The sequence below is a fragment of the Nelumbo nucifera genome, chromosome 1 (genome assembly GCF_055504915.1).
Source record: "Nelumbo nucifera cultivar China Antique chromosome 1, China Antique-T2T, whole genome shotgun sequence".
NCBI lineage: Eukaryota > Viridiplantae > Streptophyta > Magnoliopsida > Proteales > Nelumbonaceae > Nelumbo > Nelumbo nucifera.
The window spans coordinates 153,696,655-153,840,833 of NC_142649.1; the positions used below are offsets into that span (position 1 = coordinate 153,696,655).

Consider the following 144,179-nt stretch of genomic DNA (forward strand, 5'->3'; position numbering starts at 1 on the left):
GTCAGAATGAATCATCGGTTCAGACTGGATGGTTGGATCATTTGATCTGGGAACTGGACCCCAGAATGGTTCCCTGTCCAATCCGGTTTTAAAAACCTTGGATCAAACAATGTAATGAAATAATAATTGAGATCAATGTTTTAAAACCGATTTGAAACTGGAACCACTTTGACCATCAGTTTCTGAATTAGTGTTTTAATTGTCCAATTCGAACAAAAACAACAGCCAAAACCATTGTCTAGGTCTTCGGGTCAGTGGGTCACTGACCATTTTTGGCAAACAACTGGGTCAAGGGTGAACCAGAATTGGTTGCCTGGACTGGACCGTCCAGGTCAACGATGATTCAAAAGCCATGGTTGAAATAGTCATTTGGTATCACTTTCAAAATTGACTGCAAATCGGGTTGTTTGATTTGAACTTCAATTGGAGTGGTCTCGGGTTAAGGTTTCGGTCATTGAAATTAAACTTGACAAATTCCCAACCCGACGTACACCCCTACTCTCAAAGCATGCAGAGACATGGGATCAAGCGATCAACCCCAACAGAACAGTCACTCCACGGTATGCCCAGTGGGACTCACATGCACTCTACTTTGTTTCCGTCGCTGAGCTCCCATAATCCCTATAAATCGATTAACCCCATTATTATAACAAACGAGAAAAAAAAAAGAAGAAAGAAAGAAAAAAGCCCCACCATACAGGGCTGATGATTTGAAGGATCAAAAGGCAATGAAACAACTCTGTAAAGCACACAAGGACAATGGGTAAATGCCAACAAAATGAGCTGTTAAAGTCTGTTACCTGAACTCTAGGGAGTTTGCATCTGCTGTACTTTTGCCCCTACTCCCCTGTGCTTCCATTCAGTCTATTGAGATAACCAATTTTCCAATATACTTCACAACTTATTAAATGAAAGTCTCAGAAGTCAGAAGCAATGCTTTAAAAAACGATCTGGAATTAGAATTGTTCTGGCCATCGATTTTTAAGTTGATGGTTCGATTGTCTGATTCGAATAAATGGTCTGTTCTGACAAAAAAATTAAAATAAAAAATAGTCAAAAATCATTGAGTGGGTTGGATGGATTGACGATTCCATCACCCAGGTCAATGGATTGTTGACCAATTCAATGGTTTTTTTGTCAAAAACTGGGTTTGAGGTAAAACGAAACCAAGGTTCAAAATTTTGATATGGGCATATTGGGCAAATCGATACTATTTTTTTTTTTATTTTTTTTTTCTGAAACCAGTTCAGGGGGATTGGTTTAGGGCTCCTCTACCCCTTAAACCGGTCAGACCCCCGATACACCCACTATAAGGATATATCAGAGGAGTCCCAGAACGATACGTATCGACCGATACAGGCCAATACGTAACGATACTTTGAACCTTGAACGAAACTAATTCCTAATAGTCCGACCATCCAAATCAACAATAATTCAAAAACATTGCTTAGAAGCAATAACCAATGGCCAAACTATTGGGTGGATAGCTAGAGACCATTGTGGAAACACTTCTACATTATGAAGATATGCTTAAGGATTCAAAGCGTTTTGGCTGATTTTTGTACAACAACAAAGACATCATTGTTGAGGGAAACGCGAAGAAGAATATAATCGCATACATAATGGATTCAAAGAATGACTTTGGGGAGAGAATCAGATTCACATTCGTTCGTCTTCTCGGAAGCAACCTGATGTGGCGGATACTCTTATTAGGTGTTCCCATATTTACAACCTGATGAATCCTTTAAACAATTACACGAGATTTTCTTTTTTTTTTTTTTTAATTAATAACTAACGGAATGCTAATAGAGGGGTTTTTGTTGGAATCTGAATTTTTGGGGTTAATTGCCGCTACCCCTGAAGTACAGGATAATAAACTGTAATTTACCCAAACAAAAATTCAGTCTATGGCAGGTATCTCGTTACATGTGTCATAAATATTGGTATATGTTGGTTTGAAAAAAAAATATTGATATATGTAATTGTACAGCTTTACTTGAATTAATAGATAAACAGATGTATAGCCACATAGCCCATTCGGTTTGCGTCCAAATACCCATTTTCTGGTTCATCCTTGCCAAAGACACTACAGTCACACATTTGGAACATCTCAATTCTTGTTCATGAGAAGATGTTCTCAATGCACAGCTGTAGTGTTTTGTTGCTATATGCAGATAACAGATTCGAGTCGAGTTATAGACCATGTATTATGAAAGTATTGTTAAAAAATATTTTTTTTTTCTTTTCTTTTCTTTTCGATTGTTACTTGTATTAAAAATTTAAAATAAAGGGACAACTTCTTTATTCAAACCCACCTTAGAAATTTTAATTCTACTTCACACCAACAACAATTCAAAACTTTCAACACCCCCACCTTATAGGGTTGATGCCATTGTGGTGAGTTGTAAAAATGTTAACTTGTGACATGCTTCTCCAATTTTTTTAACAGGGTCCAATTTGGGTTGCAGTGTTCATCCTCATATTATCTTGCCACGAAGATTTTAAGGGTTACATTCACACTATAAAATTCTGTACATTTTCCTTTTTGGTGTTCTATCTTTTTTTAAATATTTAATATTTAATTATGACATCTGGATTTCTTTGAAATGTTGGATCATTGACCCATCATCTTGAGGCTCTTTATACTTTTTAAAGTATTATAGATTTATTCCATCATTACCATCATCATTATCATCGTCATATTTTATTCAATGCTAAGGCCTTGTCATACTTCATGCCCAACAAACACCACCTTGATTTGGCTTCATAATTAAGGGCAAGGTAAGACGGGTTGGATTTGAGTTGGATTAAGGTTGGATCAAGTCCAGCCCATACAAAAACTGACTCATTGCCTAGTTCGGATTTTATTAACCACAAGACATGACATTTGCACCCTATTCAGGAGGTGGGGGGACCCCACCCTCGAGTAAGTGGGTTTAAAAAAAAACAATTTTTTTGGGGGTGGGGAAAGGTTTTGGGATTTTGTGACTCATAATGGTATGCAGAGAGTACAATATTAGACTCACGCACATACTTGAACCCCAAGTTTCCTCACTTAATAACCCTCATTCTTCACCTAGTATATACGTTTCAACATGTTTCAATCAAACCATTTGGAAACTTTGATGTTTATTCATGTTATTTTGTTTGTATATTACTTATATATAACAGGGAATTAGGGATGGTTTTGTATTTTCATGCGGAGGGAGGATTTGGATTCTAAAAATCCAACTATTGTAGGTTTTGGGAAGGGTATAGGTTGTTGGGAGGTTTAGGGAAGTGAAAAAAGGTCTAAAATTTACAAAACCCTCCTTGAACCTGCTTGTTATCATCCCTATCAATAAATGATAGGGTAAAACATAAAAACCACCCCTGAAGTTTTCGATAATCATAATAACCTTCCTGAGATTTCACTTTAGGCCGCGTTTGTTTTCGGTGTAAATAAGAACTGGGGTAGACTTTACACCCCGGTTCAAATTTCCCAACGTTTGTTTTAGGTGTTGTTTTACACTATAAATTAGTGTAAAACTCTACTTGGGGTGAGTTTTGCATCGAGAATCGGTGGAAAGTTCCCATTGATAAAATCAATGAAAATCTCCATCGTCTTTGGTGTAAAACTCTACAACAGTCAAATAGCCTTTGCTCCATCATTATCTTTTCCGGGCAACCATTTCATCGGAGAATGGTATAAAACTCTCCATCGTCTTTTCCGATCACAAGGGCGACAACCTCATCTCCACTTCCCCCATCTTCACTTGCAGCTTTGTTGTAGGATGAGAAGCATGATGAGAAGACGGAGCCGGAGAAACATGATGACAGCCTCATCTCCATCGCCTTTTCCATTGTCTAGCAGGATGAGAAGCACAATGGCCAAAGCGATGGAAAGCAGACGAAGAACAGTGGGACCTCACGAAGCCAGAGCTGGAGGATAATGGGACAATGGGACCTCATCGAGCTAGAGGACAATGGGACCTCACGAAGAAAGAGGATGCTAGTGAAGTAGACTAAGGTGGAGAATATCAAGAGAGAGAGAGAGAGAGAGTAGAAGCCTTTTACTTTACATTGTGATGGCCAAACATCATCATCTTGAAAATTTAAATCCACCCTGTTACTATTTTCCACTGATCATTGAACTGGTGCCAACTTTTTCATACACAACCTTAGTAAAAGCCTCTCGTATAGTTTCACAAAAACCTATAGTTATTGATTCGATGATATAATTATAATAAACCTGTTGAAAATATTATACATTTAATCGGTACTAGGTAGAACTAGTTATAAATCGACAATAATTGGAACAATAAATTAAGAACAAGAATCGATCCATCAGTATAGTCTTGGAACTAGAACCAGCCCAAATGATTCAAGTCCATTGGGTCAGACCCGATCCATTGGCATTGGAAGACCTAATAATATAATATATAAGGTTTAGAAATGCCATTTACAAGATTTTGGTTCAGAATCAGAATATAAGGATCCTTTTGATTCGAAATTAGAATCAAAATCGGAATTAGAATATTGTATTCCCACCTATTTGGTTCAGAGTGGAAGTAGAATCAAAATCAAAGGGAATTGGAATCAAAATTGCTTAGAATACATTCTCATTTCCAAGGGAGGAGGAGGAGATGACTGCTCTCTCAACTGGGGAAAATTGGATTCCGATTCCACCCCACCAAACGGGATGCCGATTCCACTCCAAATTATGATATATGGAAAACATAGCCAATCAGGTGTTATTCATCAAAATTGACGGGTGGGTTTTTATCGGTTAAAACTCTTGTCGAGAAAGTGAGAGGATCCATTAATCTTTCGGCACGTGCGAGAAGTTAGTCACGCTCGAAGGCAACGTGGCGAATATCAAAGGATCGGGTCCACACTCCTCACCGGTTTTATCTGTCTGTCCCTGGTGCTTTGTGCTTTCCGAGACGTTTCGCGGCTCGTTTCTCGAAAGTCGAAACCCGACCCCAGCCTGTAATGACGAAATCCCAACTTCGCCCACAGGCCACAGCACTAGCTCCTTAGTCGTCGTAAGTCGTATCTTCTTCTAAAGTTCTAATATTCCCAACTGATTCCAGAGCTTCCATTCTCTTACCGCTCTCACTTCCAAAATTGAAAAGCAAAAGCAACTGATATCTACTAGTCTTTGGTTTCAATTACTGATGACTAGCAGAGGCATTAGGGTTTTGTTCCTGATCTTTGAAAAGCTTTGAATTTTGCTTAACAAAATGCGTTCCAACTATTTTCGAAGCTTTCTCGCTTTTCTTCTGAAGTTCCTGAATTTCTTACAAACCTTTGTCGGGGTCTCCATTATAATCTACTCCGCATGGATGCTCAATCAATGGAACAAGCACTCTCAGAATCCTCTTCCTTCTCCTCCTCCTCCTCCTTCGGCTCCGTCACCGGAGCTTCCTGTGCCTCTTTTGTTGAATTCGGATATGGTTAGGGTTTTTGGGCAGAACCTTCAGTTGAACTTGGCGGCAGAATTGGTTTCTGGGCTAGACGACGGGCTCCAATTTGAATTGAACAAACTTCCTGCTCCATGGTAGTTTCGATTTTCGTTAGTTCTTTTCAGAATTTCAGTGTTTTTATTTTTTCTTTAACTCATTGCTTCAATTGGGTTCCATGTCTTTACCAGTTTGGTATTCTTTTTCTTGAATGTAGCCTAGAATTTGGTTCTAATGATCGAAGTCGGGTTTTTGTAATTGTTAAATATTTCTGCAATCCGGTTTGGTTGTGATTTTTGTTGTTGGCATTGCACAGGTTTCAGCTTTATAGTTTGGCTACTTTTATTAGAATAGTGCTGGATAAATATTAATATGGTGCCGTTTTACTAACAGGTTCATTTACTCTTTTATGGGAGTTGGCATCCTGCTATGCTCAATTACTTGCATTGGCCACATTGCCGCTGAATCAGTCAATGGCTGTTGCCTTTGTTTTGTATCCTAAAATGTGATCCTTAGTTTTCTTTTATCTGGGCTAAGTAACATCAACATTAATATGAGATAGCAATTTGAGATGTGAAATCGACATAAGCTTAATATTCTTTATATCTTCTTAGGTAGAATCTGCATATGCATTTATTTCCTCTTTTTTTTCCTTCTTATTTTTTATAGGTACACTAGAAGGTGTCTTTTAAGTAACAGATTTTTATAGATACATTAGAAAGTGCCTTTCAAGTAATAACCTGATTTTCTTTTTCTTTTTGGCTCCCTCTGGACTAAATTCCCGATCCATACTCACATTTCAATGGGTTTGATAAAGTTATCTGCATAAGCTTATCAATGCTTTCTGCATCATATTTAATTATTCAATTTCTCTCTACATCATTCCTTAACCTCATAATTTCATCAGTATACCCTACTTAAAACTATTCTCATTTTACTAGAAGCAGCTTTGGTGGCTTTTATTGTATTTGTTCATAGCTGGGAGAAGGTGAGTTTGTCTTACAGTTAAAGCCACTGAGATGTTTTGAATTCCATTTAGGGAAATTTCCTTCTTGTAATGCATCTTCTCTTAGATGATGTTGTGTTACACCTATGTAGGAACTTCCATATGACCCAACTGGGGAACTTGACAATCTGCGATCATTCATTTTGAATAACATTGATATATGCAAGTGGGTTGGCATCACTATGGTTACAATTCAGGTATGCATTTTTTTCTTAGTTTTGCATTTGTTTTTACAATTGCTATGAAGCATGTACTTTTCATAGAAACATGGTGAGCTATTACAATGTGAAGCACTAATCGAGAATATGGTTATTATTAGTATCTAACATGTTAATGTGACGAATTTGTATGTGTTGCGGTCATTTTATTTTCCAAAACAAATATTGCTTCAAAGTTCTAGACTTCTAGGACCATGCTAACTCATATTCTTGGTTTGATCTATATCTGATGGGAATATTTTATGCCATTAGCATCAAAACTGAGTTTTAGTGTCTACAAGATGTTTATAGAGAGTGGAATTTGGTAGAGACTCACTATCTTCCTTTTGAAGTATTTCAAATTAAACTCAATGGGAATATCCACTTACTCGTCATCTGTCAAGTGAGCAACCATTTGCTTGTCATCCAATGTATACTTTCTTTATAAAGTATCCATGTGGCAAGATTTGAACCTCCAGCCTAGGAAATCAACCACAGGTCCAAGATCCTTTATCTTGGATAAACACTGTAGGGAAACTTAAGCTGCTGCATGTGCTTTATGTTGTCACAAGTAATAAGGATGCCATCAACACATAAGAGGAGAGTTGGGTCCTCCTAGTGATGAAGATATAATAAGACTGAACCATAACCAAGAACAATAACCAGCCTTAGTAATACTCTGCTGGAAGTGGTCTAACCAAGCTCTTGTAAATTGCTTAAGGCCAGAAAATGGATTTTCTTCAGCTTGTAAACCAATTACTTAGTGAAGCAGATTGGCAGAGGCTTCATTAGTGATGGCAATTTGATGGGCTGAGAGGGACCAAGTATAGCATATTTGGCTGGGGGAGGGTCTTAACCAAGATGGCCCTGGCCTGCATTTGGGTCAGGCCTTACATGATTAGCTAATAAGTGAAAATTTTACTAGCTTTTAAAAATTACGAAAATTTATTATACATTTGGTTTATCATACATATATTTGCACGAAAAATACACCAAAGTTTTAAATGCAAGTGCACATAAAAAAATGCATCTTGAACGAATCTTTTGTTGCTGTATTGACCATTTTTGTTCTTAATACTGAACTGTATGCAAACTTACCCCATATTGTATTTTATGTTGTATTCACTATAAATGCATTATAGATCAGCTGGTTTTGGTTGTAAGAATTAAGCAGTTAAGGAGGAGACCTGAGAATTGGGAATTATATGTAGCATTCAATGGTGTGATAACTTTTTCTTTCTTTCATCTTTGCTGATGAGAATATTATCTTTTGATTTGTTCCACATATGGAAATTGGTTATATTGGACATCATATTATTATTATTCAATTTTCAAACATGGTGGATATATTTTGGATAAAATTTATGTTATCACAAATATCTTACATTCAAGTATTCAACTACTACTGTGTTATTTTTTTTTTTGAAAAAGGTAAAGTTCCAATATTGTAACTGTATGGCTGAAGTGTAGATGTACACCGGAAATCGTGTACAATGATGTTCTCTACAAAACTGCTGTATTTCTTATATAAAATTCCATGTACATTATCTATTACTTTGCTTATTCTCCTTTCCACTGCACATGTTACATTAGTTACATTTTTAAAATATTTCTCATGATGTAAGAAATGAAGTATACTGTGCCTGTGCTTGGGCTTTCAAATCAGCCATCTCAGATTCCATAAAAAGACATTTGTTCCTTGTAACACAACCAACAACACCTAGCTGGTACTAGCATATGTATAGAACATGGTTTGACTGCATATCAAATCAAGAATTCCATACTGGTAGCCTAGTTTCCATGGGTAGCTTTTCATTACCTTATAGAATCTAATAGTATTGTATCTTCAAAAGTGTTCTAAAACGTGTTATTCTTCATATCATATTCAGGCACTTTCTCTGCTGCTGGCACTGATCTTGCAGGCCATGGTTTCCACTAGGAGACGTGACTATGACAGTGATGATGATTATGCTATTATTAGGGGTAGAACTAGGCAGCCACTATTGAATCCGCAAATAAGCCAGACAACTGGTTCAACCTCAGTTAACAGCAAAGGAACTCACTCTGACATTTGGAGTACACGTATGAGGGAAAAGGTATCAACTTTTAAGCTTAGAATTATATCCTCTTAGAATTAAATCCTTAAACATTCAAAAAGATTTGCGAATCATCTTTAAATGTTGCTACTCCATATGTGTGGCATACATATTTATGTATGTATTCAGAGGTTACTGAGAAGTGGAATACTAATCTTACATACATGCAGCCCTTACAACACCTAGGTTTGACATCTTCCCTGGTTAGAAAGAGAGGGTAGGTGTTGTAAGGCTAGAGATACTAAGTCTCTCATTTAGGATGTGTTTTAAACAAGGTTTTAAAGACCGACCCGGAACTGTTCTGGCCACTGGTTTCCGGGTCGATGGTTCAACCATCCAGTTCGGATGGACAGCTCACTCCAATAAAAAAATAAAAATTAAAATAAAAACGGTCAAAAACCGTTCAACGGGTCGAATGGGTCAACGGTTTGACTGTTCAGGTCAACGGGTCGTTGATCAATTCAACGGTTTTTGGCCAAGGACCGGATTTGGGGTAAAACGGAACCGGTTGCCAAGACGGTTCGCGGGCCGAACGGTCTGACCATCTGGGTCAACAGCAGTTTGAAAATATTGGTTTTAAAGACTGCCCTATAGTTGTCTAAGATTAGTGTCCTCTTTTTGGGAATATAGTTGAATATATGGTATGACAGCTTCTTGCACAAAAAAACTTGGGAAAAAGGGAAATAATGATGACTGGTTTCTCTCTCTCTCTCTCTCTCTTTCATTAATAATGATTATGAAGCCTGGCTTCCCCCCATGGGTTTTACCTTTTCTAGTCCCAAATATGTATTTGCTTACAGTCTTGCATATTTATGAATGCATTTGATGTCAGAGATGGTTGCTGTACCGGAGTACTGAAGTACAATACTTGGAGCTGGTTAATCTTCTTAAAAGCAAGGAACTTGTAGGGTTTACATGTGTATATGGTGAAATATAAGGCTGACAGATTTTGAGAGATATTAAGGTTAGGTTGGTAGGCATAAGAAGTGGTTTTCCATGTAACTTTTTCTCAAGTTGGAAAATGGACTCCATTAGAGTATTCTCAATTGCATCTTCTTATGGTTGTTCATTTAATCGATTGGATGTTAAGAATGTCTTTTTGGACGCAGACTTGTAGGATGAAGTATACATGGTGGCACCACTTGAATTCTGTGATCTAGGATGTGAAGGCGAAGGTTTCTATTTTAAAGAAGTCTATTTATCAACTGGTTATTAAGAATGCCTTCTTAAATGCAAGTTTGCAAGACCAAGTGTCATGGTGCTTGTGTGCCACCATCTAGATTTCTGTGGTCTCGAAGGTGAAGGAAAAGTTTTTCATATAAAGAAGTTTATTTATGGACATATGTACACTTTTTTTTCTTAATACATACTCTTACACTTCCATTCAGTTGGTAACAAGTGTCCACTTACATGTGTATAACCACACATACACACGTAATGGAACAAAAGTCATAGACTGAATGGAAGTGTAAGAGTAAGTGTTAAGAAAGAAGTGTAGGAGATGTGGAGTTGTTATCTAGGGGCTAGCTTGAGAGGTTTAAGGGTGTATATTAGAGGATTGATTTTCATCAGTTTTTCATTAAAAGAGAGGGAAGATTGTTGGCTACTTTGATCGTCTATGTTAATAGTATTGCTGTTATAGGTAACATATCCTATTGAAATCTGAAATTCATAAAAGTTTTTGGCTATTAAATTTGAGATTAAGGGTCTTGGTATCTAAAATATTTCTTGGACATTGAGGTGGCATGGTATAAGAAGAGAATTTCCATTTCTTAGTGCAAGTATGTCTTCGATCTTTCAATTGAAATTGAGATATTTGGTGTTAAACCTGCCAATACTTTAACCGATCCCAATAATTGGCTGACACCTAATTAGGGAGAGCTTCTGAGAGATTAAGCTATGTAACTGAGGTTGATTTGGTGGTTGTTACTAACCCAAGTGGACATCTCTTGCATAGTTAGTATTGTCAGCCAATATATGCACCAGTTTGTTTCTTCCATCTAGTGGAAATTGAAAGGATGGTATCTGGCTTGAAAAGGTTCATGAAGTGGAGGAATCTTGTTTTCTGACTACAGATATCTAAGGGTGGAAGTATACATAGATGTTGATTGGGTTTGCTTGGTGAATAATTGACATTCCACATTATATTGTTGTATGTTTGGGGATAACCTGGTATCATGAAGCAGCAAGAAACAATACATTATGGCTTGGTAAGTGTTGAAGCTAACTAGAGAGCAATGGTAAATGTTTTCTCTAAACTAATATGGCTAATAATATTCTTACACCATTTGAGCATAAGTTTTGGGTCCCTTTAAAGCTATATTGTGACAACTAAGTGCCTATCAACCTATCTATCAAGGCATCTAGTGCCTAGTTGCTTAGTAGCCTCAGTGATAGAATTTTACCAAGAAAAAATAAACTTGAGGTTACTTCCCTAGTTTTATGTATCAATCAACATGCAACAAATTGCAAATTTTCATCTCAAAACATAGCAAGTCATTGCATCTAAAAAACATTAGCATTTTAAATCAATTATTTTAATAATTTGAACACAACATTTAACAAAAGTATTTAATGGAGAAATTGCATGTCAAAACATTATTAGCAACTAAAGAATGCTACAATATGTATAGTATATGATAGGATGCATAAACAGACATAGTAATTATATGTAGCTGTAGTAATAACATTTACAATAAGATGCATGCCTAGTTATCTTTGTGGCCTAGAGGTGTCTAGTCACCTAGATAAGCACCCTTTTTGAGAAAAATAACTGATTTCATTAAAAGAAAGGGAGGGATGAACATGAGGAGATTTACAACGCCTTGTTAACTAACAAAAAAAAAAACCCACTAATTACTTGGAAATGTATTACTTATCAAAAAACAAAATTAATTGGCAATGTGTTTGCACCATACCAGTGATTTAAAAGGCGTGCCTAGGCGCATTTCATGGTATGCGCCTTGTGCCTCAGCCCAGGCGTGCGCCTTTTGAAAATTTGGCGCTTTTTTGCTTTTTTTTTTAACATAATGTCTTCTTAAAAAGCAATTCGGTAATGTAGTTCATTCATTCATCCTAATAAAATGTCTCCTTAAAAAGCAATTAAAACTATAAAATCATTATTTTTTGTGTGAAAACTAAGAATTTAAGACCTAATGTGGACTTGTTTGGGCTTGCCTCGAGGGGTGTGGCACAAAGGCGGCTCGTAGAATCAGGAATGTAATATGTTTTACATTACATTAGCTATGTGAAGTACTACAATTGAGTGAAAAAAGAGATTAGAGGTTTTACATGCTTGAAAATGTTTTATATGTTTGATTTTATTTTTAAATTCTCATTTGAATATGCTTTACATCTTATGTTTATGTATTCTAATTTTAGATAATAGGTTTTTAAAACATTATTTTAAAATTTAACTTTATATTTTTTAGTAATATTATGTTTAATATTTTTTATTTATTTTTTTGAATTTTCTGACATTATTTTTTATTTTTTAGCTTTTTTTTTTGTATTTTTGCGCCTTGCTTCAAAAAGGCGCGCACCTCGCCTTGCGCCTCAGGCGCAAATTGACCCCTGCGCCTTTTTTGTGCCTTGCACTTTTAAAACACTGCACCATACGAACTTTCCTTCCCAACCGGGATTTTGCTAGGTTATCTGCCAATTGTTTTGACTATTTGGGAATCTTGGTTCAAAGTATCAATACACCCCTGTGGATCGACAGTGGTGTATCGGTACTAAAAACTCACTGCTCAATGTTTTGTTTAGTTTTTTTTTTTTCAAAACTTGATTTCTGGAGATGATTTTAAGTGTTTTTTTATTGAATTAAATGGGGGTCCTGAAACACCTGTAAATAGGTGTATCGAGACCAAAAGATACAATACGATACGTCCGATACGGGGCGTATCATATCGATACTTTGAACCTTACTGGGAATCCATCTGAAACTACTTCGCAAGCAAGAGGAAATCTCACGAATTTCTAACAAAAGGTGAGAGAGCTTCCAAGGACCAAGGGTATGTTCAGATGCCCAATTTATGACATTCCTTGAGTCCATTTCCACTACATTAGATCTAAACTACTGCAACTTGGCAATTCTGAGGCCTTCAAGGAGGCTCGAGTCTCTGATTCTGCAGTGCCATCTGCCTTGGAAGGGCCACTAAATACTGAAGCCAAATGTCCATTTCTCCAATTCCAGCTTTGGATGAACCCTCAATAGTCTTCCTGAAACTTTCATCAAAGTTTAGGATGTACTCACTCTCCTGTCTTGGGGTGATTGTAATAGGAGGTTGACAATGAAATGGGGAAGTCAACTTTAATTCTGGCCAATTTCTTCAAGTCACCCAGGTTGAAACCAGCGAAGAGCCTAAGTCTTTATTATTCACCATCTAACTATTGATTAGCTTGGACACGACATTGTAGAGTCTCCAAGAAATTTGTTAGTTTGAGGATTTAATTTGGTAGGAATTATTTTTTGAAGTAATTAATTGTGTTCAGGAATTGCTAAAAATATAGTTGGTACATATTCTTTCTTTAGAAAGATATTTAGGAATTTGGTGCTCCTTAACGTTGGCTGGTTGATTGTGGTGCTCAGGATGGCAGTGTGCAGGGGCGATGTAGGGCTTTTACACTGAAAATCATGTATGGTAGTTTTGTTAGGATGGTAAATTATGATGGGCCTTTTTCAGAGGTCTTTCCATGTCAAAGCTTGTAAGTGTTTTGGAGGTTTGTTAAATCATTATTATGTTGTGCTAGATACAAGTCAAAAAGGTTGGTCCAAAGCACATAGGTTCTCAGAAAAGCAAACCTAGGAGGGTCCAGATCTTCTGGTAACAAAACAGTGCTTGTTACATCACAGTTTTATGCACTGTCTTCAACAATGAGAAACAAGCACTTCTGAACATAATTGTTTTGCAAACTTTTATGAATTCATGTGTTGAGTATAGGTGGCACAAGACTATGAAGTGTCTGGCATTGTTTGTTAGTAGCAGACTAGGACTGCCCCAGGCAGTCTAAATAGAAGGCAAAGTATATTCTACACAAAAACCATGTGTAAATTGTAATGTCTGAGCCAGAAACATAGAACCCCAAGACAAGTCAATCTTCTTCCTACCCTCTTCTGCAAGATCGATTGCATCTGGTTTCATAGACCTTTTCTCAGTATTGCATGGATTCTCCCAAGTGGTTGAAGTGTCCATGTTGGACATCTTTTGCACGCCGTTATTTTATGGGTTCTTCATGGACACTTTAAAGTAAAACATTTTGCTTATTTAACATAAAAAGAATGCCATACTGCCATTTTTTCCTAGAAACCATTATCAAGTGACAAAGATAAAGTTCTAGACCTTTTTTTTTTTATATATAACAGTAACAAATTTTATTTATATGAACAGGAGATGGTGTACACAAATAGCACCTACTGGTAGCTTACCACCATATTCCTTTTTAACAATTTAATTTGCTTTAACACATCTATAGGTCAAAACTGCTGTCTTCTCATCTCTGAATCACCCTATCACCACTTGAAAATCACCTTCAACAACTAATCTTTTTAAATTCATCTCTTTTGCCTTTTGCGTCCCATAGTGAACAGCCATTAATTCGGCCTTTGTAGAGTCTCCAAAACCTTCCAAACCTGAAAAAAAAAGCTAGTATATGACATTCCTCATCTATGAAAATACCTCCCACACCCAATGATTCCGGGTTATCATATCTACTCCAATCAAAGTTCAACTTTATGTAGTCTTCAGGCGTCACCCAATCTTGCTGCATTCTAATCTTTCATGAAGATGAAATAGAAAAGGTGATATAATTGTTTATTATATGGGTATATAATGCTAGAATACAAAAAATATGGACTATTTTATTTGTTTATGCTTTTCTCTAGGTGTATCTGTGAGCCCTTGTTTTTTCTTGTCAAGGCAGACTCCTAGACATGCATCAATTCTGATTCCTGTGTCCATGTCCATGCAACACTTTTTTCCCTTGTATCTTTTTGGGTGTGTTCTTTAACCCAGTAGGCAAGCATATATATATATATATATATATATATATATATATATATATATATATATATATATATATTATGTTTATATAAGGAATGAAAGTAGGTTTCCCAATCTAGTCAGTTCGGATTTGTCCCTACATGACCTGTCACATAGATGATATTTACCTGATTTGAGCTGTTCATAGATAGAAGTACTCCAGATTGGCCACTTGTTCAATCCCTTTGTCCACATCAGCCCTCTAACCCACCTTGTGTTGACACTTCCACTGAGTGATATTAGCCTACACATCAAATTTTCCAACTTTTCATTTGAAAACTTGTCCCGAGAAAAGACTTTTAAGCCGAATTAGTGCCATTTAACAGAGTTGCAGCAGGACTGTATAAACAAGTGTGCTAATTTGGAGCCCCAAATCATGTTGAAGAATCCTGGGTTATTTATTGATTTGATCTGTCAAATCCGTGTGACTGTGAGTCTGTGACCATATATGTAATCATTTTCTAACTTGTGAAATAAAGATATTGTTTTAGCAGATACACTTTTGTCTTCTGAATAATTAGACGTGTACTTTGAAATAGGAATGCATAAGAAAAGTTTTTTTATGCATAAGATTCTACAAGCTTTTCATTAATGAAAGAACTTTTTTATTCCATATTGCTAGTTAGTGTCAACTCTATGCATGAGTCTGAAATTGTCATCTGAGTAATTTTATGATTGTGTTGCAGTATGGATTAAACTCAACAGATGCCAAATGTGGTTTACTGGACCAGAATTCGCCACTTACAAGCGGTGAAAATCAGAAGAGATGTTCTATAATGTAGGAGGGAGAAATGGGCTGCCAGTTGTGTTGTGACTTGTGAACGTGTGTCAGCAAATACTTGTGTTAATTCTTTCTTCGTGTCTGCCCTTCTAAAAAGATCTCTGATGTACATAAGCTCGTGAAGAGTGTGCTTGTTATCTACATTTGGTTTACGGGTGGTGAAAATATGATGAATGTTCACCCTTATTGAAAAGAGAGGCTTGTGGTTGGGCCTCTAAGCATAATATAATTTCGTCTAAAAATTTCCTGAAATGTCCAATTCATGTGAAAACTTTTGAATCCGATGCGTGTGGAGACTGTTGATTCTCTTTGTATATTAATTCTTTAAGGATTTGTGAATTTGATGTGCATGACAGTATGAGGGTGTCAATTCTCCTTGTAGACTCAAGTTTCAAGTTCATTGAAGGGTTAATGGCTGTATTCAATTGTTGTATTTACCCTCTTCTTCCCTGGAGATTATCAACTTATTCTTATATCCTGCTTGTTAGTAACTTTGTATGCAGATAGCCATTAAAGATATTTAAGTATCTGTATCGCAGGGTAAGAGATGTATTGAGACATGTTTGACATATATCACACTGCATAATTGTTAGTCTAGAACACTTGGTGCTACTAGACAGCAAAAGACAACCGAAGTGGAAGCGGCCCCTATTAGGGTTAGATGCCAAAAAAGATGTTTCCCAGCACCCCCTCCATCAGGTACCAACAGTCACAATAACGTCCCAACCGGCCATCCCAGCCATACATTGGGAAGATCTCGCATGGATGACAAGAGAGATGTTCCCCATGTGCAGGTGCAGTCGGTTGGGACAGGGTTGGGAGCGTTTTTTGGTAGTAGCAGATCCCTGTCCCTATGTAAAGGGTGGTACAAAGATTTGAATTCAAGTCTATGAAATCAAATCACTTGCATGGGGCCTACATAGATTCTAAATATGCAACACCACGGGCTCAAGCAGCTCCTTAATGTTATTAATACATTTTTGGGATTTATGTAATTCTTTTTTTTTTTTTTTTTTGAAATGCCCGTGTATATTTTAATCATATCGTTATGTCTATGCATTTCCTGACTACCACCCCAACGTTCAATGTTTATCTTAAAATTTTAAATTGCCTTTTCAATGCCATTATTTGCGGTACTTGGACAGAAGTAATCTGTTACAAATTCCATGGGTGTAGAGGAGCTGGGGGCAAGCAAAAAAGGACGGGTTAGAAAATTAGAATAACTTGTACTTTAGGTTGTTTGGTTTGAAGGAAAATGTAGGAAAAGGAAGGAAAAAGGTTGAGAAACTTATACAGGGTTTGTAAAGGTTTCTCTACATTTCTCTTTCTTTCCCTATTTTTTCCTTCAAACAAAACATAGCCTTAGGGTGTTTTTGATTTAGTGGTAGTCGGAATGGTTCATTTTCATAGTCTCTTTGGCTTAAACAGTATTCAGATTTCAGAATGGGAATTGGAATAAACTGGAATGAGATTTCATTCCCAATGGAGGGGGGAGATAATGGTCATTGTCATTCCACCAGGAATGGAAATGAAATCTGATTCTGCCCGGTCAAACAGTTAGAATTGGAATGGGCTGTTTCGATTTCAGACCCCTATTCATGTGAACTTAACCATACAAATGACATTGAACAGAATTGAAATATGACTCATGGGGTCCTATGTTAGATAATTGTATGTTGATAATTCATCAAATTAAGATTGCATTTTTGATGTGGGGATATAGGAACATGGACAATTCAGTCCAATTCAAATATAGAAGAGTGAGGAGGTATTTGACAGCATGGTTGAAAACAACGGTCACATCAGCAAGATTATATTGTTTTTTTTTTCTGATTTGATAGTTGTTTTTGTTTTAAAATTTAAAGAGCAAAACCAACCATAAGATGGAACACCCTCTAAAAAATCCACCACAAACTCACATGAATGGTTTTGATAAGACATAGTACTAAAAAATAAAAGCCTTTTTAGAGTCCACCTCAGAATTCATTTATTTATTCTCCAAATGCATTTGCCCCAATAATAAACTCATAACTAATCAATCAATATCATAAAAGTGGTTAAAGTGGTAGGTAGCCAATTAGGTGACTGATCAAAGCTCTCGTGGTGTCATACCTTTCTGGGATTATAGGTTTTCTCTTTTGATAATTCACTCATTTTTTTTTTGCATTATCTTTATAATAATAATAATAATAATAATAATAATAATAATAATAATAATAATAATAACAACATTAATAATAATAATAATATTATTATTATTGTTTTGCTTCAACTTCAATCAACGGGCTATATAGCAGTGGTAGCCCATCCCCCATCCCCTTAACCCCCCCCCCCCCCCCCCCAACCCTGGTGGCAGCATTAGTTGGCTTTTAAAAATTTTCAGAAAATAAGAGAGAATTTCAGTAGAAAAAGTCTTTTTAAGGCTCAGTTTGGGACTACAAATATAAATATGTACCATTGTTTTAAAAACCGATCCAGAGGCTGAACCATTTTTGCCTCTGGGTCGAACGGGTCAGACCATGCCACGTCAGTGTTTATATATTTTAAGTATATATGCGTGTATGTACAAATACATATTAATATCAATAAATAATGTATAATTATGTTTTAGATATGATATATGTATTATTTTATATTTGTAAAATATTAAAAATTTGACTTGAGGCCAAAAAAGGTTTTTTTTTTTTGCAAAAATAGTGGGGCAAGGTGCCTATGGATACACAGATCTCGAAAAGTTACTCCCAGAATAAAAAAAAAATCACCTCAATCAGACATTGGAGTACAAAGTCATGGCCTCCCAAAGTTTGCATACACAATTAGTATGCAACCCGCAACTAGATCACTAGGTCGACTGGGTCAATAGTTCAACTGTCTAGATTGGACGGTTTTGACCAAGTCAATGAATTTTGACTTTTTTTTGGGTTTTACTCAACCGGATCTAGAATTTTGATCGGATAACAATTCGAGCAATTCAACCAGCCGAGTCAACTGGACCTATATTAGTGTTTGAGAACACTGATATATAAAGTATAAAACCTTGTATACATATTTATATTTGTATAATTGTACTTTTCCCAAAGCTCAATTGGGAAGGAGTGCAAATATATGTTGAGTGCAAAATCTTGTATTTTGTATTATTTTATATATATTTGTATTTATAAATTTTCCAACTTGAGCTTAAGGATCCATAAACAGTGCAAATACAGCAGAGCATGTTTTTTATCTGTAGAGCTAAGGAATCATAAAAATCAAACTTTCCCCTCAACATTCTGTTTCTTTCTTATTTTTTATGAAACCAGACATATCCTTATTGATTTCTTTTCCTTTAAATCTGTGGGTCAAGTTGAACTAAGCTGTTCCATGTTTTTTTTTTCTTCTTTTTTTTGGGGTAATAAGAGCTGTTCCATGGTTATATATAGGCTCTATAATTTGCACTTAATGAACCCTCCATTCACAATGACAAAGTCGGCTGAACTAACTTAACTTTAGGCTAACAAAAGTTTGACAATTCGATATTGAGCTTTTTGAACTCGTCAACTTTGATAGGCCACCCGCCAGAACCACTAGGCTGGGTGCAAGTTGGTTAGCTTATTTGAAGACTTCATACAGTATTGGGCCGGGCCCTTGGGTCAAGTCATTCCAATTTAGCAAATGGTCAATGTAAGCCCGCCAAGTTACAGCCCAAACCAAAATCGATGAGCCCAAGCCAAGTTGGACAAGAAGGGCTACGTTATAAGGCTAAACTTCACCATATGAAGAAAGTAATGTGTTGAACTTTTATGGTGGCTTTGGATATTAGTCTTGTGGTCTATAGTTTGCATTGGAGGCCTTTAATTGCAACTGTTAGTTTGGAATATTTTATTATTAAGTGTAATAGTGATTAAAAAGCAAACAAACATTTTGTAATTGATATCTTATGTAACCTAAAATTCTCTCTGTAGTTTCGTTTTATCTTATTAATGGTATAATTATTGGTGCATTGAATTGCAATTTGGGTGTAAAATGCTCATCCATTTCAGGTAGAAAAGAAATAAATTTTAAGGTTTTTTTTTTTTTTTGTCCTTAGACTTCATTTGCACTAGTGCAAATTCAGGGGACTGCGAATGAGCGTAAATTCTAATTTCCTACTTTCCTTTTGCTTCAGATTCTATTTTGTCATTTTTTTCCTTCTTTTTGTTTTGCTCCAAGTTACTTTGCTTTCTCCTTTTGATGGTTTTGTCTTATTTTTTTATGAGAAGTAAAATGATAATGATCCTCGCTATATATGAAAGAGAATGGAGGTAGGAACAATGTAAGATAGTTCAATATCAAAAAGAATATGGATGGAAGTAGTAAGAAATGATTTAAGAATTCATAACTTTAACATGGATATGACATTGAATAGAAAGGGATGGAAAATTAGGATTCATGTAGTCCACCACAAGTAGTTGGAATAGGAATTAAAAGGATGTGATCTCCACTTTATATGAGAATCAAAGTAGGAGGAAGGTGGTGCAAATTTTGCATTAACTTTTTAGATGTAAAATTTGCACCACATAAAAGACCACCAACTGCACCGGTTAGAAGTAGTGATTTGTTACACATTGAAGGGGTTAGAAGAGCTTGGAGTAGACCAAAAAGGACATAGATAGAAGTAATAAGAAATAATTTAAACACTAATAATGTAGCAGTGGATATGACTTTAAGATTAGCAAAATATGATTCATGTAGCCGATCCCATATAGTAGAGATAAGGTAGGGATGATGATGATGTGCAAATAATAGTTATAAACAAATTGATGCCAAACTAGTGCAAAATTTGCACCCTATCCAGATTTGCACTAAAAACAAACAAAGCCTTAGTGCTAATACTTTGGCTCCATATCCTTGGTACCCATTTCTCAATGTAAAGTCTGAGAATGAGGGCTCAGCAATTTTATACTAAAATTCTCTTTATCTCCTGGCTAATATTTCTCTAGGAACAGTGGCATGACAAATCATAAAAAGAGTAAGGAGTAAATTACTAAATTACAAACAGCCACTTTGTACTTGGAGGCAAGGTTCAAAGTATCAACCTGTATCGGCCGATATGTATTGTGTTGATAGTTTCCCGATATGTCATCCCTACAGGGGTTGTATTGGGTCAGCAGGGTAACTGGGCCTTAAACTGGCTCTTCTAAACTGATTTAAAAAAATAAATAAATAAATAAAACATTAAAAAATCACCGACACAGGCCGAGGGCATATCGACGTATATCGATATTTAGAAACTTACTTGGAGGTAATGACACTTAAACCCCTGAACATTGTTCTGTGACAAGGATTCTATCACTTTGTCCCTGCCTTTAGAATTCCGTTCCGCTAATTTCTAATAAAACCCCAAATTAAAATTTGTAAGACTATTTTACCAATTTAATTAGTTTTTCTTCTAAAATCTTAACTCTTACATAGTTACATGTTTCTCTCAATTTTCTATTTTTCTTTGGACAAGGTTAATTTTGAGAACAATTAATGCTTTAGAATGGCAAGTTTCATCATTGTGATATTTATTGTTGTTAGTCTAAAGAATCTTGAATGGGCTGTTTGGTCATTTCAGTTTTACATACACTCCATTAGTGAGTCAGAGGAAATTAGTAATTTTACATTTTTTACAATTTTTTTTCTTATTCAAAAGAGAGAGAGAGAGAGAGACGCTCCCTAATTAAATACTTCAGTTCAAAGTCATGAAGAATACGGACAAGATGGAGTCAGAGCACTCGGGAGCATTTACTTCTGCGCTTTTACGGTGAAAAACATTTAAGCATGAAGAGTTCTTTGGTGCCAGAGTTAGTAACAGTAAATGCATGTGTCTGGTGGGCTCAGTCTGTTCCCGGTTAGTCTGCAAACCATATCCATTTGACCGAATTCGAACCAATCCGGTTAAGTGCCCGTTTGGGAGGGCTGAAGTGCAACACTTTTGTTTTTGGCCTTTTGAGGTGAGCCCTACACGAACAGCCTGTATTGTAACTTGTAAGCTATATATGATGAAAAATCTGGAGAACCCAAATCAGCTGTTCTTTAGTCATTTTAAACACCATCTGGTTCAACCTCTTTGAATGGCTGAATTTTCAGCTCAGCCCCTCTCAAAGAGGCCCTAAGGTTGTTTTGAATTCAATCAATTTATATGATTGGATTGAATATAAATACAATCCTGCCTGATATACAATATCAAAACCTGTTTAGATTATTTTATAAATTATATAATATTTTTATCATTTTGAGTTAAATTTATGCATAAAATTCCCTAAAGTTTTTGACAATCATAAAAACCTCCCCTGAATTTTTAAAGAATTCAACAAAAACCTCTCTTCCATCACAAAATCCTCCCCTAGATTTTCCAAATACCCATTTTACCCTAGTCAAATCGGCAGCAACACATCCAAAACTGCTACTGTCCATCTCTCACCGTTAAATCTAACAATGCTTTTGTCTCCAGCCACGGTTTGATCAGATAGTTCACCATTCTGAGATGTGGACTCTGGTATTGGTGGTGACACATGCTTCGGTGCCTTGGGAGACTTAGCAACCATAGGCGCCGGTGTTGGAGCTAGCATTGGCGAAGCTTTGAATAACTCTTTGGGTAACAACACTTTGTAAATCGTGTAAATTGCTAGAGGATGCTGGTTTAGCAACGTCCTCGTTATCTTGGTTGTCACAATCTTCTCCAATTTTACCAACTCGTGCGTCATTCTGAATTGTGGAATCATACTTATTGGCACCATCTATTGCTAACGTGTTCACAACTCCGTTGTTAGACCTCAACATTTCCATGGAATGGTAAACAGGAATTCCGTGATACAACAACAACAAATTCTTCCCATCCATTGTTAGGTTCTTGTATTTGGGCATGAAGTCCTTAAACACCTGGTCAGTGGGGCAGAACACCTTTAACCCTCCTTCAATGTTGTTGTCAAATGTCTGCTCAGCTTCGGAAGCCACTAGCATATCCGTGAAAACCTTACAACCTCGCTTTGACATTAGAGATGTGAGGTTTAGCTAGCTGGGGCCCGGAGTGGGGGCTTCGTCTTCAGTAGATGCCATGACCTTGTCGTGGTTGAATTCGGCTCTAAAGCCGACCTTATTGCCTTTGAGATTAGTGATGTTGACGAAGCTAGAAGCGTTGGAGGTGGAGCCAGTGGCTTGGAACATGGTGGCAGTCAAGACCGTAACATTTGTCATTTGATGCTACTTCTGTGCACCAAAATACTTAGGACTGTTCATAAGAAGACCCAACCCGACCAACCCGGACTGGCCCAACCCGAGTCAGTTGGGTTTTCTTCAGCACCAGTCGGTTTCGGGTTATAAAAAATCATAAACCGATGATTCGGTTTGGTTTCGGTTTTCATGTGTGAAAACCGAAACCGACCCAAACCGAACTGACTTAATAGTTAGTTCCTAGTTAGTAGTTATAACCTACTTAGTTCCTACTTAACTAAGTTGTCTCTATCCTACCTACAACCTTCTTAACTAAGTTGTCTCTCAAACTTTTCTCCCTCCACAACTGGATCCATGGATGAGTCACAAAACATTAAGGAAATGCTGGTTTCCTTTGGGAATGTAGAGCCAGAAATGAACACTTAAACAACAACTAAATCACCACTAAGTAGAGCTGAAACCAACCCAAACCGACTCAAACCGATCAGGTCGATTTTGCTTAACACAGGGTTGATTTTGGTTTCAATTTCAGGTAACCCGACCAAGTTGGGTCAGTTGGAAAAACATCAGTAAACCGACCCAACCCGACCCATGACTTAAAAATAATCGAGGAGAACATGAAGGGATTGGATGTTTTTGATAATTTGATGGTGTAAAGGGAGAGGTGCTTGGACAGGAGGTTTGACATACCACCATTGTAGACTACGCAGACCGCGATGGTCTTGCGTTGGTTGATCTCTACGATGAGTTGAGTGACAGCTAAGTATTGATTGAAGATGGAGAATTTGGGGTACTTTGCTAGGATGCGTGTGATATTGTGTGCATCGGTGACCCCGACTAAGAGCAGAGGGTTATTGTTTCGGTGGCCATCAGGAAGAGCTGCATTATTCGAGTAGAACGAAAATACAGTAGCAATTTCGAGTGTGTTGTTGTCGATTTTGTTAGGGTAAAATGAGTATTTGGAAAAAATTGATGCACTGGTCTAACGTTTTTCATCTGAATTAGTGATGAAAGGGAGATTTTTGTTGAATTTTTTAAAATTTCAGGGGAGGATTTTGTTAAAGTGAAACTAAAGGGGAGATTTTTATGATTGTCAGAAACTTTAGGGGAGGTTTTTATATTTTACCCTAAATTTATTGGTTTCAATTTAAATTGAATAAATGTAATTCAATTCAAATTCTAGTATAAATATAATTAAGGAAGGGGAAATTCCTGATCAGTACTTTGTACTTTGGTTCAAGTGATAATTTGGTCCCCAAACTTTAAAATGCGATAATCCAATTTCGAAATGTGACAATCTAGTACCTGTCATTAAGTGGCATGTGAAAAGACATAAATGCCCTTTAAGTGTCATCTAATTTTCTTTATCAACCTTCCACTGAAATTAGAACCAACTGTCAATTTTTTCATCCATGCGATAACACTTTTGTCTTTGTTCTCCTCTGAATATTTCATCATCTTCGGACCAAAACCAAAGCAATTTCTGGGAGAAAAGTTTTCCTTTAACTATTGTAATTATCTAATCCGAAAAGCGGAAAAGGAGAAAAGTCTCCAGCCACCATCACTGATCTCTCTCTCTCTCTCTTTCTCTCTCAAGTATCAAGACAGCTTCTAGTTCTTCTCCTCTCTTTTACCTGTAGGAATAAAATATTACTATGTTAAATTAAAAGAAAATAAAAATAAGTTGTATAAAACCTAGAATTTTTTGTTCTTGGCAAAGACTTGCAATGACTTTGCGAGAAAGGCAAAGTCGTTGCAAGTGTTCGTGACAAAGAACTTGGGCTATGTTTCATCTTCTTGAGGAAGAAGATGATGAACAATGTGTTTTATTTCCAAGGGTAATTTTGACATTTTCAAAAGTCTTAAATCGCACATGAGGTCATGTGATATACATAACTAATAGTTCATTAACGGTAGGTACTAGATTGTCGCATTTTGAAAGTTTGGGTACTAGATTGTCGTATTTTAAAGTTCGGGGACCAAATTATCACTTGAGCCAAAATTCAGGATACTGATAAGGAGTTTTCTCATTAATTAATCAACTTTAAATATAAATATAGATATAGCAAGATGCCAATTGGATAGTTGGTAATGGGTTTTGGGGTTAGACTACCCCATTCTATAACCAAAAAATATAAACAAATACAACATATAGAATTGTTGAGGAATGCAGCAAGAAATTTGAAGTAAATAAAGAAAATAGTCCATTGACATGAATATGGAGCACTACTCCCAACCCATGAAATTTACACCAATATGAAGTTTATCGGAAAGGCACAAGCATGGTTTTTAAGACCCAAAAAACCCAGGAACCAATCAGGTAGCCAATTCTGTTTCATCTTAAAATCACTTTTTAGCCAAAACCTGCTGATTTAGTCAATGATCCACACACCTGATCAATCAAATCAAATTGTCAATCCAAACAATGATTTTTGACATTTTTTTTATTTTTTAAGTTAAAATGGATTGTCAGTTCAAACCGAATGATCGGACTGTTCAACCAGGGAACTGGTCCCCATATTAATTCCCTGGCTGGTCCGGTTTTAAAAACCTTGGGCACAAGTGGTTATGGGTGTGGTGCAAAGAAACTCGGTATCAAATAGAGTGCCTGTTTTAATTTTTTAAAAACCTTGTGCCTTGCTTCATTTAATAGTGTTCATAGTGAGTTTTCTTTGTGAGAATAACGTAAGCCATTGCTTCAAAAAACCCTCCCTGACAAGTGAGAAGTGACGACTAAAATTGGTGCTGATAAAGTTCTTTTGTAGACAATCGGATCTGTTCTTCACACATGGCGTTTCACACCGACCTAACAGGAACATCCCACCGTGCATTGGAAACATCTCCAACGCACATTTCTCATACTTAGCTGTTATTAATTACGGGAGATGTTCCCAAGCCTGTGAGGTTATTGCAAGGCGCTCTATGTGAGGAGCAGATCCCAATTCTGTTTGTACATGTCCGTGCCCTCTTTAGATCAGGAATGTGAAGGTGAATGAGTGAGTGATAGAGATTGAAGCAGTTAGAACTCAATTGGAATATGCATGCTTAGATGTCATGACTTGATCAGAATTTACACGAAAAATAGGTGCATTATCGTCTTTTCCTGGAATAAATCAACTGATTGGAATAAATGACCCAGACCTATTAATGGCAGTCTGGCATGAAATTGGTCTTTAATGAATTTACTTTTTGTTTCCAAGAATCGAGTCTTTAATGAATTTACTTTTGTTTCCAAGAATCGAGTTAGTAAGGATCAATTTTTGACCGTTGGATTGGTGGGGTTTGATTTTCATCGTAGAAAGAGACTAGCTGTGTTAGAGGGGTTCTGATAATATTATCCACATCTCTATCCATAAGATATTACATTTGCACATAAAGAATATCTCTTTATCATTGATGAGGATGAGGCTCTTATTATACGGTGGTGGTGCTGTGTGGGTAAAATGTGGAAACAACTTGTGTGTAGGTCGGGCCAGTTTTTCAGGGTTTGAGTTGAAATTAATCCACGCTAAACCCGACCACAACCCGTTGGCAAAATTCTTTGAATCAAAATTCTTTGCATAATTGATTACCGGTTAGTCACGGAGCGATTGCATGAAGAAAGCGGAGAACAAATGCATTTAAGAGGAGAATATGCAACGACATGGTCACATCCAGTGTCATTCTTTTGTTTTCTTCTTCTTAATGTCTGGACCCTCGATTTATATTGGTTACAAAAAACACTGACTAGATGTAGATCTGTTCATAGGCCGGGCTGGGCTTTTAGTGTTCATTAATAGAAAAATAATAGGCCCGAGCCCGAGTCCGGCCCAACCAATGGGCCTAGAATTTGGGCCCGAGCCCGGCTCTGATAAAAAGCCCGAAGCCCGAGCTCGACCTAATAAAAGAAAATCAAAATTTTCCTAATTTAAATAGACATTATTTATTTTAATTCAGATGTTTTTCCCCTATTTAAATGAACAATGGGCCTACAAGTGAATCAACAACCTTCTCAAATCAAAAAAATTATTCAAATGGACATCACATAGGGTTTTTACTTAGGTTTAACTATAAGTCAGGTCGGGTTTACTTAGGTTTAACTATAGGTCGGGCCGGGCCGGGCTCGGACTGGGCTATTTTGGCAAAGCCCGAGCCCGATTCGAATTTTTTGCGGGCCGGGCTTTTTGGCCCGAGGTTAAGCCCGCGGGCCAAAAAGCCTGTTCAAGCCCGTTCGGGGGTCGGGCCGGGCCGGGCCGGCCCGTCGGGCCACCCGGCCCATGAACAAGTCTAACTACATGATGTTTTGTTATTTTTAGAATTTTTTAATTTTTAAAAATTTGTTGAATAAAATAAAAGCCGTTCTATGGTATATATAAAAAAGCATATATATATATATATTATGATACTGGTAATATGAAATGCATCTTGAGCTATAAATGTTTCACCTTGAGCAACTAAACGTTGTACCCCCACTGGAGAGCATAATTGCAGATTGGTTTTACCATACATTAGATGTAATATTGTAAAGATCACGGTGCAATATTTATAGCTCGAGGTTCATTTTGGAGTATTAGCAATGAAAATGTGTTTTTATATCACAAAATTTGTGAACAAATAAATGATGAAAAAATGGTTTCTGATCGACTACTTCTTAAAAATATACAATATATGTGAATATAAATTAATTTTTTTGGATTTGGTCCAATCTGATATAGTCCAATGAGTCCATTACAAATGGACCAGGTCCAATCCAATCCAATAAATAATTTGGACTATTTTGGATGGGTCCAATTCAATGTTTGGACCATTCAATTTGTTCAAATTCATTTTAATTTAGATTGGTTTCAACCCAAACTTGGTCCATTGACACTTATATTCTTATCTTATATCAATGGATCAGATATTGACTTAATCCAACCAAATCCAATATAAATTTATTATGGATGGACCAGGTCCAGTCCAATCTAATAAATATTTTGGACCGGATAGGTCCAATCCACTGTCTTTTTTCTCCATCCAGTTCGTCCAAATTGATTTTGGGGTCCATTCCAAAACCGGCCTATTGACACCCTTAGATGTGAAGACAAGGCAAGTATATAGAAATTTTTTACTTATTTTTTATATATACAAATAATTTCTACCTATATTTACATATAAAATATGCTGAAATTTTCACTCCAAACTTTTTAATAGCATGAATCTGGCCAATTTTTCATCGTATTATGTTAATTTGAAATATCTAGTGATATTCTCCACTCTCGATTCAATATTGTACACTGAAATTTGCCCTTATAAATTAAAGGGCAGCAAAAGAATATTTAGGTCATTTATAGGTCTCAAACAATTTTGTCATGTGTATGGTGATGATGATGATATTATTATTATTATTATTATTATTATTATTATTATTATGCTCATGTATTTGTTGAATGCATTAGATGGCTAAAGAAAATTTAATAAAAATGAAAGAAAAATGTTAAAAGCCTCAAAATGCATTAGGCTCAGTTTGGAAGGATATGTAGAGTGCAAAACTATGTAGTTTCTATTATTTTGTATATATTTGTACTTCCAAACTGAGCCTTAATAATATCAAAGTGCTGTTTATTTAGCCCAAACATGATGCAGTTTCACCAGATTATGACAAAGTAGAAAAAATCTCCATGCCAAGATTGGGGGACCAAAGCTGTTTGGTAGGTAGGAAGCCATTGACACACATTAGACCCATAGTGACAGGCACAACATTGAAGGTCCAATCACAAAATAGTGGTCTACATTTTGGTCAAAAGAATTAAGGTAATGACACATAAAATTGGATAACGCCACAGTGTTTAATGTCTTTTAGAAAGGCACATTTACATTGTTATGTACATGAAATAATACAAGGTGGGACATATAACTGATATATGAATGTGGGGTTGACTGTGTGATGCAACTTGGGCGAGTTTGGGTTGAGAATTTGTTAAAATTTGAATAAGTTTACCCTTAAAAGCTTGGGCTTTGGGGTGAGTATTATTCAGTTAAAATCAAAATTTTTAGTTTCAGTTTTTCTTTTTTTTTTGGTTCAGTTAATTTAGTTTTTGAGTATTTCAAATTTTGGTTTTCATTTTTAGAATTGAAAATTCAATTAACAGAAAAAAACAAATTAACTGAATTTTATTATCTTGCGTGAAGGGGTGAGCATTATTTAGTTAAAAACTTAAAACCAAAAAACAGAACTGAAATTTTCAATTTTGGTTTTTTCGATTTGGTTAATTTGGTTTTTTTAAGTGTTCTGATTATTTGGTTTTCTAAATTGAAAATTCAATTAACCAAATAAAACTGAATGCTCATCCTTACTTGAGTGCAATGCAGTGATAATTCTTCAAATCAGGTTCCCAATTTGCATCCCTATTGGGTCCCCTATCTAATGGATGGTCAAGATCGTCACAAGATCCACCTATGTAGCAGAATAGGTAGGTTCGTGTAGGGAAGGCCCCAGCTATCTGGGGTCTTGGGAGGAATAAGGCTGCATTTGGCACTCCTTATTCTAAGGATTTATCTCTTTTTTGCAGTTAAAATGTCCCCATGAACACTGAATTTTTAACTGGCAAAAGGGAGATTAGTCCTTAAAATAAGAAATGCTAAATGCAGCCTAAATTGGATACAGTCCTAACTTTCTTGACATTTTGGCTCCGTTTGAAAAGAGTGCAAATACATACAAAATACAATCTTTTGCACTCTACAAATTTGTATTTACACTATTTCCAAACTGAGCCTTTATTTTTCATATGAATGACTGGTTTCAGACTCAAACCTGTGTTTTCATGCTTACCAGTCCACCAGTCCGAGAAACTTCGCAGAACTATTAAATTACTGACTTGTTGTTCTTATTGATGCTTTCATCCTTTTTTTTTATTTTTTCTATTTGGGCTGAGTATCAGACTGATCCTGAGTTAATTAAGCACTAAAACACTGTCCAATAAACAAGGCGCCTGATCCAATGTCTCACACTTAACTTTTATCTCGTTGATTGTCTCTGCTAGCCACAACATTTCCACATGTTAAGAAGAAGACTAACGTGCCCTCTTTCTTCTATTCTTCTTATATTAAAGACCCATTTCAGAGATCAGTATCCCTGATCAGATTCAGTTGCATATTAATAAGGTTGTCTAAGCTTTTCTTACGGGCAGTTATCAGACTAATCAGAACCCACTTGGCGATTATAGCCCCCAAAACAGCTGTTTTTGGCAGGCAATAATGTTTTGCCACATGACTTTCAACAGTCAAGTACTGAGAATTCACTATGGTGGGTGGACAGTGGACTGTGAGAATAATATAGCCTAGAATCTATCAACTGTGTGTGTTATCATAGCCCAATCAGTCCTTAAAAAATAAAAAAAAAAGAAAAGAAAATAGCGCCAGGACTCGGGCTCTTGGATTCAAGATGGAATGAGCCATGTGTTTAATGAGTCGTGTTAAAATCTCTATCTTCATACTTCAAAAGGAAAAGAATTGTTTGATCCTCCTAAAATCTTCACCATTATCAAACTATAGCTAGCTTCCTTGGCCAAATCATTCTACTTCCCTTTCTGTTTTTTTTTTTTTTTTGATAAATGTCTACTTCCCTTTCTGATTAGTTTGGTAGAATGGACGAATTGGGAACCACACAAGAGGAACTGAATGAAAAGGATGGTAGCCCCACCGACATGAAAGTGAAGTTCCTGTGATGCTCATGTGACAATTGTAGACGTACAGATTGGGCAAGCAAATCCTTTTCAGATACAGATCAAGTGGGACCTCTTTTGTGGAACTTCCAAATTTGATAAATAGGGAATTACTGTAAGGATTGAGATAAGGCTCAGTAGAGCCTAGTTACAGTAATTTAAGTTTCTAGAAGCACATACTAGAGACAACAAGGGGTCCCTAAAAGAAGACAAAGGCAGTTCAGCAGCAGGCCATAAATAAAAGACATGGAAGGAAACAGCCTTAATGTCATTGTAAATATAGATATTTATATACTTGCTGGGAAAACCAAATATTTAATCAATACACATGAGAATTTGTGGCATTTAAAGAAATTGAGGTTGGTGAGGTTATCATGATTTTAAATAGCAATCACACTACATAAATAATAGAGAAAAAAAGAAAATAAAGTACAAGCTTCAACACAATCCACCTGTCAATTCAACAATAGCATCCTCCACAAGCTGCTGCAGAATCTCTCCCTCTATTTGCTTACCTAAAGTATCTATTTCCAACCTCATAAGATCCTCCCACCCCTTTCCAGCCACCTCCTTTCTCACCATCCTCTCCACCACCAGACTGTTTCTGTCCCCACTTTCATCTGAATAACACCTTCCCTCACTGTTACTATACCACTCCTTCACACAGCTCCAGACTTTGTCCAGAGTCACTACAGAATCTACCAAAATCTTACTTTGAACAGTGCTAGATACCTTCACCCATGGATTTGCTTTTGATGAATATCCTGTGATATCCATCAGGGCTGCATTGACACAATCAAATAGCAGTCTCCGGTTTGATCTCCACTGTCTGCGCTTTGCTTCATGTAATTGTTCCTTGTCATCCTTCAGGCTGAGATATTTTTCAATCAATGATGGGTCCAATGGGCTCTCTTCTGAATGCCATCTGGAAAAGATCACATCAGATTGCTCCTCGTAATCCAGGCCTGCAGTTGAGAGTAACACCTGGACAAACAAGAACCTTTCCTGTTCTTCTTCTGCTTCAGTGGCAAACCTAGATAAGTGCAATGAATTTGGTCTGGCTGCTATTAAACAAGGATCATCCCATGACAGTGTCCGTGCTATGGATCCTATTGGTGGAGATTTGTCAATTAAGTTTGATCTAAGTGAGTGATGGTGCACAGATAACCCTGCTGGAGGGAACACACTAGTTAGATAGATTCAAGAATAAAGGATGAATTTGTCAGCTTGGTAGGGTCTCAAGTACTTACCCTGTTGATCTGACTTTATGTTTCCAGAGGGTTGTGAAGTTGTATTAACATCATCATCAAATGGTGCTTCCAAGACTGAAATGGGGCTTGGTTGGTCCTGGTTTGCTATAGATATTGCCTACAGAGTTGAAAAGTTATCCTTAATTAAGAAAATTCATATGGATCTGAAATCCAGAGATGCATAAAACATTGGGATGCATAAAGGAACAAATCAAACTTCTGCACAGAGGTGGTCAAGGTGATTGAGTGGGAGAAAGTTTTAAGGAATGCAATTAGCAATAGTCTAAGTTTCTCCAAAATATATGCCAACTAAAATGTGAAAGACAGAAAGATCCTTGAGGCTGCATTTGTTTCAATTTGAAGTGCCAAAAAGCTTCCTTTCATCCATGAAATAGAGCAGAAATAAAATTGATACATTTCATACTGAAAATTCTCTGCATTCTTTTAATGGTGAAACAAATGGAACCTAAGTATCAAGGAACATACGTTGTAACCTGAAAACAATTAAAAAAAACGTCTTAAAACAAATAGTGGCAATCTGGCATACCTCGTCTATGAAAGTGCCATGTTTTGTTCCTAAACATATGGAAGCTGGTGAAGAAGTACGGCTTGATGACACCCCACCTTCAAGGCTACTACTAGTAACACATTGAGGAGCATCATCACTTCTTTCTGAAGAATGCTGTTTTGCAATCCCTGGCATTTCAGCAGGGGTAGACTGAGAGTCACCTTGGAAGCCAGCCAAGGGTGATGCATTAGATTTTTCTTTGCTTGATTTCTTATTCCTTAAGGAAAACAAACTTGAAACTTTCCCTTTGAATGTTGACTTCCCGCCTTTTGGCTTTGACTCCTTGGGAACAACTGGCTTGCCAACATCAGGTTCTGGAACTTCAACATTCAACCTTGTCCCAAAAACTGTAGAAGAAACAGGAACAGATCTTGACCTTAGTAGATTCCTTGGAGATACCTCCCCACCTTCATCCTTATCCCTGGCACTTGACAAGCATGATGGTGGTGCCATAAGATCTTGTTCATCGCCACAGGATCTGCTACTAATGACGCTCAAGCCCACATCAGGACCTTCTTCACCAGATTTTGCAGGCTTCTTTGCATCAGAAAGAGAAAGCATCTCACCTAATGTACTTGACTTTCTCTGGACTTGTATTTGTTCTTGACTAATTCCATTAGATGCCATCATGGCCCACCTTTCTGAAAGTCGCTTCTTTGCTTCCCTGCAAACTGATGACTCTGGAGAATAGGATAACCGGCTAAAAGAAGAGGATGAATAAGGACTACCAAACCTATTGTAGTCCCATGAATGTCTTAGGGTTGGAGTCATGACTTCTGAATCACTGATGTTTCCCTCTTCCACGTACTCATTTTCTGACCTATTGAATGAACTTTCATCCCCAGTATATCCATTGGAAAACACAGAGGATAGTAAAGTGTCATCTCTCTGATGAGTGTTCAAATTTTCCCGCATCTTCTGTGTGATCTGCTTTGCCACTTCTCTTGATCCTATTGCCTCGTTATCTTCTGTTTCATCACAGAAATCATGATTATGTGGCAACTTTGGTGAAGAGGGAGGGGAAGAAACAATGGCTTTAATGTCATGGTTATTCCCGGGACTAGGCTTTAAGACCACTATCCGTGTTGGTTGAGCAGAAATATCAACCTTCTGTTTTGTGTACACAGGACTCCAGCAAGGCTTCTCTTTGTCCCACCCATTTTCTTCAAACACTTGTGTTTGTTTCTTTATCTGTTTTTCACTCTTCTTCTCTAGTTCGGAAAATCTGTTATTTTCCAAATTCTTAGAAGGTTTCAATACTGTAATGCGCTTTGTCTGAGTAGGTGGGGGAATAGATCGTAGTTCAAACAAATGCTGTGAAAATAGTGGATTTGGTTCTTGCAGAAACTTAAGGAATAACTCCGTATTGGAATTCAGAACTTCCAATGCATCTTGGAATTCCTTAGACTGGTGTAGTTTTTCATCTGTGGCAAGGCGTTTTGCTTCAGTGAATTTCTGACGTACAAAAGCCATCTTTTTCTCATTCAGATTTTCATTTTGTCTTCCCTTCTGTGGAGATTTATCTTTAGTGTGGTTACCTTTCGGTGATTTCTGCCAAACTTCATATACATCTTTGTACTCTTTATGCTCCAGAACTGGATGAATCTCACATTGCATTTCCCTGTCTGAGATGTCACTTTCTTGATGCTGATATCTAAATATTGCCTCGGGTTCAGTAAAAGAATTCAGTAAACAACCTTTTTGCTGGATTCTCTGTCCTGTTGAATCTGGATGGTGTCCTGGCAGTGCTTCAAGCCCCATCAACTTGGCAACTACACCAGGTGGCTTTTGTTTAGACTCTGTTTCTTTTGACATTTCCTGGGCTATGAGCATCTTCATGGGTGTTCCACTTGATTTCTTGCTTGAATAAGCCCTCCTCAACTCGTATCCTATCTGCATGTCCCCAAACAGAACGTATTTGGAGTCAGGATATCATTTTGGACTACTACGGTCAAATGACTACTGACTGATCTTCAGTACCCTAAGAACAACATGCATTGAATTGATCTATTTTCTGACATTATTATGATTATGAGGTCTCAAAAAGCTTACTGGTTTGTTGTCCATCTGGTCTCTGATGGGATCTGACTTTTCTGATTGACTTCTAGGAAGAAAAGAACCTGATCATCAATCAGATCTATATCAACATCCACTAGCAGATGCCAGCAAGTAAGATTCTAATATCAACAATCTCATTAAAAACATACCAATGATGAATGATGTAGGGAGAATTAAAGAATGATAATTGACTTAAATGGAGTGTCAATGTAATTTTCAGAATCCTAAGTGATCAGTCAATTTGTTTTTATTTTCTCTGGTTCTTACAACTTATTCTGATAGGCTCATAGGTTTTTCACAAAATTATATGATTTCATATATCAGAAAATAAAAGACAAATTCACATTCAAGCCAACAAAGATTTATGTTTCTGTAAAAAAGGAACAGTTACTAACCTCTACATCAGAAAGACAGTAACTATAAAAGCATCAGTTATATAGACCGGTAGATTGATATATGATTACTCACTTTCAGCCATTTAATCATTCAATATATATGTCAAAGTTGAAACTATAATATGTGCATACATGTGACATCTAAGAGAAAAAAAAATAAAGGAACTTGGAAGCACATGTCAAATTCTGTCTAATAGCTTGCTGAAATATGTAATTTTATCCAATAAACCTGTCAAATTGCAAAGTGGGACAGTACAAGAGTATGCATTGAAGTGAACTTTTATTGGTCACTGATCAAAAAGACAGAGCAAATGTTGTAATCAATATTAAACTTGAGTCTTGTTTCTACTACATGATTGCACCATAATTTACTAAGATGCTCTCCATCAGTTATGACAATAAAAACTTCACAGGAGAAATTGTGATAAACAGGTCCCTTTTCCCCAAGAAAAAGCCAATTTGGAAACTGGAAACAGAAATGAGCAAATTGATATTTTAAAGCTTCTTTCACCGGCAGGAACATCACGTCATGGGGAAAAGGAAAGAAATGCATGTAAAGAAAATTACAATCTCGATGTGGTTTCTCTGTAAGCAGTTTGTTTCCAGCCACACCAGTGCTTAAATCAAGGAAGTTCACCATCCTTCCCATGCATCCTGGAAATGGCTTATCAAGATCGTGAGCTCTTCTCTGCTGCATCCCGTTCATATGCATTTCAGTGCCTGAAAAGGAAAATATAGCAGAAATCAATCCCATTTCTAAAATGTACTGCAGACGTCTGGTAGAAAACAACAAATAAAAAAATGAAAAAGAAGCTAACGCATGTCAACCAAGTCTGCTATTCAAGCATTATGCCAAAAAGAAAACACAAATAAACACAAAAAGAGCTCCATCTGCAGCCTTAGCCCAGCTATACAAACTAGGCCAGAAAAATAGAAAAGGAAATAAAATGGATAGCTGAAAATAAGAACTAAATAGTAGATTGAAGTCCAAAAATTAGTAAAACTGAATTTTGAATAAAAGAAAAACTACTTTTTCAAGTCTAGAAACATAACATAGGGGTGCACAAAAAGGTCTGTAGAATCTAAAACAAAGGTAAATGCAAGAATAAACCAAAATAAGGCAAAGCGCATGTTTTATAGTTAAACCCTTAATTTTAGATGAGAAACGTGCAATACAAAGGAGAGAATTAGAAGATCAACTGATCAAATAAAATCTCGAATTCCTGCAACATCATCTAAAAGCCCAAGGCTTACCAGGAAATGCTTGACGCCTCGATAATTTTTCCAGGTAAATAAACTTTAATTCAGGTCCTAATTGAGGTCTACCCACCAATAACCGGAAAGAAAATTACAAATAAATATCTAAATATTGAGAAGTCATCATAAAAATGAATTAAGAAGGGAAATCCGAATCACAAGAACACTTTAGGAACAAATGGAAGGTAGGAAGATGGAATTGTGGGGGAGAAACGTGAAAGTAAAGGAAGAAATCATCCCCAATCACTGAAATAAGCCAAAGACAAAGAGGCAACTGGAAACTACAACCATTTTTCTCTTTTTGCAAGTAAAAATACTGCAAATTTACATGAAAGGGCAACATTGATGGCTAAAACACTAAATTAATAAACTAAATCACCTACATTCATCGAAACTGACGTTAGCTGCACCAAAATCAACACCGGAAGCCTCAAAGGAAAATTACAAAAAAAAAAAAAACTATCTTTACATAACACAAGACCCCATTGATAAAAGTTGCAATTACTATAAAACGCAGAGAAGAAACGAAATAAACGCTGCAAAAGTGACCAGATTCACACCCAAAAGTAGAAACTAACTCGAAAATCACTAAGAAAAGCAGAAATCATTACCTAAAAAGACACATGATCAACCAAATCAAAACAATTAGCCACTAGATTTGACCATAAAAGCAAAACCCAACTCAAAAAATAACTTCAAAAAGCTGCAGAAAGCATAAAAAAGAACAAGAATCAATTCCTGTAAGAAAAAACGATTTAACTTTGATGGGGAGAGCAAGACAGAAGCTCAAAAAGGAGGAATAAAGGAAAAGTACTTCTCATGATCCTAAAAGGAATCACGGAGCCCAATCAACATCTCGCAAGTTTCGCAACAACAAAAGATCATCCACCCCTCAGCGAAGGACAGAGAGAGAGACCTTGTACAACAGGATCTCGGTTACGCCACCGGGGAGCTGCCGGAGTCAGACATTCCAGTACATCAACAATGGAAACCAAGCCGGAGATTCGCCGGATTTACAGCGGCGACGCTCAGAAAGTGCGAGGAGTGTTCCATGAGAGACAAGGTCTCTTCTTGCACCGACTTTTCCGGACCTGAAAGCTTCTCATTTGTTCGGACTCATTTATCAGCTTCAATTACGAGAGAGAGAAAGAGAGAGAGAGAGAGAGAGAGAGCGTGCTGGTTACTGGTTAGTATTACTGTAACGTGAAAAACCAGAAATGAAGGAAAAGAGAAAGGAGAGAGGAGATAATATTATATTAAATTTAATTAAAACATTAAAATTAGTTAATCATGATTAGATTATTGATTAAGTTAATCGTAATTTAATTAACCATGAAAATATTAAAAGAATTTCTATTCGATTAAAAGTTTTCGGCTGGGAGTGGACGGTAGTGACTAGTGTGAAAGAGAAGCGTGGGTTCACTGCTTCACTGAAGTTTCGTCCTTGTCGTTGTCCGTGTAAAGCGGAAATCAAATCAAGAATAATTACCGTTGGGTTGTGACATAATTGCCCCTGCCTTTTAAACGGAATCACAACAATGCCCACAGAGTTTCCATACTCTGGATGGGATGTCAATGGGTCGGATTAAATGATAACTCGGATTGGCCCGACCGAGTTAGGGTCAAGTATATTCAATTTAAGGTTGGATTAGGTTTTAATTCTTCAACCCGAGTCGGGTTTAGGTTTTGACTGACCCGTCCCGATGGGTGACGATACCTGCATTTATGCAAAATATTCTTGTAAGTTTTTGACTTCTAATTCTATAGTTTTAAAGTTAAGATTTACTTGCATATTGATTTGGATTTTCTTATTTAAAAGGGAAAGTGATACCATAAAATCTATAAAGCAATTTTTTTACGTAAATTAATGAATTTTATGTCTCCAAAATATGTTTAAAACATGCAATTGAAATTTTACATGTCTAGTTGGATTGATATCGGGTTAGACCCCATAGGGTCGGGTCGGGTTTGAGAATCATACATTTTAAAAACCGGGTTGAGGCACTGGAGGATCATGTTAGGATTGAGACAAAACCGTACCAAACCCAACCTGTTGACATCCCTACTCCCATAGCCTGGATCTGGACCCAAAACCATCCAAAAATAGCATAAATGATCAAATGGTTGTGATTTTATGGGAATTCGATCAAATGGTTATGATGATCAGTCTTTGGACCAGGCGGTCGATCCATTGAATCAAATGACCCGATAACTGGGTCCGAGGTTTTTATCATTTGACCAGTCAAACCACTTGGTTAAATCATCAAATACGGCGTTGTTGGACTTGGATCGGATATAAAACCATTTTTGGTCACTGGGTCACGAGTTGAACAATCTAATGGTTTGGTTCGATTGTCTGGTTTTGCTCAAATAAAAAAAATTACAATAAATATAACAAATGATTTTAAGTTATCCTTATTTTACGACTAAAATCAGTTTTCGGTTCTTGATTTTGATGATCCAACCACTGTCTCAAAGACATAATTTTTTTTTTTATATATATCGGAGATATTCCCAATGTGTAACTGGATGTTGTGTATATAGAGTTTTTGCTTTAAAGAGATCTGGGTTCTTTTTCAAAACCAAACACAGCCCGAACTAAATAAATTAAAATTTGTAGTATAAACTACTTTTTTTTTTCTTTTTAGTTTTATGAGAGTGGAGAGTAGGGGTGAGCAAAAAAATCCAAAAAACCGAACCAACTGAAATCAAATTGAAAAATCGGTTAACCGAATTGGTTGGTTCAGTATTTTTAAAAAACCGAAGGTACTGGTTCAGTTTCGGTTAACTAATATAAAGAATTAATGGTTAACCGAACCGACCGATATACATATATTTCTATATATTTTGTATATATTTATGTATGTTATATATATATATATTATATTTTATATATTATAAATTAATAAATATGAATTATATATAAATATATATTTATAATATATGATATATTATTTATTATTTAAAATCTAATATTTTATATATATTTATATATATTTTTGTAATATATATTGTAAAATTTAAAAAATCAAAAAATTGATAAACCGAATTGACGGTTAACCGAACCGATCAACCAATTAACCAATTGGCTTTGGCTCAGTTTCGGTCACCGATTTTCCAAAAAACCAATAGCACCAGTTTGGTTACAAAAAAAGTCCCACAGTTTGATTAACTGAACCATGAACGCCCCTAGTGGAGAGGGTGAGAATTAGAGAGAAATTGTGCCCAACCAATGAACCAACCAGAAGAGGATCTGTATTAGGTTAAACCGGTTCAACCTAATCCAAGATGAAATCATGAATCCCCTTTTAGTTGTATGTTTGTCTGCGGTGGGGGTCAGAAAAAGTAGGGTCCCATTAGACCCATTTCTTTTTGGCCTCGTCTGGGTCTGCAACTTTTTCAGTTCTTGCTCACTTCAGATTCCATAAAATGTCGGGCTACCTTTATCCAGGCTAAGCTCATGCATCATGAACTGACCCAAGGAGATGAGTGTTGATGATGCATCCAAACAGTGGCGCCGACATCCAAGCATGGACTGAGACATGCAAATCGTCTGGGGACCATCAAATCAAAGATCGTTAGCCAAATCACTACTCAATTCGTGTAACAATGACTCCCTGTCATATACAATTTTATATTAAGACATTCTTCATATGTGTATATATATTCAAATAAAATTATAAGTTTTTAGGAGACTTAAGACCGATTACTTGAATGCATAGTTTCCATGTTTCTTGAAAGAACCTCAACAAGCCATTTGTTATTGTATTAGGGTTGACGGTGGTGAATCTTGATTTGGCCACTTGGCAAAGATTTTCAAAGGAGACAGCCGTGTGGGAATCATAAAAAATGCATTCTTACACGGTACGGTACACAAAATGAAACCCCACAAAATATTAAATAGCTTTTCATTTTTTAGATGAAATGGGCTAAACAATTTAGAATAGCTCTTCTCCCAAATCCCAAAACCTGCCTTACTTCGAATAAGAATATTTTTTATTTTTAGAAAAAAAAAGAGGAAATTATCCTTTTTGATATATTTTAGAGAATCTTAAATATGGGTAACGTGGTTTTAATATACACCATAAATAAAAAAAGTGATTGCCCATTAATATGAGTCTTGATTAGCTGCATTTCAAAGCTAGCTGTGTTAGGGGTTGTATAACCAATAATAGTGTGAGTGTATATATCCTGCAATCATTTTTATTTTAGGTTTCTCGAATAGAGACAGAATAGGGTGTATCTGAGGTCCACTAACCTTATTATAGAGAGTCTATATTGTATGATAGATATGGATGTTATTAATGGTTTCACAACCATCACATGCAGTTAAAAAAAATAGAGAGCAATTCAAACCTAGTTATTGACACTTGATGCTGCAGTTCAATGAATAGTGTTTAGTATAGGGTCTGATAATATCTTAATTAATTGTTCTTACCAAGTGGGTGAAATACTGGTGCAGCCATCCATAGGAAACCTTTTGTTGAGAGAGAAGATAGGGATGTTACATGCTGAAGTTGGTGTAGATAGACAGACTCCCACAATGGGTGGTGCATGAATGTTGACTTAGGGAAAGGTCAGTTGTCTTCCTTGGTTGGAGTTGATGGAACCATAAAAGAACAAGAATAGGAACCCACTAGTTGTTGCCCATGCATAGAAAGATGAATGATTATAATCAATAGCAAGTCTTTCATTTTTCTATATGATACCAAAATTTACTTTGGTTACTACCTTCAAATATGAAACAACTCTATCATCATGTCTATACACAACCCTATCATCAGACCTATTAATTTAAGGTCGAATCCGGATCTTTTACCCATAAGACACTACTCACACAACTTCCAAGATGATCTATAGCCACACATCTCCAGTACGAGCCCATCAATGACAGTATACAAAAACATGTTTGAGACGTGTGGTTATAGATTATGTTGGAAGTTATGTGAGTGGCATCTTGTGGATGCAGATCTAGTCTTCTTCATGGTCTGTGTGTGATTTATAAGTTTTCTACAACAATAAGCTTGTTCATGGAGTAGGACAGAATTGGAGCAGAGAGAAGGCCTAATGCATCCCATATTAGGATGTTGAACATGAATGATGATCAATAGGGGTGAGCATTATTCGGTTGAAACTGGAATAGTAAATTGGAAATTTTGGTTTTTTTAGTTTTTAAAGTTAGAAATTCGGTTAATCGAAAAAATAAAATTCATTATATAATATGTAATATATAACATATAATATATAATATACTGTATATTTATATATTAATATATTATATATAATGTATTACAATAAAATTCAAATTCATAATATATAATATATATATATATATATATATTATAGATTATAATATATAATATTTTATATATTAATTAAATTCGGTTTTTAACTGAAATAACTGAAAACAGAACAAAAAAAATTCAGTTTTCTTGTAATTCGGTTTCAATTCGATTTTCATATTTTTATTTCGATTTTTAAAATTTCAATTTATTTGGTTCAAAACTGAACTGAATAAATCGAATGCTCACCCCTAATGATCAATACTTTTTAGTGTTGTTGTTAGACTCAAAGCAACTGAATACCTAGACCCTTAGATCAATTAAGAGTTGGCAGCTAAAATAGTTTTTAGGTTGCCCAATTCTTAGAAATTAATGTTGGTTTGGTCAGATTTGCCTCAAGTATCAATACCTATTATATAACTTGTAATGTTTATTGTTTTTAAGCTTATTTTGGAATCCAAGTACAACGCATTTACAAATATTTCTTGCACATTAAATCAAAATTTCGATCAAATACATTAAAGATGCCACATGATCTACTTACTATTCATTTGTTCATGTTTTATAAAATACACTTACCATTAAGACTTTAACAATGTTAAAAATGTCAAGTATGATGTATTGTTTTATTGCTAGTTCACATTTTTTCTTCAGTGCGATTCATACACCATAGATTTTGCCCTTATATTGACATAAATTAGATTTGAAAGATAAAATATGACTTTTTTGGGTAAATTATACTCAAATCTCAGTGTCTCACTGTTAGCATTCCATTAACTAGTTAAAGCATGTGATGATATGTATGTATACACCCCCCAAACTTTCATTTGTTACAAAACCCCCTAAACTTTCACTTTGCGGTAAATACCCCTTTGGGTGTTAAATTAGATGACATAAGGCATTAAATTAAATGGCTGCTTGAACTTTCCTCATTTTCTTTTCCTTTCCCTTCTCTCTTAAACCTAATTGACCATAAATAGCTCCATTTTCTCCAAATGAAACTAGCTAAAATAAAAAGAACCATTTCACTAGCATAGAAAAAAAAAATTCCTTTAAATTCTTGATTCCTTTCACTAACATGAACGTCTCTCTTCATCTTAAAATACAAAAAATATCCACTCCTTTCTCCAATAAATCAAGAAAAACCAAATGAAACCACAAATTTATATCCATTAGAAACAAAAAGAAATCTCTACCATTTCATTTAAATATTTAATCCAGCCAAAAAAAATTAATTAAACAGGTGAATGAGAATCTTTTTGAAGTTAACTAATGGAACTCTTACGAAGGGGGTATTTGTTGCCAAGTGAAAGTTCAAGGGGGTATTTGTCATTGAGCCTATAGTACAATAAGGGTTTTTGTAATTTACCTTTTGAAAAATCCTCAAAATATCCTTTGCATTATTTTTTAGACCACTTTTCCCTTCCTTCATTGAGTCTCCAAACCAATCTACTTGTGGAAAATTGGAAGAAGAATCACCAACAATCGTTCAATTGGTTGAGAGAGGATTGAAAGCTTCCAGGGGGTGGTGATTGATCTAATGGTAAAGCAATAGCAAGGACACTTACCAACTGTAACAATGTTAAAGATGTCAATTGTGACATGTTTTTATCTTTGATTCACATGTTTTGCTTAGATGTAATTTATACACAATAGGTTTTGCCCTTATTTGACATAAGTTAGCTTTAAAAGGTAATATGAATTATTTTTTAGGTAAATTATAGCCTATACTTATTTGACATAAGTTGCTTAGATGTAATCCAACTGTTAGCATTCTATCTATTATCTAGAACACGTAATGGTGTGTTCATCTCAAAACATTTAAAAATCGTAAAACTATCCTTTGCATTACTTTTGAGACCATTTTGCCCTCTCCTTCATTGAGTTTTTAGAAGAAGAAGAAGAAGAATCACTAGCAAGCAAATTGTTCAATTGATTGAGAGAGGAAGAGAGAGGTGAGAAGGAATGTCCAACTATGGAAAGCTTAGGGGGGATGATCAATGTAATGGTAGAGCAATAGTGGGGATGATGGTAGTGGTGGCGTTCCTTTAGGCTATGTTTGGTTTGAAGGAAAAAGGTAGGGAAAGGTAGAAAAAGGTTTCCGTAAGGAGAGATGAAGAGGGTAGAAGGAAAAAAAAAAGAGAGGGGAAGAAGAAGAAGAAGAAGAGGAGAGAGAGAGAGAGAGAGAGAGAGAGAGAGAAAGAGAGAGAGAGAGAGAGATGGGGGAGGGGCCGGAGGTGACAATTGAGTTCTTTGGTTCTCAGTTGAGAGGGGAAGATAGCAAGAAGCAATTAGCTGTTTGGGCAAGATTCCTATCATTCACACTGTTGAATTAGCCCAATAAGTTTGTGATTCATTATCATAGCATGGTATTAATGGTAGAAATAGAGCAAGCTATACCTGGTTTATGTAAGGGAGTTATTAGTTTGATGCCATTGATTTTCATTCAATTTTCAGAGATAGAAGAAGATGAACAGTACTGAACAAAAGAGGAATTTAAATATATGTATTTTCATAACTTTATCTTCATTGTAACGTATAGAGTTGGACATAAAGTATATATTTTTGAAAAGTTAAAAATACTTGCTTTATCATAATTCAAAGTTCAGACCCCTAAGTATACAAATACCCTTATTTTTTAATTTTAATTTCTTTCATTTGCATTTTATTTGAATCATGGTTTTCAAAACCGGATCAGACCGGACGGTCGGACCAGAAAACCCGGGAACCGGTCAGGTGATTGATTCCGTTTTTCCCCAAAACCGAATTTTTGCAAAAAACCGTTGATTTGGTCAGCAAACCGCTGACCTAGGTGGTTGAACTATTCGAACCGTTCAATAATTTTGACTATTTTTTATTTTTTGTTAGAATGAACTGACCATTCAGTTCGAACGATCGGACCACTCGACCCAGGGTTGATTTTAAAAACCATGATTTAAATGAATCAAAACAGTTGAACCACGCAACAAACCATCTAACCGTGGCTCAATGGCCAAATTTAGAACCGGACCCGAATTCGTGCAGCCATCAAAATATGAAGATGAAATTGTGGAATCTTTTGACTATGGCAAAGGAAGGAGAGTTGGGTAATTAAGCACAAGAGTGTGAAAGCTACGGAGATTCTTCGAAATTCCGGGTAGCTCTTCCGTACCCGAACCTAATAAAGGAAGGCTGACATCAGCAGACGAAGCGGGCAGATGACGTGGGTGGTGGGGACCACAGAACAAGGGCAAGGAGAGTAACAAGTAACAGGTTGAGAGGAGTTAGAGAGAGGTCAGAGTCACGAGCAGGACGCGTGCCAGGTGGCATGTCCCCCCCCCCTGTTTACCTCCAACGTCACACGATATCTAATCTTTACTGGAGAAATCTTAGTGAAAACGCGCCTAAGAAAATAATTAAAAAATTAAATGTATAATATTCTCCCCCTATTTATCTACAAAATAACAAAAGTGCCATTCCTCTTCCTTTCCAAATTCTAATACGGATGGTCAAGTGCCAAGCTGGATCCGGCCATCCGGTCGTTCTGTGATGACAAAACTATTCCCAATTAGTAAAGGGCCAGCTAACATTCTTGGATGAACTTGTTTCTGTTTCTCTCTTTTATTTTGGTAAGGGATTGTTTGGAGGTAGAGTGAAAGTTAAAAGTTAGACTAGAGGTGCATGTCGGAATCCAGCTTTAAGATTTTACACTGCATCGGGCCAGATTTTTGGGCCGGGCCCATTCGAATTTTAACAAAACATCAACCCGAGTCTGCCCAAGTTGCAGTGTTGCACCCCTAAGTTAGACGGCTAAAAACAGAATTTCTTCCAATCTTTGACTTTAATATTTCATTCTATGGTCAATGGTTTAAAGAAACCTAAAAATTGAGTCACTTTTTTCTTCAGGTGGTGGATCAGTGGTTCAATCACATACGTCAAATGGGTCAATCCGTGACATAATAAATTAAATAAATAAAGATATAAAAATAGAAAAGTCTGCAAAAATAGGCATGAATGTATTATTTTATATCCATAATATTAAACAAAGATATGTACCATAAATGAGAATTGAAAAAGAGAATTATTCTCTAACTAGTGACCCACTAACCGGGCCAAATGGTTCTTCAGTGGTTCAACTGCAGGTTCAGAACATTGCCAGAACTCATAAATCATTTTTACTTGTTTGAATATGTTAGGTTTGACCCAAACAAACCGAATTTTGTCATTAGGTCATGGATCAAGCAGTCCAACCATCTAGTTGAATTGTTTAAGTCACTAAATCAAAATTTCAAAATAAAAGAAAAAGTTACAAAAATAACAAATATCATTTAAAGGTTTTTTTATTTTACATCAAAATAATCTTGGAGCAATAAATTGTATAGGTTATGATGTAGATTTGCACTTGCATCTAAGATGTATTAGATCAACTAGTCAAGTAACATTTTTAAGAACCAATCAAACCTAAAAACTGTTTTGGCTACCGATTCTATTCATTATGATCCAACCATCTGATTCGGTCCAAGTTTTCATGACATTGATAAAGCATGTTATTATGGTTTTCAAAACCGCACCGGACCGGATGGTCAGACCGAAAAAATCAGGAACCGGTTAGGTGATCATCAGTTTCGTTTTTCCCAAAAACTAGATTTCTCCTCAAAACCATTGATTTTGGTCAATGAACCGCTGAATCGGGCGATTAACTGTTCGAATCATTCGAACAGTTTTGACTGTTTTTTTTTTTTTGTCAAAATGGGTCAAGCGTTTGATTCAAACGGTCAGACCGTTCGACCCGATAACCAGACTCCTGACCGGTTCGATTTTAAAAATCATGCATGTTATTTTTATGACAATCAGAACACTTATTTGGTTATTTACCATTTTGGTGAGGTGAAAGGAAAGCATTTGGAGAGCAATGTTATACAACGAGGGTTGAAAGCTTTATCTTCAACTTTTGTAGCTTGAAAAATCTAATTGGATGGTTGAACCAATGATCCCAAGAGAAGAAGAGAGAGTTTCATGAATCATTTAATCCGCAGTTTGATTAGCTTCCTTAAAAAATATAAAAATGAGACACACCATAACCTAAAAGTATAAAAAGAAAACACTTTTGGTAACCTAGATCATTGGTTCAAGCAGAAAATTAGCGAATTTTTCAAAGAAGACGGCTGCAAAATGTTTAAGATGATTTTTTAGCTCTAAGAGCAGGAACTGGGGACTTGGGATCGGCATTGAATGAGTCAGAGATCATCTATCCAAGAGAAAACTCACTTTACTCTTGTGCATGCAGCATATCATTGATAAGAGTCTGGATCTCCTGCCCATGATAATTTTGCCCATGTCTAACTATCCACATATCATTGCAGCTATATATGGAAATATCTCATTCTTCTACATAGTATTATGCATGCGAGTAGTGTGTTGTGGATAAACGTGGACAGAGTTATTATCGGCAGGAACACAGGACATCAGGAGTCCATTAATAGGGTATTCACCATTATGAATGATTTTACTTTTACAAATAAAAATAACTGCTACATCATCAAAGCCAATCCAATAAATCTCCAATTAAATTTACAAGGCCCAATTTGTGAAAATTGCAAATACAAGGTTTAGATTGTACACAAGGTTTTGTACTGTATATTTTTGCATTTACGCTCTTTCAAACTAAGGCTCAATTTAGAAAGAATACAAATACAAAGTTTATAAACGCCGTATGCAAGGTTTTGCACCGCTACATATTTGTATTTCCTGAGGCTGAAAGGTAAAAGTAAAACCTGGCGACTTTTCCTAAATCAATTAATTGTTTGATTTGGGTTCCAGAATTCCGGTTTGTGTTTTACAACTACCAAGATGACTATCAAAAGAACCCAGTCAGTTCCAGGTAGTCTTCAATGGTTCATACCCTTTTGGTTATTCCACGTTCTTCACACCTGAAAGTATAATAACAGTATTAGTTTTAAAGTTATAGGCTCAGTTTGGAAAAAAAGTATAAATGCAAATATATACAGTATAAATATATACAAAATAATATAAAATATAAGATTTTACACTCTACATATTTGTATTTGTATTCATTTCAAACTCAGTCATAAGAACAATTAGAGAACCAAGGAAAGCCAACTTGTGAATTGGTTTGGTCGTCTCTCCAGATTCAAATTGGCTGGAGATAAAATCATGCACAGTGGGCTAGGCTATTTATCACCGGTGGACACTGGTTAGGAGCATTGGCATGTTACTCGTGATAGGTAGCTCACTCTGGTCTGCATGATTTTGTTTCCAACCCGTCCGGTTTCCCACTTAGGATCCTCTAACTGAAGATTCAGTTAAGTTGGTTCAGCTACTTTAATGCGCTTTGGATAAACTATTCAAAGAGGCCGAATCAGCCCCTCCAAAATGGGATCTAAGATTATATGGGCTTAATTTGCTTCTTTATTTTTCTCTTAAAGAGGTTTAGTTTGTTTCTGATTTGGAGGGGATAGCTGAAATATAGTCATGACAGCTTAACCAGTATATATCTTTTGTGATATTTCTATTGCTCAGCTGTCTTCAACTATCAGAAGGGACCAGACCTGATAACTAAGTAGGCCATGGAAGGGGATTTGATCCAAGGAACTGGTGGTCATACAAAAATCTCTCAGCCACATCCCACTGTGTATTGGGAACATCGCCTATGAACAATAATGTATAAGTACAAAAAATGTTCCCGGTGTGTGGCTGGGACAAGTTGTGAGGAGCAGATCTGGACTTGGGGGAATGAATAAGAGTTCAGATTTTCTTACAAATTTATCCTCACAGCTGTGCATTGAAAATATGTCCCATGAATAAAAAACACAAGTATAAAGATGTTCTTAATATACAGCTACAAAGACCCTAAGATGGGTGTGAAGGAATTCACATCAACGCCCGGCCCCACGGAGAGTGTCCCACAGCCCATTTCACCCCGTATATTAAAAATATCTCCCAATAACAAATATGGGAACATCTCCCGATGCACACTGAGATGTGCATGTGGGGCGCCTGTACATGGGGCACCAATCCGATCAAGGAAACCCAGACTCAAGTGAATACCACTAACCTCTGAATGCAAGCATCATGGGCATTCTGGCTCACATTCATACTAGGGAAAAGGACACATTTTGCCTGAAGAGAGGTCATATGAAGGCCCAACACTTAATGCGTTTGGTCCAAGCCATGCCATGGAAGCTCCTTTAAGTCCTTAGGTTCATCTGTTCTGAAAGAGACCTCAGACATGGCTAAGTTCCGAACAGAGTAATTGGTGATAAGCTTCATTCAAGCCAAAAAAGAAAAACATGGAAGTTGTACAAGAAAGATAATTCAACTTGGTTAGAAGAATTTGGTTGATAAAAACTAAAAAGTTAATTCAGTACTAAACCATTCAGGGTTTGTATACTTAAATCAGAAGAAAGGAAAGAGCAATTACTATTGTTAGGTTCCCATTGCTGAAAATGGGCGTACCCCTTTGTAAGGATTGCACGAAATGCCCCTTCCTTCATTAAGGTTTCTTACCTGATTCTCAAGTGTTCCGTACTTGAAAAAAATCCTTTCCATCCTCGTACGAAAGGGAGGGTAGTTGTATCGGCACTCCAAGTAAGGGAAAGAGTAGTAATTGTGTCCACATAAAAGAGCGACAGAGAGAGAGAGAGAGATGAACGTGGCTTCAGAGCTAGAAGAAGAAGAACTGCCGTGAATGATGAATATTGGTCCGATCAACAAACGTTGTACGGAATCAGTTTTGGTAGCACAAAGGATAGAGGTGTAATGTATGGGCCCGGGCCTGGGCGGGGCCGTGCTTGCCTGGCCTGGAAGGCTGGAACCCCTCAAAAGGGAAGCCTGGCTCAAGCCATGAGGCCCATGACCCCAGGTGGGCCTGTGCTGTATTGGGCCAGGCTGGGTCATGGGTAGCACGTTTTATTTTTTAAGGATTGAAAAAATTAAAAGAAATTAGTAAGATATACAAAAAGAATGAAAAAAGAAATCTTGAAATTTTATTCTGTATAAATTTTGATATATATAATTATTTATATTTAAAATAAAATAGTATATATTATAAATAATGGTTATACTACTATACAGCTCTAATAAAAGAGACACGAGGCAAGAAACCAAAACAGTATATTTGTCTTTTAACTGGGGAGTGGGTTGTGCCCTAATCACCTATCCCAAAAATGAAAAATCCAAAACTTACCAAATTAAAAGGTTATGAAAAAAGAAAGAAGTTTTCTATAAATTGCAATAGTAATTATGAATCTGTACTACCTTTCAAACTGGATTTCAAAGAGAATACATACCCAGATTGTCATTTGGGTTATTCACTGTAATTATACCATTTACAGACCGATGATTGCATATTGTAGGTAGATCAGTGAGGAGGAACTTCCATTCAAAAGAAATTGGTAGACCCTAGATAGAAAGAAGAGAGTAATGTCTGAAACCACCCTCTGTCGATGGATGTGCAACTACTGAGTACTGACAGACTGACCTTAATGGCCAGGTCCCCAAATCACCTTCTAGCCTCAAGACATTGATATTATCGTGGGAACCCCCAATCCAATCCCCATGAACGGTTGGATGGATAGGTGGTGGTTGTAAGGCAGGACTCCAGATGGCTAGATGAACTTTCCCCATTAAATATGCCACTTGGCTTGATTGCCACAAATTTGGAATGACTTAGGCGGATCTACAGTTCCGCTTGTCTGACCAAAATTAAGGAAATCTTGTGGCTGCCTCAAGACATTGATATTAGGCTTTCTCAAATATAGGGGGTGGGTTGTTTTGTTTGAAAAATAGATTTTGGAGTGGAGACTGGGTTTTGGGAATTTACAATTCCTATGATATTATGTGTTGAATTTAATAATGTTTTAAAAGATAATTAATAGTTTGTGCTTTCTAAATTTTTTATTTATAACTTAATAATATTTTTCTATTTATTACCTATGATTTAACCTCTAGCCCATGACCCTCTCCCTTTTTTCGATACTCAAACAATTGCTACTTATTGTTTTGCACAATAAGTAAACGGAGGAAGCATTCTATAATGAGAATAAAAACATGAGGCTCAGTTTGGAAAGAGTACAATTATAAATATGTACAGTATAAGTGTATACTAAATAATACAAAATATAAGGTTTTGGGCTATGCATATTTGTATTATTACTCCTTTCAAACTGAGCCTAAAGGGTAAATTTCTTAAACTACCCTTAAGGTTTAGGAAATTGACTAATCATACTTCAACTGATTCAGTATTGTCTTAAAGTACCTTTACTGTTTTTGACAATTGACTAAATCTTCGGTGGCGTTTGATAAATTTGAAATCTAAAATCTGAAAAATTAGAAAGATGTTAAAAGTGTCTGAAATCTGAAAAGAGTCATAATGCTTTTCTACTTTTTAGATGCTCTGAATAAATAAGGTTATTTGTGTTGGATCAACCATTTAGCATCCGAAGTTCTTTGATTTTATTATTTTACCCCTAGAATAGAGTATTTGATAGTTTTGAGTTCAATTTGCACTATTTCATATCAAATAATTTATGAAATTCAAAATGATATTGAAATAATATAAATAAAAAATAATAAATATCACAATTAAAATTATTAAAAATAATTTATGACTAATAAAAAATATTAAAGTAATTGATACTTAATAAAAATTAAAATAATTAATAATTAAAAATAACACAATTAAAATTAATAAAATAATTAATGACTAAAAAATATTTACATAATTAATACTTAATAAAAATTAAAATAATTATTAAATAATAATTAATAATTAGTGTAACAACAAAGTAATCAAAGCCCCACCACGCATCGCTGCTACCTAGTTGAGAACATGATCGGTTCTAAAGGTTGAACGGAAATTTGACTATTCTGATGACAAAACTTCCCTCACCGACATCTACTTCATTACGGTTCCTGTTTTCTATCAATGTCTTTCCGAACTTGGTATTCACCATGAAAATCTCATCTTGAGTTCCCCCGGAGTTGAGGATGGAAGCTTTCAACTGGAACGGAAGCAGAAACCCCTATTACTTGGTAGGAAAACTCTTCATCACATCATTCAATGCCCCTTTCCAATCTGCCACTTTTCTTCCCGGTTTCACAACATTTCTACTTTTCTGATCCTCTACATTGCCTTCTACCATTAGCTCAAAAGTAGAGAAGCACCAGCCATTCCTCTCACCTGTTGTTCGTTTTCTTCCTGTCTCTGAGACTCCGACTTTTGTTTAGCTTCTCACTTGGATCAATTGGTGCCTACCATTTCCAAATCTCACTTAGATCAACGAAAAGGCCTTTGTTGTTATACTTTTTCTCCATGAAGATTATCTTCGCTACACTCGTCATCTCCATGAAATAGCAAAATGAGCAAAAAAAAAAAGAAAGTGGATTTGAGACATACCTGGAGCAGATCTTCAAAGGTGTGTCTTCGTCGGCGGAGAAGAACACAAATGTTTAGGGTTGTATTTAAAATGGGGCATAACGTGTCATTTCCAAAACAATGTTGGGGTGTTTTTGTCTTTTGGCCACATTTAAAACATGTCTAAGTGCATTAAGAGCCGGGCTAACCTCTTTGGTGCAATACAAACGAGAGTAGCATCTAAAAAGTAAATATTTCATACTTCAGATCTTTACAAAGAGTTATCAAATGTGCCCTCCTTTACCATCACCATCAGTGTGAGTGTCTGTTAATAGAAAGATAAAAAGACTATTTTGTCCATCACTCAGAAAATTCAGACTCCATGTTCAGTAGAAGACATCGTCTGTGATTTTCAAGCTCCACCGACAATTCAATTCTGCAACAATCTCTCTCTCTCACCCTCTTCTCTTTTTCCTCTGTCACAGCTCCTCAATCAAAAAGCAATTACCACAATTACCATCCCAATGGTGGTAAGCATAGTTCAAGCTATTCGATAATGTCGTCGCTGCTGATCTCGTCGGTTGCCACTTAAAAAATCACTGTGGTTGGATTTAAGGGAGACAGAGAATTGACGAAACTAGTTCATGGTTTCTTGGAAAGGAAGCCCTTTTTCCTAGAATCAATTGTGGGTTTCAGAAGCTTTGACGTCCAAACGCCATTGCACCATGAAGGAGAATCAGATGGGGCAGCAGAGATTTAAAACCCTAAAATTTGAAACTCAAAAGGTCACAACATAGGAGTTTTAAAAGCTCCCACGTGTTGTCTCCCTCTCTCTATTGAAAGGTCTCTTTGTTTCTCTCTCATTCTCTCTCTCTTCTCTCCCTCTCTCAATCTCCTTCTCTCTCTCGTGTTTTCTTTCTCCGCCACTTCATCACCTTCCCCTTTTTCTTGTGACAGATTTGTATAGATCTCTTTCTTTCTATCTCATCCCCTCTCTTGATCCCCTTCTTCACTCTCTCCCTCTCTCTCTCTCTACATGTTGTCTTTCGAGTTCCAGATGCTTCCTTCCCATCCACGGGAGCGGAGGTGTGAACTCTGCCAGGATGTCGTCCATTTCATCTCTTGTTTATGGTTTTTCTGCATACAAGGTCATTGATTCTCCTCTCTTAACGGAGAAGATCGACACCAATTGAACGATAAAGGTTGATATCAACGGCAACGGAAATTTTCAATCTATGCAAGTTGCTATCTATTCTTTTTCCAAAAGGGAACTCTTGATGGATCATCGTTCATGTTTGGAAAGGAGAGTACAAGTGATTTTTCCGACTGCCATATATACTTGATCGGTCAAACAGTGTTTTTAATGGCTAGGGTAGATGATTCATCGATCAATCCTTTTGATGTTTCTTAATTAATGTAGAGAAAAGATTTTCATACCCGAGAACAAGCCCTATATATTCTTGAGAGGAAATGGGAAGGGAAGGACATCCATAGTTTGGTCTCAAAGCTCCACTGACAACGTCGAATCCGCCACTCTCAAGGTGGAGGTCCCCAACTTCATTGTTTTCAGCATCAACTTTAAGGTTGAGGACCTCTCTTTCTCTCTCTCTCTTAAACACACACACATTTTCTCTCTACCGTTGCGACTCTCGTTGTAGCGGCAGATCTGTGTCGCCTTCTCCCTTTTCTTAAGTCAGCGGCAGATCTGTATAGAATATAGATTTCTTTCTTTCTCTCTCATTCCTTCTCTCTCTTCTCTCCCTCTCTTGATCCCCTTCTTATTCTCTCTTTCTCTTCTCTCCCTCTCTTGATCCCCTTCTTATTCTCTCTTTCTCTTCTCTCTCTCTCTTGATCCCCTTCTTATTCTCTCTCTCTCTCTCTGTATTGCCTTCTCCCTTTTCTTCGATCAACAACAGATTTGTATCACTATGATCCCGCAAAGTTCATAGCCGCGACCAATGATAGTCATCGGGAGAAATTGATATTGAAGCAATGATGATGTGGGGCGTTGCTGTAATCAAGATCTCTTTGGCTTATTCAGATCTTGGAATTTTTGGAAGACTCTAAAGGGTATTTTTGGAATTAAAAAAAATGGTCACATAGTGTCGTATGTGATCGAATGTGACAGAAAGTTAATGATAGGGGAGGTTTTAGACAATTGTCAAAAAATATAGGGGTATTTTAAGACAATACTAAAACAGTAAGGATAACATTAGTCAATTTCCTAAACTTTAAGAATAGTTTAAGAAATTTGCCCAAACATAAAATTGTTGTGAATCAAAATGAAAGGATGAAACAGTGATGGAAGGTAGTGTAGTTGGCAATGAATAGGCATAGGCAATTAAGTGACTAGGCAACTAGGCGCCCAACTTGGCAAATAAAATGACAAGACATGCACCATTTTACAATTTCATATTTTCCCATTATACTAATATCTATATGTATGTTATTACACTCTCTTATATATTATATGTATCCTACACTTAACTTAAGATTTTTACTATTAAAATTTAAAAGATCAACATGTTTTTAGAAGAGAAAAAGAAAAAAAAAAAAAGATAGAAATATAAAGATTTTTTCCTCTCTCTTTTAGATTAAATAAAACACTGGCTCCACTCTTGTTATTTTTCTCTTTCACTAACTCTCCATATCAATTTTTTTTTCATAAAACTATAATATTGCATGGTTACTAATTTGATATAAAATTGCTATATAAAATTCCTAATATACTCGTACATTTTAAAAGTATTGAAATTTATATAATTGAAACATTGTTGTACGTTGATTAATATGTTTTGGGAGGAAATTAATGTTATTAATAAAGAAAATTGTTATTTTTCCAATTGATATACATCCTGAATATATATAAATATTAGGGAAATTGCCTAAAACTCACCATGAGTTTTCAACATTTCTCTTAAACTCACCACAACTTTTCAAAATGTATAAAACTCACCATGCCACTAACTTGATGTTAAACAGACTAATAGGCGTTAATATATTACCATTTTAACCTTCATAGAAAAATATAAAATATATACAAAATAAATTAACGGGTGTTAATATATTACCATTTTAATATTTAGGCATGAAAAAAAAGAAAAAGTTCAAAAAAATATTTTCAAATATAAAATACATAAAAACATAGAACTTACAAAAAATATAAAAAAATATAGAAATTGCAAACAAAATAAAAAAAAAATATTTTCAAATTATAGAAACTATAGAAATTGAAAAACAAAATCAGAAAATGAAAATTGTAGAAAAAACACCAAAAATTTATAGATTGTAGAAAAATAGAAAATGTAAAAAAAACAGAAATTATAACAAAACATTAGAAATGCAAAAAAAAAACAACAAAATTGAAAACTGAAAAATACCATTTTTCCTCTAACCTACCATTCAATGGTAATTTAGTCATGAAAATTGTTATTTATGCTGACATGGACACCTCTGTTAAGAAGCATTAACGTGCACTATCGGAATGTGAGTTTTGGAAAATAAAAACTTACTGACATTGTGAGTTTTAGACATTTTAAAACAAGGAAGTCTAGAAATTTTCACTTTTTTATTTTTTTTAATCCTTGTCATTTTTTAAACTACCAATTAGAAACTCTACTTTTCCCAAAAAAGTCTTCCTAAAATATCTCTCTCTCCCCCACATATTCCAATAACCTAAATAATCTAATATCCTAAAATTTCTCCTAAACAACCTCCCCCACTATCCCCAACTTTCTCCTAAGTTATCCGTAATTTAGTAGAGAGTTTCTCTCCTAAATTATCTCTAATTCTTATTTATCTTCTCCCCCACTTTTTATCTGCATCCATCTAAAGAAAGTTTGAATTAAAAAATTTAAGAATTATTTAAATATTCTAACGAAATTATATAATAAGTTAAAAATATTTATTAAAAAGAAAAAAATAATTATAATCGATTTAATAATATTCATATCATTAATAATCATATATTTTTACAAAATACATTACGAAATTATGTACAAACAATATAAATTATGATTTCCGGATTATTCAATCTAAATGTTATTCAAATAATAAAGATCTAACATTAAAATTGAAATATTACTTAAATATTTCAATAACTAAATATCTTAAATAACAAAATATTAACATTAATATTTTAAATCAATTAGTAATATATTTTAAATAGTTACTAAATAACTTTCAATTATAATAAATAGATTAATATTTTAAATATTTAGTTAAATAAAAAAATATTTTAACTAACGAAATATTTAAGATAACTAGATTTTAAATAGTTAAAATAAAAAATTATGTATTAATAGTACTATAACTTTATGGATTATTAAATTCAACAAGTAATTAATATTTTAAAATTTAAATAATGATATTATTTCAATAAATACATAATATTGTAAATAACTAATTTCATGTATACCAATTAATAATTCTAGAAAAGTAACTTTCAAAAAAATTTGTTTATTAATAATAATTTTAAAAACTTAGTCCTTATTTATTATATATCTATTTATACTAAAATTAATATTTATTGTATTTCAGTAATTATTTATTATTTTTTGTGATAGATATATTTTCTATAATTATGTATAAATCTATTTTTCTTTTGTTATTTAATAGGAAATTTTTAATAATTATTGGAGTTTAAACTCTTGTTCATGGGTTGATTCGGTTTAGTTGTAGGTTGTTTGGCCAACCAAATCGACATGGTTAGGTTGGGGGGTTGGTCGCTCAGGTTATATCGGTTTGGGTCAATTTTTGGTTTGGTCCATCGGTTAAGAAATTTAAACTTAAAAAATTAAATTTAAAAATTAAGTTTAAATTAAAAAAAATTACAGTGCCATTATTTAAAAAATAAATTTATGATATAAACTATTTTAGCCTAAGAAATTTTGGAATTTTCCCACTTTTCCGTATTAAAAAATAATAATAATATATATCTATGGTCGGGTCGTTCGATTTTAGTCAGTTTACAAATGGCCAAAGTGAAACTGATCCAACCCATTCGGGTTGAGAAATTGTTGAACCAAAGCTGTCTGGAAATACTAGAAGTCGTGTTGGCCAGTTTCATTAGTTTGATTTGGAATGGAAGCGGGGTGGGGCGGGGACGAGGAGCCTCTCCCCATCCACGTCCCCATCCCCATCCCCTCTAACGAGGACAAAGTTATCTCCATCATCTTCTCCACGGGGATCCCCACTCCCCATGATTCTTTATAATGTTAACCATTATGTTTTTGTTTTTTATTTTATTTAAAAAAATAAAATATTTAAAATTTACAATCCTATTAGAAAAGATTCAACCATATTTTTAAAAATATTGACATATAGACGCACCATCCCCACCAACCATACACACACATATATATATATATATATATATATATATATATATATATATATATGCTCTCCCCATCCCCGCACCGTCCCCACCAACGGGGATGAAAATTTCTCCATCTCCGTCCTCGCAAGTGGAAAATCATCCCCATCCTTGTGCCATTCACGGCAGATCCAAACAAGGATCGAGGAAATGGGGAAAATTGCCATCCCTAAGTTTGATAAACAAGCCTATTTAAAATTAATTATTGTTATTTTTGTATTATAAAAAATTATTAAAAGTAATATATAAAATATAAATGATTATTAATTATTATATAAAATAATTGTGTACTCTTACATGTTTCTATTGTTTATCTTTAACTTAACAAATCCCATGCATCACACGGGTCCCGCTAGTTGTATATAAAACTAGAGAACTAGGAAGAACTAGGAAAAACTTAGTTTTTTCTTATTTCTTATTACCTAGGACCTCTCAATTGTAGCCTAGAATTGCCTAGGCACCATGTCAACTATGGAAAGAAAAAAGGGAAGAAGTGAGGGAGGGAGATAAGAAATAATAGGCAATCGTTATGCCCTCCTAATTCATCTCTCTATTTTGTTTTATTTTCTCCCTAATAGTGGTATTGATCTTAAATAAATTAGGAAATAATGAGCTCTCAATTATAGCTTAGAATTGTTGTAGTATTGATCTTTAACTTAACAAATCTCATGCATCACACGGGTCCCTGCTAGTTGTATATAAAACTTGAGAACTTGGAAGAACTTAATTTTTTTTTCTCTTAATTCTTATTACCTTAATCATCTCTCTAATTTGTTTTATTTCCTCCATAATAGTGGTATTGATCTTAAATAAATTAGGAAATAATGAGCAATTTGGTGATTTTACTGTGTACGATAATGTCATTTAACAGTAATGTACTTGAATGTATATTTCTAAGTTGAGGGTCCCTAGTTGTCACACTTAAAAGTTTAGGCTCTTAAGTGTCACTACCTCCAAAGTACAAAGTACTTAAAAAAAATTAAAAGTGTCACATGATGTCACACACAAATGGAGTGTGACGGGTAACTAAAGGAGGGGTAGTATTTGTCATATTTCTAAAACTTTATGAGTAGTTTAAGTAGGTTTTAAAACCTTAGGAGTATTTTAAATAACTGTCAAATACCTTAGGGGTACTTTAAGTAATTTTCCCTTCTCTATTTGATCTCCTTGTGTGTTTGATCCATGGTCCATCCAATAAATCAATTTATGCATATTTTATTATTCAATTTCCACTTCTTTAGATGGTTTTTTTTCTTGCTTCATATTCTTTAGCTTTGAATAAATTACTTTGTTTTGTGTGTGATAGTTCCAATATAGTTTTTTTTTTAATTCAAAGCCAAAAATTATTAGATCATCCTTGAAATATTGGTGAAATAAAGGTTTGTTTAACTGGGCGCATGTGAGGTGGCCAAACCTAGTACATACCTTGGTCCTTGATGGAGTCTCTAATTTCCTTTGGGTCAAAGAGTCTCCAAGAAAATTAGTTTTTTTACAGGGTTTATAAGGATTTGTTTGGTTTATAGTCGGAATTGGAATCGGAATGATATGTTCCTATAGTCTATTTGGTTTGGACAAGAATCGGAATGGAAATTGGAATCAATTGGAATGGAATTTCATTCCCAAGAGAGGGGGAGGGAATGGTCATTCCCTCAAATGGGGGAATGCCATTCCACCAGGAATGGAAATGGGATTTTGATTCCACTTTCCACCCAAGCAAATAGTTGGAATCGGGATGGCCCCATTCCGATTCTGATCCCAAACACATTCTCTCGAACCAAACGGGCCCTAAGTTTCTATTTCCAAAAAACCAGGTGGCAACTCCATAGGAATTAATGCCATCTTAGTTAATGAGCATAGAATTCAAAGGAGAAAACTAGTAGGACATATATGGATGTTCAATATCAAACAAAGTTGATGGTTCAGTTATACATGCAAGGCTTGCCTTGTAACAAAAGGATATACCAAAACATATGGCATTGACTACACCAAGGTCGTTGCTCTTGTAGCAAAGATGAATTTAATACATATTCTCTTCACTATGGTAATATTCATTCATGGACATTGTATCCATTAGACATGAAAAATGCTTGATTACATGATCTATGATCTATAGGAAGTATACATGTTGCATGCACTAGGGTTTATAGCTTATGATTAGTGGGGGAAGGATTATGGGCTGAAATAATCACCTCCTGCTATATTGAAGAAGCATAGTCAGGCTGACATTGTTCGCTATTTATTAAATAAGAAGGCACTGTAGTAATCATTATAATCTATATATAGATGACATTGTTCTAACAAGTAGTTGCTTATTTAAAACCCTGTAATTCAAGCAACTCTTTGTATCTGAATTTAAAATTAGGGTTTGGGAATCTCAAGTATTTATTGAGAATTGAAATTGCTAGATCAAGAAAAAGGTATTTTTATTCTCAGAATAGAAGTATGTATTACACTTACTGCAAAAGAGAGGAAAACTAAGGGGCAAAATCAATTGATTCCCCAATAGTTCTAAATCATAGGTTAAATGCTATAGAAGGTGAGCTGTTTGAAGACATAGGGAAATTTGAAAGATTAGTTGGCCAACTGATATCTCTCTCTTTGACCAGAACCAACATATCTTATGTTGTTAGAGCCATTAGTACCTGCATGCTCCATGAATAGACATTTTGAAGCCACAAAGGCTCTGTTTGATTTGAAAGAAAAGGTAGGAAAACCTATACAATGTTTGTAAAGGTTTCCCTACCTTTCCATACTTTTTTCCTTCAAATCAAACACAATAAAAAATAATGTTAATGTTACTTGAAAGCTACTCTTGGAAAGAGATTAATTGCCAAGCTCATGGCAATTCAAAGTTACTACAGGTAAAGCATGTTCTCATTGATCTAGGGGTATGCATTGGACAACTTATGAGTTTATATTGTGACAACAAATGCTCACTTGTCACTAATGAAAAAGATCTATTTTGATTTAAATAAAAAGAAATGTTCAAAAAACAAGAAGACAATAAGAAGTAAAGCTATGACAATTTGAAGAAAAATATTCTACTGTTTGGGTTATCATTGGCAAAGTCAAGGGTACACTATGTGGGTAATCTAAAGATTCTCAAGGATCAATTGAAGAAGCTGAACTAATGGTAAAGGATGGAAACAATTATTCATCTACACTGATTCTCTATTGGTTTTGAAAGATTTGCTATAGAAAGCTTCTGTACCTTGGACCTGTTTGTATTCACTCTCTTATAAAAAGTCAATAAATCGTTGACCCAAACAGTCAAATCATTGATCCATCGACCCGTTCAATGGTTGACCCTTTTTTTATTTTGCTGTCAGAATGGGCCGTCTGATTGAACCGGATGGTCGGACCATCGACCCAAAAACCGGTGGCCAGAACGGTTCCATTTCCAAGTCATTTTTTAAAACGTTGTTCTGAATTATCTTTTTTCGGTAAAGGATCATTAGATTCAAAGAATGGCTGTTTCCTTCATTTTTTGCACATGTTTCTGCAAACATCTAGTAAACCTGTTTCTACATTCTCTTCATGAGATTTAGATTGGTGCCATAGCACACTATAATTGTAGGTTTAGTAAGTGTTAAACCCTTGTAGATGTTTAGAAAGAGTAACACAATAAGAACAATTCTACACAGATACAAATAGAGCCACTTTACAATATCAGTCCTAACTATCTTGGGTCTTGGGAAGGTTGGACTGGATATGGATCTAAACAGCATTTGCATTTACACTCCTTCCAAACTGAGCTTAAGGTTGTGTTTGGTTGCAATGCAAAGAAATTTGCACTGATGCGAAACTGTGGCAATACAAATTATTTGAGTGTAAATTATGATATATTTTTGTTTCAAATTTTAGCTTATTTTGTTTGATTGCATTACAAATGAAGTACATTAAAGCATGAAGCAGAATAAAGCAAAACCCAAAACAAAACTAAATAAGAATTTGCATTTTTATTTATTTGCACTCCCATGCATTTGTACTAGTGCAAATAAAATTGCACTGCAACCAAACACAGCCTATAGGAAATTGAATTCAGATCTCCTACCCACACCTACCCACATAACACTACAGCTGTACATTGGGAACATCTCCCCATGAATGAATTGTAACATACAAATACGGGAGGTGTTCTGTTGTGAGGCTGAGTACGAGATCGAACTCAAGAAAATCATCCATAATTTTTCAGTTTCTATTTTTAAAATCCACTTCTCAAACAGTTAATTATATTCTCATAAACTCTAATAGTTTCCTAACCTTCTTGAAAATTGCCTTTCAATATATTTACTATTTAGTTCAACAATTCTAGAACATTGAATAAGCATTGCTAAGACCAACATCAATCAACAACAACAATAAACAACTAGCGAGGGAGCATGGGCGAGTTGTTATAGAACAATTTAAGGAAATACAGGAATTTTCGCAATGTACCAATAAACATTTCAAGTTTAAACTTTCAAGAGCAACTGAAACGATAGCGATTAAAATTACAGTGTTTCAATAGCATCTAGTTATTTTTGTTAAAATTAAGGACCAAGTAGTTGTATAACAAACAACAACAATGTGATTTACTTGCTGGTTCTTAAGTTTTATGAAATAACTTTGAGTCACCTTTTTTAAGGGTTATTTTATGTAAACATTTCTGTTAATTCGATTGTCACTCTTTATTTTATGATAGACCAATAAATTTTTAACTTGTACAACTATTTAACATGGTTCTTAAAGTTTGAACTATATTTGATGACATCAAGTTAGAGACATGTTCTTCCAGATGCTTCTTGGCATCAATCGATAGCTTCTCTGGTGGCAGTATTGCATTTGATTGCCAAATTTCATGGTTTTCAAAACCGAACTGGAATGGATGGTTGGACCGGAAAAACTGGGAATCGGTAAGGTGACTGGTTCCATTTTACTCCAGAACCGTTATTTCGTCAAAAACCGTTGATTTGGTCAACAAATCGCTGACCCAAGTGATCAAATTGTTCAAATCGCTCGAACTGTCCAACAGTTTTGGCTGTTTAACTAGACCCCTGACCGGTCTGTTGTCGGTTCGATTTTAAAAATCTTGCAAAATTGAGCATACCATGCTCATCACACAACCAAGTGAATCATGTCTCATCCCCACAAGGGGCCGCCCCACAATGTCCCACAGCACATCCCCGCCGTGTATTGAAAACATCTCCCGATGATATTACTAAAACCGATGATATCATCATCGGGAAATGTTCCCGATACACGATGGGGATGTGCTGTGGGATGTTGTGGAGTGGTCCCTAATGGGGAGGAGGTGTGAACTCAAGAGGGATGCCAAAATGGAACTTCCAAAAAATTTATGAAAACAAAAGTTGTCTTGCTTTTAAAAGATGCAACAGATAGGAGCATCCAACATACGACTTCATGGCAAAATATCATGATAAATAAAATGTTAATAATCATATGCATCTTATTATCTCATAAATTCACTTCTCCCCATGCTATCCTGTGCATGTTACATATAATAGCAGTGGAGCAAAAGAGAACAAAGCAAAGATTACCTGAATAATTTGCTCATTAGTTTTGGTAGAGTTGGGATCTCCTGCCAACTTTATATGAAATCACACATCTCACTATGGATTTAGGGCCCACCATAAAAGTGGGACCTGTCATGCATGTGCAGTGTTAGAGATGTTGGTACATATTTTGTTGGTAGGTGACCTATACTCCTTTTGGCATGGGTATCAAACTGCTGTAGTGTCAGTCCATTAGTAATGGACACTTTCTATTGAGTAGTAATGCCTATTCAATCCATCGATCAAAGCCTGAAAGAATAGTTGACGTGACTACTCTAATGGACACTTTAATTATCAGAGTAAAAGTTAATGGAGGAGGGAAAACTTCTGAGTTTCCTTCCATTCAAGAGGTGGAAACAAAGAAAATAATTATTTCTGCCACACAAAATCATTTGAGTCATTGATTGCAGAAGAAATGGAAGAAGGGAAAAGAAAATCAAAAAAAAGAAAGAGAAAGAAATGAAATCAAGGAATTGTCTTATATATATATAATTACTGTTATTATAAATATATAATTAATTACTGTTATTAATTATATTAATTAATTAATGTAATTTAATAATTAATGATTATCAATATATAATTAGTGATTATAATTAATACTTACTGTTATTATAAATATTGTTAATAACTAGATATTTACTTTAAAATTATAAATACAGTTATTAAAAAATACTGTTATAAATTACTGTTATTGTAAATATTGTTAATAAATAGATATTTACTTTAATTTTACTTTAAATTAAAATTATAAATATTGTTACCAATAAATACTATTAATAAATTTAGTAATTATTGTTATATTAAAAATGTTATTAAAAGTATTGTTATCGATTATTTAATAAAATATTATAATTACTATTACTGATAAATACTGTTAATTTAATTTAGTTTTGGTAATTATTAATTTAATGAATATTGTTAATAAATCCTATTCATAAATTTAATATTTACTTTTATAATATTAAAACTATCATTAATGATTATTTAATTAAATAGTATAATTACTTACTATTATTGATAAATGTTGTTAATAACGATTTGGCAACCGACGGTTCGACCGTCCAGTTCGAATGGATGGCCTGTTCTAACAACAAAAATTACAAGCAAAAAATTACGGAACCATTCTGGCCACCAGTTTTCGGGTCGACGATTCAATCATCCGGTTCGAACGGACGGTCCGTTCTAACAACAAAAATTATAGGCAAAAATTTGAGTTTGTGAGGTCCATTAAATAGTATCATGTGTTATGTCATTCGAGCGTGTGACTCATACGACCCAAAAATGATGGTTTTTGGGTTGACGGTTTGACTGTTCAGTTCGAGTGGACGACCCATTCTAACGACAAAAAATTACAAGCAAAAAATTACGGAACCATTCTGGCCACTGATTTTCGGGTCGATGGTTTGATCGTCCGATTCAAACGAATGACCCATTTTGACAACAAAAATTACAGGCAAAAAATCGTGTGTGTGGTCCATTAAGTAGTACCATACATGTTATGTCATTCGAGTGTGTGACTCATATGACCTGAAAATGGAACCATTCTGGCCAATCGGTTTTCAGGTTGATGGTTCGACTATTCGGTTTGAACAGACGACCCGTTCTGACAACAAAAATTAAAAAAATAAAAAAATGGCCAAAAATCATTGAATGGATCAACGAGTTAACGGTTTGACCACTTGGGTCAATGGGTCGTTGACTAATTCAACGATTTTTGGCCAGAGATTGGGATTGGGGTAAAACGGAACTGTTTCCTGGACGGTACCCAATTAAAAAAAATGGTTGACTCGTTCTGACAAAAAAAATTACAAGCAAAAAATTGAGTGTCTGAGATCCATTAAGCAGTACCATACGTGTTATGTCATTCGAGCATGTGACTCATACAACCTGAAGACTGAACCGTTCTGGCCACAAGTTTTTGGGTCAACGGTTCGACTGTTCGGTTCGAACGGATGGCCTGTTCTGACAATAAAAATAAAAAAAAAAGACCAAAAACCATTGAACGGATCAACGGTTAGACCGCTTGAGCCAATGGGTTTTTGACCGATTCAACAATTTTTGGCTAGGGACCGAGATTAGGATAAAACGAAACCGGTTGCTTGGATGGTTCCAGTAGACATTCAAGACTGTTATCAGTCTTGAACCCTAATTGATTTCAGGTTCGAAAATAAGGAAAAAAGTATAGAGAAGAGAGGAGGAAGAGGGAGGAAGAGCAGTAGAACACAAGAGTTGAAAGAAGGAATATAACCTCAATGTTCTGCCGCCGCCACTTTATTTAATATTTATAGGTTATGCTCATTACATGGAAAGGACAGATCTGTCCTTAGTCATTACATAACAAATAGAGCAAAATAAGACTGGAATAAATAACAACTGAAACAACTAAATAACCAACAACTGACCCTAGGAAGACTAGAACACCTTCTACCCTACGAACACAGTGGGACCGTAGCTGTGGGGCCCACATCAGTGTTCTCTACACTCCCCCTCAAATTGGGAATAAATGTTTATCATTGCCAACTTGGAAAGATCCGCCTCTAGCTTCTTCCGTGGTACAACTTTGGTGAGGATATCTGCCAGCTGCATGTTGGAGGTGATGTACAAGAGACACACTTCTTGTGATAAGACCCTCTCTCGTACAAAATGTCGATCAACTTCAATATGTTTAGTTCTGTCATGCTGCACCGGGTTGTGTGCTATATTAATAGCTGCTTGATTATCACGATACAAAATCAGGGGCTTCTCATACTCAATACCCAACTCCTCAAGTAGTGATCTTAGCCAAAGAATTTCAGCCACTCCGTTAGCCATTGACCTGTATTCAGCTTCAACACTAGATCGGGAGACAACACTGTTTCTTACTCCTCAAAGAGACCAGGTTACCTCCCACAAGAGCACAATATCCAGAGGTAGACCTACTGTCATCAACACTCCCAGCCCAATCGGCATCCATATAGACCTCCACCTTCATGTGGCCATTGTTCTTGAATAGTATACCTCTACCCGGGCATCTCTTCAAGTATGCTAATATTCTTTTTGCTGCTAGAAGGTGCATGGTTCTAGGAGAATGCATGTACTGACTGACAACACTAACTGCATAACTGATATCTGACCGAGTGAGGCATAGATATAGGAGCTTTCCCACTAACCGCTGGAACATAACTTTGTCTTCAAGCAGCTCCCCACTCTCTACACTAATCCTGTGGTTCTGTTCAATGGGTGTATCCGCAGGTTTGACACCTAGCTTTCCAGTTTCCACCAACAGATCTAGAACATATTTCCTTTGAGAAACAAAGATCCCCTGTTTAGATCTAGCAACCTCAATACCCAAAAAATATCGTAGTGCACTCAGATCTTTCACCTCAAACTCTTGATGAAGGAGTTGTTTGAGGGACTCAATCTCATGCCTATCATTTCCTGTCACCATAATATCATCAACATATACTGCAAGTAGTGTCAGAGAAGACTCCACCCTCTTGATGAACAATGTATGATCTGACTGGGCCTGTACATAACCGAACTTCCCAAGGGCTAGTCTGAATCAGTCGAACCAAGCTCTAGGTGATTGCTTCAAACCATACAATGCCTTATTGAGTCGGCATACCTTCTTACCTACCTCTGTATCATAGAATCCAGGAGGCAACTGCATGTAAACTTTTTCCGGCAGACCTTCTTGGCTACCGGGGAAAATGTCTCAAAGTAATCTATACCATAAGTCTGAGTGAACCCTTTTGCAACTAGTCGAGCTTTGTACCTCTCAATGGAACCATCTACATTGTGCTTCACAGTAAATACCCATCTACATCCAACTGGTTTCTTTCCTTTGGGCAAGTCAACTAGCTCCCAAGTATTATTTTTCAATAGGGCATCCATTTCAACTTGCATTGCACCTCTCCACTCCGGGACTGATAGGCTTCTTGCACTGTTCTTGGAATAGGGACATTAGTAACGAAAGTGAGATAGGACCTATAGGAGGGAGATAGGCGATCATAGGATAAAAAATGGGAGATGCAGTTGGCTGTAGATGTGGTGCAATGCCGTTTTCCTTTACGGATGGCAATGGGAAGGTCAAGGTCGTCTGCAGGGGGTGAGATGGCAACAATGAAAGGAGTCTCTGTGGGCCCTGGGACTGTAATATCTGGACTTGGAGCCACAGAAGAGGTTGGGGCTGGCCGGGACTACTAATGACCAAGATCAACTTGCCTGCATCGCCTGTGACAGACTCTCAACTCTTGATCCCCCTGACCACCCTCGCTGCTGCAGCCCTCATCACCCAATGGAATAGGTAAAGGAACAGCCCAAAAGTATTAACCCTGCCCTCACTGCACTCCCCCTGAAGAAAAGGACCCAAATCTCCACGCTTACTACTCTCCCTCTGAGGAGAGATCCGAGAATAGTAGGGTGTCTCCTCAAAGAAAGTGACATTTATGGATACAAACTTCTTCCCTGAGACAGGATCATAGCAGCAATAACCCTTTTGAGTTTGTGCATAACCAAGAAAGATGCATTTGGAGGCCTTGGGTTCGAATTTGGAGTGATGGGGACCAAGAAGTTGAACAAAACAGGTACAACCAAATGTTTTCAGGGGAATAGTAAACAACTCCTCATTGGGGTATAAAAGGGAAAAATGAGGTTTCAATTAATAACCCGAGAAGGAACCCGATTAATAAGATATATCGCCGTGAGGATAGCATCACCCCAGAAGCGAATAGGGACATTGGAGGTAAACATAATACTTCTAGCCACCTCCAAGATGTGCCTATTCTTCCTTTCTGCAACCCCATTCTGCTTAGGTGTATGAGGGCAAGTGCTCTGGTGGATAACCCCATGATTAAGAAGATACGATGCTAATGGCTTAGCAAAGTATTCCTTTGCATTATCAGATCTAAAAACTTTGATCCTGGCATCAAACTGGGTTAGGATCATTTGTTGAAAGTTTTGGGTCAGGGCGGGAACCTCATCTCGTGAACGCATAAGATAAACCCAAGAAAACCGGGTGTAGTCATCAACAAATAACAAAAAATATCTGTACCCACCCATAGAAGGAATGTGATATGGCCCCCAAACATCAGTATGCACAATATCAAAAGAACTATTACTCCTTTTATTACTCAATGAATAAGAGTTTCTACAATGTTTAGCAAACTCACAACTTTCACATTTCAACTGAGATGACTCAACAGACTCAAACAAAGTAGGGAACATACTCTTTAAGGACCAAAAAGACAAATGACCCAATCGGTTATGCCAAAGCATAACCAGACTCACAACCTGAGAAACAAGTAACTTCTTATCCACTGACTCTTCCTGACGAGAACTCTCCCCGAGCAGATAGATTCCATTCGTCTCACGGCCAGTCCCAATCACCTCTTTGTCTCCAGAAAGACAAAAGACAAGGAGATAGTATCCGATAGTTTGATGTCACCCTTTCTAGAAATAGGGACAAGAGAGCCATCAGCAATAGATACTTTATCCCTACCAGAAGATAAGTGATAAGTAGTAAACAATGAAGGCAAGTTAGTCATATGGTCGGATGCACCTGAATCTATTACCCAACAGGGTTCAATAGTACCTGGAGCTGAGGCATGGTAGGCTGAGGCTCGAGTACCTGAATGTGCAAAGGCTGATGTGGCAGGGGCTGATGGTGACTGCGGTGACTGAGCTGAATTACCAACTTCCTTTTCCAACTATATTAGAGCAGCTCGAACTGCAGCTAAGGTCTCTAAGGGTGTGCCTCTTGTGCCAGACAAGGATGCTGAATCAGTAGTCACAGCCGCATGAGCATTACCCTTCTTGTTTCTCAACTTTGTCGGGACCAAATGTGGATGCAGCTTCCAACATGTTTCTTTTGTGTGTTTAGGTTTCTTACAATGCTCACATACCACATCCCTTTTATCTTCCTTCTTTCTGTCCCTCTCTGAATCACCCCCTGTTTTGGGTTTGACAGCTACCAAGGCAGGTGTAAGCGGTTGAGTTTGCATCATGACTTTCCTCCTGGTCTCTTCACTGTGCACTAAGAAGTATGCCTGAGAGAGGGCCACACTATCTCTGGTCAAAATCTGCTGCCTCACAATATCATATTCTGAATTCAGTCCTGCCAAAAACTCAAACACCCTGTTTGTCTCGATGTGCTTTCTATGGGTCTGAGCATCTTTGAGACTCTCCCACTCAAGAGTCTCTAAGTGATCAATCTCATGCCACGGGGACTTCAAGGTAGAGAAGTAGACCGAAACCAGTTTCTCTCATTGTTTAAGGGTATTCACCTCACATTTCAATTCATATGCTCTAGCAACATTAAGGGGTTGGGAGTAAGTTTCTTTCATCACATCCCATATCTCATTGGCTGTGTTTGCCCACAAGTAATTTCGGCTGATATGAGGCTGCATAGAATTACACAACCATGTCATAACCAAGTAGTTTTCTTGGACCCACTTGGTATACATAGGGTCTCCCTTGGAAGGTTCTGTCACATCTCCCAAGAGATACCCTACTTTTCCCCTTCCCCCAATAGCCATCATGGTTGATTGGGCCCATTCCAAATAGTTTGATCCATCAAATCTTACGGTTGTAATCTGAAAACCTGTCTCAGAACCACCACCATAACTGCTGTTCCCAGGCCTGCCTTCTGCCTGATTCTTAAACTCCATTTCGATCAAGAACCAGAAGTCTCAAAATTAGGATTACTATAGTCAAAATAGCACTTGGACTATCAACCACAATCACAAAATTAGTATATAACCAATCTATACTCATAGTAGATGTGCATGAAGCAGGTATAAAACTGATTTGAAACCAATTACCACACACAACAGCAACAGTCCGTACAGTTTTCACCCCCTTAGAAGAGTTCAAAACCCCAAAAGAAAACTGAAAAACAACTTGAAGAATAATCTGATATGTTGAAGTAGAATTGGGGTTTTAATCAGTCCTAAAAGCAAATTCTCAGCCGTACACTCCAGACAGTACCGTACGAATAAGGCTTGTAGTATGGTTAATATGAAACCCTAAAACTGATCAATGATGAGGAGAGAACTATTAGGGTTTGCCACAGTATTAGATCACAAGGTTCAGCCCAGTATTAGGGTTTGTCGCAGGGTTAAGACAAAACCCTAGAGAATAGAAAGATAAAACCCTAGAGTGGTTCAGCCGCCCTTGCTAGATAGATCCAACCTATCTTCTCTGATAGTACTTCTCTCAGAAAATAAAAAACTTACAAGAGGATGTTGTTCGCTGCTTTCCAAGGTTACCCGAACCCAAGCCTTCTCTGATTCTTCTTGATCACCAACACGCTGCAACTGTGGCAATTCTTCAAATAGCAGCTAAACCCTCTGGAGATCTCCAAGAACCAGCCAGCGAACTCTACTTTCTCAGCTTCCAGCCTTAGATGGTTCTCATGTGTTCGGCTGGACTAGACTCACATGAGAAACCCTATCTCTAATACCAAGTAGACGTTCAGGACTGTTATCAGTCTTGAACCCTAATTGATTTCAGGTTCGAAAATAAGGAAAAAGGTATAGAGAAGAGAGGAGGAAGAGTAGTAGAACACAAGAGTTGAAAGGAGGAACATAAGCTCAATGTTCTGTTGCCGCCACTTTATTTAATATTTATAGGTTATGCTCATTACATGGAAAGGACAAATTTGCCCTTAGTCTTTACATAACAAATAGAGCAAAATAAGACTGAAATAAATAACAATTGAAACAACTAAATGACCAACAGTTGACCCTAGGAAGACTAGAACACCTTCTACCCTACGAACACAGTGGGACCGTAGCTGTGGGGCCCACATCAGTGTTCTCTACAGTTCCCAATGAAAAAATTAAAAAAAATGGTCAAAAACCATTGAACGGGTCAACAGGTCGATGGTTCGACTACTTGAGTCAATAAATCGTTAACTGATTCAACAACTTTTGGCCAAAGACCATGTCAACGAATCAATGGATCAACGGTTCGCAGGGGCCCTCCGCTAGTATATACATAATTGCTCATAATCATACATGGAATGATGGAGTTGTTCCACTTTTTTTAAAGATGCCAAGAGGCAAATTGCATTCATCAAAACCTTAGTTACAGATGATGATGATCAACAATAAAAGAAGAACAAGATATGGCTCTTGATGGAGCAAAATGGTAGGACAAGAACCAAAGCCTTTTGTTTTTTATTGAAGTCACCACAGTTTGTCTGCTCTTTAAGTCTGATGAAAAACATCATCTCCCATTTATTTCCCCGTGTTTAGTCTAGCCATGGAATATGTTACTTAAAACACGAATACAAAAATAAAAACAATAAATGATTCTTAAGATAAAAATGAATCTTCTTTTCAAATTTGTAATAATTTTTGAGAGCTGAGATGAAATACTTTGGATGGAGAATCCTAGGAAGAGAAGGCATCAAATGAACAATATCTGAATCACTTAAATAATTTTGACTGTCATATGCTAAAGAGTAAGAAAATAAAAGCTCGTGGGCATGATAGTGCAGATGATGGTTAATTGGGAATTGGGATGTCATTGCAAACAATCAACAACAACAATAAACAATTGCAAAACAATGAATGAAGATGGATGAGTTATGACTGAAAAACCTGGCTAGATAGGACCTCGTTTAGGTTTAGTGAGATTGAAAATTGAAATGCTGTCAAGATCTCCCAGGCTAGACACATGGTGGACATGAACGGAGAACGCAATGAAGAATCGGTTCCAAGATGAAATCAGATCTGACGCTTCCACGTGTGATCCCTGGGAAATTGCAAATCCGTAATTCACGCAAAGTCTAGGGGCATTTTCGGAATCCGGTGGCGCTTTAATGAAGCAAAATCTTTACAAGAACGGGGAGATGGGGTTATCCGAAAGGAACGGATATGGTTTTGACGTGGCAGCATCCTAGTGGTGGAAACCGTTTCTATCACCATTTAGAGGTTCAGATAATTTCTGCAGAAGCAAACAAGAGTTGAAAATTTGGAGCCTCTCATCAAAACTCTCAGATCATAAACGACCCCAACACACTTCATTTCATAATTTTTCGGTTTTATTATTGGAAATAACAGAACAGAGAGGAGATATAGAAAACCAGTGAAGAGAAGAGAAGTGGCCAATGGGTAGCTGTAACATGGCGTCTGCGGCTTCTGGGTTCGTGCTCACGTCTAACTTGACGTCCAACACCAGCTCCTCTTCAAAGAACATCGTCTCCTTCTCTTCTAGGAGGGATTCACGGCTAGTTGTACGGGCGTCGGAAGAGCCGACGGCGCCACCGGCCGCACCTGCCCCTAAGGAGGGTGCAGCTCCGCCTCCCAAGCCTCCTCCGATTGGACCCAAGAGAGGGACTAAGGTACTGTTGTAAGAATTTTAGCACTTTCACCACTAGCTAATTCTCCTCCTTGTTCTGTGGAGGAGGCTCTGGTTGGACTGTCATTCCTATTTTTTATTTATTCATTTATCTTATGATTGCTTGTTGTTGGATAAAGAAAGAGAAGAAGGACTCTTCATTTTCCTGTCTTTTTTTTTCTGAAGAAGAGATGGTTATTCACTTATTCTTGGAGTGGAATGATTACTTGCTACAACCAGGGGATGCTTTTCCTCTCCATCCTTCTTCTGTGAGACAAAGGAGCTGAGCAGAGAGTCTTCTATCTCTCTAATGATGAAAACAAAAATATAAGCCTTGCCTTGCAACATTAGCAATACAAACAAACCAGTACATCAGCTCCTGTTTTAGTTATCTTTGTTTCATTCTGTCTTCAGGTTAAGATTCTCAGGAAGGAATCCTACTGGTACAATGGCATTGGTTCTGTGGTCACTGTGGATCAGGTTCTCTCTCTCTCTCTGTATGTGTGTGTGTGGATTTATATTAGGAATATGACTAGACTTCATAGCTTCATGTTACCAGCTAGCAGTAAACGGGTGCTATAGTTTTCTCCTGTTGGAGCCACCATTCAGGCACCATCCCTTTGTCAATTAAGCCAACCGACATAACTTGAGGCCATCTCCTTGATTGGTAAAGGGCTGATGGCCGGCCCAATAAGGTCGCCCAATTGGTGTATATATTTTGTCAATTCAGTCTATGGCCCAAGACTTGGATAACCTTATCTATTGATCAGATGCTAAAACTCACTCAAATGAAGAGTTATGACAGCAAAGATAGATGGCCACTCCTGGATGTCAGTTGAGCAAGCACAAGAAACCTGCCCCTCTATGCTCTATTTTATTCTATTTCTATCTTCTTCTGAATATTGGCATTTGTTACACTGTACAGGATCCCAAAACTCGCTACCCTGTCGTGGTTCGATTCAACAAGGTCAATTATGCCAATGTTTCTACAAACAATTACGCATTGGATGAGATTCAAGAAGTGAAGTGAAGTGAAATGAGAAAATCATCTGTTATAATGTGCAATTGTAGCTTTCCTTTGCTATTGAACGACTAGTGTATTCACAGAGTCTGTATTATACTTCTCTTGTGGGATGTGTTTTCTTCCTCTCTGCTACTCCTATTTATATATTGATTACAACTGCAAGTCTAGTTGATAACATATATGCTATATACACAACTTGGGCTGTTCATCACTCTATGCACACTAGACCTTCAACAAGCAGCTGGGAGAAGCAGGCGCTTGGTTCCAGACAGGAATGGGGTCTCACGGTTTTGAGACAAAACCCTCTCCTGTTTTGCGCCTCGTAGAACAATGACCAGAGAAGTCTGTCTTTGAGTACCTGCATCACATGAAAAGAAAGGGTTTTGGTAGCTTTGGTCTCAACGACCAGTTAATAACAGGATTATAATTGCTTAGGAATTCAAATGCACAATCAATTGTTTCATGCATATAGACTATAAAAAAAAACATTTCTAAATGAGGAATGACCACCTTGCAACGTAAGATACATCTTCCATGTACGCATTTGAGTTACTTATATCTAAACACTTAATAAAGTAGCCGGAAAAGCAGATTGTATGGTCCTGATTTCTTTGGGACAGTTTACTCATTCCAGTTAATAATGTTATAATTGATAATTTCTTAAATTTTGCATAGTCTTTCCGTCTAAGTAAATAGTACATCAAATTACCATCACATCTAATAACACAATAATAGATTCTGAATTACATGACCACATAATTTAATAGTCTTACTACTACATGAGCACAGTGGCTACTTGTATGGTGCCTGTCAACCTTACCTTTAGAAGAATACCCAAAAGTTCTATACCTCTGAGACTTACTAATTACCATTATTTGACATTGCGAAGGGTTCTGCTCCTTTAAGTAGTGGAATATAGTGTGAGATCACAGTGGAGGCAAAGACATATAACTGGTATTTTTTAATATAAAATTCAACTCAATATTTCATATGTGTCATCATGCTTACAACAAACAGTGCAAAAGTGTTCTATGAATTACCTGGATAAATAATTGATCAAAAAAAAATTACCTGGATAAATATCGATAGAAGGTATTCTTGGCACCAATAAACCAGTATCCAGCACACATTTTGGTTATCTACTTACCAGACTGGCAATAGTGGTCCAGTGCCACCCTCCTTCTCAGGGTCTGGAATGCTTGTGTAACAAAACAAATGGTTGGCCAACTCCCAGCTCCAGTCCTGCTTCCTTGAAACAGACATTTGAGGCCATCTGTTTATCCTAACATAATGTTCCCTGATCCTTCCCTCTCCAACAAAACTGGTAACAACAGAATAACTGCACTCATGGCCACCCCAAACTGGATCACCAGGATCTGCAGTTTGGGTGCCATTTGGATGGAAGTAGCGGTGCATAGGAGGGCCTGTGCCCTTCCAAGAAGGATCTAGGTTTCTCCAATATTCAGGAGCCTCCTGCCAATGACAAGTGCAATCAGATTGGTTTATGACCATGATACCCAGATACCTGTACATGCCTAGTTACCGGTGCCAGACACAACATTTGCCAGATACTGTGTAGATACTTCTAGACGTACTCTATGATATTATCACTTTTAAAATATATAATATATTTTAACAAATTATACTATAAAAAATCTGTACATGTTGAAAATTAATTAAGTTTGGCATGATACGAGTCTTGAAACTAGTATATGGCTTTTAAAACTAGGTATTAAAACATGATATAAATATATTCCATAGAAACCCATGCTTGTATCTTTGTCCGAGATTTTAGCCGTATCTGTGTTCTGTGTCAGTATCAGTATCTGGGTATCATAGGTTTAGGATTCAAGGAAATTTTTCTTGCAGTAATTAGGTGTTTTTTGGCAGCCCTAAGTTCAGTTCATGTGGGTCTGAGCAGAAGTAAATAAAAGTAAGAAGAAAAAGAACTATGTTGGAACAAACCTTTTTAAAACGAAATTCCCACACATGATCACAGAGGTCCTCCTTCATAATGCGGTTCTGAGAGAAAAAGAATTCAAGATTAGGAATTGCACGCAATTTATCTTCCAACTACCAACAATTACCGCAAATACATCGATATAAACAAATTATTTTCCGCGGTATGAATCACTTCCATAGGATGAATTTTGGTTCTGAAATATCTCTTGATTTGCACCTCTAACTAAAACTGTAATAGTAAGGAAAATTCTCATTGGTCCAAGAGAAGCATTGGCTATTTACAACCATGATTATGTTATTTTAGGGCTTGGATGATAATGTGTGGTAACAGTAATTGTAGCAATGGAATCATAGATTGGAATTGGTGCCTCAGCTAAAATGGTGGAAGGAAAGCTCTCATCGGGAAGTACATCCTATGATTTAGACATAACTTTGGTACCAAAAAAAAAAAAGACGGGGCTCTGAAGAGTACTCAATCATGAATCAATTGCTTATTACTACTGAATGACAATGCATCATTATGATCTCTGAAACTCAACTTAGCAAAGCCTTCTTTCATTTCATGAAGAGATCCTCGTTCCTCAATTGTGATTTGTGAGAGATGAGAAATTACTTAAAAAGGATCCTAATCTCAAATACCCAAATAAATATGATCAGGTGTATCAAATGTTGTAGAAATGTTAATTTCTAATTGATAGGGAATAAATTTGTAATTTTACCTTATATTAACAAATCTGCCAACAGATAGAGTTTTCATTCTTCCATATCACATTCTTCCTTCTTCCACCAAATCACTAATTGGCACCAAAGCATCCTATAGTTTTCTTCCTTTTAGATTTTTTTTCCAAGAAACTTGCTGACATCACTAACTATACGCATTATGTCAGAAGGGGTACAGCCAGTCTTCTATATCTAAGGAATAAAAACCTAGATTTTGATAGATTATACTTTTTAGGTTTTTACTGATGATGTTTTGCAGATTGGTTGAAGCCTTTTTGTTACTTCCAAGGAATGCAAAAATCAGAAATTTTAGTTTATTGTTTTCTAGCTGGTATATATGGTGGGATCACTTCTGTGCAATCCATATGACATTTCTGGTATTACCAAAAAAAATGACATTCATGGATTGATAGGACTTTGTCTCACAAATTTGGGTTGATTTTCTATTTTTTTGGTGTAATTTCTTCTATACCATGTCAGTGTTATCAAAGCATTGACAATCAATCGATACTCACGATGTGGTTCCCTAGGGCAATTAAGCATTATGCTCTCTTTGAGGAAGCATGCATGTTGCCTTTCTATACTTTCTTCATTGGATAATGTTGAAGTTTGTAAGATATTCGAAAAATTATTTGTGGGTTGAAGCGATCTTTTGGAACTTGGTTTAATGGGTTGAATAAAGCTGTTACAAAGGTCGGGTATTCTCAAAGTCATACAGAAAATACACAGTATATCAAACATGATGAGAAATCTACTACTTCTCTCAATGTGTATGCAGATGATATTATCATGACTGGGAATTTCCATGCAATGATTCAACAATTTAAACATTTATTGGCTTCAATTGTTTTTATTATTAACTGTTGGAACTTCATTAATATGAGTGAAAGAATAACATGTACAATAGGATGCTGAAATCCCACATTGAGCCATTGGCTCCTAATCCCAAGCTTGCTATTTGTACATCGGTATGTTCCCCCAAAACAACAATGCCCTATTCACTCCTTGTTTGGTATGGAATTTGCCAAACTATTGGCTGATCTTTACACCTATAGAGAACACTGGTGTGGGCCCCACAGCTGTGGTCCCACTCTGTCCGTAGGGTAGAATGTACCCTAGTCATCCTAGGGTTAGCTGATGGTCAATTTGTTATTCTAGTTGTTATTTATATTTCAGTTTTATATTGTTTTATGTGTTATGTAAATACCAAGGGCAGATTTGTCCTTTCATGTAACTAGCATAACCTATAAATATTAAATAGAAGTGGCGGCGGCAGAACATTTAGATTTTGTCATTCCTTTCAATTCTTGTGTTCTACTGCTCTCTCTCTACTCTTTCTCCTCTCTCCTCTATACTTTTTCTCCTTTTTCGAACCTAAAATTTATTAGGGTTCAAGACTGATAGTAGTCTTGAACATCTACTTGGTATCAGAGCAAGGTTAGGGTTTCTCATGTGAGTCTAGTACCAGCCGACCACATGAGAATCCCCTAGGACTGGAAGCTGAGAAGGTGGAGTTCGCAGACTGATTCTTGGAGATCGCCAAAAGGTTTAGCAGCTGTTGAAGGCTTGTCACGGTTGCAGAGTGTTGGTGATCAGGAAGAATCAGAGAAGACTAGGGTTCGGGTAACCTTGGAAGGCAGCGAACAGTTTTTTCTTGTAAGTTATTTATTTTCTAAGAGAAGTTCTATCAGAGAAGATAGGTTGGATCTATCTAGAAAGGGCGGCCAAACCATTCTACGGTTTTCTCCCTTCTATTCTCTAGGGTTTTACAGCAAACCCTACTGTTTGGCCAAACTGCCTTAGCTTTTTTTCTCCTACTCTAGGGTTTGAAAGTGATCTTGCGGCAAACCCTAATGTTAGACTGAACCTTGCGATTTACCTGGAGATGTCCTCAAGTTTTTTGTTAGCATTGATCAGATTTTAGGGTTTCATATTGTTTTGGAATGGTAGAATACTGATATGTTTCATTCTATTGCCAATGGGCATATTTATACAGTAAGTTGCTGCAATAAATAGAAAGAAAGAAAAATAGAAAGAAAAGAAAATAGAAAGAAGAAAAAAGAAAGAAGAGAAAATAGAAAGTACAAAAATAGAAAGAAAAAACTTTCTAAATCAATCCTTCCACAATCCTAAGAATATATACAATTCTATTTTCAGATCTGAACCAGTAACCCCACGTTTTCCAACACTCCCCCTCAAGCTGGTGAATAGAGATCCTCTATTCCCAGCTTGGCTATAATTCTCCGAAAGTCTGTACTATTGAGCCCTTTAGTAAGTACATCGGCCAGTTGTCCTTTTGTAAACACATAGGGAGTGCAAATCAACTTGCTGTCCAGTTTCTCTTTTATAAAGTGTCGGTCAATTTCGATGTGCTTCGTCCTGTCATGTTGAACAGGATTGTGAGCAATATTGATGGCTGACTTGTTGTCACAATATAGTTTCATAGGCTCTTCTCGTGGAATCTTCAGGTCTTCTAAAATTATCTTCAACCAGAGTAATTCACACACTCCTTGTGCCATAGCCCTGAATTCTGCCTCTGCACTTGACCGAGCCACTACATTTTGCTTCTTACTCCTCCAAGTGACTAAGTTTCCTCCTAAGAAGGTACAATAACCAGAAGTTGACCGTCTATCTACTGGAGATCCTGCATAATCGGCATCTGCATATGCTTCAAGAGTCAGTCCTCCATTTCTTCTGAATAAAATTCATTTTCCTGGATTGGCTTTCAAATAGTGCAGAATTCGATGAGCAGCCTACAGATGAACTTCTTTAGGATTATGCATAAACTGACTTATTACACTTATAGCATATGCAATATCTGGTCATGTATGTGCAAAATAAATGAGTTTTCCAACTAGTCTTTGGAACATCTCCTTGTCTACACTTGCATTCTCGTTGGCTTCTCCAAGTTTATGATTGGGATCTATAGGCGTGGAAGCTAGTTTACATGCCATATTTCCTATTTCTCTCAAAAGATCAACAACATACTTTTGTTGAGAGATAAAGATGCCTTGTTTAGAATGTGCAACTTCAATTCCGAGAAAATACTTTAGTCTCCCCAAGTCTTTTATCTCAAATTCTCTGGCAAGGCAGTTTTTCAATGCTTTCTTCTCCTTTTTATCATTCCCAGTAACGATTATATCATCCACATAGACTAATAGTGCAGTAACTCCCCCTGAGGCTGTGTGTTTGATAAACAATGTGTGGTCACCTTGACTTTGCTTGTAACCTGTACTCAGCATTACCTTCGTAAACCTTCCAAACCATGCTCTCAGAGATTGTTTGAGACCGTATAGTGCTTTCTTCAACCGACAAATTGTGTTCCCTTTAATGCCTTCTCCAAAACCCGGTGGAATGTCCATGCATATCTCCTCTTCTAGATCACCATGGAGAAACGCATTTTTTACATCAAACTGCTGCAAATCCCAATTATAGTTAGCATCCAAAGACAGTAACACCCTTACTGTATTCATTTTAGCTACTGGGGCAAAAGTCTCCTGATAATCTACCCCATAAGTTTGTGTATATCCCTTGGCTACCAGGCGTGTTTTGTACCTTTCTAATGACCCATCAGATTTGTACTTAATTGTGAACACCCATTTACAACCTACTGTCTTCTTGTTTCTTGGTAGATCCACAACTTCTCATGTGTTGTTTTTTTCTAATGCCTCCATTTCCACTCTCATGGCTTTTCTCCACTCCTTATTAGAAAGTGCCTCGGCTAGAGTATTAGGAATTGGAATGGTGTTAAGGCTGGCTAGAAAACTTTTATGGGATTTAGAGAATCTTTGGAATGATACATATTTGGCTAAAGGTTACAATGGGCATTTGGTACATTCTCTGGTTCCTTTTCTCAGTGCAATAGGTAGGTCATACTCATACTCAGACTGTGAAGGTGTAGGTTCAGGTTCTAAGCATCCCTCAGTTCGAGGATTAGGAGTTGAATCTTGGACTTGCACAGGTTGAGGATCTGGATTTTTCCTCCTAGAGTAAACCTGCATATATTTCACATTATCATGCACATCATTCGTGGGGTTAACAGTGTCCGAATTTGGTTCAATGGTCGGGTTGTTTGACTCTTGTTGAGACTCGGGAATGTGGGGCTCAGAGGAATGTGACTCAGAGGGATGTGATTCTTGATGATTGAATGTCTGTGAGGAGGGTAATACATCTAGGGAGAGTAGATCCGAGGCCTTATCTTCCATTAATGAGGGCTCCCCCTGAAGATAAGGTTGAGTGAAAAAAGATTTTCCTTCCTCAAATGTGACATCGATGGAGGTGTAGAATTTCCTGGTGGCTGGATGATAACATTTATAACCTTTCTGAGTTGGGGAATATCCCAAGAAGACACACCTAATTGCTCGTGGGTCTAATTTTCCCTTATTATGGACATGAACAAAGGCAGTGCAGCCAAAAATTCTTGGTGTGAGATTATTTGAGGCTCAAATATCAGGGTAAAATTGAGAAAGGACTTGTATTGGGCTTTAGTTGTCAAGAACTTTAGATGGTAGTCTATTTATGGTGTAGGCAACAGTAAGGACAGCTTCCCCCCAATATTGTTTTGGCACCTGATTTTGAAAGAGAAAGGCTCGGGTGGTTTGCAAAAGATGGCCATTTTTTCTCTCAGCTACCCCATTCTGTTGGGGAGTGTTAACATAGGAGGATTCATGCACAATGCCTTCTTTCTGAAAAAATGGGGACAAATTCTGATTAAAATAATCTGTAGCATTATCAAATCGAAACCTTTTAATTCTCACACCAAACTGAGTTTGGACCATGTTATGAAAGTTGGGAAGAATCATACCCACATCAGATTTAGACTTAAGAAGAAAAATCCATGTGACCCTAGTGCAATCATCAATAAAGGTGACGAACCATCTGGAACCAGTAATGTTGGGAATTTGAAAAGGGCCCCATATATCCGAATGAATCAAATAAAAAGGAGTTGAAGATCTTTTATTGCTGATTGGGAAAGAAACCCTTTTGTTCTTAGCAAGTTCACAAACATCACAATGAAAGGTTTCAACATCAATTCCTTTAAACAAGGAAGGAAACATTGTTTTTAAAATAGGAAATGAAGGATGACCAAAACGGAAATGATGACGCCAAATTAAATCTTTATTGAAGGTACATAAGAATGACTCGTGTGTGACATGCATAACAGTGTGAGATGATTGCTGGTTGCTTCAAGGTAGTAGAGTCCATCTCTTTCCTTAGCAAGTCCAATCTTCTTCCCCGAAACCTGGTCTTGAAATACACAGTAAGAAGGGAAGAACACAACATTGCAGTTCACATCCTGGGTTAGTTTATGTATAGAGACAAGGCTAGTGGATAACTTGGGAACACGAAGCACATTTTTAAGTAATAGGGATGGAGTAATTTGAATATTCCCAATCCCTGCCACTGTGGTGAAAGAACCATCAGCAACAGAAATTTTTCTATTACTAGGACAGGGTGTATAAGTGAGAAAATGTTATGAAGAGGGTGTCATGTTGTTAGTAGCTCCAGAATCAAGCATCCATGGAAAAACACTAGCTGAGGCATATAATCCTAGAGATAAAGACTCACCTGAGAGAGCAAGAGAGGTAGAACCATTTCCTGGTTTCAAGGATTTTAGGAAGCACCTTAGCCTTTCAATTTCTTCATCATTAAATGGTCCCTGACTTGAGTGTTCTTGTTGCGGGGTTGTGAAGACATTATGGGCCTGTTGAACTCTTGAAACTCCTCGATTTCCCATTCCTTGCTGGATGTGGGAGGTTTCCCATGAAGTTTCCAGCACCGATCTTTCGTGTGCCTGGGCTTCTTGCAATAGGTGCACCAGAGGTTATCGTTAGAGTCACGGGTGGTTGTGTCACGAGCCAAGTTGTGATTGTTCTCACCCTTTGAACCACTGTAACTTCCTCCCCTTGCCACCATGGCTGAGCCTTCGGGATCTTTAGGCTCAAGCATGATTCCACGGCGGCTTTCCTTAGCTGTGACAAGGGCTATGATCAAATTCAGCATTCAGTCCGACCAAAAAATCATACACCCTATCTCTTTCAATAAAATTCTTTAAGATCACAGCATCATCTGCGCACTGTCTCAACACTGAAGGCCAGAAGAGAAAAACACAAAAACTGGCAATGAAGGCCGAAAAAATCTCAAGGTTGACAAACCTAGAGCTCTGATACCATGTTTTGGAATGGTAGAATATTGATATGTTTCATTCTATTGCCAATGGGCATATTTATATAGTAAGCTGGTGCAATAAATAGAAAGAAAGAAAAATAGAAAGAAAAGAAAATAGAAAGAAGAAAAAATAGATAGTACAAAAATAGAAAGAAAGAAATAGAAAGAAAAAACTTTCTAAATCAATCATTCCACAATCCTAGGAATATATACAATTTTATTTTCAGATCTGAACTAGTAACCCCACGTTTTCGAACACATATTAACCCTACTGCAAGTCTATCTGTACGGTACTGATTGGAATGTGCAACTGAAATGTTCTCTTTAAGGACTGATTAAAACCCTAATTCTGCCAAGCATATCAGACCTACTTCTAAGCTGTTTCTTTAGATCCTTTTGGGGTTTTCGAACTCTCTTAAGGGGTGAGAACTGTACAGACTGCTGCTGTTGTGTTTGCTAGTTGGTTTCAGATCAGAGTTATACCTGTTTTGTGCACATACATTGTGAATACAGATTGGTCCTACACTGTTTTGATTGTGATTGGTAGTCCAAATGCTGTTTTTGAGACTTGACCGAGATGAAGTTTAAAAGGAAGCTGAGAAGCAAGAAGGGCACCTCCTATTGTTGCCATTTCACCTCCTACAGATGACCTTGACCTTCCAATTGCCATCCGTAAAGGGAAACGACATTGTACCACATCTATAGCCCACTGTATTTCCCAGTTTTTATCCTATGATCGCCTATCTCCTACCTACAGGTCCAACCTTAGTTCCGTTTCCAATGTCCCTATTCCAAGAACAGTGCAAAAAGCCCTATCCGCCCTGGAATGGAAAGATGCAATGCATGTTGAGATGAATGCCCTATTGAAAAATAACACCTGGGAGCTAGTTGATCTGCCCAAAGGAAAGAAACCAGTTGGCTGCAGATGGGTATTTACTATGAAGCACAATGCAGATGGATCCATTGAGAGGTATAAAGCTCGGTTAGTTGCAAAAGGGTTCACCCAGACTTATGGCATAGATTACTTGGAGACCTTTGCCCCGATAGCCAAGATGACCACCATTCGAGTCCTATTATCCCTTGCAGCAAGTCACACTTGGCCTTTATACCAAATGGACGTGAAAAATGCTTTTCTGAATGGAGACCTGCAAGAAGAGGTTTACATGCGTTTGCCTCCTGGATTCTATGATGCAGAAACAGGTAAGAAGGTCTGCCGACTCAACAAGGCTTTGTATGGTTTGAAGTAGTCACCTAGGGCTTGGTTCGATAGATTTAGACTAGCCCTTGTGAAGTTTGGTTACGTACAGGCCCAGTCAAATCATACTCTATTCATCAAGCGGGTTGAGTCCTCCTTGACACTACTTGCAGTATATGTTGATGATATTATGGTGACAGGGAATGATAGCCATGAGGTTGAGTCCCTTAAACAGCTCTTTCATCAAGAATTTGAGGTGAAAGACCTTGGTGCACTCCGGTATTTTTTAGGTATTGAGGTTGCTAGATCCAAACAGGGGATCTTTATCTCTCAGAGGAAATATGTCCTAGATCTGTTGGCAGAAACTGGAAAGTTAGGTGTCAAGCCTGCAGATACACCCATTGAACAGAACCACAGGATTAGTGCAGAGAGTGGGGAGCCTCTTGAAGACAAGGTTATGTTCCAACGATTGGTAGGAAAGCTCCTATATCTCTGCCTCACTTGGCCAAATATTACTTATGCTGTTAGTGTTGTCAGCCAGTACATGCATTCTCCTAGAACCACACATCTTCTTGCGGCAGAAAGAATATTAGCATACTTGAAGGGATGCCCGGGTAGAGGTATACTATTCAAGAACAATAACCACATGAAGGTGGAGGTCTATACGGATGCCAATTGGGCTGAGAGTGTTGATGACAGAAGGTCTACCTCAGGATATTGTGCCCTTGTGGGAGGTAACAGAGTGGCTGAAATCCTATGGCTAAGATTTCTACTTGAGGAGTTGGGTATTGAATATGAGAAGCCCCTGATGCTGTATTGTGATAATCAAGCAGCTATTAATATAGCACAAAATCCAGTGCAGCATGACAGAACCGAACACATTGAGGTTGACCGACATTTTGTACAAGAGAGGGTCTCATCTCAAGAAGTATGCCTCCCTTACATCACATCCAGTATGCAACTAGCAGATATCCTCACTAAAGTCGTATCAAGAAAGAAGCTAGAGGCGGATCTATCCAAGTTGGGAATGATAAACATTTATTCCCAACTTGAGGGGGAGTGTAGAGAACACTGATGTGGGCCCCACAACTGTGGTCTCGCTCTGTCCGTAGGGTAGAATGTACCCTAGTCATCCTAGGGTTAGCTGATGGTCAATCTGTTATTCTAGTTGTTATTTATATTTCAGTTTTATATTGTTTTATGTGTTATGTAAATACCAAGGGCAGATTTGTCCTTTCATGTAACTAGCATAACCTATAAATATTAAATAGAAGTGGCGGCGGCAGAACATTTAGATTCTATCCTTCCTTTCAATTCTTGTGTTCTACTGCTCTCTCTCTACTCTTTCCCCTCTCTCCTCTATACTTTTTCTCCTTTTTTGAACCTGAAATTTATTAGGGTTCAAGACTGATAGCAGTCTTGAACATCTACTACACCCAATTGACAATTGCATCCAACTCTCCGCCAGATATTTAGTTTCCCTCATAATATGTCAGTATTGCCAAGATGTTTAGTCCTTATTTCTCAACTTGCCTACTACAACCTTGGAAGATCCTTCGGCCACTAGGTTTCTGAAATTGAATAATATTCTCATCTTCAACTCACCACTAGATTTCTATCTTAAGAATATGAGATTAAAGATTTAGGAAGTTTCAAATATTTCTCAACGTTGTAGTAGCCATATAAAGGAAAACACATCTTCATCTCACAGAGAAACTACATTCTAGATTTGTTGAAGGATATAAAGAACCAAGTTCTAAACCGAGGGATATGCCTATAAATCCAAGCATGGACTCAATGTTCATGAAGGGGAATTGGTAGTAGATGAAGGAAAATTCTAGAAACTTGTAGGGTGTCTGCTCTACCTATTGTTGACCAAGCCAGGCATTACTTATGCCATGTGTGTGATCATTTAGTATATTTATACTCTGTGTGTTCCACGCAAAGACGTTGATTATTCTTAGATATTTAAAACATTCTCCTAGAAAAGGACTTTTCTTTTCAAATCATAGTTATCTGCAAGTAGAAGTACATACTGATGCAAATTGTGTTGGGGCTATAGATGATGGATTATAGACTCCTTGTTTTTGTACTATTGTTGGTGGAAATTTAGTAACACTGAGCAAGAACAAATAGTTCTTGCTAGATTAAGCAATGAATCTATATATAGAACCATGGTTCCTCGTTTATCTAAGCTAATTGTAGCTTACACTACTAGCTACTACTAGGAGAACTTGGTGTATTTGCAGGTGGCCCTATGAAGTTGTAATATGACAATAAAGCTCCCATAACTCATAATTCCATTCATTGTACAGAACCAAACATGTTGAGGTTGATCTCATGAGGGAGATCAAGAAGTAATGCTTTCTGTTTGTGAAGACTAAAGGCCAGCTTGTTGATTTCCTAAAGATGTTGCCATAACCAAGTTAAGGTGTACTTTGGGTAAGTTAAGCATGATCAATAATATATGCTCTGTTTAATAAGAGTTCAGAGATATTAAGTTCTAATGTATAGGAAGCATATTCGTAAGATCACATATTATTTGGTAATTATATTATTTTATAATGCATGAATATGCCTGTCAGAAGAGTTTCTTTCTTCTCTATCACGTTCTTCTTCTTAGAGCAATGGTTCTGTATTATAACTTGAAAATGATTATGGGAAGCACAACATGGTACTTCTTAGCAAAATCATTTGCATGATAGGCTGATAGTAATCAAGATAGACTCGGAACAGCAGTGAAACATGAAACAAAGTGTTTAAGTACACTCTCATAAGAGATGCAACATTATGAATATAGAAAGAAGTTCACAATCTCGAAATGCAATTCCAAAAGAACCCTAACCCCAGGTATCCACTTAAATGTGATCAGACAGATTAAGTGACGAACCATTATATCAGAACTGCAATGAGAAAAATCACACAATATTCATGACTACTAATATGGCACAGTTTGACATATACTTACACGTTTCCCATCCATGACAGAAAATGAATAAGCAGCCAACTTTGATATTCCTTGGACCTGTGACAAACGAGGTATGTGTGCTTTCCCTTGCCACAATTCCTTACACTGAAGAAGAATGAAAAGATTAACAAATCTGCTATATTACTAGAAAACCTGTTTAGAAGACCACCAAGCATGCAAATTGTGCAGCAAGTTGGTGTATCTGTGAGAACACAGAAAACCAATTGTTTCTAGGAGTACAAAACCTACAAAAAAAATTTCCTGGTTAACAAGAAATTTTTTATTCTGAATTCTCAACGCACATGAAAGAAAACCATCCAGAGACAGCTCATACTGCAGGAAACCTCACTCTTCTACTTTTTTTTTTTTTTTATCAGCAACACAGAAAATTGATTCATTAGATTAAAAATGCATATACAACAAGAAGTTGTGGGCAGAAACAAGAAGCCCAAGAGAAACTATCCCACTATTTACAAAACAGCCCAGAACATAGAATTTCTCTGAATCCCGTGCATGGCTAAACCATCAGCCATACTGTTTGCAGATCTCCTAATCCACCTTATTTGGATCAACATGTCTTTAGATATCCGATTGAAGCACCTGAGCTTATTCCTTAGATTCATATTACCTTCCCCCCCCCCCCCTTCTTTTCAGCCAACCCACAATTTTTGAATCCCCTTCAATAATCAGCCTATCAATTTTTTATCAACCTCACTCTTCTACTTTTCCTAGCTTGAGTTGAATTTATAATGACAAATGTCTTACATTTCAACGTGTTCCACACATTAATTAATAGTAGTAGGATTAAGGCTTTTTTTTTTAATTTATCTTCATTAATGCTGTTATATGGTCTGGGCCCTTAATGGGCTCTGCTATTTTTTATCTTCTATTATGCTTCTTATTGCTGCTGCCCAGTATGGGAAGATTTGTCCTTATCCTTTTTTATTGTAATGCTCCTCTTATAATGAACAAAAGAGGACACACAACCGGTTCAGTTTTGCTCCCCAAAATACAATTTCTCTCTCAACTACGTCTTCTTTTTCAGCATTGTTACTAGTTTATTATCTCTTGAATCAATTAGTTTCGATCCCCAAAATCAATTAGTTTTAGACTGATTATAGCATTTGGATCTGATTCTAAGAAGTCAAGTTGGTAACAAAGCAAACCCTCTTCTTTTCTCTTTGAGTTTCTCCAATGCATCACTAGGATCAGCAGTGTGCATGGAGAATTGAAGTTTCTGATCATCAGAGTTCATTTCACCTGATGTTTAGAATATTTTTGGATAATACATTGACTCAGTTTGCTGCCTAGAAGTGAGGTCTAGAGAATTCTGCCCAAAAATCAAGAAAAATCAGAAAATTCATTGCATTGGTTGATCGAAGGTCTTGGAACCAGATCAAAATGATTCAGTAGAAGCATGATGGATGGGTTGAAAGATACAGGTAAGCTGGGTGTTAAGCTTCTAGATACACCTACCTATCCTAACCATGGACTATCTGCATCTCTGATGGGGAGTTGCTCCAGAATTGAGGCATGTTTAAGAGACTTGTTGGCAGATTGCTATACTTATGCATTACTAAGCCTGGTACTAGTTATTCTGTGACTGTTATAAGTATATGCACTCACCCAAAGATATACATTTGGTTGTAGCAGAGGATACTTGCATATTTGAAATGACAGCTTGGGAAGGTATTTTTATATTCTAATCATGGCTACATGAAGATAGAGGGGTTTATAGGTGCCAATTGGCTAGATCAATAGATGATAGGAGATTCACATCTAGTTACCATACGCTAATTGCAGGCAATCTGGTTTCTTGGAGAAACAATAAATAGTTAGTTGTTAGCTACCTAGTCAAGTGTTGAGACTGAATATTGGGCTATGGTGCATGGAGTTTTAGAGATGCTATGGGTTTGGTCTTTTCTCGAAAATTTGAGGATATTTTATGAATTATGATATACCTATGTAGCTCTATGATAATAGGAGGTCGTAAGCATAGCCCATAATCCAGTTCAGCATGACAGAACTGAGCATGTAGAGGTTGACAGAGACTTCATTAGAGTGTGTAGTTTCAGGAGAAGTTATACACTGTTTAGAAAGGCTATTTATGTTAGCAAATGTTATGTGATAGTGGTAAAATCCACAACATTGAACAGCCAATTTTCCATTATCAATGCTTAGGTTGGTTTGTCCTAGAGCCCTGATATGTGCCATTAAATGCCCTTACACAATCTTGTACCATGTCATGCAAGATTATGTGGTAACCTAACATAGGGGCTGGTACATAGAAGGCAAGGTCAATGTGTAGCAGTGCTTCAAAATACAACAAAGTATGCTCTGAATCCATAAGAAAATCCAGAATGAAGTTGCTGGTTTTCTTCTAGTACCAAAGAACTACTAAAAACAACAAAGGAAAAACAGAAATCACGAACACTGATTTCAAAAGGAGAAGAAAAGAAGCTACGTAGAAGAATAGAAATTAACTCACTCAATTTGTGTTCCATTCTCCTGTTAACTCCTAAAAGTTTAGAAAATTAGCAATTACTAAAACTACTAATGGCAGATCTTCTAAAAAATTGGACACCTCTAGAGATAACAGCTGGCTAAAAAATAGATACTAGAAATTTAGAAACTGCTGCCAGCTTCTAAATTTGGATACAGCCATTTGGTTCCTCCTTATCTTATATGTTTTAGTAACTTTGGGATGTTCAAATTCCTCAAAAAATTGATATATTGTATCTTTTATTGCTGTTGAGGGTTGAACTATATCACGACCATTTGCCCAGTAGCAATAACGTTGGGTGAACATGAAGACAGGAATTGGAATCCAATGCATACCTGGAAGTTGACTCAGCAAAATAAAAAGAAAATATGGTCTCGGAACACATCCATAAATTTGGTAACTGAGGCATCCACACGGTACTGCCATCCTGAATCTGCATACAGCTGGCCACACTTGCATCTTGTTGAGTGGGCTGATTTATGTTGGGCCGATTTATGTTTAGTTTGTTTTCTTTTAAATTAAGAAGTTGTTGGGCCTTGGGCCCATTAGTCTTTTATTTTTAAAGGAATTGTAAGTACTTAGTTGATTTGTTGCCCTACTAGGGGCATCTTTGTAATATCCCATATTTAAGTTAATTATAAATAGAATGAGGGGCTGGCGGCTAGGGTTGTGATCACTATCCTAGTTGACCTTCTCCTTTTCTTCCCTTTCCTCTATCTATTGCTGAAATCCCCAACTTTCTCCTCTTCCTTTCACAAGAAGCTTGGCCGAAATCAGCACATTAGGCTTTCTACTTGGTATCATAGCAGGTTGAAGGTTCTTGAAGAGATTCATTCCTGCAGCCCTAGATCGGCCGACTGCATGGAGATTTAAGAGGCTGATCGAAGCTCTCAGGTAAGCCCAGTTTTTGGATTTTCTTGATGGATCTGTATGCCCTGTAGCTGGTCTAGGGTTTCTCATCAGAATCAGGAAAAACTAGAGAAAGGGGAAGAGTCCTGATTTTGTTGGACTCTTCAATTTTGACCTAGGTAGTGGTGCCCTAATTTTTTAGGGTTCCTCTAGGTTTTTTGTAAGGGACGATTCAAGTTCCATGTGGTTTGGAGGCTTCTTGCTGCATTTTTTGGTTGTTTTTTGTACCTCTTTCGAGACACATGGAGGGACAGAGTTGAATATAAGCTCGAGAATGAAATGGGACCAGTGGGAGGAGGTGCTGGAGACCCCTTCGGAGCTGGGACCATTACTACAGTTAGGTTGGATGGTACAAACTACTTGGAATGGTCCCAATCTGCAAAGATGGCCATTGGGGCTCGTGGGAAATTGGGGTATATTACTGGTGAAGAGGTGAAACCCGAAACTGGCAACTCCCGGTGGGTGCAGGAAAATTATATGGTAATGACATGGTTGTGTAATTCTATGTTGCCACATATAAGTAAAAACTTTTTATGGGCAAACACTGCTAAGGAGATATGGGATGGGGTTGCAGAAACCTATTCACAAAGGGAGAATGTTGCTAGGGCTTATCAACTGAGAAATCAAATTATTGCCACAAGGCAGGGAGATAGATCTGTTGCAGCCTATTTTTCAATCCTTAAGACCCTGTGGCAGGAGATCGACCATCTAGAGACCTTTGCTTGGGAAACCACCAAGGATGCAACTACCTATCAAAGACATTTAGAGAAGTATAGGGTGTTCGAATTCCTTGCTGGCCTTAACCTTGAGTATGACATTGCACGACAACATCTTCTTTCTAGGGACAGTGTCACTCTCTCCCAAGCATATGCCTTTGTGTCAGGAGAGGAGTGCAGGAGGGATGTAATGATGAAAAATCTCAGTTCTGATCAGTCTATTATGGTAAGTGTTGTGAAATCTAAACAGAATGGCAATGAAAACAAAAAGGAAGACAAAAGGGACTTGGTCTGTGACTACTGTAAGAAGCCTAAGCATACAAGAGACACTTGTTGGAAGCTTCACCCACATCTTGTACCGACCAGATTGAAGAATAAGAAAGGAAATGCACACATGGCAGTTACCGGTGATACTCCGGCCCCCCTACTACAGCTGCTTTGGAGTCCGTTGCATCTGCTGCAGTAAGGGTCGAGCTTGAGAGGTTTGGGTTACTTCTGAATCAGAGGGATACAGCTAGTTCCAGTTCAGCCGTAAGCGGACAACAAGGTACAGGTAGCACAGGTGGAGCTCACTCTACCTCCTTTGCCCACACAGGTAGTTCACATGTCACTGCAAACTATGTTTCTGCTTCAGGTAAGGAGAGATCTCCTTGGATTATAGACTCTGGAGCCTTAGAGCATATGACCCATTGCTCCACTATTTTCTCCTCTTATCAGCTCTTTTCTAGCAGAGATAGGGTCTCCACAGCTGATGGATCCCGTGTTTCTATTGCTGGGAAGGGATCTATCAAGATTAATGATTCTATTTGCTTACCCTCTGTCCTCCATGTTCCTAGATTGAGCACTAATTTGTTATCTATTAGTAGTTTGACTAAGAATCTGAACTGCTCAGTGATTTTTTCTCCTGGATGCTGTATTTTGCAGGATCTGGATTCAAAGAGGACGATCGGGAGTGGTCGTGAAGTGAATGGAATCTACCTCCTAGATGCTCTCCCTCTTCACCAAAGCCATCATGTTTGCAGAGATAGTGAGTCAAAATCTGTGGGTCAGATTATGCTTTGGCACAATCGCCTGGGTCATTTATCCTTTTCTTCTTTGAGTTGTTTGTTTCCAAAATTGTTTGAGTCTGTGAGTCTGTCAAGTTTGAAGTGTGAGGGTTGTGAACTCGAAAAGCATTGTAGACACTCTTTTAAACCTAGTAATAAAAGATGTTCTTCTCCCTTTGATGTTATTCATTCGGATGTGTGGAGCCCTTATCATGCTCCCTCTATGGGCAGCTATCGCTATTTTCTCCTGTTTGTGGATGATTTCTCTCGATATTCCTGGATTTACCTGATGAAATCACGTGATGAAGTACCATCCTTGGTGAGGCAATTCCACCAGATGGTACTAACACAGTTTGGGACAAGAATAAAGATGTTCAGATCTGACAATGCTAGGGAATATTTTGAGAGACATCTTGCCTCATATTTGTTGGAGTATGGTGTTGTCCATCAGAGCAGTTGCTCCTAGAGTCCACAGCAGAATGGTGTTGCAGAGAGGAAGAACAGACACATCGTTAAGACGGCAAGAAGCATGATGATCACAGCCACAATTCCGGTTCGTTTTTGGGGTGATGTAGTTCTCACGGCAGTATACTTGATTAACAGAGTGCCCTCTCGTGTACTCGGATTTAGGACCCCATTCAGCCTTCTTTTTCCTCAGGGGGAGATGTTTCATATTCCTCTAAGGGTGTTTGGATGTGTCTGCTTTGCACATATTCTTGGCCCTTACCATTCGAAGCTTGATCCCAAGGCAAAGAAATGTGTTTTCCTTGGATATGCAGAGAATCAGAAAGGGTACTGCTGCTATGATCCAGTCTCTGGGAACCGGTATGTTACTATGGATGTTACCTTTCTTGAATCTACGTACTTCTTCTCAAAGGATCCTTCTCAGGGGGAGTGTTTTGGGGAAGTAAGTCAGCAGTCTATCCCTCTCCCAGTTCCAATTCCTATGTCTACTCCTATGCTTGACCACCACCCGATGTCACCCACCTTGCCACCTCCTTTGCGTTCCATTTCACAGCATTACTCACGGCAGAGACTTCATAAGGCGGTTGATTCCACTATAGCAGAACTCACACCACTTCCTGTCGATCCCTTGGAGACTCCAGATTCGGCTGATACGGATTCAGGTATTCCTCTTGATCCCACTATTTCAGTTCCCATTGATCCTACTGACACTGTTACAGATAACCTTGATCTCCCTATTGCTCTTAGAAAAGGGAAGAGAAAGTGCACTACTCACTGTATCTCATAGTACTTATCCTACAGTGGACTTTCTCCTTCCTACCGTGCTTTTCTCTCTTCTCTTGATTCAGTGTCTATACCCAAGGGTGTTAGTGAGGCTCTCTCCAAACCTGAGTGGAAGACAACTATGCAGGAAGAGATGGAGGCTTTGATTAAGAATCAGACATGGGAGATTGTGAACCTACCAGAAGGCAAGGAGACAGTTGGATGCAGATGGGTTTATACGGTAAAGTATAAGGTAGATGGAAGTATAGAGAGGTACAAGGCAAGACTTGTTGCAAAAGGATACACACAGACTTATGGCATTGATTATCTAGAGACATTTGCGCCAGTTGCAAAGATGACCTCTGTTCGGATACTCCTTTCCCTTGCTGCCTCATACTCTTGGCCCTTGTTTCAACTGGATGTAAAGAATGTGTTCCTAAATGGGGATCTGCAAGAAGAGGTGTATATGGATATTCCAGCTGGTTTTTATGATAATGCTGAAAAGGAAAAGGTGTGCAAGCTAAAGAAGTCACTATATGGCTTGAAACAATCTCCCAGGGCATGGTTTGATAGATTCAGAAAGGCCATGATTGTTTTTGGCTACACTCAAACTCAATCTGATTACACTTTGTTTGTGAAGCGCAGGGGATCTTTGGTGTCAATCCTAATTGTTTATGTGGATGACATTGTTGTCACTGGGAATGATCTGAGTGAGATTGATAGTCTGAAGAGGAACTTGCATAAGGAATTTGATATTAAGGATCTGGGAGAACTAAGATACTTCTTAGGCATTGAAGTTGCAAGATCGAAACATGGAATTTTTATCTCTCAAAGGAAGTATGTCTTGGACCTTCTCCAAGAGACAGGGAAGCTTGGAACAAAGGCAGTTAGCACCCCCATTGATCAGAACCATAGAATCAGTGCATCAGAAGGTGAACCAGTGAAGGACCTTGGGAGATACCAAAGACTTGTGGGTCGGCTACTATACTTGTGTATGACAAGACCGGACATCTCCTATGCAGTAAGTGTAGTGAGTCAATACATGCATGCTCCACGAGATCAGCACTGGAAGGCAGTTGATAGGATCCTTGCATATTTGAAGGGACATCCAGGCAGAGGCATATTGTTTACTGATCATGGACAATTGAAGCTAGAGACCTATACAGATGCGGATTGGGCAGGATGCCTTGATGACAGAAGATCAACTTCAGGAGTGTGCACCCTAGTTGGGGGTAACCTAGTCTCATGGAAGAGTAAAAAACAAACAGTTGTGGCAAGATCAAGTGCAGAAGCGGAATATAGGGCCATGGCACATAGAGTTTCAGAACTTCTCTGGATCCGTTCTCTGTTAGAAGAAATCGGTGTACAGGCAAAAGAACCTATGATGCTATACTGCGATAACCAGGCAGCAATCAATATTGCCCATAATCCAGTCCAGCATGACCGTACTAAGCACATTGAAGTAGATAGACATTTTATCAGAGAAAGGGTAACTTCTGGAGAAGTTTGTCTTCCATACATTTCTTCTGACCTGCAGCTTGCTGATGTTCTCACAAAAGGTGTTGCGAAGAATAAGCTAGAACATGATCTATGCAAGTTGGGAATGTGTGACATCTATTCCCAACTTGAGGGGGAGTGTTGAGTGGGCTGATTTATGTTTAGTTTGTTTTCTTTTAAATTAAGAAGTTGTTGGGCCTTGGGCCCATTAGTCTTTTATTTTTAAAGGAATTGTAAGTACTTAGTTGAGTTGCCGCCCTACTAGGGGCATCTTTGTAATATCTCATATTTAAGTTAATTATAAATAGAATGAGGGGCTGGCGGCTAGGGTTATGATCACTATCCTAGTCGACCTTCTTCTCCTTTTCTTCCCTTTCCTCTGTCTATTGCTGAAATCCCCAACTTTCTCCTCTTCCTTTCACAAGAAGCTTGGCCGAAATCAGCACATAAGGCTTTCTACTCATCTTTATCATATGCAATATCAAATAACTCCAACAAAATCTCCATTAGAGATCTGTCTCCTCACCAGCAGTCCTTCCAGAACCTGACTTTCAGCCCATTTCCTACCTTGTACTCTTCACTGAACAAACACTACACTTTTTCAATCCCCCTTCCACACAGAACACCCATAAGTTTGAGAAGCTTCACCTGGCTCCCACCCCATAATTAGCCTGGATTACCCTCTTCCATAACCCACCCTGATTTTCCCTGAACCTCCAAAACCATTTACCTAGCATAGCTTTATTTACTTCCCTCAGCCCCCTTACACCTATACCGCCAATACTTTTGGCCTGCACACCTTACTCCAACTAACGAGATGATATTTCTTTTCATCCTTTCACCCCCTCCATAAGAAAAGACAAAGACCTATGGATTGTTAGAAGAAAACAATTTATAAAAAGCACCCCCCTCAACAATCTGTTGATTGTTGGAATCTGATAGGTGTCTGACACAGACTGGGCCTTAGGATCACCAAAATGTTGCTAAAAACACTCGCAAGAAAACAAACAGCAAAGAGAGGAGAATCAAAATAGTCCAAGAAAAAACTGTTTTGTCTGCTCTCCAGCTCCTTGGAACAATAGAAATTTCCTACTCATTAATCTAGGAAAAGTGTATAGTTAATAAAAAATGTCAAAGATATTATTTAATTTTCCTGCAAATAGTTTTATGCTTTTAAACAAGAAAGTAAAAAAATGAAAGGAACCAGATTGAATAAGGATGAACAATCAAGTAGCATAGTAATACAACTTAAGGAAGTTTAAGGTCAATTTAATGGGAAGTTACATTATTCTTGGATAACTTAAACTAATTAGTGTATCATAAATTATAAGACATCAGACAAAGAAAATTAATAAAAAACAGAATAAATTACAATAAATTAGCAGTATCTCTGTTCTACATGTATTTACAACTATAACTATAAACGATAACACTGTTTTCTGTTATTAAAAAACAGGAGATAAGGAAAGAAAATAAAAATAACAAAACAAAAGTAGGGAAACTAAAAGATTTTCTTTTGTTTGTTTACACAGAAAAAAAGCGCAGCACCCAAAGTAGTGCTCAAACTCAAAGAACACTTGTGATAATTGAAACACTAATACACATCTGTTTCGGGGACCTACCACTTCTAGATTCATCAAATATTCAATGCCAATGCTGGAAAGGCTGGAAATCTTCTTAAGACAATGGCCTCAAAAGTCAAACCAGAGTTGTTTGTCAATGTTTCAGCAGCTAAGGGAGCTGCATGGTTTGTAGCCTTTGATAAGATTATCAGGATGGTATCTTGGTTGCATGCTGAGAATGCAATATAGAAATAAATGAATTGACCATATCAGTAGCCCTAGAAGAATCACCAATGGTCCAAATGGACAACCAAACAAATAATTCTGGATTGTCCATCAAAATTGCGATTCTTGATGAGTCAAATACATATCGAGACTCCCTGTGAGCTTAATGGCTCCTGATGATCACTAGAAATGATGACCCTTATGTTCTTGATGGATCAAATATATAAATCAACCTAGTAGGTCAAAACATTAACAGAGACTGGAAACAATTCAGCTTAACTGGAAGCCAAACACGAAACAAGAGAACAGAAAACAAAACATCAAAACAGAAAGAAAGAGAGAATGACAGATAATAACCTTACTGCTCCAAATACTGTTGCTGGAAGCAACGCTATGCCATCCACGAGAGACAAGCAGGGAGACTGCCAAGCTGCGAGCGTCAAGACGGCTCAGTATCATCAACATTATATCCGAGCCAAACACCACCAGAGGATCCTGAAGAAGCTCCGACCCCTCTCTTTCTACTTCCTCATGCTGTTCTTCCCTCAACCTCTTCCCCCTTTTCTCATTCCGCTCCATTGCTCGTCCTCCTCCATTAAGTCCACCGTAATCAGCCACAGACATCTCTCTCTTCATCACAGTCCCCTCCATTTGCTGATACTTGTTCTCCTCCACCACCACTTCTCACAGAGACAGACACAAGAGATGGGAAAGAGAGACAGAAAGAGGATCCAGATGAAGGCGTTGATCAAACTTATGAGAAAGAGACTCGAGGCGGTCTCAGTGCGCAAACCAGAGAGCGACAGAGAGACACAAAAACAGTTTTACTTACAACCCGCAGTCACAACTCGCTCAGTCACTTCTTTGACTCGACTCGTTAACTCGTATTTTTATTACAAGGGCAATATCTATTACAAGAGATTGTAAACTGGGTCGGGTACCATACTGGTCAGATTCAAACCGAACTCGACCTGAAGTCGCTCCAATCCGAACCCGGACCGACTCGTTCTCCATATTACCATAGTCCATATAGTGTGCCTATACTCAACCAAGCATGTAGATAACTAGATATTAGAACGGGTCCACTTCATACCAATCCGAAATAAGAGTAACCCGATTCAGTAACATCCTTGATCCAAACACTTGTAATGACCAAATTAACCTTGCTTTGGGACTAAAATTACTGCTTTAGTAACGCTTTGGCGGATATGCTGAACTACTGCTGAACAGTAAAGCAGTGAGTCGGTGAAAGTGAGTCTTCTTTTTAGCTTGGGCGGTGGCAAGTGTGGCAAGCGAACATGAAATGACCATTATACGCCTAAAATGAACGTTTATTGACCAAAATACCCTTTCCTACGTTGTCAATGGCATCATGGCGCCCTCATTGCGCGTTGCGTTTAATGGCCGTTAGTCCATCAAACGGGAATTCGCATCAGCGCCCCACATACCATCCCAGCCGTGTGTATTGGGAACATCTCCCAATCTGAACTCATAAAATGGTATAGAAACAAGCATTTTTAAAAGCTCATTTTCAGTTTTGAGTATTACATGCCAAGACCCAAAATTTGCAACCAAGATGCCCAAGGTCAAAATTTTTCATTTGAAAAACATAATCAAAACCAAATCACAAATATTGTGGGGCCTAAATTCTTGAGTTGGCCTTTGGTTGCAATGCAAATTTATGTGGACTCATGCAAAATCATGGTTTTCAAAACCGGACTGGACTGGATGGTCAGACCGGAAAAACCAAGAATTGGTCAGGTGATCAGTTCTGCTTTTCTCTAAAATTGGATATTTGCAACAAAAAAAAATGTTGATTTGGTCAGTAAATTGCTAATCCGAGTGCTCGAGCCGTTCAATGGCTTTGGTTGATTTTTATTTTTTTTAAATTTTGTATTTTTTTGTCAGAATGAGCCAACCGTTTGGTTCGAACTATCAGATCGTTCAACTCGAGAATCGGACCCCTGACCAATTTGTTCTCTAGATCGGTTTAAAAAACCTTGTGCAAAACTATGGTAGTGCAATAGAGTTTGAATCAGCTACCAATACATGGTCTCAGCATCCCAACCAGCTATTGCAGCCATACATCGGGAACTTGTCCATATGGCATGAATAACAAGGGCAAATGTGTGACTGCAGTGGCCTGCTAGGATAATGTTGGGAGCATTTTGTTGGTAGCATATTCTTACCCAGTGCAAAATGATTTTGGGTGCAAATTCTGTTTTATTTTTGCTTCAAAATTTACCTCATTTTATTTAATTGCAGTAAAAATAAAGTAAAATAAGACATGAAAGCAGCACAAAATAAAACCCAAAACAAAATTAAATCAAAATTTGTATTTTTTTTTGCTTGCATTCTCATACATTTGTGTTAATGCAAATAAAATTGCACTGCAACCAAATACAACCTAAAAGACAATCTATAAAAACCAATCATATTTGGAAAACACCCCCTAACCAGGTCCAAATACTTATTTTAGAATTCTTAGAGCTGCAAATGGATTGGATTTAATGTAACATCGATTTTCACTTCGAATTAGATTCATTTATGCCAGATTCAAATATCTATTTAATCAATAATCAGATTAAATCCAAACATCATCCATTTATAGTCCAATCAAAATTGGATATTGCTTGATCCGTTTTGCTAGGATCCAATCTGATACAGTCTATTTTTTATAATTTAATTTATACTTAATTTGTATAGATTTACTAATATATCAATCAAATCGAATTTGAATCTATGTTTTGCAAATTCGTCGGATATTAGATTTACATTAGAATTTTGTCATATTCTTATTGGATCAAATTCAGATATACCCCATCCAAATTCGATAGGATCCATTTGCGGCCCTAAAAAATATTATGGAGAAAGGATTAAAATTCTCTCCCATTCCTCTCCTATGAACAACAAACGTAGCCTTATGGTTGCATGAGCAGGGCGCATTTATCCGTATTCAAGTTCAGGATAAGGCAGTTATTGTCAAGTTCTGAATCTGAAAACGAACGAACAAACAAACAAACTTTCTCTGAATCAGTGATTCGGTATGCAAGCTGACAAACACACATACACACGTGATAAAACAATACTTTCTCTCATGAAGCCATTAGACAATCAGACTACGTGGCCATCCAAAGTGAAGAGATCGGATTTACTCCTCACACTAACTTGACAACATCAGCTTCGGAGTTGTGCATAATACAGTATACGACATCAGTCTTGCACAGGCGGAGCCCATGTTTCAGAGCGATTGGTAGAGGATTCAGTCTTATCTTCATCCTAGAGACGGGAAGTAGAGAATAAGAGAAGGTATACATTCATCTGGTACGTGGTCCCAAATCATAAAATGATTTTTCCAAAATACAAGAAAAATAGATTTCCACCTTCAAAACCTATGTTGGCACAAAATGGATTAATAACAAAAGCCGGATGGTGGAGATGATTACAGATATCATAATCAATGTGAATGTAAATAAATGATCTCAACCGTTCAATTTTAATGTATCCATTCAAAATAAAATCGTTAAAGAAATTTTGGGGTTATTATACTCCCCTTCACCTTTTTCCTATTTTTGTTAAATTTACCTTTACTTTTCAAAACCTTCAAGAAACCCCTCTATCAAAGATTTTCTTTTTTATTTAATACTTACCTTCCCTCAGGTCTACGTTAGTAACCATTAACGATGGTTGTCCAGGTAAGCCATTAATTGTTTTTAGTGACCAAATAACACTGATCCTCTGTCAAATAATTGTTTAAAAATGAAATCAAGTAGAAAAACAAAAAACAAAAAATATTTCATCTTTTATCATCCTCAACACAAAGGTCCCAACTCCCAAGCCCGTTTGGATGGAGATAAACCCCAAAATCTCAAATGGAGGGATAGTATAATAAATTTTATCACTGCACAATTTTAGAACATGACAAAGTCAAAGGGAGAGGGTAGTATAGTAAATTTAAAAAAAAAACCATTCATCTCTATTAATGGTAGATCCTTGACCGGGGGTTTTAGTTTAGGTAATAACCTGGAATTTTGGGAAATTAATGTACTCATGGTCAAAATATTCATCTGATCAGGGCTAATGTTGGGGTGGATCCATATTTAATTCTGGGTCAACCTAATTGGATCGGATGCAAGCCTTAAACTTAGACAGGTAGATATCTCTATTATCTTTATTCATCCTATCTGACTATCTCTTAACAAAAAAATAAAAAGTAAATAAATAATAAAAATAAAAAAGGAACAAATTAAAGCCTTAGATTCTTTCTTGGAACTCTGGTTTGACATCCATATATAATCATAAAATGAACAACCTAGTAACAATATACACTTTGATAACAAAATAAAAAATAATAATTCCGATGCTCGCTCAACAACAACAACAATAAATTAATAATAAAGCCAGATGGAACCCCAATTGATTTCAACAATTCAATTTGAATACATCCACTAAGAAAATTGAAACTAAGTGGATGGTTATCCATAAAGCAGAATATCAAGAAACCCAAGCAAGTATAATACTAAGAAACTTATATTATAATTAGTTGTTAAATATAAGATTTATTATAACTAGTTAAATATAAGAATCTCTACCACCTACTCTGATCAACAGTCAGAAATATTAAACATCAATAGAAAGTTATTACATCAAATTTTATTCCAAGAGGTAGATCCACCATCAAACTCTTAAGGTGTTCTTTGGCTCCCAAAAGGATTCATTTTTGTCAACAATTCATAAATTAATAAAAAGGAAGCTCAGAGCCCAATCAAGAACACTCCCATCACTATATAAAGCAGCCCTGTTGTGTAGAAGGCCATCCATATCCATTTTTTTTAGAATATCATAACATGGGAGCCGGGAGGAGTGAAGTTGATAGGATTTTGGAGTAGCCCATATGTTTATAGAGTCATCTGGGCTCTGAAACTGAAGGGTGTAGAATATGAATACATAGAAGAGGATATCTTCAACAAGAGTGACATTCTTCTGAAGTATAACCCTGTTCACAAGAAGGTCCCTGTGCTTGTTCATAATGGGAAACCGATTGTGGAGTCAATGGTTGTCCTGGAATACATCGACGAGACATGGCCAGAGCATCCAGTGCTGCCTGAGGATGCACAGGAGAGAGCCACAGCTCGATTTTGGGCAAAATTCGCCGAGGATAAGGTATCTGTATACCACACTTTTTTTTTTTCTATTAAAAGCTAATTAAGATCTTCTTGAGCTGTAATTGATAGGTTGCATTGAATTTAGATGAGCCTTGGCCTATTATAGACCTTGCAGCTGAAATTGGATTAGACTAGGCTTGCATTTGGATAAGTTTCAAGATCTGTGCTTTGGAGATTAAAAGTGTTTTGGCTTCAGATAGTTATGTTTTAAAAGCAATTCTAATTAATCAATTGCTCAAAACACTTTTTGGCTCATCTTTGTTTCCCCTAGCCCAAAGCTCAAAAGCAAAAAAGCTTATCCAAGCAGAGCCTCAAGTCCCTGGCCCAAGAAGATTATATTTAGCAAATAATGCCTCATGTTGTGCTTAAGCTTAACTGCTTCAACAAATGATCATCTTTTTTTTTTTTTTTTTTTCTAAGTAGGGCTCATGTATATGGGCAATGTTCCGTTCTAGTGGTGAAAAAGTAGAGAAGGCTAAGAAGGAAAGCTTGGAAATGCTGAGAACCATAGAAGAACATGGGCTTGGAGAGAAGAAATTTTTTGGTGGTGACACAATTGGGTTTGCGGACTTGGCCTTCGGTGGGATTGCTCACTGGTTGGGAGTAATGGAAGATGTTGTGGGGGTGAAGTTGTTGGAAGCTCAATCTTTCCCTCGTTTGTATGAATGGACTCAAAATTTCAAGGAAGTGCCTGTGATCAAAGACAACCTGCCTGATCCTGAGAAGATGCTTGTCTTCTTCAAACGCTTGAGGGAGAAGTTTCTGGCATCTGCATAACCACTACCATCCATTGTATTTCTGTTCTGTTCTATTCTGCAAGTGTTTTCTGTTTCTGCTTACTACATTTGAGCTTTTAACTCTCTCTCTCTCTCTCACAATAAATAGAAAAAGAATCAACCCAATGGGATATTAGGAGAATAATTAGAGAAGACTTAAAAATTCTGATTTTTGAAAGGGCTAGAGGAACTGAGGGAAGACTGAAAAGGATTTAAGTGAAAATAATAAGAAATAATTAAGCGTCTATAATTTAACAATGGATATGACACTGAATTAAACAAGGCTATGGTGAAACTGTATATATGCAGAACTGTATAGTGGAGGCATCACATCCCCCAGCTGAAGTGAGACCAGATCTGCTACCAACATGTTGCTACTAACTGTTAACATGCCTCAAACATGTTTCATATATAACTGTATGTTGTCATTGATGGGTCATAGTAAGGCGACAGAATTAATCATATTTGGGCTGTTTAGCTATATATATCATGATAGAAAGCCCATTTGGGAAGGCTGAAGCTTTAATTGAGTTGCTTTGGAGAAGCCACTAAAAGAAACTTTAGTGAAAGCCCTATTTTCTGGTTGGAAGACAGCTGTTTTGGACCTTCCAAAGGTTTTCACAAAATATAGCTTAGGTCTTTCCAGGTGGGGCCCATCTCATAAAGCCTGAAGCTGTGACTTCAAAGCCCTCCCAAATGGGCACTCAGCTGAGCTGCTGCTCCTTCTACTTTGAAGCTCTCTGGTAGTGGTGGATTTTAGTCGAGCCGAGCTGAATAGTATGAGGCTCGAGTTTGGTTTGAGTCAAAAATTCATAAGCTCGAGAGTTCGAGTTTGATTTTGAGAAAAATATTTTATAAAAATAATATTTTTATTTGATATTTAAAAAAATAATATATATATATATATATACATTCGAGCCGGCTTGCGAGCCAAGTTCTAATAGGCTCGAGCTCGGTTTGTTTCATAATCAAATCAGTGAATTGGGCTCGAGTCCGAGCTCGAACAGCTCGTGAAAAGCTCGGCTCGTTACCACCCCTACTCTCCGGACTACCTATTCAAAGAAGGTGAATCAGGCAGCCCTTCAAAGATCAAATGATTAGCTGACATGCATCCAATTTGGTCTCTGAGGAGTTTTCATCAAACATAACTTATAGGTTATAGCTTCCCATGTGGGACCCACCTTGAAAAGCCATAAGCCTATGTGCTTCAGCACTCCCAAACGGGCACTTAGCTGATGTAACTTGAAATAGAGAACGGATGGGGAGGTGTGTCAGAGGTGATTCTGCTGATTAGGTATGTGGCACTGTGAAGCCAAACCACCCTTGCTCTGAAGCTCTTTCATCCCTAGATTTTTTTTTCCATTTTTTTTTTAAATTTTGTTAGAACACTGCTGCAGTCGATAAAGAGAACAACATCCAAAGAGACTTAAAGACTGAAGTTGTTGTAGGGGGTAGAACCTAGATTTCCTACTCACTATTTATGAATTGCAGTCACATATCTCCCAAATCATAATAGAAATGTGTGGCTGCAATTCACGGCGGCTAGAGAATGGGCAAGAAAAGTGAGTAAGAAATCTCGTTTGGTAGGGGTTATACATTTGATGGATGACGTGAGACATTATTACTGGTTAAATGATGTCTAACATAGTGATAAGTGCAGTTAATCCAGACTCCAAGTCAAGAAGGTAATCGGGAAGAGCACATGGGCTGCAACCACAGTTACAGCATTCAACTGCTGGTGTACTGTGTTTCCTTGGAGGGTCGCAAGAGAGTCCTGCGACCACAGTTGCAGCATATGCGAATTTGTATTTGGATGGTTTTTTTTTTTTTTTCCTGCAACCATAAAAATATGGTTGATACTTGGTAGGAGGAACATACTGACTAGTCCTCTGAAGAGCTATATATAAAGTAGGGTAGATACACAATAATCCTATCAGTTAGACACATTGAATCACCCGTGATGTCAATATGTCATGCTTACATGACTAGACATAAGACACTCTTTCCTAGTTGTTGTCCCCACAAACATAAAACCCGATGTTCATAAAACAATTTTAAAACCAAACACAACATGTACCACCTCTTAATCAAATAGGATTTAAAAATACAAATTTAGATAAAAAGATAAAGTTTAAAATCATATCTTTATTCTTCAAACCTCCACACAACAAATATCTATATTATATATAAAAGTGTGAATGTAGAGTAGAAGTTTTGTTTGACTAATATCCTCTATTTCTTTGTTTGAAAAATGACATAAAAGTTATTTTATTACAGCTTTAATGGCTATTAAGATGCTCATATTTGTTTATTTAGTCCATCTCTATTTGTAAGGGTTGAATTTGTAACTTCAATTATTACTTTTCACCTTATTTAATCTCTTCTCTTTAAATCTTATACTTAAGGTATTAACTCTCATTTTCTCTTTTTAAATCTTATATTTATGTTATTTTTCACTAATAAATGTTACTAATTAGATCTATGTCAATATTTTTAATAATATAAACATATATATTTTAAAACTAAGTAAAAAACAAAACCATTATTTATTAAAGTGGTGGCTAATTCAACCATCTAAATCAAATTGATCAACTATAAAGTCATAGTTAGGTAATAAAATTTTAAAATAGAAATAAACATAAAATACAAAAATGTAGAAAAAAATTAAACACATTTATGATGTTTTTGTTAATCAAATTAAAAAAAATAAGTGTAATAAATAAGAATTATTTTTATTGATACTGAAAATGAAATGCATAATTTAGAACTCACCAAAGATGAAATTATTTTACTACTTGGAAAAGATCAATAGTTCAACTTTTGGGGATAAATAATAAAAATTAATAAAATATAAAAATACAAAAAATAAAAAAATACATAAGTTTTGCAAAAATACATTTTGGCACATGTATAATATTATATAATTATCATATTAAACAAAAAGTAAATGTGACATATTTACACTACTATTAAAAATATTAATAAGATTGTAGAGTTTTTGATTAAAATACTCAATTTTGAATTTGGTCCCTATTTAATTGTGAGGTTTAAATTATAAATTGAACTACTATTTTTCTCCTCATTCAATTCCCTCTATTTAAATCTTACAGTTTTTTAATAAATGAATAAAAAAAGATACACCAAAAAGATAAAAACATTACAAAAAGGAGAATCTTGCCAAGCAAGTAGGCTTGTTAATGGTATTTGAAACTTCACAACTCATTACTATAATAAAATATATATATATATATATATATATATATATATATCATTACTCATTACTATCATTATTATCATCTAGAATTGTCACGTGCAAAGCACGTACATACTTACTAGTAAAAATAAAAAATATAAAAATTAGATCATTCCTTTGAACTTCATCTTGCATTCATCTACATTTAGTGCATTTTACCATAAAATGAAAGTTCTAGCAACAATTAATGTAAATAACCCAACAGAAAAACTATAAAAAAAAAATAGGAAAAGGAAAAGTCCCATGTTGGCACGACAACAAGTTAATAATAAAAAAGAATGGTAGAGATGATTCTCGGTTGGGACATTCAATCGTGGGTCCCACTTTAAGGAGAATGATTTCAACCATTCAATTTTAATGTATCCATTCAGAACATAGATGGTTAAATAAATTCTGGAAAATATATATATTATAGAGAGAAGGCCTATAAATCATGGTCAAAATCATCGGATCAGGCTCATATTTTGGTTGATGTATTATCTAAAATGAAGATGGTTATCCATTGAGCAATGAAGAAATAATTAAGCAAACAAGCAAGTAAAGTACCAACAAACTTTTATACAAGCATGCATCTTTACAAGCTCTAATCCACAGTCTGAAATATTCAACACCGATAGAAAGCTATTACATCAAACTTTCTCCAAGTTCTAAGGTGGCCTTTGGCTCCTCAAAAGACCGACTTTGTCAAGAATTTGAAAATTAGAAGAATAAAAAAAAAAAAAGCTTTTAAATAAGGAAGCTTGAAGCTCAAGAAAGAATCATCCCATGAATCACTATATATATTAGCAACCCTGTTAATGTAGAAGACCTTCCATGTTCATCTTAAGATCATAACATGGGAGAAGTGAAGTTGTTTGGAAATTGGAGTAGCCCATTTGTTTACAGAGTAATTTGGGCTCTGAAGCTAAAGGGCGTAGAGTATGAATACATAGAAGAAGATCTCTCCAACAAGAGTGAATTGCTTTTGAAGTATAACCCAGTCCACAAGAAGGTCCCTGTGCTTGTTCATAATGGTAAACCAATTGCGGAGTCGCTCGTTATCCTGGAATACATCGACGAGACATGGCCAGAGCATCCATTGCTACCCAAAGATGCACAGCTGAGGGCTGAAGCTCGATTTTGGGCAAAATTTGCTGAGGATAAGGCAAGCGAAGAATACGAGTTTCTGAATATCTTGTGCTTAAATTCGATTCTTTAACAAATAATCAAGTTTGGGTTTTTCTTATGTAGGGCATATGCATATGGAGATTCTTCAGTTCTGTTGGTGAAGAACAGGAGAAGGCCAAGAAAGAGAGCTTGGAAATGCTGAGAACCATAGAAGAACATGGGCTTGCAGAGAAGAAATTTTTTGGTGGCTACACAATTGGGTTTGCTGATTTGGCCTTTGGTTGGATTTCTCACTGGATGGGAGTGATGGAAGATATAGTAGGAGTGAAGTTGGTGGAAGCTCAGACATTCCCTCACTTGCATGCTTGGGTTCACAATTTTAAGCAAGTTCCAGGGATCAAAGAGAACCTGCCTGATCCTGAGAAGATGTTTGCCCGTTTGAAATGCATCAGGGAGATGCTCTTGGCATCTGCATAACCACCACCGTCTATTATGTTTCTGTTCTTCCTATGGGTTCAGGGTTCTGTTCCATCTATCTATACATTTTCTATTTCTTCATAACCTCTCTCTATCTGTGTGTGGAAATGAAGGTTGTGTTTGGTTCCATTTTATAGTTGAAAGTTGAAACAGGCACAATTTGAAAAGCACAGACTGTGTTTGCGGAAACGTCAAATTGACATTTCTCTCTCCCAAGGGGGTGAATTTAATCGTCAGGAATCCGGATGCCCTGCACTCGAAATGGTGTGGGCAGCGATGCATGGGTACCTCGTTTATAGAGCAAATGATAAATTTTCCATTAGATTATAATATTTTTTATTTTTGAAATTATCCTAAAGTATTCTTAGAGATGGAGGACGAGGGCCACAGCCACTGGGCCCGGGTGAGATCTCCCAATGTTTGAAGGACTAGGAAACAATTCCAACAGTTATCTCACCATTCTTCTTCATTTTCCAATGAAACCTAGCTTCTCTTAATCCAAAACTAAACTTCATTCAGGCCTACTCGGTAGGACGGGAAATGGTGGTGCTCAGACAGATTCCATATATATGACGATGATTGCATCATTCTCCCTCCTTCCAAGCAAACACTAAGGACTGTATACCTTTTCACAGGGTTATCAACACGAAGGGAAAGTAAAATCAGAACCGAATCCTTCATTATCATGGTATATGTGTGATGTTGATATAGAGGACCCAACATCTCAGCAACAACCGTTCGATTTGAAATCTTACAATCGCATTATTTTCTTTATTCGTATTTCTTATACTGTTAGTAGATGGAGAGTTTGGCCATTCTCCTCCTTGATTACAGTTGTAGTAACTCTGTTCTTGTTGTTTTTATACTGCTGGGTGCCCATCGGCGTTGAAGGCTATGGCATGAGAAGTTGGACCATCTGATTCTTCTATCCAACAGAATAAGAACTAAACAAGTGGATTTTCATTTTGAAGATTTGAAGAAGATTGAATCCCCAGAGTTTCATTGTGAAGATTTAAAGAACTAAACAAGTGGATTTTCTACCCTTGGCTTAAGCTCGTCTTATGCAATTGTTAATGGTGGATCATTAGACTTTCATGGTATTTCGTTTAGAGCCTAAAGACTTGGGTTTCCTCTATTTTTTCACGTTAACTTTTTTTTTTTTAAGTTTTAAAAATAAAAATATTAGTTAATGGAAGTTTTATCGTTTGGTATTCCTCCGCATATGGGGAGTGGGGTGCCCATGTGAACATCAGACGTGTTCATTTCTGATTGGAAGTGCACCCCGACCCCACACCATTTTAAGTGTAGGAGATCCGGACTCCATCAGAAGTGACTTTCACATGTGATGTACAATACATAAAAACATTTATTTAAGGTAAAAACAACAATCATACCAAACACAATCGAATAATCTATTCCGTCTCTCTCTCTCTCTATATATATAATTTTCCCTTAGCTTAAAATCAATACTGATGGCGCATATAGAGGCCCACCAAGAAAATATGTTGCAGGTACGGGTGGTTTATCCAACAGAATGATCTGGGCCTAGGACCTTTTTGCCTTCTTCGGTAATCTAACGAATGAAATGAGAACTGGCTTAAAGTCAACATTTTAACGATGCCGTAGATTGAAGGCCAAGAAAATTTGTTGCATGTGGGGTTTTTGTTCTTAAGATAGCTTAATTGTGGTGGGCCTATGGGCTTTCTTTTTGGGGCGGGGGGAATTGTCTAAAATTCATCATGATTTTTAGCGTTTCTCTTAAATTCATGGTAATTTTTCTTTAAACAGATTAACAATTATTAATATATTATCATTTTACCCTTCATAAAAAAAATATAAAATCTATACATAGAATGATATAAACAGAAATTACACCTAGAAAATTTAGATTGTTCAAGCGGCAATTGCAGCTTATTCGAATCAGAGAACTTTCCTTGCTCAAGCGGCAATTGCACAGGCTATGTAGCGACCTTTCAGGGTTTGAGTGCAATGCAGATGCAGACACCATTGCTTATCCATCACCTTCCCCACAACCCACCACCACCACCACTACTATTGTTCCGCTGCTTTTTTGCTTGCTCTCATTTGATTTCTAGGGGTTCTGGTTTCATGGGGGGTGTTATTGATCTCAATACCGTCACCGACAACGAGGACGTCGCTTCGGCAGTGGTGGTTGAGAGCGGACCTGCTTCACTCTCGTTGCCTTCTTCTTCATCGTCGGTGTCTTCCACATCAGCTTCATTATGTTCGTCGTCGTTGTCCTCGGAAGGTGTCTGTTTGGAGCTCTGGCATGCTTGTGCGGGGCCGCTTATATCATTGCGAAAGAAAGGAAGTGCTGTTGTTTACTTGCCGCAGGGGCACTTGGAGCATATTTCGGAATTTCCGGCGACGGTTTATAATCTGCTGCATCGTCGACATCAAGCTTAATGCGGAAGTTGCCATGGATGAAGTTTACGCACAGATCTTCCTGCTTCCTGAAACTGAGATTGAGCAGAAATTGCTGAGAGGAGATATGGAAGCTGATGGTGAAGACGAGGAAATTGAAGGTTCGGCCAAGCTGGCAACGCCTCACATGTTCTGCAAAACCCTCATTGCTTCTGATACGAGCACTCATGGAGGGTTCTCCGTTCCTCAACGAGCCGCCGAAGACTGCTTCCCCCCCTGGATTATAAGCAACAAAGACCATACCAAGAGCTTGTAGCAAAAGATTTACATGGTGTAGAGTGGAAGTTTCGGCACATCTACAGGGGTCAGCAACGGAGACATTTGCTTACAACTGGATGGAGTGCATTTGTCAATAACAAGAAGCTAGTCTCTGGGGATGCTATCCTCTTTCTTAGAGGTTTGAAATGAAGTTCAAAATGAGGTTTGGTAACTGGGATGCAGCAGAGCGAAGATACAACGTTTGTTAATCAACCATTTTTTATTGGAATGAAGTTCAAAATGAGGTTTGACACTGAAGATGCAGTAGAGCGAAGATACACTGGTCTGGTAACTGGGATTAATGATATGGAGGTCCTGTTAGATGGCCTGGCTCAAAATGGAGATGCCTATTAGTGAGGTGGGATTATGATCTTGAGACAAGTTGGCATAATAGGGTTTCTCCATGCGAGATTGAGCCATGGGGTCCAGTTTTAGCTTGCAGTAGTTTGTCTGCACCTGGTTCAAAGAAAAAAAAACCAGGATGACTCTGCCTTCATCTAACCAGATTTTCCCAGTTCTAATGGAACAGGATTTTCAGACTTTGGGGAATCTTTAAGGTTCCAGAAGGTCTTGCAAGGTCAAGAAATTTTGGGTTTCAGTACTCTTGAGCCATTCGAACGCTTTAGTTAAATAGTACAAAAATTCACAGAAATTGAAAACCCTATTAATTAGCAGTTTAGCACCACCCTCATAAATGTCATAAGAAAATTAATACACAAACTTCAGATGCAAAAAGATGAGGGTGGGGGTGCGGAGAGAAAACTTTAGAGTGGTTACTATCAGAAGCTTGGATCTACTTCTCACAGAATGCGTTTCACACTGACGTTACAGCTACATCACACCCTGTATTAGAAATATCTTCCCATAAATAATAAATATAAATAGGAGAAATATTCCTGATAAACGGCTAGAACATGCTGTGAGGGCAGTGTAAGGCGCACTCTATGAGGAACAGATCCGAACTCAAAGAAAGCCTAGAGTTTGGCCGTCAACCCATTCAATGATGTAAGCAGCACCTGCTTCAACTGCTAGCTACTACTATAATATATCCAAAGTCAATAATCAACAGCAGTGGAAATTTCAACTTTATTCACTCAGACACTTAGGTTGAATAATACAAGACTGATCTTGTCAATGATTCATATATAACTTAAAAGAGAAGTTTAAAGAAGCTGGGTGCCCAAGCAAGAATATTCCCATGAATCACTATTAAGCAACTAAGGTAGTGTAGAAGGTCATCTAAATTCATCTTTAGATTTTAAAATGGGAAGTGAAGTTGTTTGGATTTTGGGCTAGTCCATTTGCTTAGAGTCATTTGGGCTCTGAAACTGAAGGGTATAGAATATGAGTACACAGAGGAAGATCTGCCCAACAAGAGTGAATTGCTTTTGAAGTATAACCCAGTTCACAAGAACGTCCCTGTGCTTGTTCACGATGGAAAACCGATTGCGGAGTCGCTCGTTATCCTGGAATACATCGACGAGACATGGCCGGAGCATCCATTACTACCCAAAGATGCACAGGAGAGAGCCACAGCTCGATTCTGGGCGAAATTTTCTGAGGACAAGGTAATTCTATTCTAGCTTAGCTTCTTCATTAAAAGAAAAGAATTAATGTCTTGTTTTGAGTAGTAACAAGTTAAATAATTCATACTACCCCAAGATGACTTAATTGATCATGTTTTGATATTTTCATGTAGGGTATGTGTATAAAGGGATTCTTCTTTTCTAGTGGTGAAGAACAAGAGGAAGGTAAGAAACAAGTGTTGGAAATGCTGAGAAGCATAGGAGAACATGGGCTTGGAGAGAAGAAGTTTTTTGGTGGTGACACAATTGGATTGGCTGACCTGGCCATTGGTGGGGTTGCTTGCTGATTGGGAGTGATTGAGGATATGGTAGGAGTGAAGTTGGTGGAAGCTCATACCTTCCCTCGTTTGTATGCATGGATTCACAATTTCAAGGAAGTGGGTGTGATCAAAGAAAACCTGCCTGATCCTGAGAGGATGTTTGCCTTTTTGAAAAGCAGGAGGGAGATGCTTTTAGCATCTACATGACTATCCACAAACAAGGTTCTTTTTTTTTCAAAATCGGTTCAGGGAGCTGGTTTAAGGATCCTCCATCTTCTGAATCGGTCAAAACTCCATACATCTATTATAAAAACATATCGGAGAGGTCCCAACACAATACGTATTAATCAATAGGTATCGATACTTTGAATCTTGCCCATAACTACTATCATCGTTTGGATTTCTGTTCTATAGGTATTATCTATGTTTTTCTTAGTCTTTTAAATGTAGTGGATATTGGCTTTGAATGACGACTCCCCTCGATGTTTCTCTTACTGTAATTATAATTGATTGTAACAGTCCATATGAATACTATGTTTGAGATGTTACATTTAATAAGAGTTGTGTGATTAGGGCACACCCCCTTTTTTTATTTTATGCATGCCCATTATATATATATATATACCTTTAATTAGATATGTAAAGTGGATCGTACCACTCAAGTCACTCTAGCAACTAGGCTGTGCGATGCCACGGCCTGGCCCTTACCCCTGGTCTGTGTTGGGCTTGGATTTTGAGACCCGTGGGCTGTGGGTAGACATGACACTGCAAGCTAAAATTGGACCCGTGTGCCAGCCCGCTACAGTGTGAAAGTTTAACAAAATTGGAAGGTTCCCTTAATCAGCCCTCTTTAAAGGGGTTGTTTGTCGATATGAATTATTTTATTTTCAAAACAACAAAAGAACTGCAACATCAGAAAAAAAATAATTCTTTTGTGAAACAATACACCCTGATACCGTAGATTGGTTATTGATGTAAGTGCACCTGGCCTTGACCAATAACGTGATTGTGCGTGTCAAGCGGCGGCACCCAGAGCAGACCCAATAGGGGCGTGTGTAGAACAGAGGCCGGTGTGCAAGCTGGAGCTAATGGCATGGCCACATGTGGCGGCCTTGGATGGATGCGCTTCTTAGGAAAGGACCACATTCTGACTGTTCGAGCCCACCTACCTTTAGGCGGTCTCAAGTATAAATAGGGAGCAACCCCCTCAAGGTAAACATCTGGAATCTAGACTCAAGACTACCTAGAACTCTCCAATTCCCCCTATGGCTCGTCTGAGTGTTTCCACCTCAGGCCTCATCCACCTTGCATTGCACCCACACTAACTTGATTGTCGGAGTCTCCGCCTCGGATATCAACTCGGGGCCTCTGACATTATCTCCCCTTTGCTCCTCGTAGGATCAACCTACCAACCCTCGACCACTCTAGGCCTCGAACCACTTAGCCACTCCTCAGATCAGAAGCAAATTGATAGTGTTGCCCTCATCCTATTCTAGGCAACAACAATTGGCATCGTCTGTGGGAATGTCGCTAAGACTTCCCTTAATTTACTCTAAGAAACTCAATAATTAACCCCTAAGCTTTAGCTGATATGGAAAGAAACACCAGGAAACCCAGAACTTGGTCATAATGGACCAATTTCAAGTGGTCCTCGACCGGCTTGACAACCTCGCGCAGAGGCTGGACAAGGTGGGGTGCCTGGTAGGAGGCCGTCCTCAGGGCAGCCATCCCGTTGCTAACCTGGGGCACCATGGTGAGCGTGTGTATCTAGACCCATTGGCCTAGTTAGATCCAACAAGGCCAACCCCTCAGAGTTCGACGTGCTAGCCAGCCAGCCGCCGAGGACCTCCTGACCTCCTAGCCGAAGAGGGGAAGAATCTGCATAGTTTCGCAATCACTGCCAAGACCAAGAACATCACCACCGCCGCCGAACCCGACCCTCATATAAAAGTCCGAAGCTTGGGCCCAAGCCCAATCAGAAATTTGAAAAGAGATTTTTTTTCTTTTTTTATTCAGTAAAAAAGTATTTTAAAAATTGTATATATATATATATTAAACAAAATATAATTTTTATTATTTAATATATATTATCAAGTCGAGCTCAAACTCAGGCTTAGGCTGGGCTTTTTTGAGAAAGCCTGAGCCCATCCAAAAAAAAAAAGGTTGGACCCAATATTTTAGGCCTAAACCTGAACCCACGGGCCTAAATTTATGTCCAAGTCTAACTTAAAATGGGCACAAGTCTAGGTCTAAAGCCATATCTCATCAATACAAGTGATTCCTTATGGGAACATCGAATGGAGTGGCAAATAGGGGTGGCCATGAGCCAAGAGGTTCTCACGAGCTTTTTGAGCTCAGTTCAGCTTGTTTTAAACTGAGCTTCGAGCTGAACTCGAGCCTGATATATAGGCTCGTTTGCTAATTGAACCGAGCTCGAGCCCAATAAAGCTCGACTCGTGAGGCTCACAAGCCTAATCAAATCTAATATAATACATACATACATATATACATACATACATATAAATATATATAATAAATCAGTTTTATTATATATAATATTTTTATTTTTTATGTATAATAGTAAATAATTTTTATAATTCTTAAATTTTTGTATGTAAAATAAAATAAATATTATTATATGTATAATTTTTATTTTTTAGAAAAAAATAGCTTGCGGTCGAGCTCGAGCCAAGCCAAATTCGAATTTACGAGCTTTAAACTGAGCCGAACTCTAGCTCAAGTATCTAGCTTGAATCGAACTCGAGCTCAAACCTAATACAATTTCAACAAACCCAGCTCAGCTTGGCTCGAATATACCCCTATTGGCAACTACCTGCAAATCGTGATAACCAAAATCATCAAATTAGGCTTATGGTTGATAAATCTCGGCTCGAATTGACCCCTAAATTTAAAATACCTGCAAACCGTGATGACCAAAATGATCAAATCAGGCTTATGGTTGATAAAACAGAAAAAAATACAAAATAGGACCTGAGGTATGGTATTTAAATAGAAAGACGGTTATCTATGAACTACAATATATCTAAACAACAAGCACAAACCTTATCAGTTATCACAGTGTCAAGAAACTTAAATTATTAGTTAATTAAACGTAAGCACGCGTGCCAACTGCTACATACTCTAGTCCAATTGTCCAAAGTCAAGGATCAATACAATAGAAAAACTCAAAAACCTATACATCAAATTTTACAGGAAGATCTAGACTTTGTCAATAATTCATAAATTAAAAGAGAAGCTTAGGGCCCAAGCAAGAAAACTCTCCCATGAATCACCATAAAAGCAAGTGGGTATAGTGTTGAAGGTCATTCATATCCTTATTCATATCCATTATAAAAATTATTTATTATTATATAAAAAATAAAAATATTTTTATATAATAAAATTATATATGTATGTATATATAATAAAAATTATTTATTTAATATCAGGCTTGTGAGTTTCACGAGTTGAACTTTATCAGGCTTAAACTTGACTTAATTAGTAAACGATCCTATATATTAGATTCAAATTGACTTAAAATTTGATTTAAACAAAATTGAACCGAACTTTTCACAAACCGAGCTTGAATAACTCATGAAAGGCTTAACTGGTGGCCTCCCCTAAATTCTAAAGAGACTCATTGTTGGTGATTAATTAAATGCCCTGGAAGTTTCCAGACCCAAAATGAAGAAAACTCTGCAGCTGACTAGCTTGCAAACAAAACAAAGGTCAAGACCCAAAATGAAGACTTCTCTGGCTCCTACCCTGGGAGCTCCCCTACTTAGCTCTGTCAGGTCTCTCCCGCTCTCTAGTCTTAGTCATTCCTCTCATGTAATTAAACTGCCCTGGAAGACGTCTGCCTCAACAGACGTCAGGGACTGGGTAAGCATCTTCCTTTACTTACTCTAATCACAGTGTAAAGAAACTCGATCTCGTCAACATATTATAACCTGCGCCCATTTGTTCTAATCCACAGTCAAAAATCAACATCAATTTCCAACTATTATATTTACATCAAATTTAATACTCCAAGATCAACTAGACCCACAGTCAAAAATCGATCACACCAAACTTTGAAAAGAATTCATAAATAATAAATAATTTGACAATCAGAGAAAGTTTCAAGAAAGAAGCTTGGAACACAAGAAAAAGTAACCCCATGAATCACTATAAAGCAATGCTGTAGTGAACTAGAAGGCCATCCATTTCCAGCTCAAGATATCTTAAAATGGGGGAAGTGAAGTTGTTTGGCCTTTGGGCTAGCTCATATGTTTACAGAGTCATTTGGGCACTGAAACTGAAGGGGATAGAGTACGAATACATAGAAGAAGATCTGTCCAACAAGAGTGAATTGCTTTTGAAGTATAACCCAGTTCACAAGAAGGTCCCTGTGCTTGCTCATGACGGAAAACCAATTGCGGAGTCGCTCGTTATCTTGGAATACATTGACGAGACATGGCCGGAGAATCCATTGCTACCCAAAGACGCAGAGCAGAGAGCTGCAGCTCGATTTTGGGCAAAATTTGCTGATGATAAGGCAAGTATAAAGTATAAGTAGTTGAAGATCTTGTTTTTAGTTGTAATCGAATACAAGGGTTCAATTGAAAATGCAAGTTTCCAATCCCTGCTTGCACTAATTAGCTGAGCCTTTGTCAAATATACACCTTGCAATAGAAATTTGAACCAGACTAAGGGGTGCAAGTCAGATGGGCTGCGTCAGGTTTAAGCTGAAGCCCAACCCTCAGAATTGGGCGTAAGTCCTGAGTCCGGACTGAGGCTGATGGCAAGTCTAATTTGTCTAACCTAGGCTTAACCTATACTGAAATTTGATGCACTTGGATTAGACTCAGGCCTGGACTGGGTTTGGGTTGGTCAATTAACCTAAACTAAAATTTGATATAAATACATATGCATGCGTACAAATGTATGCATATATGCACCTATATGTATTTATATGCATAAATGCATGTATATAGTGGAAATAGGTTCAGGTATGGATAGGGTTGGACCAGGTTTGGGCTACCTATGAGCTAGGCCCGGGCCCAATCCAAAAATTATGAAAAATAAAAAGACATACTCTTGAGACCAAACCCATCCTGAGAAGAATTCTGGCCTGGGTCGGTCCAGGCTCTGGTTGAGCCTGCCCAAGTTATGCCCCTAACTTTCGGACCAGGCTCCTTCAAATTTTAACAAATCCTCAGTCATCACCTGCCGAATTGGAATCTACTCTCACAGAAAGCGTTCCTCACACTGACCTCATCAGCCACATCCCAACATGTATTGAGAACATCTTTGTTGCTGGTACATGCTATGAGATCGGTGTAAGGAGCAGATCCGGACTCGAGCCCGCCCAAATTGCACTGCTAAATTCATGCTCACAAGATGAATTTATTTAGAAAATGGTGGCTGATGTATAAATAACATTCTTATGTAGGGAGCATGTTTTATGTCATTCTTCTGTTCCCGTGGTGAAGAACAAGAGAAGGCAAGGAAAGAATGCTTGGAAATGCTGAGAATGGTAGAAGAATATGGTGGGCTTGGAGAGAAGAAGTTTTTTGGTGGTGACACAATTGGATTGGCTGACTTGGCCTTTGGTGGGGTTGCTTGCTTTTTGGGAGTGATGGAGGATATAGTAGGAGTGAAGTTGGTGGAAGCTCATACCTTCCCTCGTTTGTATGCATGGATTCACAATTTCAACCAAGTGGGTGTGATCAAAGAGAACCTGCCTGATCGTGAGGAGATGTTTGTCTTTTTCAAACGCAGGAGAGAAATTCTTTTGGCATCTGCATAATCTTCACCGTATTTATGGGTTGCATACATCTATGTTCTCCTTAATTAGTCTATTACTTTGGCTTTTCCCTTTGAATAAGGACTCCCCATATATTTAGTGTATTTGAGGTTTCATTTTGAATAAGAGATGTAATTGTGGCACATCCCATTTCTTATTAGGGTTCTAAACGGTATTTCATTGTCCAAATTCAAATTTGAATTCAACCCCATTAAGGCTTAGTTTTGAAAGAATATAAATATACAAAACCTTATATTTTGCATTATTTTATATGTATTTGTACTGTATATATTTGTATTTATACTTTTCCAAACTGAGCATAAGGGTCGAAGTATCCCTATACTTTCACAAGCTCTGAACTACCCAATTTCATATCAAGTGCTTATAATTGCAAAGTTCCAATTATACATATTGAAAACATCTTTGACACCCATGTCTCACATCACATCTGATAACCACTTTCACTAAAAAAATGTATGCATTGAATTGATGTTGACATTTATAAAAGAAACATCAAATTTGGTGTTTCATGAAAAAGTGGCAATGGTACCAAATAGAAATACATTTTTTTTTTTTACGTAAACAGTGGCCTATTTTATCACATTATTACATTTGCTGCTCCTTTGCTATCATGTTCTTATTTTCTTGTTAACATACTGTTTTGGTTTGGAATGGGTATTTTCGTAAATTTTCACTTTACCATTACACTTGTTAACTGGGTACGACTGAAGTGTTGGAATCTGAAAGTGTAGGGAACTTTGTTATCGCAAGTAAAAGTTCAGGCCCTTAGTGTTATTAAACCCCCAAAATATAGGATAGTTCCCTGTAATTTCCCCTTATGAATTATAGGGGAAACTTTTCACAAGAGCTATGCCTGGTTTATCAAAATTTGTATTTTGCAACAGTACAGCAAATTTGCATTACAAACAAAACCTGAGGTCCAAAGTTTTTTTTTTTCTCGAAGGACCATATTTTTGTCCAGATCTGTTGATCACAAGACATTGTTGATCATATAAATATAATTGTAACATCTCCCATAAATAACAATATAAGCTTTGGATTTGGGTTTCACATGATTCAAGAGACATTCCACTGGCGAGTGAAATTGGAAGAATAGAATTATATATGGAAAATCAAGACTGGTTGTGGGGAAAAATAGCTTTGGTACCTCTAGAAAAACAGAAATGATTCAATTTTCAAAAGCTCTGGCGAGAATAGAGGAGTATTTATGCCAATACCACTTCATTAGGCACTTGTGAAAAACCTCCAAAGCCCATGATCTGGACAAAGTGGATCCCCCTCCTCCAACAGAGTGTTGAAAAGAAATTTGGATAAATTCTAGATAGATACCCTGTACTTTGGGGGTAGTGACAGATAAGTACCCTAAACTTTCAATTGTAATACTTGAATATCCTTAATTTTAAAAAATAGACACATAGGTCCATCTTTAGTATTCCGTCAATTAAGCATTATATAATGACAAAAAGAAAAAAAAAAACCCTTATCATGTATTTCTGAGATCATTCTCAAGTAATTCTCAGGTAACCAAACATTTCCCCATGGTGACGTTCACATGAACAGCAAATAGCATATTCAAATTTTTCAATTACGGCATTCTCTAATGATGATTTTACTCTATAGAATGATTTCAAAAATACATGAGAAAGGTATTTTTGACATTATAAAATGTTTAACTGACAGAATACTAACGGATGGAGCTAAATGTCTATTTTTGAGAGTTCAAGGTACCCAAATGTTGCAATCGAAACTTCAGGATACCTATCTACCACTATCCCTAAAGTACAAGGTATCTATCTGAAATTTACCCAATAAATTTAGATGCTACGAGCAAGAACAATGATTGGCAGATGTGCCTTTGTGCCTTAGTGGACATATCATTGAAACAAAAATTTGGAACCTAGGAACTTTTACGATTCTAATAGCTGAACTATAGGCTGCCTTTGAAGCCCTTGCCTCGCAGGTGAACAGTAAATCTAGAATCATCTAGCGAGATCAGTCCACCCCTAGAAGTGTCGATCTCTCTTGTGGAGAATTGTAAATTGTTAAACCTCACCTTGCCTTCACCTATCATCTACCACCACACGTATCCAGAACCAGAAGGAAACTCTGCAGCTGACTAGCTTGCAAACATGACAAAGGTCAAGACCCAAAATGAAGACTTCTCTGGCTCCTACTCTTGGGAGCTCTCCTACTTAGCTCGATCTGTCAAGTCTCTCCCTCTCCACGAAGGAAATTGCAGTGTAGACAAATTAGGCCTGAGATCCAGAATTTTGCGCTTCCTTTTAATAGTCCTTGGCATATCCAAGCCATCAAAAACAAGCTTTGGGCATATGCCTCAACAGACGTCAGGGACTGGGTAAGCATCTTCCTTTACTTATTCACTCTAATTTTTTAAATATTATAATTTAATTTCCAAGAAAAAGACAAACTCCAAGATCAACTAGACCCACAGTCAAAAATCGATCACACCAAACTTTGAAAAGAATTCATAACTTGTTTGACAATCAGAGAAAGTTTCAAGAAAGAAGCTTGGAACACAAGAAAAAACAACCCCATGAATCCCTATAAAACAATGCTGTAGTGAACTAGAAGGCCATCCATATCCAGCTCAAGATATCTTAAAATGGGAGAAGTGAAGTTGTTGGGAGCTTGGCCTAGCCCATTTCTTTACAGAGTCATTTGGGCTCTGAAATCGAAGGGGATAGAGTACGAATACATAGAAGAAGATTTGTCCAACAAGAGTGAATTGCTTTTGAAGTATAACCCAGTTCACAAGAAGATCCCTGTGCTTGTTCACAATGGAAAACCAGTTGCAGAGTCGATGATTATCCTGGCATCTGCATGACTAGTGCTGTGTAGTTCAACTGCTCAATTCATATGGGTTCCTTTAATTTTATGTTCTCCATTCTCTATGTTTTTCTATGTGAATAATAAAGAGGACTCTTGGTTGTTTTTAGGCTAGAATTTATTATGGAAAGAATAAAGGGTTTTTAGCATATAAGGGCAACTTTTGGGGTTTAATATCAATAAAAGTAATATATTTAAAAAAGTTTCAAAAATAGGTTAACTTTTTAAAAATAATATCAATAAAGGGCAAAAACATTGTTCATCTTCTTCTTCTTGACATTTGCTCACCAGAGCCACCGTCTACCGCCGCCCGCCGCCTTTGCCCACCTCCTTCTCCGCCTCCAGCAATGTTGTCGGAGGTGGCCGGAGGCGGCGCTGGTGGTCATTCCTCTGCCCGCCGCCGCTGCCACCTGTCTCCACTCATCTCCGGCAGCGTTGCCAGAGGCGGAGGCAGAAGTGGCAGCGTTGGACAGAGAAACCACCAGCGCCGCCGCCGCCACCTCTGCCTCTGGCCACCTCTGGCAACGTTGCCAAAGGTGGAGGCGAGCGGCAGCGGATGGCAGTGGTGGGTGGTGGCGGGCAGTGGCGGACGACAGCTCTGATGAACAAATGGCAAGAAGAAGAAGATAAACAGTGTTTTTGCCTTTTATTAATATTATTTTTGAAAAGTTAACCTATTTTTGATTTTTTTAAATATATTATTTTTATTGATATTAAACCCCAAAAGCTGCCCTTATATGCTACTACCCCAAGAATAAATAACTGGCTGATGACCCAGTAATTGACATGGTCAGTCTATATCCCTCTAAGTAAGTGATGGATAATCGAACACCCTTGAAACTGCAGGTTCAGTGGGCCTTACATGCACCCTCTTCTGTCCCTACTCTTGATTCCCATGTCACTAACATCTAGCGACACATGGTCATCCCCTGCATAGTATTATGCAGGAGATCCGGAGTCAATAAAAGGTGCACTTAATTACTCACCTTTTCAACCATCACAGACGAATTGAAGTTTAGAGATGTGTTAGGTAGACGAAATCTGCTACCAAGAAGACTACTCAGGGAGTCGGAGTCAGGCCTTTGGGCCAGGTACATTCATATTTTGATAAAATCCAAACCCAAATTCACTCAAGTTGTACCCCTACCCACAAGACACAAATCGGTGCATTGGGAACATCTCCTCCTAAATGCAGATGGACACCAGTTATGGGTTGTGTAATCAACAAGTGTCTCACATGGAATCCCGATTTAGTCCAAACCAACACCATTCTCAAGACTTGCAGCGTGCATTGAGAACATTTCTTCATGAATAACAAAAAATACAAGTATGGAGATATTTCAAATAAACGGCGGTAAGTGTTTAGGACAGTGTGAGAAACAAATTTTGTGAGAATTGAATCCAATCTCTCTCACATTATGCTTGGTTTGAAGTAAAAAATAGGGAAAGGAAGGGAAACTTATACAAGGCTTGTAAAGGTTTCCTTACATTTCCCTTCCTTTCCCTATTGTTTCCTTCAAAACAAACACAGACTAAGGTTTTAAATTCCGTAACATGTCTAATTAAAACAAACACACGGAACATGTCTAATTAAATGGTTTTGTATTTTTTTTGTCCATATCGAACTGGTACAGGTCCGTACCGGCCTTGTATTGGTCCGTTCCAGATATGTATTTGTATCGGCCGATACAATCCGAAACATTCCGATACATACCCGAAACGGGCCGATATGCATTATGTATCAACCAAATTTAACAAGTCAAATAACTTGTTAAAAATCACAAACCAAAGGTAAGAAGTTTTGAACCCAAGTCATTTGCGTACAACATTAACTAATTAACCATTATGTCAACCTCAATTACTTATTAGAACAATATGTTTTTTTATACTTAAAGTAATCTTTCTTGCCTTGGTGGATGTTTCCCAACAAATGCTATAAATTGATTATTAATATTTATATAATAATAAGATGGATACAAGTTAAATTTATTTATTAAAAATTAAGGAATATATTAACTTGTATACATAATAAATATCATCTAAATATATATGTAATAAATATTAACTAATAAATGACTTCAAAAAAATATTAACTAATAAATATTAGTATGTATACACATACATTTTAGCTCTTCTATTATTTTTCAATGGTTACTAATTATATCCCAATACTTCATATAAATCATTAAAGAATGATTTTTTATATTTAAATAAATTAGTTATAATCACATAAAACTCATTTTTATTATTATTCATATTTTTTAAAGATTTTTTGAATTTTCTAGTGTATCCATGCATATGTTGATTTTTCGTCCGTATCTATATGTTTTCAAAGAGTATCTTGATATGTTTCTTAAAATTACCATTCCGATACACCTTGCGTTTCCGATACTTTGAACCTTGACATAGCCTAAATGAGAGATTGAATGATTATGGCCTTATGAACCATATATAACATCATCAAGGAAAAAAGGCATTCTGTTGGGCTGTGTTTCATTTGAAGGAAAAAGGTAGGAAAATGTAGGGAAACCTTACCTTTTTCTTGGACTATGTTTAGTTTGAAGGAAAATGTAGGAAAAGGAAGGGAAAGGCAAGAAAACCTATATAAGATTTATAGAGGTTTCCTTACCTTTCCTATTTTTTCCTTCAAACCAAACACAGCCTTAAGGCTTTTTTAGTGGCTTCTCCAAAGTAGCTCAGCGAAAGAAACCCAATAAGGATTGGCAATTAGAACCTTATTTTATATGTTTTAGGGAAAATTTTTCTAAGGTATTAATGCTTAAAGATTTCTTTGTGTGGCGGTGAGAACATAATTGATAAGATCTTTGGCCGGTTTTAGCAAGACTTGGGGATCAAATATTAGTATATTACAATCACCAAGATTTATAAGGTCATGGGGTTATGGGTAGAAGGGACAGGCCACCCCGCTACCTGTTACCATCTACTTTGGGGAGTTATTAGTGTGTTGTGTTAAAAACTTAAAATACCAAAAAAAAAAAAAAATTGAAGACTCAAGTTATGTTTGGGAGTGCTTAAAAATAAGTGTTTATTTGGACCAGGACCACGCCATGAAGCACTTATTGGTATTTGAGAAATAAGCCTAAAATAAGTGTTTTTTTAAGGCCAAATTTCTAGCTAGCTATTTTTAGGGCTTATACAATAAGCACTTTTTTATTTTTTTCTTCCAAAATTATCCATAGTTAGATTTTAAAATACCACTTATGCCCTTCTCCATCGTCTTCTCCACCAACCAGTGTCTTCTCTAACCACCGGTCCTAGTGGGTAGGCTACCAACGATGAATGTGGGTAAGCTGGCAACGACAATCCAGTCTGAGCATCTTCTCTAATCAGGTTCTTGAAGGCTTTTGTCGTGGGTGTTGCAGACAAGGCTGCAACTTGGACCGAGTTGGCCCGAACCCAACCCTAACCCAATCCGAAAAAGTTGGGTTGGGTTGGGTCGAGTTGATGCTCGGGTTAGGATTAGGGTTGAAATTTATGAACCCAACATTACTTTAGGTTGGGTTAGGATTGACCGAGGGCCAACCCAAACCCAACTCTATAGTATATATCATATATAAATACATGTTATATATATATGATATCATACGTTGACTTGTTTATATGCATGATAGTTGTATAGCCCCTACTACATACTATCATTTATTTCTTTTAAGGTAATCACTTCGCTTAATCCTAATTTGAAATACCAAAACCTTAATAATATTTTTTATGTTTTTTGAATATTTTATTCTTTATCTCCTCTTTGTTGTTTGCCACCCATAGCTTACTGCCCATAAAAGCAGGGGCAGACCTAGGGGAGCCATGGACCCCCCCGCCCCTATGGTCCAGAAATTTGCACACTAGATACATTTTTATATGTAAGTTTGTTCCCTCCCCTGGTTGCCCCCCCTATGACCCATCCATAAGTTTTGGCCCCCCTCATAAAAAATTCCTGGCTTTGCCCCTACATAAAAGATCTATTATAAACTATAACTCATAATAAATTATAATCATTTTTTTTTGAATTTTTTACTTAAAGAACCAATAAAAATATCAACAAACAAATACTAATAAAACATAAGATTAATATATATTGTGAAATTTGAGTTAAGATCTGAGATTAAGAAGTTCTATAAGATTTTTAGGGATGGGAAGAAGGTTGGGTTGGGCCTAACCCGAGCCCAGCCCAACCCAAAGTTGACTACAGGTTAGGTTGCATTAGGTTAGGGTTAGGGTTAGGGTTAGGGTTAGGGTTAGGTAGGTCGGGTTGAAGGTCAAGTTGGGTTAAGGTTAGGGTTGGGGTAAAGAACATAGGGTGGGCTAGGATTGGCCTCAACCCGACCTAATCCGACCTGACTTATAGCCCTAAAATCAAGGATATGCAATTATACAACATTCAAGATTCTTAGCATATTAAGCCATGATGCAAATTGAAAAATCCACAGTAAGTCGAGAAATCGGCAAAATCCATGATATGCAATTATGCAACACTCAAGATTCTTAGAACGTTAAACCGTTATACAAATCGGAAAATTTAGTATATGCTGGGAAATAACAAAAACACATGATATGCAATTATGCAAATTCTTAGAACATTAAGCCGTGATGTAAATCGAAAAATTCACTATATGCTGGGAAATCAAAAAAACACATGATATGCAATTATGCAACATCCAAGATTCTTCACATGTTAATCCGTGATGCAATTTGAAAAATCCATTGTAAGCTAGGAAATCAGAAAAATTGATGATATGCAATTATGCAACATTCAAGATTCTTATCACATTGTCAGCACACGATTTTTGCTTGGTCCTATCAAACCCTTCCAATCTCCTCGAAACACTCAAAAATCCAAAAAACCCAAATTTCACCTTAAGAGCCCTCAAATCCACCATTAAACATGCTTGGTACCTATCCGATGGCCCTAATCAACACCCATTTACACCTCAATTCTCAAATCAGTCACCACCATTAAACCCCAGACAACCCAAAATACCTACTCATGAAATTTCAATTCAAGATTCCTCTATTTACACCTTCACCGAGCAAAGATTCCATTCAGATCCTTCTCATTAGCCTAAACTCTTGAAACTTAGATTCCCTTAATCTTAACACATCCGAACTGATCAAACCACACCATTAAACTCCAGATACGTCAAAACACCTTCCCATAAAGTTTCAATCCCAGATTTCCTTCATTTGCTCTTCTATCAAACCAAGGTTTTGTTCTAAAACATCCCATTAACCCAAACCCCTATGATTTTAACCCCCTAAGACTAATCAGACATCACCATCAAATCCTAAACACCTCCAAATGCCCACCTATAAAATTTCAACCCAAATTCCTACGAAAAGAAATCAGGATCTCAAATAGATAGGGTCTAATTTTTTGTAAAGACATATACATAGAAATATGGAACTATTGTTGATTCAGCTTCTACAAAAGTGATGGTATAGTATTATTGCAATCATTTTTTTTACTATTATTTATACTTTCATTTAATGATTCTTTTTTTTGGTTAACATTATAGGATAAGTTAAATAAATTAGCTTCACAACAATCAGCAGATTAATTAGAAAGTAGTATATCCTTTATGCATGATCTCTTTTCACAAGTGATGGGTGAAGAAAGGTGTAGGCATGTGCACTTATTAGGGTTAAGTCCAACCCCAACAGGTATTTGGGGACCCACACCCAAACGTGCTTTCAATAGCAAATTAATTAAAGAAAATAAAAAATTATCTAAGAAATTCAATGATATGGAGGGTAAATATGTTAAGATGCAAAATAAATGCTTTCATCTTGAGGAACAATTTCCACAAATGAAGAAATTGCTATTGAACAAATGGGTACAAGTTAAAACATATTCTTATTTTTTTAGATTATTTTAAGGTATTTTGTTATTGTCTTATATTTTTCTAATGGTGTTTTTTTTTACAAGGTTTTAAATGAAATGGGTAGTCCCATCCTTCCCCCACACTTAGTGCCTTTTTCAACTGAGACCCACATACTTGCAAATTATCAAGTGTAAGATATTATAATTTTTACTTTGTCAAATTTTATTTTTTGATAATTTTTATATATTAATTGATTAAATCATATATTATTAAGTTTTTTATTTAATGCATATACTTACAAGTTTCATATACAAATGAAGACATTTTCATATACAAATTTCCTAATACAATGGATGCACTTAAACCTAACGATGCTGCATAAAGGCATTTTCATAACGATGTTGTCTTTAAATTGATTTTGTTACAAATTTTATGTGATTAATTACTTCTCTCATGTGATGTTACAGAAAGTAAACAATTTCTCATGTCACTACAAGAAAATCGGTTTTTAGTGGTGAACAAAAATTATTATAAATCATATATCCATCATTAAAAAGTCTTTAATGATGGACAATCAACAAAATTGTGTGCCACTATAAGCGGCGTCACTTCAACATATGGTGACAAATTTAAAAATCTATCACTAATAGATACTTTATAGTGACAGTTTATTTCGTCACTATTTGATTAATTTTAGTGACAAATATTTTGTGTCAAATATATATATATATTGACAAATATGTCTGCCACCATTATAATATGTTTTAGTGACAATCATTTTTTGTCGTTACTAAAATATTAAATATTAACGAATATGTCATCACTATAGATAAATGTTTACTAATGAAGATTTTAATATTTGTTACTATTATATACTATAGTGACATCACTTTTGTTATTATTATCATATAACAAACAAAATTGTGATGAATTATTCGTCACTATAAATAAATATATAATGACAAAATTTTTAAAATTTATGACTATTAAATAATATAGTGTCAATTATTTCTGCTACTACATAATTGATTTATAAATATAATGATGGTATTTCCGTCATTATATATACCTTATAGTGACAAACACTTTTGTTATTATTATCATATGAACAAAAAAATTGTGACAGATTATTTGCACTATAAATAAATGTATAGTAATGAAATTTTTAAAAATTTTAATCAACTTATAAATATAATGATAAACAATATCATCATTATAATAATCCACCTATAATATTACCATCACTATAATATTTAGGTAAATTTTTATAGTGATGGTATTGTATCACTATAGAGTGTACTGTCACTATATCTATTTATATAACCATCACTTTATTTATATAACTCCACTCTTATTATATTAGTAGAAAACTCTTTACTGTTATCATAGATTTGTAACAAATTTTTCATATAATGGAAATGAAAATCCAAAAAAAAGTTCAAGTGCATTAATTGTATTAGGGAATTTGTATATGAAAATGCCTTAATGCAACATTACCATAATTTGCATGCACTTTGTATTCATTATTGTAAGAAGTGCAAGAACAAGTTTAAAACTATTGAGGGTTTGGCTTAACACCAAAAGGAGGAAACTGAAAAAGAAGCACAGAACAAATCTAAAGAAAAATGAGGTTAAGAAGAAAACACAGGAGAAAACTAAAGCGAAAGGAAGTTAAAAAGGGAGTAAAGAAAGAAGATTAAGAGAAAGTATAAAATAAAAGAATTAAAGAAAAAGACTAATATCAGAGTTTTTATTTTCTTATTTTTTTCTTTATAAGAAGAAGGTAGAATCTTTGCAAGACAAGGAAGCATAAACAATTAATTGCAATATTAGGAAATTAATCCTTATATTGGGTTTATCTATTATCTTTTTTGTTTTATGTAATATACAGGTTATAATAAAATTGTTTGGTTAAAAAACAATGTTATATAAAAGAAAAATATTAAAATAATTTATAATTGTTTACCCGATTTCTTAATATAGCTTATGAAATTCGTAATACATAGCTCGAGCACTACAAGAAAATCAGTTTTTAGTAACAAACAAAAATCGTCACCATAAATCAAATATCCAATACTAAAAAGTTTATAGTGACGGACAATCAACGGAATTGCGTCGGTTACTATAGGTAGTGTCATTGTAACATATAGTAATAAATTTTTTAAAATTTTCACTATTAAATAATATAATGACAATCATTTTTGTCACTATATAATCAACTTGTACATATAATAACAGTGTTGTCCGTTATTAGGATACCTATAGTGACATATAATACTATCACTATAATAATCCACCTAAATATTAACAATGTTATTGCACATTGACATATAAATAATACCTATATGAATTGATAGTAATCACAATATTATTCAACTCATTGATTCCCAAAACATAATGATACATATATTATAAAAAGTAATATCAAATATTTTTAAATATTTTTTACATGTCAATTTTGCAATAATTTATACATTATACAAAAAAAGAATAATATACATCAATCTCCAACAACTTTATCAATAGTTAACTTTTACACAAATTCAATCTGCATTTTACAAGAAAAGACAATATGTATTAGTTAAAAATCATATAAATAAATATAAATGTTTGTATAGCAATAAAATACTTACATAATCTTTTATCCAAAAACTTTCAATTGTACAATATCTTATACGGTTGTAATGTGTCCATATGGTTTCATTAGTAATGTTAAAAGGCTAAATACAGATTTAATGCACATTTTTACCCATTCAACTTCTAATGACTCTTTACATACAATTTTAGTACGATCATTACTTGATAAAACACTATAAGCTATAATCCCATTAACTCATGTAAACATCAACTTAACTTGTTTCTGGAAAAACAAATGACTTAAAATAGTAAATACAAAAGTTGATTAAAATAAGTTAAATTATATAAACAAAATGTAAAAGAATTAGAAAACTTGTAAATTTAAGTTTGATGATTTAATATACCTATCTTGATTGTGTTGTTCCTTTTACATAAGATGTACTAGCAAACATATTTTGAAGACTAGCCTATGAACTTGGTTCTACTAATTAATAAAAAACTTGTAAGTGTATGCATTAAATAAAAAAACTTAATAATATATGATTTAATTAAATAATATATAAGAATTATCAAAAAATAAAATTTGACAAAGTAAAAATTATAATATCTTATACTTTAAAATTTTCAAGTATGTGGCTCCTAATAGAAGGCACTAAGTGTGTGAAAAGGATGAGACTACCCACATCATTTAAAACCTTGCAAAAATAAAAATAAACACCACTAGAAAAAAATAAGACAATAACGAAATACCTTAAAATAATTTAAAAAAATAAGAATATGTTTTAACTTATACCCGTATATTCAATACCGATTCTTTCATTTGCGTAAATTGTTCCTTAATATGAGAGTATTTATTTTGCATTTCAGCATATTTACCCTCCATATCATTGACTTTCTTAGATAATTTTTTTAATTTCTTCAATTAATTTACTATTAAAAGCACGCATAGGTGTAGGTCCCCAAATTCAGCTTGGTATCATGCGTTCCAAAAAAAAAATGATGGATAGTATTCTTACGGCAGATCACTTGAAGAAAAGGGGATTGATTCTAGATGACAAGTATTGATTATATGTGAACAGAATGAAGAAGAATCAAACACTTCATATCTCTTATAGTGTGGCTGTAGTTAACATTTGAAGAAAGTATAGAAATATTGAGAGGATGTGTGCTTATATTTCATCAATGATGGTCAACTAGGTGTTAATTCAATAGTATTTTTCAGAAGTCTCAAGAAATTCTTTTGGGTCAAATTTCTGGTCTAGTTTAAAGATGAGTTTGTTCTTGTTATTAAAAAGTTTAAGTAGTAGGTGTTTTGGTTTCTTGTTTTTGCTTGGGTATGAAAAGCATTATGCTATCCATTTATGATGTCATTGTCTCCTTTTTGTTTTTTTGGTGAAGCCTAATCACCTTCCGCCTTTGAAGGACTCTTACTTTCTGTTTTCTTCTTAATAACATTTGCTTTTGTTTAATTATCAAAAATAGGTAAGACCTTGACCTCAAACCATAAGTGTTGATGACCATGGTTGCATCCAATGAGTACTCATTAATATTGATATAAGGTTGCAAGGTGTCACTGTTATGCAAGCTTTACTTGTATCAGTTCCCTTGGTTTATCAGCAAGCCTCCTCAACATGACTAATCTGAGGGATAATCAGATGACATAATTCCTTTTCTTTTTTCCTTCATAGAGATTATCTCCAGCCAAAAGACAACTTCCAATTTCCAAATGCTCCAATAAAATATCCCTAAATGCTTTCCCATTCATCCAGGTTTCAACCCATGCATCTTGTAGTTCCGATTCTGATGAAGGGTGATTTGGCGCGACCTAGCGAGAACGGGACACGTGGACATGATCTGACTAAATGATGATAACTCAGCCTAGCAAGCCTAGTTCGCAATGTTTGAGCTCGGGTGTTCGGTCACCTCGGCATAGAGTCACCTTGGCACAAAGTCACCTCGGCACAGAATCATCTCGACGTTGGGGCACCTCGGCATTCAATCCAATTCAAAACTAAAGAACCGAAGTATCAGCTCGGGGCTACCGACTCGGACCGCCATGTAACGACTCTAGAAGTTTCTCTAGTAGACTCCGAACCTCACGGGACCACGCCGCGTAATGGCAAGCCTAATCTTCTCCCCGCCTGGATTGGGCAGAATTGATAAACTTTATTAATTGATACATTACTCCTCAATTAAAGCGAAAACGGATCCCCTTAGGAAGAAGATCCCAGAACCAATCCGTGAAACCCGCGAGAGCTCAACTATATAAGAGCAACAACCCCTCTAGGGCCCAGGTACGCGTGATTTCTCTACTCTCTAGCTCTCCAACTCTCGAATTCTTAAAGAATTCAGCTCGCACCACAGTACACTAACTTAAGCAACGGAGCGACCTCACCGGGTTAGCCACCCTGGGTTCTCTGATCCATTGTCTTGCAGATTCACCTAGCTCGCTGCTCGATTGGAAGCTAGATCATCCTCCAGCAGGGAGTAGTCAGATCGCGCTACATCAATTGGCGTCGTCTATGGGAATCGATCGAAAAGTCATCTCCTTTTTTATAGTCATCAACCTTACTTCTACGTCAATGGCATCTTCCAGTCATGCTAGACAAAGCAACAAGATGAACGTCTCTGGGGGACAACCCCAACTCCCTTCGGTGTGCATCGGCCAGTTCACCATCCCGCTTACTGCGTCTAGGGTTCCAACGCTAACCGTGCCACCAAACACCACACAGGTGAACATCCCACTTCCCCCAGTGGTAGGCGCAACCTTTTCTGAGCCTTCTATGGTTTCCTCCGGAGTCGGGTCGTCCCAGTTCAACGACCTGGTGTAGTGCGTCCGGGCTATCCAGATCTAGATGCAACAGGTTCAGCAATTCCAACAGTACCAATAGTATTTCTTCTACCAGTAGTACTAGTAGCAGTTCCTTCCACTGCTGCAGAACTAACAGCCGGTTCCACATCGGCACCTAGGAGCCCAGCAGAATCAGAATCGACCTCGCGTCAACCAGGATGTCATCCGATCTCCCCACCGAGGCGAAGAGACTTCACAAGTCCCAGTTCCTCCCAAGAGTTAGGTCCGTGATAGCCAGCCCCAGAATCTCACAAGGAACCAGGAGCTACCTCGTGGTAGAGCGATACCAAAGCACACTAAAATCAGCAGCACCAATGCCGAGCCAGAAAAGAGGCAACAACGGAGACGTTGCAAGGCACACCGTACCTCGGCTCAGAATAGCCAGCTAGCAAGGCCGAACCAGCAAGAAGAGTAGGCTAAAGGTAAGGAAGAAGCGAGCTCGGTAGCGACCTCGATTCCAAGTCGTCTCCCTATCTCCCGAGCTCTAAGTGACCTCGATGCCTAAGGACTTCAAGATGCCTCCCTTAGACAAGTAGGGTCCTTCGATCCTAATGACCATGTGGACTCTTTCCAGTCCCAGATGTACCTAGCTGGGGCAGACGAGTCTTGTATGTGTGTAGCCTTCTCCACTACCTTTAAAGGGGTAGTTAAAACTTGGTATCGGAACCTCGTGTCGGGATCGATCAAAAGCTAGTCGCAGTTCGTAGATTTGTTTACCTTGCACTTCATCACCAGCAAGAAGTGCCCGAGGTCATAGGAAAGCTTTCTCAACGTGGTTCAGAGAGAGGGAGAGTCGATTAGAAGCTACTTTAAGCGCTTCAACGACACCAGCCTACAGATCCCAGACCTAGACCTGGCGGTAAGACTCACGACATCTAAGAAATGAATAACTCACAGGGAGTTTAAATGGCATGTGGTGGCCAATAAACCAAAAGACATCACTGAATTCCTCAAGCTAGCCGATCAGTTCATCGGCACTGAAGAGGAAATCAACCAGAAGACTGACAACCCAACAGAAAAAAGGAAAAGAGACAATGACGACACAGGTAATGGCGGACACAAAAGAAGAAAGAGCAAGTCCCCGAGTAGGGGAAGAAACAAGTCTGGAAGCCGACCTCCCTCGCAAGGTCGCAAATCAGGTTGGCACTCCAGGACCCCACCTGTTGAAAGAACGAACTACACACCATTAAATGCCAAACGAGGAGAAATTCTAATGGCCATTAAGGACTCCTTCTTCGTCAAATGGCCTCCCAGGTTGAGAGGAGATCCTGCAACAAGGAACCGGAACATCTGCTGTCATTTCCACAGAGACCACGGGCACAACATGGAGAACTGCGGGAACCTCCGCGACGAGATCGAAGAGCTCATCCACCACGGATACTTAAAAAACATTATACAACGAGAAGAGAGAGGATTGGCAAGCAGACTGACAGGGGGACCAGAGAAGGAATGCCCCCGAGACCAGCAGGCAAAACGAGCAGCCGCCACGATAGCTGCTCGAACAAAGACCGATCCACGGGGTAATCAACATAATTACTGGCGGGTCTATCATCGTGGGGTGTACATTGGCAGCAGGATGGACCTTAGTCCGTGAGCTAGAAATTGAAGAGGAAAACCCGCCAAAGTGAATTCGTCTTGAAGAAACGATATACTTCACAGAGGATGATGCACGCGGGATCCAATATCCTCATGATGACGCTCTAGTGATAAAACTGAGGCTCAACGACTTCGAAGTCAAGCACATCCTGGTGGACTCGGGTAGCTCGACGGATATACTGTTCAAGGACACTTTCGACAAGCTGCAGCTACAGCAAAGCGACCTAAAGCCAACAGACACTTCCCTATTAGGCTTCAACGGCGAGGAGGTCAGACCTTTCGGACGAGTGACAGTACCCGTAGAGGCCGACACGTGGCCAAATATCGCGAGGTTCGAGCACATGTTTCTGGTGGCCGCAACTCCCTCTCCCTATAACGCCATAGTAGGTCGACCCATTACGCACGTCCTACGTGCGGTAGTATCCACCTACTATCTAGCGATGAAGTTCCCAACAGACTATGGAGTAGGAGTCGTGTGAGGTGACCAACTCGAATCTTGCATGTGCTATGTAGCTTTCCTCAAGGGGGAATCAAAGCTAGCGGCAGATGTCGAGCTCAAACGACCAACGGAGTATGCCGATGAGCGAGCTGCCCCAATAGAGGAGACGGTCCACATCCCAGTCTCAATCGATGACCCGGCCAAGACTCTCCAAATCGGTGCTTCGATCGACCACTTCGCTCCCAACTATAAAGCTTCTTACTAAAAAATTTAGATATATTTGCTTGGTCCGCAATAGAGATGCTTGGAATAGACTCCAAAATTCTAACTCATAAATTGAATACGGACCCCTTAGTCAGGCCGGTTAGAAAGAAGAAACGCAACCTCACCCCGGAACGCTGGAGGGTAGTCGATAAAACGGTCGAGAAGCTCCCGGCGGTAGACTTCATTACGGAAGTCCATTACCCGAGCTAGGTAGCTAACCCAGTTCTGGTAAAAAAGGCCAACGGCAAGTGGCGCATGTGCGTCAATTACACTGACCTGAATAGAGTCTGCTCGAAAGACTGCTTACCGTTGCCCAAGAACGACCGCCTAGTGGACACGACCTCAAGGCATGAGTTGCTGAGCTTCCTGAACACCTATTCTGGTTACAACCAAATTAAGATGGACCCCGCCGACGAAGAAAAAACTACCTTTATAACTAAGCTCGGGTTGTATTGCTACAAGGTCATGCCCTTCGGACTAAAAAATGTCGGGGCAACCTTTCAACGCCTTGTAAATAAAATTTTTGAGTCGTTAATCGGCAATAAAATCGAATGTTATGTTGATGACATGGTCGTGAAGACCCAATTTTCAAATTTTTTGTTGGATGATATACAAAGTGTTTTTCAAATTTTGTGAAAATACAATATGAAATTAAATCCCAACAAGTGTGTCTTCGGAGTCACCTCGGGTAAATTTCTAGGCTATATAGTCAACCAACGTTGCATCAAAGCCAACCCGGAAAAAATAAAGGTCATCCTAGATATGAGACCACCTCACAAAATAAAAGAGGTTCAGAGGATGACTGGCCAGATAGCCACCCTGAGCCACTTTATGTCCAAGTCGGTAGATCGCTGCCTACCCTTTTTTAAAGCCATAAAAAAGAGTAAGGACTTCGAATGGACTGTAGAATGTCAGCTCACCTTCGAAAAGCTGAAAAGATACTTAGCTTCCACCCCAGTTCTGATCCGACTCGAGGAAGGGGATGTATTAAAGCTGTACCTCTCCGCGAGTGACGAGGTGGTCAGCTCGGTACTAATCAAAGAGGTAGATCGGGTCCAACGACCCATCTAATATGTTGGCAAAGTTTTATAGGACACGGAGACCAGGTACCCTGAGATCGAGAAATTAGTATACGCACTAATCATAGCAGCTCGCAAAGTTCGCCCATACTTCCAAGCTCACACTATCGTTGTCCTCACCAACAAGCCTCTGAAACAGATTCTGCTCCAGCCTGAGGTGTCTAGCAAATTGACGAAGTGGGTTAACGAACTAAGTGAGTACGACATCCAGTATGAACCTCGAACGACAATCAAAGCCCAAGCTTTAGCCGATTTTGTGGTAGAATGCACATTCAGTACCGCAACTCCCGAGCTAGCCGAGCTCGAACACACGACGAAAGCTTCAACCAGTGCGGCGCCGGTCCCAGTCAGAGCAGTTCCGGCCTGGGACGAGGAGCCATGGATTCTCCATGTTGACGGCTCGTCCAACCAGCAAGGAAGCGATGCAAGAATGATTTTGTACGGCCCAAGCGAGGTGAAGCTGGAATACGCACTCTGGTTCGGGTTCACGACATCAAACAACGAAGCATTGGTCGTTGGGCTAACCCTAGCAAGGGAAATGAAGACAAAGCACCTCATCATATGCAGCGACTCACAGCTCGTGGTCAACCAAGTCACTGGTGAGTACGAAGCCCGCGACCCCACTATGGCTGCTTACTTGGCCAAATTTAGAGAGATCCTGTGCAGCTTCGTTTCCTACTTCATCAGACAGATTCTGAGGTCTGAGAACGCTGAGGCCAATGCCTTGTTTCGATTAGCCAGTACAAGCAGTACCACCATGCGAATCGTGTATATAGAGGACTTATCTCGGCCTAGCATTCACGGGGGGGGGGGGGGGGGGGGGGGGGGGGGGGGCAGGAGAGTAGCACAAGCGGAACTGAGCTGGATCGACCCATTCGTGAGTTACCTGCTTCACGAGACCCTACCTGTAGAACGCAATGTGGCCCAAAGGGTAGAGCTTCAGTTAGCTAAGTACGTCCTTATAGACGGACAACTGTATAGAAGGTCCTTCACGCTCCCCTATTTGCACTGCTTGTGACCCTCAGAGGCTGAGTACGTACTCCGCGACACCCATGAAGGCTTGTGCGGCGGACACTTGGGGGGTAGGGCTCTCGCACAGAAGGCGTTGCGACAAGGCTACTACTGGCCCATGACGAAAGCATATGCACTCAAGCTCGTCAAGAAATGCAACAAGTGTCAAAGGCACGCCAACATCCACCACTGACCTGCTGCCGATCTAAAATACCTCACTAGCCTATGGCCCTTCGCGCAGTGGGGAATCAACATCCTTGGCCCATTCCCGCCAGCGACAAGACAATGGAAGTTTCTGGTCATAGCAGTAGACTACTTAACAAAGTGGGTGGAAGCTGAACCTTTGGCAACAATCACAGCCCGCAACATACAAAATTTCTTTTGGAAGAACATAATATGTCACTTCGGGCTACCTCGAGTGCTCATCTCCGACAATGGGAAGCAGTTTGAGGACATCAAGTTTCAAAATTGGTGTGCTGAAATGGTAATTCAACAAAATTTCACCTCGGTGGCACACCTCCAAACCAACGGACAAGCAGAAGTTACTAACAGAGCCATACTTCGCAGACTGAAAGCTCACTTAGCCCGAGCCAAAGGGTTGTGGGTAGACGAACTGCCTAGTGTCCTCTGGGCCTACTGGACTACCATTAAAACTGCCACAGGTGTGACTCCTTTCAACCTCACTTACGGCACAGAAGCAGTGATCCAAACAGAAATCGAGGTGCCCACACTACGCTTGGAGGACTATGACGAAGAGACGAATGATGATGAACTCCGTACCAATCTAGACTTGGTAGAAGAGGTACGAGACTTGGCTTACATCTGGACTGCAGCTTACCAACAGAGAATAGCTTGATACTATAACGCCCGGGTCAGAAAGCGACACTTCCGCGTCGGCGACCTAGTTCTTCGAAAGGTTATGGTACCAGAGCCCGGTGTTGGTAAGCTCGAACCGAATTGGGAAGGCCCGTACCGAGTAAGACGGGTGTTTGGAAGGTATGTACGAGCTCGAGACTTTGGAAGGGAAGCAAGTACCTCAAGCATGGAACATCGGAAACCTAAGAAGGTACTACTCGTGACCACCGAACTGGTCAAAAAGGATCACTGAACTGGAGAGAGGACTACGAGTCACTCCCAGAAGCCCAAGGGCCATGATGTCGAGCTGACATAAGACCTCGGCACTACGATAAGTCCTAGTCGCCTCCTCGGCATAGGTAGATAAGCCCCAATCGCCTCTTCGGCATGGGCGGGCAAGTCCTACTCGCTTCCTCGGCATAGGCAGATAAGCCCCTAGTCGCCTCTTCGGCAAAGGCAGACCAGTTTTCATTCCTGAGGCATAGATAGTTCGGGTACAAACCCTACTATGTCTAGCCCACCTCGGCATATAACAACAGGTTGATCCCATTAGAAGTCAGGCCTAATGGCTCGGCACTAAGGGATAACCGACACCTAAGCGAGTAGCCCGTGTGCATACAGGTCGGGTATATACCCTATAGTGTTTGCCCACCTCGGCGCAACGATGTGAAGTTATCCGTACTCGTAGTCCAGCTTGTTTGCTCGATAGTTCGGGGTAACCAACACTTAGAAAAAAAATCTACTCCTACTTGGGGTCGGCGCACAATGATGCAAAGTTATCCATATTCGTAGTCCAGCTCGTTAGCTCGACAGCTCGGGGTGACTAGAAAAAATGTACTCCTATTTTTAATTTAGTTCGTCAGTTCGGGAGTTATTTATACTTAGAAAATTTTTTACACAAAGATTGCCAAAATACTTGTTTTTCATTAATGTGAAGCTTTGAGTACAAAAGAGAAAGAAGAAACTATCACTATGAACCGAGCTTGGAGGCTCGGGGTGTACATCATAAAGGTCCAAGAAAAGATGCAAGAATCATGCGTCCGAACTACTGGGCAGGTCAGTCTCCATGCGATCCTCCTCCGCGTCCTCTCGACCTGACGGGCCCGCCTCGGGGACTTCATTGTCGCTTTCCTCTTCGGAGGAGTCAGGTTCTTCGTTGCCTGCCTTCACCATCTCAGGAGTGAGGTCAGACATGGAAACAACTTCGAGGTCTAGTTCGGGAAACTTCTGCCGCAAGAGCCATTTTCATAGCTTGAAGCCAGACCGATAAGGGCTTGATCCGTACTCGACCTGGAGATTGTGGAACTCTAGAGACTCTTTGAAGCCTTCGATGGCGTGCTTTCTCTCCTCAGCTCGCGCCTCTTGGATGGCAGTCTCGAAGATCTCGGTGCACTCTTTAATCATCGCATCGAGGTTCTCGTTCTCGCGTTGGAGCTTCTCCTTCTCCTCAGTTAGTGCCATGATCAGCTCCCATTGACTCCAAGCTCCTTTCTTAGCCCAAAGAACCTCACCCTGAGCTAAGTCTAGCTCGCGGTAAAGTTTCCGTGCATTCTCCTCGGCTTCCCGAGCTCGCTTCAGGCGGACCTCAGACTGGTAGACTAGCGAGTGAATGGTGGAGTTCACCTGGCAAAAAGAAAGCAGATGTAAAGGTAAAGTATTCACCACCATACAATAACTGGCAACCCGGCCTCCGAGCTGGCTTGTGGGCATGTCAGCCCACTTCGTGACTTCGGTGGGAAATACGGCATCCTTACTTTTGAGGAGCCCGAGCCGAGGGGTCATTATGCTCTCCTTCGAGAGCTGAGGCTCGGAAACGGAAGTGCTCTCCGGCTCGCGAGGCGGAGCTCCTTCATTCTGGTCTTCATCCAGGTCCACGATAGGAGGTCAGGGACGGACCTCCTCCTCTGGAAGCTCGGCTGAGATTGGTTCCGGTGCAGCGACCTCGGGCGGGACGGGGTAGAAGGACCGGCCTCCCGGCGAGACTTCTTTGAGGCCTTCCTCTTTTTCCTTCTCTGGAAGCTCCTCAGAAGGTTCTTTGCATCGACCTCTGGTATGGCTATTGCAAGAGAAAAAAGAAAAGGTTAGTCGCAAACTGAAGAAAATTCAAAATAAAAAAGAATATGAGTGCCTAGGTGGAGGCCTACCAGGAGGGCTCAGCCCAGCTCGCACAAGCTTCTCCTCGGCCAAGAAATCTCTCATCTCCAGGCCGAGGTCCCTCCAGGAGTTAACGACCGCCCTGGTCTCCGCATCTAGCCTCACCCCGGGGTCTTTAATAGCCACCCGCCAGTGAGTCGGGAAGGGCCACCCCTCAGGGTTCCGAACAAAAAAGTATCTCCTCTTCCATGCCGGTATTTTGTTCGGACTGTCGAATAGGATTTTGAACCCAAGGCGAGGAGAGATGTAGTAACTTTGTCGGATGTCCCCACGCAGGCAAGCGGAGTTCTTTTTTATCAAACTAATCGAGCTAAAAATGTCTAAGGACAGAGGTTGGTTATACTCATGGAATTGGGAGATTGTACCTACTATAGTTCGGATGGAGTTCGGGTGTAATTGGTCGATGGTGATATCAAAGAACTTAATTATTTCTACAATGAATGGGTGAAGCGGGAAGCGCAACCCAGTTACGAGCTGCTCTTCGAAAACCGTGAGCTCATGGTGACCATGAACCCAGGGGTACCGACCCAAAAGAATACTGAAAGCTAGGTTATCAGGAAGACCATAACGGGCTACCAAGGACAGTAACCTGTTCAAGGTCATAGTGGAAGGAACGAAGTCATCTGGATCCCGACCCCGAGAAGAAGACGGGACCCCCTCTCTGGAGGTTGGTCCCTCCTCCCGAGCTACAGGCTCCTCAGGCCGAGATGGCCCAACTTCAGGTAAAGAGGTTTCTCCTAAGGGGTGAGGAGAGGAACTGCCTGGTGAGGAGCTGACCTCACCACTGGGAGCTGAGGACTGCACCTCAGCACCCTTAGGCTCACTAAAGTCACTAAGAGACCTATCTATACTAGCACTAGACATTGAAACTAGAACAGGAAAGGAGAACAAACTAACGAAAAAAAGTCAAACTCACCAAAAAAATGAAAAACGACCTCAGAACACAAGGGAAGAAGTGGTGAGTTGAAAGACTCCAATGCGACCTTGGGAGAGCTCAATCACAAGATTTTTTGCGAAGAAGAGGGGCCCCTCGGCCCCCTATTTATAGCTCACCGCATGGCGAGCAACAGTTGAGACCTGTTCGATCCAACAGTTCTCATGAAAACTGGTTGCACGACACCCGAGGACGAAATCGGTTAAGCGCACTCTTTGATGTCCGCGGAGCCTATAAACAGCGCGACGTCCGCGCATACCCGGGATGCGATTTGGGTCATTTCATGGTTAAGATAGACGGTTGAACATGCCCGACCAGCACTTTACCCTTTAGATTGTCCAGACCCCGCGCCAAATCCACTTAGACCGTCCATGAACTCCTCACACCGGGCTGGGACCCCTAGCATGAGGAGTGGGGAGCAATTGATGAAGGGTGATTTGGTGCGACCTAGCGAGAAGGGGACACATGGACATGACCTGACTAAAGGATGACTGCTCAGCCTAGCAAGCCTAGTTCGCAATGTTTGAGCTCGGGTGTTCGGTCACATCGGCATAGAGTCACCTCGGCACAGAGTCACCTTGGCACAAAATCACCTCGGTGTTGGGGCACCTCGACATTCAATCCAGTTCAAAACTAAAGAACCAAAGTATCAGCTCGGGGCTACCGACCCAAACCACCACATAACAACTCTGGAAGTTTCTCCAGTATACTCCGAACCTCATGGGATCACGCCGCGTAATGACAGGCCTATTCTTCTCCCCACCCGGATCGGGCGGAATTGATAAACTTTATTAATTGATACATTACTCCCCAATTAAAGCGGAAATGGATCCCTTCAGGACGAAGATCCCGAAACCGATCCACGAAACCTGCGAGAGCTCAACTATATAAGATCAACAACTCCTCCAGGGCCCAGGTACGCATGATTTCTCTACTCTCTAGCTCTCCAACTCTCGAATTCTCAAAGCATTCAGCTCGCACCATAGTACACTAACTTAAGCATCGGAGCGACCTCGCCGGGTTAGCCACCCCAAGTTCTCTGATCCGCTGTCTTGCAACTTCACCTAGCTCATTGCACGACTAGAAGCTAGATCATCCTCCAGAAGGGAGTAGTCAGATCGCGCTACATCAGATTCCATTTCACAATCATACAATCAAAAAGTTGAAGGACTTTTGGAATTGCAGTCGTTAAAAACACTAATGAGGTTACACACACACGCACCCTCTAATAATTCATGGTTGTAGAGATACCAAAAATTAATGAAATGTGGGTGACACCATTAGAAAAACATATGGTTGAATTCATTACTTGGACCTTTATGTGTAATGTAGGCAAAATGTTGTGCTACTTCCGTTTCGTTTAAATGCCTGGGGTGTCTGGAAGCGTGTCGTTAATCATTTCGGAACACTAGTTTCAATATTTATAAATTTTCCGATTCTCAAAATAACTACAAAACGCAGTTAGTGGTGAGAAAGGGGTTGTATCCATAGGGAAGCGAGGGAAAAAATGTTACGTACTTCAATCCGAACAAAATAATAAGATTTGAGATTGCAGAAACATAAAATTTAATTAACTGAACAGAAATCCATTAAAATAAAATTCTAACAATGCTGAAAGTAAAAATTGCAAAAAAATAAATAAATAATAGAAATAAAAAAGCTAAATAAAAAATCTACAACTTGGTCAGAGGTATCAGTCTCTGGATCTATCCTTCGACCAGCGAACTCCTCGAACTGGGCCTTTCGTCTTACCTGGCCGAATTCCAGATCTGTAGGAAGAAAGACAAAAATTAAATTTGATAAACATAAATTTAAGAAATAAAATAAAAACTGGAGATTAAAGAACAGAAAATAAAAATACACGTAAAAAGTAAATCTAAAACTATGGAAAACTGGTTGGGATCCGGGTCTAGAGGTGGCAGTAGTGGCTAGGCGAACTGCAAACAGGAACCCCTCCTCTTGCCTGGGCATTCTCCTCTTCCTCTACCCTTAAACTTCTTAAGAACAGCCTTTCATCTTACTTGGGGGTAGATTCCAACCTAAAAGAAAAAAAATAAAAAAATGAAAGGGATGGCTGATCAAATCAAGTGGCAGTAGTTACAGATTGGCTAGACTGCTTACAGGAACCCCTCCTGACAAGATCTGAGCATCCTTCCCTTCTACAACCCTTAAACTCATCAAGAAACCTTAGCCTTGAACTGGGTGAATTGACCAACCCCTTCTCAAGGGCCCCTTGGGTCCTTTTTATAGACAAGGGTGGACATAACTGGGACTAGAGAGGAAGAGATGGGCAGCTCTTGGGTTTATGCAAAAATATGGGTGCCCTAAGGTTTGAGAATAGAGGGTTAGGATTGTTCTAAGGAGATCCTAAGGCTGAAAAGAGGAGGAGAGAGCGCCTAATATTATGTAGGGCTGAGATTTGGGCGCCTAGAATGAAGGGTGCAGATTTGGGTGCCTATAGCTGGAGAAATGTGATTGGTTGGTGTGATGTTGTGCCCTAAGGTGATTGGTTGAGGTTTAAGGAGTGAGGTATAAGGCTAGGATGGTGTCAAGGGAGAGATCTAAGGGTATGAGGGCCTGTTAAGTCTTGAATGGTTGAGATTACTGGTTAAGAGAGAGTGAAGGGTGGAGATTTGATAGCCTAGGGCAGCTAGGGTTTGTTAGAGGTGAAAAGAATGAATGGGGAAGCGCCTTAGGGTTTGGCAGATAGGAGGAGCCCTCCTGTGCTCAGTTTTTCATAAAATCACCCCCTCTCTCAGCTAGAATTCACACCAGCTTCCCAAAAATTGCATTTCAGCCCTAAAACTTCCCTAGTTTTTCCCAAGATTTGCATAGGGATCCTCAGAGGTCACAATATTGAATTTAAATGAGAAAATGGCAAGATCATCCTTGAAAAAATCAGCCAAGTATCTACATTCCAGAATTCTCAAACTTTGTACAGATTAGTATTGGGCTTAAGGGTTAAAACTGTCTTGCTTTGAATATTTCAAAAACTTAGCTTAAAAATCTTGTATACTCTTCCATTTGCACTTTGTCAAGAAATCTGAGATTGATTTCAAAATCGGATAGGTATTCTTACCATTTTTGACAATGAATTTCTACCCTTGAACTTTGAAATGTACACTTATTTTTATTGCTACCTTCTATCGTTTGATGTGAATCTTGACACTTGCCTTAGGTGAAGAGACCCGGTTACTAAGTCCAGGGTGTCCATTGACCTTTTATTCTTTTTTTTTTGAAACACTGTTCAGGGTAGTCCATTGTCTCTAATGACTTGAAGAATTTTTGTCTAATTTCTCAATCTTTCTCTTTTTATCCTACTAGGGGAAAACTTGGGAATCTCTTTCCCAATTTCTACAAAATTCAATATTCTTCTATCAGTTTCCTCAACTTTTTCTGTTTGGGAATCTCTTTTAATGGAAAAGCTTAAAAATTTCTCAGTAAAATTTTTAGTTCTACATTTCTAAAGGCTTAGCTCTTCTTCTTCTTCTTCTTCTTCTTCTTCTTATTATTATTATTATTATTATTTTTTTTTTTTTAATTTTCCTCTCTCTTTCCTCACCCCCAACTTAACAGCCATTGCCCCCAATGGCATGACTAGAATGATGCAAAAGGGACTTAGGCCAAAGGGAACAATCAAGAGGTAAGGATTCAATAAGGGTTCAGGATCTACCAAATGGTCTTGAATCAAGAAAACAAAAACTCTAATCCTAAAAGCAAAAGCTACTAAAAACTATGTTGGGTTGCCTCCCAACCAATACTAAGTTTAACGTCTTTAGCCAAACGCATTCACACACTTCTCACATCTGCAATTCCAGACTCGCTCTCTTCTTTACACAGACAGGGCTCAGATTGGGTTAACCAAAGGGTAGAGAACGCATCTACAAGGTCATCCACTACACCTACCTTGAACTCATCTTCCCCTAGGTTTGGATACTTAGTGGCACTAAATACATTTAATCGGATGTTCTGCTCCCCAAATAAAATGTCCATTTCTCCCGATTTACAGTTAATGTTTGCATTGACATTTGCTAGAAATAGACGTCCTAAGATTATCGAGTTATGGTTCAGTTCCTTGGTTAGGGTCATGTCTAGGACGACAAAATCCACTGGGAAGTAACAATTCTCTACTCTAACAATGGTGTCCGTAATAACACCTTGAGGAGTCTTGACTGACCAATCAGTGAGTTGCAAAATTACCGGGGTAGGTTTTAAATTGCCAATCATGAACCTTTCATAAATAATAGAGGGGAGCAGATTTACAATGTCCCCAAGATCCAATAGGGCCCGATTGAAAGTGATTCCAGAGATGACATGACTTATTAGAGGAGCATCAGGGTCTTTCATTTTCTGAGGGAGTTGGTTTAGGAGAACCACACTAACATCTTCCGAGAGCATCACTTTTTGTAGGGCTGATTGTGGTCCCCTTTTTGAGTACATGGCTCTTTCAAGAACTTGGCGTAGGCTAGGACATGTTGGATCGTGTCGAGGAGAGGGATGTTAATATAGACTCGCTTGAATAACTCCTTGATCTCATCGTTGTGAGTCTCTTTCGTCTTTCACAACGGCACGGCTATGAGTGTGGTTGGAAAGGGAACTATAGGTCAGTTCACTATAGGTACTTCTAAATTTTCCTTTCCTTTTTCTTCCTCCCGCCCAACTTATGGTCTTCATTGATTTAGAATCAGTTGTTGAAGCTGCATGAATTTGTCATCAACTGTACTAGTCTGAGGACGTTGTGGGTAAACTTGAGAAGGTTGGACCAGCTGGTTCCTAGGGTAGGTCTATTGGAATTGGCTCTGCACTTGTGGCCTCTTAAATTGCTGGGCGATGGAGTTAGATGGATGGTACTGCTAGGACTGTGTGTTAGGTTGATATGTCCTCCAAGAAAAGTTAGGGTGATTTCTCCACCTAGGGTTGTAAGTATTTGAAAATGGGTCAATATTAGGCCTCGAGAAACTCTAGGCTGCCTGAACTTGTTCTTGGATAAACGGCGAAAACTGGGCCGCCGTTGGACAATCATCAACTTGGTGGGCC

General features: G+C 37.7%; 6 protein-coding genes, 1 long non-coding RNA gene and 4 pseudogenes across 16 annotated transcripts; 7 read left to right on the top strand and 4 right to left on the bottom strand.

Moving 5' to 3' along the window:
• Positions 1–4,920: 4,920 nt before the first annotated feature.
• On the top strand, positions 4,921–16,002 carry LOC104587647 (tetraspanin-20). The gene is made up of 6 exons (XM_010245343.3): positions 4,921–5,542; positions 5,838–5,937; positions 6,352–6,432; positions 6,543–6,647; positions 8,537–8,743; positions 15,471–16,002. Exons 1-6 carry the CDS (start codon positions 5,226–5,228, stop codon positions 15,564–15,566), a joined length of 906 nt encoding a protein of 301 aa, XP_010243645.1. The 5' UTR covers positions 4,921–5,225; the 3' UTR covers positions 15,567–16,002.
• Positions 16,003–21,942: 5,940 nt separating this feature from the next.
• Positions 21,943–24,050, bottom strand: LOC104587659 (fasciclin-like arabinogalactan protein 2 pseudogene; annotated as a pseudogene).
• Positions 24,051–30,686: 6,636 nt separating this feature from the next.
• LOC104587645 (uncharacterized) lies at positions 30,687–37,167 on the bottom strand. Of its 6 annotated transcripts, none has more exons than XM_010245342.3 (6): positions 36,865–37,167; positions 35,259–35,411; positions 34,291–34,358; positions 32,218–34,131; positions 31,671–31,788; positions 30,687–31,592 (listed from the first exon to the last, which is right to left on the bottom strand). In XM_010245342.3, exons 2-6 carry the CDS (start codon positions 35,401–35,403, stop codon positions 30,859–30,861), a joined length of 2,979 nt encoding a protein of 992 aa, XP_010243644.2. In that variant the 5' UTR covers positions 35,404–35,411; positions 36,865–37,167; the 3' UTR covers positions 30,687–30,858. The 6 variants fall into 6 exon arrangements, with proteins under 6 accessions (XP_010243644.2, XP_010243642.2, XP_010243641.2 ...); XM_010245340.2 differs by having other exon boundaries at positions 30,687–31,589; positions 36,763–37,167; XM_010245339.2 differs by having other exon boundaries at positions 36,763–37,167.
• Positions 37,168–46,753: 9,586 nt separating this feature from the next.
• LOC148804017 (uncharacterized) lies at positions 46,754–53,583 on the bottom strand. The gene is made up of 2 exons (XR_016080429.1): positions 51,627–53,583; positions 46,754–51,481 (listed from the first exon to the last, which is right to left on the bottom strand). It is a non-coding gene; the product is annotated as an uncharacterized LOC148804017 (long non-coding RNA).
• Positions 53,584–71,475: 17,892 nt separating this feature from the next.
• Positions 71,476–73,041, top strand: LOC104587643 (photosystem I reaction center subunit IV, chloroplastic). Its single transcript, XM_010245336.3, has 3 exons — positions 71,476–71,844; positions 72,255–72,320; positions 72,766–73,041. The coding sequence occupies exons 1-3, from the start codon at positions 71,611–71,613 to the stop codon at positions 72,868–72,870; spliced, it is 405 nt and encodes a 134-aa protein (XP_010243638.1). The 5' UTR covers positions 71,476–71,610; the 3' UTR covers positions 72,871–73,041.
• LOC104587644 (uncharacterized) lies at positions 72,891–96,347 on the bottom strand. 3 transcript variants are annotated; one of them, XR_733630.3, is made up of 5 exons: positions 95,920–96,344; positions 85,878–85,982; positions 74,830–74,886; positions 73,936–74,337; positions 72,891–73,222 (listed from the first exon to the last, which is right to left on the bottom strand). XR_733630.3 is itself a non-coding variant. In XM_010245337.3 (5 exons), the coding sequence occupies exons 1-5, from the start codon at positions 96,211–96,213 to the stop codon at positions 73,147–73,149; spliced, it is 858 nt and encodes a 285-aa protein (XP_010243639.1). In that variant the 5' UTR covers positions 96,214–96,344; the 3' UTR covers positions 72,891–73,146. The 3 variants fall into 3 exon arrangements, 2 of the variants coding, with proteins under 2 accessions (XP_010243639.1, XP_010243640.1); XM_010245337.3 differs by having other exon boundaries at positions 74,012–74,337; XM_010245338.3 differs by lacking the exon at positions 85,878–85,982 and having other exon boundaries at positions 74,012–74,337; positions 95,920–96,347.
• A 2,898-nt stretch (positions 96,348–99,245) lies between these two features.
• Positions 99,246–102,965, top strand: LOC104587657 (putative glutathione S-transferase; annotated as a pseudogene). The gene is made up of 4 exons (XR_016082921.1): positions 99,246–99,257; positions 100,399–100,725; positions 101,151–101,532; positions 102,888–102,965. The product of XR_016082921.1 is annotated as a putative glutathione S-transferase (transcript).
• Positions 102,966–105,363: 2,398 nt separating this feature from the next.
• On the top strand, positions 105,364–106,469 carry LOC104587642 (putative glutathione S-transferase). Its single transcript, XM_010245335.3, has 2 exons — positions 105,364–105,900; positions 105,987–106,469. The coding sequence occupies exons 1-2, from the start codon at positions 105,592–105,594 to the stop codon at positions 106,338–106,340; spliced, it is 663 nt and encodes a 220-aa protein (XP_010243637.1). The 5' UTR covers positions 105,364–105,591; the 3' UTR covers positions 106,341–106,469.
• Positions 106,470–106,652: 183 nt separating this feature from the next.
• On the top strand, positions 106,653–109,504 carry LOC104587656 (auxin response factor 3 pseudogene; annotated as a pseudogene).
• LOC104587655 (putative glutathione S-transferase) lies at positions 109,221–111,481 on the top strand (annotated as a pseudogene). The gene is made up of 3 exons (XR_016082924.1): positions 109,221–109,331; positions 110,299–110,611; positions 110,743–111,481. The product of XR_016082924.1 is annotated as a putative glutathione S-transferase (transcript).
• Positions 111,482–115,079: 3,598 nt separating this feature from the next.
• Positions 115,080–116,896, top strand: LOC104587641 (putative glutathione S-transferase). Its single transcript, XM_010245334.3, has 2 exons — positions 115,080–115,430; positions 116,328–116,896. The coding sequence occupies exons 1-2, from the start codon at positions 115,118–115,120 to the stop codon at positions 116,678–116,680; spliced, it is 666 nt and encodes a 221-aa protein (XP_010243636.1). The 5' UTR covers positions 115,080–115,117; the 3' UTR covers positions 116,681–116,896.
• Positions 116,897–144,179: the final 27,283 nt, after the last annotated feature.

What these genes read in the sequence shown, in the direction of transcription:
- LOC104587644 (XM_010245337.3), bottom strand. Translation starts at nt 96,213, where the DNA reads ATGGAGGGGACTGTGATGAAGAGAGAGATGTCTGTGGCTGATTACGGT. An exon ending in CTGTCATGGATGGGAAACGT is followed by an intron (nt 74,887 to 85,877) that starts GTAAGTATATGT and finishes TTTTTCTCTCAG; the next exon opens with AACCGCATTATGAAGGAGGA. An exon ending in GGGAATTTCGTTTTAAAAAG is followed by an intron (nt 74,338 to 74,829) that starts GTTTGTTCCAAC and finishes TGTCATTGGCAG; the next exon opens with GAGGCTCCTGAATATTGGAG.
- LOC104587645 (XM_010245339.2), bottom strand. An exon ending in ACCAGATGGACAACAAACCA is followed by an intron (nt 34,132 to 34,290) that starts GTAAGCTTTTTG and finishes GGGGACATGCAG; the next exon opens with ATAGGATACGAGTTGAGGAG. An exon ending in ATGGCACTTTCATAGACGAG is followed by an intron (nt 31,789 to 32,217) that starts GTATGCCAGATT and finishes TCAACTCTGTAG; the next exon opens with GCAATATCTATAGCAAACCA.
- LOC104587642 (XM_010245335.3), top strand. Translation starts at nt 105,592, where the DNA reads ATGGGAGAAGTGAAGTTGTTTGGAAATTGGAGTAGCCCATTTGTTTAC. An exon ending in CAAAATTTGCTGAGGATAAG is followed by an intron (nt 105,901 to 105,986) that starts GCAAGCGAAGAA and finishes TTTCTTATGTAG; the next exon opens with GGCATATGCATATGGAGATT.
- LOC104587647 (XM_010245343.3), top strand. Translation starts at nt 5,226, where the DNA reads ATGCGTTCCAACTATTTTCGAAGCTTTCTCGCTTTTCTTCTGAAGTTC. An exon ending in AACAAACTTCCTGCTCCATG is followed by an intron (nt 5,543 to 5,837) that starts GTAGTTTCGATT and finishes TTTTACTAACAG; the next exon opens with GTTCATTTACTCTTTTATGG. An exon ending in ATGGCTGTTGCCTTTGTTTT is followed by an intron (nt 5,938 to 6,351) that starts GTATCCTAAAAT and finishes TAATTTCATCAG; the next exon opens with TATACCCTACTTAAAACTAT.
- LOC104587641 (XM_010245334.3), top strand. Translation starts at nt 115,118, where the DNA reads ATGGGGGAAGTGAAGTTGTTTGGCCTTTGGGCTAGCTCATATGTTTAC. An exon ending in ATTTGCTGATGATAAGGCAA is followed by an intron (nt 115,431 to 116,327) that starts GTATAAAGTATA and finishes TTATGTAGGGAG; the next exon opens with CATGTTTTATGTCATTCTTC.
- LOC104587643 (XM_010245336.3), top strand. Translation starts at nt 71,611, where the DNA reads ATGGGTAGCTGTAACATGGCGTCTGCGGCTTCTGGGTTCGTGCTCACG. An exon ending in GACCCAAGAGAGGGACTAAG is followed by an intron (nt 71,845 to 72,254) that starts GTACTGTTGTAA and finishes TTCTGTCTTCAG; the next exon opens with GTTAAGATTCTCAGGAAGGA. An exon ending in CTGTGGTCACTGTGGATCAG is followed by an intron (nt 72,321 to 72,765) that starts GTTCTCTCTCTC and finishes TACACTGTACAG; the next exon opens with GATCCCAAAACTCGCTACCC.